Raw genomic sequence first — 144,179 nt, forward strand, 5'->3', positions numbered from 1 at the left:
GTGAAGAGACATGAGAGGATTTGTAAGCCCAGGAAGGACATAATTCACGTTGAAACTTCTTCTGAAAGGTTAAGGAATACTTGTATTATCGAGTGTAAAGTCCGCTAGCTAGCGCGGGGCTAACAACATGGCGTCGCGGAGGAAAAATGAAACTTTGAACAGCCTCTAAAAGGTAATAAATGACTTTAATATCGTTTCTAACGTCCATAACATTGTGTATAAGGTCCATAACATCATGTTTAATGTCCACATTGTCGTGTTTAATGTCCACATTGTCGAGTATAATGGCTATTCTATCGCGTATGAAGCGCTACCGGAAGTAGCAAAATGCTACTCGCGGGTACAACATTGCAACGTTAAACAGCCTCTGGAAGGAATAAATGACTTTAATATCGTTTCTAACGTCCATAACATTGTGTATAAGGTCCATAACATCATGTTTAATGTCCACATTGTCGTGTTTAATGTCCACATTGTCGAGTATAATGGCTATTCTATCGCGTATGAAGCGCTACCGGAAGTAGCAAAATGCTACTCGCGGGTACAACATTGCAACGTTAAACAGCCTCTGGAAGGAATAAATGACTTTAATATCGTTTCTAACGTCCATAACATTGTGTATAAGGTCCATAACATCATGTTTAATGTCCACATTGTCGTGTTTAATGTCCACATTGTCAAGTATAATGGCTATTCTATCGTGTATGAGGCGCTAGCGGAAGTTACTCCTTGGTTCATGTCAGTCAGAGATTACCGTATGTCAGTTCATGTCAGTCAGAGATTATGAATTATTGATATATAAGTCGCACCTGACTATAAGTCGCAGGACCAGCCAAAGTATGAAAAAAACCGCGACTTATAGTCCGGAAAATACGGTACCCATTTCCACAGACCAAATTAAGACGACTTAAGAATTAAGAAGACCAAAGAATATTTTTGAGCTAGAGGTGTTCTGCCAGGAAGAATGGAGTAACATTATTTTACAAAGTGCTAGCTGACAGGGTTCCCAAACGTTTGCACAAGGCCTTTTTCCTTGTTCTATTATTTTGAAACTGTAAAAAGTTAAAAAGTTAAAAAACATTTTAAAACTTTAAAAGTTTAAAATGTTTAACTTTGTACCATTTAGAGGTTAGATTTGCTTCTTTTCACTTAGATATTAATTGTAAAAGGCATTTTGACTAGGGGTGCCCACATTTTTGCACCCCACTGTAGAACGTGACACGTGATCTCCTGTTTGTTTCCATTTTACAGTTCATCATAACAGGGGCGAACTATGGAGCCCTAACAACATATCAAACCCACAGGTTCTGGTAATTTAAGCACTTTATGACATTTCTATTTCTAAAAAGTGCTATATAAATCCATTCAATTGTGTAGTCAACAGAGAGCAAACTTGGATTGTGCTTGCCACCCATCAAGTTTGCTAGCCAACTAAAGCACTTGGATGAAAAGAATATCCCTAAATCGCTCTAAACCTAGCCCTGTTTGCCTCGAAAGGACCATGGGGGAAGAGGAGGCCAAAAGTCTAAGTTTTAAGCACAAAATAGGCCTGTAGTAAGCCCTGTTGTGTGACTGTGGAAAAGCACGCACTGGCATGCACGGCATAAGCCTCACTGTGGAAAGCCGGCTTTTGAAAATCCCTGAATGTCCTCTCAAAGGTACAACAGAACAGTGGCATGTAGGCATCAGAGATATGGACCAAAAACTAATGCTCATTAGAGTGGACAACATTTAATTGAAGGCTATAACTAAACTCAATGCCTGAACATTGTGAAAGTTTTTTACTTTTTAAAAATAAAAGTGGAATATATTAAAACCTTTTCAAACCACACCTACAGTATCTATCATATGTCAGATAATGTAATAGCTAATTACTTAGCACGTAATCACTGGTTCGATTCTGGCCATCGACCTATCCTGTATGTTACATTTTTACATTTTTGGCATTTAGCAGACACCTTTATCCAAAGTGACTTACAACACATACATTTGACTAAGTAAGTGAATCATCCATCCACCAGTCATAGCAGTAAAAAAGTAATCTAAGCTCAGCCTGGGGCCATTGGCAGTCGTCGTGCAAGATTTTTCATAATTGTTTATTATGACACTGGAGAAACAGTACAGGGGGGTAGTAGATGTCTCAGGAGATACAGTTATAGAGTGTAGCCTGAAGACATGGGTCCTCCTCCTCTCTCTCACCCATCCTTCCTGTCAATCTCTACTCTCTCTATCCCAATAAAGCAGAAATGCCCTAAACACATTTTAAAAACAAAACACAACAACAACAACAACAACAACAAAAACTGGCTAGATTGTACATAATGGCTCATAGAAGAAGAAAGACATATTTTTCATTTTCTTTTTAAATTATGTGTCTTTTATGTCCCTCTGCCTATTTTGGCAATTGTTGTGCACCTGAGGAAACTGCTCTGCACAGTTAAGTCGCCTCGGATTGGAGCACGCTCTCTCTCTCCCATTACCTTATTAAGCTTGTGATTGAGACAGGTGGCCCATAGGAAATGCATCGTGCTGTAGTGCAGGCTAGGGTTTCACATCACATCACATTCTCTTTTCCACCTGTGTGCTGTGGCTGCCCCCACGCTACCCATCAGTTCCCTTTCATCACGGTTGTCCACCCTTCCGTCAGTGTTATTACAGGTATGTGTTGTCTTTGTTTGTGTTGACATGTTATATACAATATTATGTTGGGCCTCTGCGCTGTGGCCGAACACTGTCTGAATGTTGATTTCCCCAAACTTCTTGACCTCAATGCTGCTCACTGACTCATTATGGTAGAGGACTGTTAGAATAAAGAGCCATTCGGTGTTTGGAATTTCACGAGGCTGATGGCATTGGACAGAAGGTAGATAGACAGCATTTTATTATTTTTGAGTGATTTTCATTACAAAAGACCATTTCAAATTGCTATGCATAAGGTCAAACAAATGTTATCCTTCTAAACACATTTATTTTCCAATAAAAAAGTATACCGTTAATCAATTGCACTGTGAAATGACCAGATAGTAAGTACTCACTAACACAAGCCAACTTAATGTACATTACTAGATTTTCAAGAGGGTGGCCACCTCTGTTTCAGAGCATACAAGATTTCTATCAGAACGGATAGATTACATCACAATTCACCTTTAATACAAGTTAGAACCAAAAAGCTAAATGGCAAAAACAGAGTCTGTGCCAACCTTGTTGTGTATTTTATCATTTTAAATCCATTTTACCTTGACATGCACAAAAGAGAAGGCAACACAGAGAATACATTACTCTGACTCGTAGTGACCAAGTGATGAACCATTGATCTGTGAATTTACCATAAAAATATGATTTAAAGTTCTGTGAGGGATTTAGTGAGATTTCAGAACAGTTTCAGTTATGTACTATACAAGTATACAAATCACGCACTGCATTAACAGCCGATATGTGCATATGGTATGGTCCCATGTGCTGAGAAGTGTGCTGCAGAAGTGTGCTGATATTGACTGTTAATACACACCCAGTCATGAGTTACATGTTTACATATTCAACTGATCTTAGAGAATGTTCACCTGAAGGGGTAGAACTAGGGAAACACAGTTTTCCAAAGTGTGTGTGTCTGTTCTGTGTGTGCAGTGTGACATGATTAACCGACCATCCCACATTGTTGTCAATTTAGATACAGCACCTGATTTAACCAACAAAGTGCTTAATGATTCCTTGTAATGTTTCAAATCACTGGTGGTGATTTGAAACATTCAACCACAGCCTATTTTCCTAAAGCCTGGCACACATATAAGGATTTTCAAATTCTTAACAGATTTTTTATCTGAGAGAGACCCCACACATGAAGATAAAAAATCATGGATTGAACAGCTTTGATCGTATTGTGTGTGGTGTGCTCCGATATATGACCACATGCATAAAGATCTGTTCTCCGACAGTCTGGATCCTCGTCCCCCAAGCCAGAAATCTTGTGTGATCAGGGTAGTAGTACCCTGACTGACCTGTAGAGGCAGCCATGTGTGACAGGAGAAATAAAGTGCCGAAGAACGAAAAGAAGAAGACGCGTCAGTCAGCTCGCTTCTTGATTGGCTACATTCCATTCCACGTCACAATCGGACTCGGGTGTTGTCAATTTCGCCCACACACATGAGGATTTTTGGTCGTGAATATTGAACACGTTTAATATTTACAATTGTCGGCCCCGACCATTTTCCGAGCAGATTGTCGGGAGAAATGGACTCTTAACACACCTCACACCACAGGATAATCTTGTAGGATAATCTTTAGAGCCATCCGATAATCGGGCGTTTTCCCTCGACCCAGTTGGCAAGCGGCCAGTTATGTGGGTGCCTAGGACTGAGATAGAAAAACACTATACTGTTGTGAGTCCTGGAGTGCATTTAAAAAAATCTTTGTAGAGACTACAAAGCATCCATCCTTTGTCGTGGGATAAAACTGTTAAGTGAAGAGATACTCATGTTGGCCTTCAGTGCCAAGAAAAGCAATGCGGAAATAATATTTGAGCTTCTGTTGAAAGCTTTTGCAAAGTAAGCAGGTATTCTGATACAGCATTTTACACAGAGTATACCTTTTTAAAAAGCTTACTCATTATTTCATTAGTAATTCACCCCATCATCTCCCAATACATTACCACTAGCAATGATATATTAGTCATCTTATGAAGTTAATGGAGTGGCATGTGATGTGGCATGTTATCTTGTGTTTATGACCTCCATCTTTGCAGCAGTGTTTTATTTTGATTTATTTGGAGCTATTTTCGTTCTATATAGTGGTTTTTTTCAGCATATTTCTCATGCAGACTTAATACCAAACAGCATTATTTAGCCTTTGATGTATTGAATCCTGTTTATGCCTGTGCAACAAATCAGAAAGGTAGAAATAATTTGCTCCACATGAAAGGTAATATTCTTATCCTTTTGAAACCAGCATTACTTTCTACAAAGATATGGCTCTAGTAATGATGAGCTGTCATACAAATCAATATCACTGAATATACAGTACTTGCCATGATTGTGTCTGATGGCATACTATGATGGTTTCTTTGTCCAAGTTGAGAGAGTCTTTTGAATAATTACAGTTATTTGCACTTTAATTACATTCTAATTTGTCATGCAATGTGACTATGAATACAAATTGACAACCCTGACAGACACTGTGAAAGCAGAAGAGTGTCTGATACTGCAAAACACATTCTCCACGTCACTTTGTCTTGATGCAATATATACGCTGCATGAGCAGACCCGACAGTGGCCTATACGACTGAACCCCCTCTCCCCCTCCCCTTCAAAGTTTGTTCATTGCCAGGGCAAACATCAAACATAGTCTTCTTCTGCACAGAGAAAAAGCCGGAAACACATAAGGAGATTTGGACACGGTAGCCAGAAGTGGAATGCACAGGCTGTCTATTCTTCAAAAATAATTAGAATTTGCAACAATCATAATAATTTTCAATTAGTATGGTTCAAAAAGTCGGTGGTCCTGCCAGAGCTCAACATGTTTTTCAACACCTTGCTGTTGTTTACAGCATCCTGGATTCTCATTGGTCGACTTATTGCCTCTTACCACCTCACACCACAGGAGTAGATGAGAACCAATATTGATTCTGTCTTTTCTTCATAACTTTGACCAACTGACAATGTGCGAGGGAAGGGAAGGCATCAAGTTCACTGCTGATGAGCCACATTTACAGACGATATGTCAAAGTTGTTGTCCACAATTGACCTATACGGTACTCATGTTGTTCTGTGCGCTATAGGACATGAAAAATTAAAACCCATGGTCATCGTAAATCTGTTATGTTAAATAATGCATGTCATTAACAGACCATGGGGAGTTATTTGAGCTGGGAGCGTTGCCAGACAGAAGAATTTAGCCCCTCCATTCATCATAATCCTTGCTGCTAATCCAATAATACCCATGCAACTCCTGGCCTTTTCTATTATTTCGTTTCTATGTATTACATGTCAGAAGCATTCAATTTGTGGTTTGTATTCATTTCAAATCATTTTCAATCTTGCATATTTTGAGGATCTTTAATTAGATTTTTATATTCAACTCTGAAGCTAAAGCTACCCACTGACGGGATCTCCTTCAGAGTACTAAGAAACAAGTGTATAATAGGGTTGATCAGGAGGTGGTCTGAATCTGACTTCTGTCTGAAAGCAGTTACAGAGAACCCAACCCTAACAAGTTCTGGAAATGAATTCAATCAGTGTCGAGTTCTAATGTATCCTCTGGCCTTCCTGACTATATAGTGATGGGTTCTAATATCCTTTTTAACTTTGAGCCAGTTTTTTTATGATGAGGTCTATAAAACTCATAAGACACATACCTTAAAAGGTCTGCAGGCCTTTCACGAAGAAAGCCGGTCCCCCCACTAAAACACTTCTCAATTAAATATCTTTCTATCATAACTGGCGACATGATTTAATATTTGCAGGAATATGACATAAAAGTGATGAGTAACAAATTAGCAGTAGGCCTATCTGTAACTATCTTCATCTAAAATGTAATTGATAACAGTAAAATATGGAACAGTTTGGCTACAGTAGTAGTATTTCTAAAAGACGGTGTAGTAGTGGCTAGATGATAAATTGTCACACTGTTGTTTGTTAATGGGAAATTATGAGCTTGTTGCAAGCCAAGCTCAATCAAGCAATCACACAGACATTATATTCCCACTTCTCCTTCCCCTACCTATGTGTTAACAATTTGTTCACCTTCCTCCACTACAATCGCCTGTTCTGATAATGGTACAGTACATAGAAACTCCTTGGTCCCACTTAATCATAGACATAGAACCACAGTCTACTGTGCCTTAATATGCCCATGTCAGCATGGGTTTGAATCCGGCCCATGCCCTGCTGACATACTATAGCCTTTCCCCCTTACTTTCCTGTCTCTTCTCTATTTTTTCAATTCAAATCCAATACGATTTAAAATATAACAGTGGGACTGACTCACAAAAAAGAAAAGAAACAAAAAAGTGTGAGTGTCAGAACAAAAGGCTAAAACATTTTAACATTTCATTTTTTTATTAATTCGTAAACATTTCAAAAACATAATTTTCACTTTGATGTTATAGGGTATTTTAAAGTCAGGTTATACCACAACTGAATGTGGAAGAAGTCTAGGGGGTGAATACTTACTGAACGCACTGTATTTGTCAGTATACAGTATCAATCCCAACTCATCCAAACCTGCACTATAATGTAGCAGGAGCCTATGTCAACAACACACACCACTACACAAAGTGATTGCATACAGGCTTTAGGAGTATCCTAACCAGTGTGATATCTAGACTACCAGAGCACCAGTTGGTATCGGTATATTAATGAGTGAGTTAGGGCAGAGAGAATTGTAAATACTAATGTTCTCCATGACAACAGCATCGTAACATGGCATACATATGCAGGCACATTAGACAGATAACAGAACCATGACGAACATCTCTGCTGGGATAAGTGGATCATGGTGGGCAGTGAACTACAATATAGTGAGGTAAGGTGTGGAGTGAGGGAAGGTGACTGAACTTGTGACTGGAAATGTGGGCTGATGTCAGTCATCTTCTGCTGTCCTATACTGTAGGTTGTTATCATGAAGCGTCACAATAGCCTCTGCCAAATCCATGCACACTTTATTGGAAAGCTGATATCTAATCAATGATAAATTAGGCTAAATCAGCTGGAAGATTATGCAGTCGATCAGACGTTTTTAATGATAACAAACAGGCACATCGGAAGGGGGGGGGGGGCTACAATAAAATCAATGTTTGCATGTCAATCTTCTAATCTTCTAACTGTGATACATGATATGACGGACGGGTGAAAAAGAACAATCAAATACAGACTGTAGGCAACTACAAATGACTCCTTGGATACGGGCAGTAAAACAGTGACAATATAATTTGTTTCTACTGTTTCACAACAAGCCCATACATTAGAATTGTTCAACGATGCCGCTGGTGGTTGTATTGCGAGGTGAAACACCAAAAATAAAATATTTGGAGACTCACAACTCACAACTATACAGAATAGCGGCACCATTTTTATAATGAAATACTATTCCATTGTCATTCACATTTGGCGTCATCGGTACACCTGTCTGCTTGTCGGTCATGTATATCTAATCCTCTGTCTCTGTGGAGTATTGTATCCATAAGTAATATCCTGTAAAAATGCCTAATTTGACTGAATACTATTTATGAAATGGTAAATGCATTCATACAAGGCAGATATAGTATAGCATCTACACATTTTATAATTTACAGAGCCTTGTTATCCATGGCAAAAAGGCACCCAATTAAAATCACCAAGCGTATGAATCAGAAGTCATTGCCTTATTGTAGACCGCATTATAACATCATTAGGGCTGTATTAGATAGTGAACCTGAAAATGTGCATCTGCACCCACTCATGTGCATTATTGAAGACATGTTATTGTCCACTGATGAAGCACCACAACCTGACATTCTAGATAGCTGGCACACTCTAGATAGCTGGCTAGCTTAGCAAAGGTGACACCAGAGTGACAGCATACCTTCTATATGCATGTAAAACCATGGTGTTGGCGTCGTTAACAGGTGTTGATGGATGACTGGATTATTTTGTTGTGGGTTTAAACAATTGAAAACAATAGTAGTGTCGATAACACGCATCTGACATTGAAAGTGGTCGGCTTTAGCCCCTATGAAGGTTTTAACTACTCAACTATCAAGGATGCATCTTTCTTTTTGATTGCACTAGATAGAACCATTGCCTATCTCTATAAGGTAGGGGGAGAGGAGCATACATTGTTTTTATATGCAGAAGACATGTTGTTGCTGATTAAAAATCATATGTCCTCAATCCCAACACTGCTCAAAACCTTTGTTCAGAAGTTTTTCATTTTATCTGGCTATTATTTTAACTGTTCAGAGGCTATGCCAGTATCCACAATATGTCCATCAGCCATGGTCACCCCTTTCAACTTTAAGTGGACTCAGACATTGATGAAATATCTGGGGAAACTATTAATGCCAGAGTTAGATAAGAGAGCCAATATCAATCTTCTCCCAATACATAAAAAAATAAAACTAAAACAAAGATAAATGTAAGAGTCTAAAGCTTAGGCCCAATCCCATTTCTCATTTTTACCCCAACTCCTCGTTTTAGAGTGCCACTCACTTGGAACAGTTCCAAGGAAGTGGTTGAAATCTTCCCTTATGAAATGGGAGAACCCTTCAAGACCCTGATATGACAAATGTGACAGCTGCTGGTGGTCAACTAACACAGCTTGTTTTGTGAGCCTGCTAACAATGCAAAGTAGTGTTCTAGTTAACTAGGTAGCAGAGGGGATTACTCACAAAATCCATTGGATTGCAATATTTTGGCTTGACTAGCGAGTGTTTGTTGTGATTTTCAACAACATTGAAACATCTTTTTCGTGTTTCAAAATAAAAGTCTGAACATTTTGACTGGTTGAAGACTTGTTCCCCCTTTCACCAGATCGTGTCACAAAATGTGTCTATTTATCATGAGATGGGGAGGAAGTAAGATTTAAATGGAAATTACATACAGTATATGCAACATAGGAGCTTTTGTTATGTTAAAAGAAAGTAATACTATAGAGGATCATTATTATTTTGATTTATTTTTTACCCAATTTACAACATACGGTACTATGTAAAATGAACGGTGATACTTGTGAGAACTTGAGAATTGTGTGGCAGAAAGATTTACAATGTGAAATAGGCAAGGAAACAAACAATGGAAATACAGGAAACGAGAGGTAAAGATATCTGACACAGTCTGATCATTTGGTCCGCATATCGGCAACCAATCAAAATGTTCAGACTTTTCTTTTGAAACACGAAACTATGTTTCAACGTTGTTGAGAATCACAACACAAACTCGCTAGTCAAGCCAAAATACTGCAACGCAATGGATTCGTTGAGTAATCCCCACTGCTACCCAGTTAACTATAACACTACATTGTTAGCAGGCTCACAAAACAAGCTGTGTTAGTTGAATAGCGATGTGACATTGATTTTCAACAACGTGGAAATGTATTCACATTTTCCGAAAGAAAAGTCTGATCATTACATCGGATCCCGACATGAGGACCAAAAGAATTAGAATGTGTCACATATTATATAAAGTGTTACATACATTACATTATTCCCCCATCATATATAAAGAGTGGGTCTGTCTCAAGATAAATTATGTTGGAGATGGAAGGGGGCTTGAGGAACCCTCCTCCTTGTAGACCCCCTATGAGACAAGATGTTACCAAAGACTCTAAGACTGTGCTTATTGAGGGTGAAAGGGTCAAGTGAAGGGGTGGAACCAGACAGAATTGAAGATATTATGTATAGGGACAAAAGAAAAAAATATCAAGAAATCCCCCTGAAAACATCCTGATGTGTGTGTGGGTATTTCATATGTGGGCTAGGGTACTTAGAGGCACATGTGTGGGTATTTGCATGTGTGTATGTGTGCTATGTGCTCTTCGTTTACAGTATGTATTGTATGCACAACAAAAGAAAAAAAATGGGAGCTTATTTATTATTTTCAAAAGTTGTGCTGTTTGTTGGGCTTTAGTTTTCTTTCTTGTAATATTGTGTTGTGCTGCTTTGTGTGTTATTTTTGTTATGTCCAGCATATTATGTTGTGTACAGTGTATGGTTAAAAAAATAATCTAATGACAATAATTGCTTACACAGAACTGGTCTGGGGGGAGGGAGCTGAGTAAGCAGCCACCCAGAACCTACACAATCAAAGACAACACACACACACACACACACACACACACACACACACACACACACACACAAGGATGTATATGTGTGTTGCATTATGTATTATTTTATATGGAAAAATGTAAAGGTTGCATCTTGCTAGGCTTCTTGCTAGGCTTCCAGGGAAACAAATACTTGATCTGAAAAGAGGAGAGAGGAATGCAATATGCTGAAAGCCTATTTATACCTTTATTTTTTTCTGATCAGACAAATCGTTAACCAACTCGTTGAAGCCCCACTAAAGCGACGGTGTAGCCCCCGTTTCTTTCCCCCGACCCTCCCTCCCTGTCCCCAACCTCCCAAACCACTCTACCCCAAACTCCCAGAGACACTCATCCACTGAGTCATCCACTGAGTGGTCTGAGTTCTCCTTCCTCCAACCCACGCTGTTCCTGCCTCTCTCAGATAGGTTAGAGTAAATGGGGAAGATGAGAGTAGAGCTCACCCCGAGAGCCAGCCAACTTTCCATTCTGCACCTGGCCCCACACTCCCTGTGACGCCAGCCTCATCAACAATATCCGTCGCCCGACCCCTACCCCGACGCCGCAGGATACTATCTACAACACGCAACCCCCTCCCCCGGATGAGACCCACAGTCAGTTGATGCTCTAACAGTCCCCGCTTCCATAGAGTTGATACCATTGACATTCCTGATATAATCCACAAATTATAAGTATTTAGTTATCGTTAAACTGTTGTTTATTATATAGAGTGGGTGCTTTAAAACTTTGAATTGCGTGTTATGAAAAATACCGAAAACCAGATATTGTTGTCACCAGGGGCGGATTTAGGATCGCAGGAGATCCGGGGCTTAGCCCAGAGGGAGAATCTAATGTGCGCGCGGAGCGCGCCGGAAAATTTTGCCTTCAACCTTCAACTTACCACCACCTTAAAGCGGACAAAAGGCACTGGAGAACACATATACATTCACACCCTTTAATGAAGCAAACTAATTGTGGTGGTTCTGGGCACAGAGGGAGGTCAGCACACGTAGCTCCCCCTGTCAGTCACCATCATTTATATTTGTATAGAATTACATAATTGATGGGCTGAGGCTAGTTATGTTACAGTATGTATATCAGGGCAGACTCTGTGCTCACCACTTATATTGTATTGATTGTCTTGTCCTGTGTTATATGACGATATATTACATGTATTGTTGGCCTGTGTATGGTACTGTGAAATCAAATCCCCCCTGGGACATTAAACAAACTTAGTTAGTTAGCGTTACATCTTAGGATAGATTTGAGTCATGTTCTGTATACATACATACTACCATAAGGGCATACTTAATGTGGTTACTCCATGTTTACTAGCTGTAACATTAACGTTACATCATTCTTTTTCACTCAGTCAACCAGAGTGCAGATATCAAAGACTATCAGCCTGTTATTCACTTTATTTGTATAAGTATTATCCTTTGTTTGATTTCTTACCATGTACCGTAACAGTACCTTGCTATGTTTCATTTTCATTATAACATAACGTTATGTTATGATAGCCAGCTAGCATTAGCAAACCGGAAAAGTAGTGTCAGTGAGTCAGTCACCTTTCTAATAAGATTCACAAACCTGAAACATCATCTATGTCATCACTGCTGGTGATGTTATTGTTGTCAGCTGCTGATACTGCTGCTGCAACAGTTCTTGGCGCTTGTTTTGTTGAAAACAACTTTGGGATATCCATCCTTACAATTTTGCAAGTCAGGCACTGAATGAGATCACTTCTTCTTCAGGGCAGGGCAGGCTACGCAGTATGCAGGCTAATGTCGCGCAGCTGCTGCCTCTCTGTTGGACTCCGGTACTGCACGTTACTCACGAGAGTTTTTTTTTTTTTTTTTGGGGAAAGTAAAACATTCGGGGCTTTTCAGAAAACATCCGGGGCTTGAGCCCAAGTAGCCACCCCCTAGCGCCGCCCCTGGTTGTCACAATAACTTTCACCTTAATTTTGGAGTCTGCGAGTGGTTTAGCCCTAGACTGGCTTAGCCCTAGATTGGCTTGTGTCACCCCTTTAATAGCTATGTTTTCGCTTTCCCTTGTGTGTGTGTGTGTGTGTGTGTGTGTGTGTGTGTGTGTGTGTGAGTGTGTGTGTGTGAGTGTGTGTGAGTGTGTGTGTGTGTGTGTGTGTGTGTGTGTGTGTGTCTCTCATCTCACTGACTGCTTATCAGAATGCAAAGATTCCATTGGCTGGGTCCGGGTCTGGACCGCGGTCCGCCTATTAGTGACCTCTGGTCAGCTTATTATTACTAATGTCAACGTCTCAATGTAAGGGAAACACATTTGCATTGCAAACACATTGACATTTGCATTAACTATATGGAATCATCCATAAACATGTAGGCCTACATATGTATATACACTAGGACAGCTGTGATCTATCAGATCTATTGGGTAGCCTGTTGTTGTGTCTATGGCCGGCTTTACATCGCAGGTCGAAGTGACACAATTCAGATTTTTTGCTCACGTTTTTTCTCATGTGGCACAGATCGGATATGTAACATAGGTAACATGTAGGTGTAAGCAGTAAAAAAGCACATTGAATCTGATATTCTCAGATCCGATTCAGGCCTCAATATCATGCCGGCCTCATCAGGATAAGCAAGTATAAAGACATTTGTGCAGTTTTTCTGTGTAGGAGGCAGGTTAATTTACAAGAGGCACGAACTAGTGGTTTTTGTGTGTAAGTAGCAGTTTCCCATTCTAAAGACTCTGGTCATTTGACCTCCGAGGCGGCGCTAAGAGTAGGTGAAATAGGCACGGCTGTCCTAGTGTTAAAGGCACTTAAAGGTCAATTTAACGTATGTAAACTTCTGACCCTCTGGAATTGTGATATAGTGAATTAATATAGTGAAATAATCTGTTTGTAAACAATGTAAAAGTGACTTTTTTTCCCTTTTAGAGATTTTTATTTTTTATTTTTACAAGAATTTATATTCTTAAAATAAGAAGAGAAGTTACACTGCTATTACTCATTGCATTACAATAAATTATGGTATATAACATTTCACATTCTTTAGTTCAACTTAGAAATGAGCTATTAGCACCATCCCACTGACTGGCATAATGGCATTATCATGTGTGTATGTACTGTATGATATATTTTGTTGGGCTTGACATTAGTAGGTAGGTGAATATATAGAGGTTCACATATTTTTTCTTTTTTTCTTTCTTAACAATACTATCTATTGTATCATTACCACACATGACAATAGACAATTATTATACACTTGACTGCATTGTCAGGGCAGGGGAAACAAAGGCACAATTGCTAGTACCCCGCATTTGATCGATCCGTCAACCTCTTAATAAGATGCTGATTTATTCAAATGTGAAATTGAAACTGTGAAATACCAAAAAAGGATCTGATGAGAAAAAAATGACGACTGCTAAACCCTTCTTGACCTTTTCACCCAAGCCATTATGCCTAGACCGGCAGCACCTGCTCAGTAATTAAAGTGCAAATGTGACTGTGACTGCCCCCCCCTTCCCACAATCCCCTGCTTCACCCCCCCCTCTACCATTCTCCACCCGAGGTCTAGAGTTTCCTGCTTTCTCCGTCTCGCTCTCTCTCTCCTCTTACTTTCTCTCAATTAGGCCGTAGCCTCTAATGTAGATTCTCATTACTGAAAGCAAATTGGTTTTAAATTCTGAGTCCATCAAAGGCTAAGTAATCTCGGGTCTATCCGAGAAACGCTAAGCCGTCGCAGCTTTGTGCTCCGTCTCATTTTGGTATGTGCTCCTGCAGAAAAGTGTTGTTTTTTGGGGGGGAGATGGGGGCGGGCATAACAAATGAATAAGTCAATCTGGTCTCTTATTTCAAATGTTAACTTGTGTGTGTGCCAACCAAAGATTAATGATGTGATAGTATGCGTGGCTTGGTCAATATTTTAGATGAAATGACAGGGAAGAAATATGACCGCAGATGTGTACCCTATTTTGCCATGTGAGAAAAAGAGCAGGGGCACTTGGAGGAGATTTGCTTTTTTAATCACAAGCCCACAAAAACACTGTCGACTGCTTTGGAAAGACACAATAGTAATTCACTCCTGACGAGGAATGAACCTGTTTGCCCGCTCTGCGACTGCTGCCATACTTTACGAATATTTCTCAGATATTTGACATCTTTCTGCATTCTTGTCTCTCTTGGCTCTAGAAGATGAATGCTGGCTCTTTGAGGCGAAGGATGCCTAACACTCTTTTGCTTCAAAGAAAAGAGCAGAGTATTTTTTTCATAGCTAAGTGTCTGTAGTGATATCTGCAGTAGTACTGCGAAACACTAGAGAGACTTACTCAAGGCTTGTTACTTGTTGCATTGCTCTTCGGGCCGGATCTCTGAGAGGTAGTGGTGGTCTAGTGGATAGTGAGTTGGACTACTAGTGTGCCCTTGAGTAAGGCACTTAGCCCTCAGTTACTCCAGGGGGAATGTCCCTGTAATTCGTAATTGTAAATCGCTTTGGATTAAAAGCGTCTGCTAAATGGCAATATTTCTGCTAAATGGCAAATCTACTAAGAAAGAAGAAAATGAATGTGCGTGTTGACGAAAGTTGCACACAGAGAAAATGCAAATGAGTACAGCTGCATTTTGTCAATTAGTTTATGATCACTGCCATAGAAAAGTATTTTTTTTGCATGTATTGGGGCTTGCCTTCCGCTATCCTTTTCTAGAGCGGTTTGGATCGGTCTGGATTGGAAATGACACTTTTGAAAGCATAAGCGACTAATTTGAGGAAAATACTGTACATACAGAGCTAACATAATCTGTGTTAGGTGTGAGTGCGGTGCGAAATATAATGCATAAAATGTCACCAATTAGGCCTCAGTTTTTGCCTCTGAATTCATAAAATTGTTATATTCAAAACATTACATTTCAATATTTGTTAAGATTATGTTTTATTTTGACATTTGAAAGAGCCTTCTAGCAACTGTATTTTGGCCATGTCTGTGCTGGAATTATTTTACCACCTGCTTTTCATACGCTGTAAATACCACACGCTATCACCAATAAAGTTGGCGCTGTCATCTTGGGTAAGTCACAGTAATGTAGGTGGTTCATTGGCAACTATTAGCATAGTCCACAAATTGAGCGCTTCACCCAGAATCCAGAAATTCCCAAGTGATCCCATACATTGAAAATTTGTTTGGTCAAATTCGCTCAATATATAGCTCTCTCGCCAGGGGCGTGCCACCAAATTCTGGGCCCTATACATTAACAATCTCTGTGGGCCCCCTTCCTCTTTTGATCCATGACTCTCATGCATATTTTGATATAGAACATTTATTCTTAAATAGGAGAGCAATTTCCAATAGGCTATGAGACCAGTGGTGTAATTTCAGCAAAAGCCAAGATAAGACAAGGTACTGTGAGTGGGGGGGTTGAGGGGGGGTTAACCCCCCCCTCGTGGAATTTTTTTCCAAATCAGTTGTGCAATAGTCAATTTTAGTGAGTTGTTTCTATACAAATGACTTACATGACATTAAGGTAATGAATAAAGGTGATCTACAGTAGTATTCTCATGGTACAAATCTCAGGTAGTAATCTACATCTTTCCTAGCAGGTGGACCTGGTTCAATCTCATTAAAAACAAAAACATTACAGATTTAGCTATTCTCAACTCTAAATTAACTGCACTGTTAAACACAAGTATTGTAAGACCTCACCTGTGTCCCTGTACTTGTCTCTGCTGCCCTTATACCAAAAAGGTCCATGTTGCATATTTGTGTTACCAGCTCACCTATTAAAAGTGAGACGATTGACAATATCAAAAACATGCTTGCAAACACATATAACTTACTCACACACAAGTTATTGTTACTGGCCCCAATTTTGTACAATTATTACAGAAATGATTGAGAATAGAGACATAGTTGACATACTTAAACTAGCTGTTGTACCCTTTCGTTCCCCCCAATGTTCGCTAACTAGCTTGTAAAAAACTTTTTTTTTTCAAACTTTTATTCTGAAATATTTTTGGGGGGACTTTTATTCTGAAATGTTTTTTTGGGGACTTTTATTCTGAAATATTTTTGGGGGGACTTTTATTCTGAAATGTTTTATTTTCAGACTTTTATTCTGAAACATTTTGGGGGGGGGAATTTTATTCTGAAATATTTTTTTGGGGACTTTTATTCAGAAATAATTTTGGGGGGACATTTATTCAGACATTTTTTTTAGCCAGCTATGGCGGGTGCCATAAATTGCCATACCAAAACAATGCCTATCAAGACACAGAGAGCGAGCCACAGAGTTTTAATGAATAGATTGAAGAGCCGTACACAGGTAGACAGGTAAAGTCAAAGAGCCGCATGCCAAGAGGGGTCTCACAGATCTTCCAATATTTTGAGAGAACTGTGGCAAAGTTAATTCTCTCAATTGATGTAATCAACACACTTAAATGAGTTATGACACTAATTCATTCGAAATAAAGAACATTACAAACAAAACAAAACTGTAATTCCAGGATTTTCACGGGCCCTCTCCCTGCTGGGGCCCTGGGTAGTCAGGTCCACTTTTCCCCCAACTAGTGCACCCCTGATAGGATGTCTGGCAGGCTACATTTAATCTCTGAAAGACAATGAATACAATTATGATACAATCCACAAACCTATCATGATCAGTGGCAACACTTTAAGCGGAATACTATACTAGACAGGTTTAAAGGTCACCTGCTCAAACTGAAACCAAAGATCACTTGGTATAACTACCGGAGGCAGTAATCTGAGGGCTCATTGTAATGGAATGGAATAGAGAATGGTATCCAACACATTCCTCATTCCATTCCATGATACCATTCATACTTCAATTCCATGCACTGCAATAAGCCCAGCCATCCTTTGTGCATTTGACATATTGCTCATTCTATATATGAGTTGCTGAGTTTTGCCCCTGCCAATAGCGAGGAGTATTCACAAGGTGACCACACAAATGATCTCTGGAATAAGAGTGAACATGTTCAGCCTTTATGTGAATTATAAAGTAACACACAGTAATACAAATTTTCTCTGTGCACGGTGCTGCATACCTTCACATCCAGGTGTCGATGACCACTGTCGGTTCTCTTGGCACGTTACGGTGACCGATGACTTATGTGTGCCGATGGTCCAGTGTCCTGGAGCACAGTCCACTCTCACTGTTTCATCATCCGGAAAAAAAGAAAGTGTGGTCCCGCTTGTAGGTGTCAATGCACATTTTATCTCTGTATTTTGGAGAGGAAAATATTGAAAAGAGCAAATGTAAGTATGTTGCCATGGTACACAAATGCATGTCTCAGGAGGAGCAGTTAAGATGTAACCTGAAGAGATGGGTCTTCAGTCTACGACGGAAGATGGGTAGTGACTCTGCCGTTCTGACAGCCGTGGGGAGCTCATTCCACCAGCGGGGAGCCAGTGTTGTGAAGAGACGTGATCGGGCAGCCCGACTGCTGTGTAGAGGAGGTGGGGCCAGTCGGCCAGCCGAGGTGGAGGAACGGAGTGAGCGGGCAGGGGTTTGGGGGGTTACCATTTCCTTCAGGTAGGCAGGGGCTGTCCCTTTAGCTGCCTGGTATGCAAGCACCAGGGTCTTGAATCTGATGCGAGCTGCTATCGGGAGCCAGTGCAGGGTGCGAAGGAGAGGGGTGACATGCGAGTATTTGGGGAGGTTGAATACCAGCCGGGCAGCAGCATTCTGGATGAGCTGCAGGGGTCTAATGGCTGAAGCGGGGAGCCCAGCCAGGAGTACATTACAGTAATCCAGGCGGGAGATGACTAGTGCCTGGGTCAAGAGTTGCGCTGCCTCTCTGGTAAGGAATGGTCGTATCCTTCTGATGTTGTAGAGGAGGAATCTGCAGGAGCGAGCCGTTGCTGCAATGTTCTCCGCACAGGATAGTCGGTTATCCAGGATCACTCCAAGGTTCTTGGCTGTCAGGGAGGGGGTTACAGTAGAGTTCTCCACTGTGATGGAGAAGTCTTGGAGAGGGCAGGCTTTCCCGGGGATGAAGAGGAGCTCGTTCTTGTTAAGATTGAGCTTGAGATGGTGGTCAGCCATCCAAGTTGAAATGTCAGCGAGACATGCTGAGATACGGGTTGCCACGTGTACATCAGACGGGGGGAAGGACAGGAAGAGTTGAGTGTCGTCTGCGTAGCTGTGGTAGGAGAGCCCATGTGAAGAGATTACCGAGCCAAGAGACTTGGTGTAGAGGGAGAAGAGTAGGGGCCCTAGGACGGAACCCTGGGGAACTCCAGTGGAGAGGGTTCGTGGAGAAGATAGCGATTCTCTCCAGGTCACCTGGTAGGAGCGGCCCGCCAGGTAGGAAGAAAACCAGGAGTGTGCGGTGCCAGAGATGCCCAGGTCTGAGAGGATGGAGAGAAGGATCTGGTGATTGACTGTGTCGAAGGCAGCAGACAGGTCAAGGAGAATGAGAACAGAGGAGAGGGAGGAAGCTTGGGCAGAGTGGAGGGCTTCCGTGACAGCAAGGAGCGCAGTCTCAGTGGAATGCCCAGCCTTGAAGCCGGATTGGTGGGGTCTAAGTGATCCATCTTCCGGAGATAGTCAGTCAGTTGTTTAGATGCCGCGCGTTCAAGGGTTTTGGAAGGGAAGGAGAGAAGGGATACAGGTCTGTAATTGTGAACAGATGATGGGTCAAGGGTAGGTTTCTTGAGGAGAGGCTTGACTCTGGCTATTTTGAAGGCCGCTGGGACAGATCCAGTGGATAGGGAGGAGTTGATTAGGGTGGTAAGGTAAGGAAGGATGTCGGCGGAAATGGATTGGAGAAGAGGGGAGGGGATGGGGTCAAGAGGGCATGTGGTTGCCCGCTTTGATGTGATAAGTGTGAGAATCTCATCGGGGGAGAGGGGGAAAAAAGATGACAATCCAGAGATCGAGTGTCGAGGAGAGAGTTTGGAAGGGGTGTTAGCATTGTTAGTGGGAACAGTGTTAGCATTGTTAGTGGGAGGAGGGAGAGGTGGGGGGAGAAAGGTGCTGCTGATGTCGTCCACCTTTTTTTCAAAGTAGGTGACAAAGTCATCGGCGGACAGGGAGGAAGGAGGAGGGGGAGGAGGTGGATTAAGGAGTGAAGAGAAAGTGGAGAACAGTTTTCTAGGATTAGAGGCAGAAGAATGTATTTTTTAATGATAGTAGGATGTTTTAGCAGCTGATGCCGAGGAGGCGTAGGTGGCAAGGAGAGAGTGATAGAGGTTAAGGTCATCAGAAAGGCCAGTTTTTCTCCATTTCCTCTCAGCTGCTCTGAGCTCTAGTCTACAAGCGTGTAGCGTTTCAGAGAGCCAGGGAGCTCGAGGAGAGGATCGAGCTGGCTTCAAGGTTAGTGGACAGAGGGTGTCGAAGGATGAGGTGAGAGCGGACAGGAGGGTTGAGGATGCCGCATCAGTGGATAGAAGGGAGAAGGATTCGACAGAGGGTAGGGAGGATAGGACAGAAGAAGAGAGGGCGCTGGGGGACAGGGTACGTAGGTTACGACGAGAGGGTCTTAAGTGGTTAGAGGCTGAGAGGGAAGAGGAAGTTTTGAGGGGAAGGGAGAAGGATATAAAGTGGTGATCAGAAACTGGAAGAGGGGTAACGGTAAGGTTGGAAGTGTGGGAAGATCTGGTGAAGACAAGGTCGAGCTGATTGCCTGCCTTATGAGTCGGAGGAGAGGGGGACAGGGTAAGGCCGAAGGAGAGGAGAAGGTCAAGTACTCCAGATGAGAGAAGCTTCTCAGATTGGAAATTGAAGTCACCTAGTAGTACGAGCGGAGTGCCATCATCAGGGAAAGAGCTGAGAAGGCCATCCATCTCGCCTAGGAGATGGACACAACACAACATTTGACCGGAAATTAACATGATTCCTAACAACATACAACAACTATAGAAATAATAATAACTTGTATTTGTATAGCACTTTTCCTGCAAACGTTGCAGCTCAAACTGCTTTATTTGTATGTTCATAGATGACAGCATGTGCTTTCTCACCTGTATAGCAGGCCCTGCTAGTAGCCAATGAGATGTCCCGTTGCTGCTTACATGCTGCTCGCCTCAGAAAACACTCATTCTGATAGGTGTCTCCGTTCGAGCCGCACACTGGGATGTACTTCTTATGGCACTGAGACACAAAGAACAAAAGGGAGGGGGTTATAACCACCAGGTTATAATGAATGGTTATAACAGTCTCTGTGGTCGTTACGGGTTTATCTATTGCACAACGTAGGAAGGCCCAGTAGGAGTGTTAATCACTGTTAACTCACATGAAACCGGCACACACACTTCACATCAGCACCACTCTCCCGACAGGTTCCTCCGTAGCGACACGTCGCAGCATCACACACTCTCAGGTCACTCTTCTTCTCTGAGAGATCTGAGAGAGAGAGAGAGATAGAGAGAGAAAGAGAGAAAGAAAGAGAGAGAGACTGCTGTAGATACTGGTTTGGAGTGCCAATACGCTGGTATTTCATCAACTCAAAGATTAGATGAAGACGACCTAACAAACCTAACCTTTGACCGATGAGAAGATTTAAACTAAAAGGTAGCCGATCAATTCGGGCACTCCTAAAATCATCAATAAACCACTAACAGTCTCAGTACTCGATGCTCCTGGGTGTCAGTCAGTCAACCAGTGTTCCCTCTGTCTGCATGAGGGACTGGTCCTATTACCCCACGGTCTTAGATGACTATTGACCAAACAGGTTGTTTCCTGGTGAAGGCAAGGTCGCCCTGGGGCTCTGAGGCAGTCAATTAAAAGACAGGTCACGGCCTGAGACTGCTCTGTCATTAGGAAATACCACCCCGGGTAGAACATCCTTTTACCCATGGTAAACACTGCAGTAACGGCCATAGAGTTGGAATAGGTCTCTTAGTTGGATTAAAACCAAACCAGTACAGAATGAATAACATGGCATTGGTCCTGAATGACAAGAGTTCAGTCAATCGTGTTGAGTCAATGATGTTCAGTAGGTGAACTAATCAAAGAATTTAGTTTAATTTTAATAATTAAATTATTTTGCCATTTAGCAGACGCTTTTAATCCAAAGCGATTTACAATTACGAATTACAGGGACATTCCCCTGGAGTAACTGAGGGCTAAGTGCCTTACTCAAGGGCACACTAGTAGTGGTGTGGATTCAGACGGGATTTGAACTCACAACCTTCCGATCACAAGTCCAACTCACTATCCACTAGACCACCACTACCCCTTGTTTAATTAGCCTATAACATTAGTTGGCATAGGAAGACAGGCGGACATTTCACAACAGGGCCAGGTTTCATTGAACCCAGTCAGTGCATGCTCGAAAGTATAGTTTATTCTCTATATTATGGATATCAGAGAGTGAACACAAAAATGGTTCTTACGAAACAAATGTTTTAGTCCCAAATAATCATTAAGACATAAGACATAAGGCTTATCAAGACTCTTTCCGATCAGGAGCTTTACTGTATGGTTTCTAAGGAACACATCTGCCAGAGGTTGCTGGGCTTGATTAGAAGCTAATTATAGGTTGTTTTTGAGGCAAGCAAGGCTACAGGGAGTTGGAATAGGTTGAACCCGGTAAACATACATACATAGCTGGAATGTTGTCTCATCCATAGGTGATGGTGAACCCCAAGCCTTACCCCATCCCCCTCCCAACTCCTTAACCCCACCCCCACCCCCACTCCTATAACACCCCACATAAGACCAAAAGTCAGTGTTCCTAAATGGACTAACTAAAGGTTTCCATCTCTAGAAAACCAGAGAGTGCATGCAGGAGAGCAGGACTGGCCAGGGTGGGGTTCAGAGGTGGCAGTTATATCTCCCGGTATACACCTGACCAGTGACAGGGGGGCTAGCAGTGTCCCTTTAAAATATACACATGTTGGCCTAGCACATTCAAGAGAATATCTCATCTCACTGTTAAACATAAAACAAATAAACATGTTTGCTGTTTGCTCCCTGTCGGGGAAGAAGTGACAATGGAATGACTTAAAGACTTGGGCATTTCCGTGCTGGGAACAGCAAACAATGGAATTGACTCATGTTGTAAACAATAATAGTAATTGACTCACATGTTGTAAACAATAATAGTAATTGACCCATATGTTGTAAACAATAATAGTAATTGACTCACGTGTTTTAAACAATAATAGTAATTGACTCACATGTTGCACTTTTTTTGCAATACTGCTTCAAATATGAATACATTTACAGCTTAAATTACAGTTGAATATATTAAATATGCTGACAACAAAGGTATTATTATTATTATTATTATTACACAACACAAACACAAATATATCTTTCTATACCTACAATAACAATATTAATCAGGCAGAGGGATCTTACCTTGGCCTGTCACAAAGTTGAGTGTACACACCCATAGTGCAAGGATGGAGCTTCGTATTATCACCTGCATTATAGCTGCATCAACCTCTGCAACAGTCAGCTAAATTGTTTTTTAATGATACAACCTGATTCAAGTACAGCGATAAGACATACACTGTATGAGCATGCAGAGGTAGTGGTAGAGTATATCTGTCAGAAGGAAGGACTTGAGGGAGGGTTTACGGGAATTGACCACACTACATCACATGATAAATAGACGGTCACCAAATGCGAAGTGCGTCGAAAGACAAACAAGACTGTCTGTTGGGGAGGGATTGATCTGTTCTTTTGAACTGGCAACAAGGCACTGATAAGAATTGGTCATGGGTTTAGAACACATACAAAAAACACAGGCAGAAAGACTACACTGGGTGACCCTACTCTTGTGCCATTATGTTATCATTTTTAGATTTTTAAATAGATGTACAGTATTTGTGTTTTTTATGTATCTACTCCATCATTTCTACAAATAAGTCTACTATTTGGAAAGTGTTTTATAAAGGCCAAATGAATTGTCCATTAACTGTATTGTGCTGTACTGTGCTGTTATAGTAGTAGTGGGGTGCCTGAGCACTCAGTCATTTCATTTTCATTTCTAGGGGGCGCCGTTTTGAGCAAAATTGCTATAACTTTTGAACGGATTGTCCGATCTGAACAAGTGAAATATGTATGGATTCAGGATCAAGAGTACTATCTGATAATACAGTATACAGCTTATTGTGTATAGCTTATTTTGTCTGCTATTCACAAGAATAGACTGAGAACTACCTTGTGTGTCTGCTTGATTATATTCTTTGTGTCTTTTCTAAGAGACACTAGTGTCCTGGGAGAGGTATGGATCCTAATTTTCCTTCCCTCATTAAATGGAGGATCAATAAAGGGTAGAGACATGATCTGTATGCCAAGAAGCATCATAGTTCCAAGGTAATGAGTACCTATTTGACTGGGATGCTACTATGGGTAGTCCTGTGAGTTTCGAAAACTTTAAGGTCACACACAGCAGAAACTCCAATATCTAAACTAAACTAAATATAGTTTGAGATCAAAGCTGCCTGAGAGCATTTTGTCTTCACATTGAAATTATATATATATATATAAGAGATTACATATATATAGAAACATTTTTTTTTTGTCTGTTTCTTTTAAAAGTATTTTTTTCTGAGTGGGGCAGTCCCACTCATATGTTTCATTTTATTGGACAGATATATACTGTATATATATATATATATATATATATATATATATATATATATATATACTATACAGACAGGAAAGTAAGGAGAAGAAGGGAATGCATGCCGACATGGGCATATGTGTGCACTGTAGACCGCGGTGCTAGACCATTGGACCACCCCAGGCCACTTTTTTGTCTGTTTCTAATAGTAATAATGTTATATTTCACAGCTAAAATAACTATAGTCATTGATATGTGTCACATCACTGAATAAAAAACAAACTGTCTATTGTGTGATTCTTTCACTCCCTGGCTGTATGTCTTTCTTGTAGTTATAATCTAGCAATCATTTTAACTATATTTATGATACATACAGCCATTTACAGTTATATTCAGTTAGTGGTTGATCATTCTGGCGTGGCAGTGTTACAGATGGCACACTTTTTGATATCCAACAATATACAGTACGGCCACCTTTTATTTGTTTCTCTCTATCTCTCTTTCACATGTGCGCGCGTGTTCACACACACACACACACACACACACACACACACACACACACACACACACACACACACACACACACACAAAACCACTAACTCAAAGTCAGCTTAGGTTTTGGTTGCTGCAGGGCTGGGATAAGTCTTTGTTTGTCTCCTGGAGATTTTGTGTAATTGCTGGGCTCTGTTTGCCAGGGGAGACTAGCTGTCACACAACACTGAGCTGTCTAGGACACATCACTGCTAGACAACACTCACTGCTAACCTTGGTGACAGTATAGTATATGCAGCTACCTCAGACCCTTTTCAAGGTATCATCAATACACAGCAAAGGACAACAGACAAACAAACCAACCAAACCAAACTGTTATGATACATGGAGCAACTTTAATCAATTATCATAAATATAGCATCATTTGTGTCATACTTCTCATTGTTGTTAACACGGATTACCGTCTGATTATGAAAATATTTTGATTTTTGTATGCATACCATGGTAAAAGCCAGAGCCTTATAAAAGCCCACGGTAAAGCTACTCAAATTATTACCAGGTTTGTAACAACATACTGCATACTTGCCATAAGGAATGTATGTCATCTTGTCCTGGTTACGTTAAGTTTATGATAGCATTAAAAAGTAATTGGTGTGTGTCTTTATGGAAGCATAATCCGTAGCAACTGCTGCCTTGAATATCTCTTGGCCTTTATCACCACCCATCCCTATCAGATGGGTGCCTATATTTAGTGTATAGTGTTAGAGTGTCATTACAAATGTCTCGAAACAGGCTTTTGTGTGCTAGGGAAACTACTAGCTGGTCACTGAAGGTTGAAAGGGCAAACATGTGTTTCATTTATATAATGTATATGATATTAATGGGTTATTACATACCCATTTTCCATTGAGTGGTTAACAAAAAAAGGTTTAAGGCTGTAGTGTTGTTTTCCAAAGGCACACACCATATGGCTAACCTTCATGAAGTGCAATTGCATCCAACACGAAGGGGGACATTACCTTGACTCTGATTAGTCTATGGCTTTATTCTAGGAGAAACAGCTGTTCAATTAGGAATCGTGCCACTTCTCAATGAATAGACTAATGTTTTGTTAATGCACACCTCAAGAGCTTATATATTGGTATTAAATAAGATCAGCAGTGACATTGCTTCAATGACATAGATAGGAGGGACATGCTTCACCTCTATTTATCTAGGTTATTCTATCCTTTGTATAGGGTTGCCTGTAAAAGATGGTTGCTTTAATTGTAGCTTGATAGTGGATGAAGTGAAAAAAAGTGCACGGACAAGAGCAACGTTTTAGTTACGGTACTCAACTATCATCCTTTACTCAACTATCATCTATCATCCTTTAGATGATATCATCCTATCTATCATCCTTTACTCAACTATCATCCTTTTTAATTTTTAATTTTTCCTCTAATGAGGCGAGTACTTTCAGAGAAGGGTATTGTGGGGAGCAATGGTTTTAACATAACAGCCTGACTTCAATCATTTCGTACAATATCCCACGTAAAGTAATATCCCAGAATCCATCAAGATGTTTACATACAGTATAGACATTCAATGCAGGTCACAGGTTTGAGTCTGCTTAGGGGCAATTTTGACAAAAGTGCCAATTCTTGTTGATAATGCTAATGGTTACTAATATGTTTCTATTACCTTTACCTCTACACGCAAGTCTTGCAATGCTTAATGGCATCTTGATGATTTCATATGTCACATGTAAACAAGCTAACTTTGAGGTCAAATCGAAGTTCATTGGCTAGAAGTTTAGTTTAATTCTGATGCTTTTTTTTTCTTTTTGAAAAATGTGACTAGGAAAACACTAGTGGGATTTTAATTTAGTTGAACTACCCTTACCTTAGGCTCAAGCTACTGCAAAATGCAGTTAGAATTATAGCTCAGCAATTCCCAAACTCAAAATCCAACCAATTAGAGCTACTTTTAGGCAACTAGAATACACTTGGACATCATTATTATATGTTGGCTTAGTCGGGAATCAAGTTCAAAGTCACAGGAAATTATTGATGTCAATTGTAGGTCATGAGACAAAAAGGTTTTCAACCTGTATGTACAGTAGTTGGTCCCACAGTGGTGCTGATAATATACATAGGTGTAAATGCCATTCTTGGGTGGACATATACCTTGTCACGAGATCACATCGACATGAGGTAACCGTTTTGACATTTAGTCCTGAAGGAAAATAGTCTGCACCAATTGCATCTAAGCTAGTAGTAAATGCAGATGTGTGTCCTGAGGGACTTTCTGTCCAATGTTATTTTCGGTGCACCTGCAGATAAAGCTTCAGACAGCAGGCTGGACTACACAAGATAAGTCCAATCATTCCAATAGTTTAGATAACTGTAGCTTGTAACATGTCAATATAATTGTTACGGTATGCTATCACCATCAAAAGCTTGTTTATAACCTTGTTTATAACCTACCCATAGTTATTCTGGCATGGTTATCATTGGGTGCATGGTGCTTCTCATGTTGGAGTATGTTTTCTTTCTTTTTAAAGACTTACAGTACATTACGTCTATTTAACCTTCAAAAATGAATTAATTATCAATTCATATGTATATCAAAAGTCACATTTGATTCTGCATAAATGTATTTCCCAATGTGATAAAATATAACTTTGTGTCATCATCAATAATGTTTGGGTGAATAACATGACGTGATCAAAGATCTAATAAAGACCCAAGGACAGTTGCTGTGAATCATTGTTTGCCTTTTGTGATTTTACAGTGGCATCCTTGCTTGCTCTTTTTTGCTCGTTCTCCCTCTGAGACATACACACAGTTTTTCTTGACCCAATAGCCCAATTTAAATGTCATGTTTAAAGCAACGTGACTCTTATGTTCTACGAATGGTTTGTTGTTTCCATTATCTACTGTCACTTTTGAGGTCTCCCTCTGTGATCCTACTCCCCTGCAACACGACCACCAGAAAGACAAGCAAGGACAATAGCAGTTATCTCTGTTGTGCACAAGCGTCTCTGAGCTTTGTCCATAAAGACTATAATCACTGATGAACAAGAGGCTCAGAAATACAGTGCTGTATTTTATTTTTTATTTTTATTAAACCTTTATTTAAGGCAGGGAGGTCCTACCGTCCTACTGAGATTGACGTCTCTTCTTCAGAGATGCCCTTGCTTACAGGCATGAAACATGAACAATCATAAGTGTGCACTCAGAATTAGAAACATAATACATTTAATTAATTGCACAATTAATTAATCAATTAGAAAATACATTTACACAATATAATCAATTAAAACATGTGCATACAACATTCCTCACATGACAGATCCATCATCAAGATCTTAAACTGAATGACATCAGAGAATCTAATTTGAGTATTTTTTGAAGTACGGTGGTCCATTTTAGGATATCCTCAGTTCTCAGGCGATAGAGTCAGTTGTCAGATCAAAAGGATCTAGTTATCAAATCAAATTGCTATACTCCCTCAAGCATGAGATCAAACTGTCATACACCTAACACGGAAAGACTTACTCCCTAAGGCCTTAGACAAAAAGGCTATACTCCGTAAGGCCATAGGCGAAAAAGGTTACCGGTATACTCTGTAAGGCCTCAGGTAGACCTTGTCTTTTCAGCAATATACCATATCATAATCAATAACAATAAATGTATAACATTGTTGTTTTTTTTTGTGGCAATTAATCCTGTTTAGAAAATTGCAATAGTTTCATTTGAAAAACGACGATATCCAATGCAAAGACCCCATCAAAACACATGAACATGAGCATATATTTAAATCAAACAAGAACCCACAAAGATACATCAGTTAGTGGGTGCAACATAAAGATCAGAAATTCACAATTACCCTACCCACAATTGCAAGGCAATTGTAACTTCTAACTTTAAAAGTGTTTTATTGATTGCTAATTTCCTACAAAAAGCATCATGAAGTGTCATGAAATTAGCTTATGCGGATTAGAATAATTCAAGTATTGTGTTTACAAATAAATAAATACATAAATGGTCCTTCCATTTGTGACTCAGTTCCCAACGTTCACCAAAAAGAAACGGCTTGTTCACGAACAACCCATCACCATCATAAACCTCTGAGCTGCTTCTGGTTTGACAATATTGAGGGAAGTTCAGTTGTTCTTAAAAAAAAAAGTTGTCTTTCAATTGAAACGATCAGAACAATTCATTTTGTTTGAAAATGCTGAAGTTATGCACCTCTTCGCCTCTTCTGATGAAAATCTCAAAGAATCATGTTTCTCGCTTACCAGATTGTCATGAAATATTGTAGCAGGCAAATTAAGGGTGAGTGTGTTTTTGTATGTAGTTTTGGTTGAAAATGAACACAAAACCTATTCTGAATTATTCTGCATACCATACTGTTATGGCACCAGTATCCAGGAGGTCTGTCACACATCTCTGCATTGGATGTAATAGTTGTTTAAATCGTGTTTTTCAAGTCAAACTAACATTTTCTAAACATGATGAATTTCCTTAAATAACTTGTTATCGATTACGATATGGTATATTGCTGAGGCAGCAAAGCCTTTCAGTCTATGTCCTTACGGAGTATAACCTTTTCGTCAATGGACTCAAGGAGTACAGTATTATCGCTTATCGCTAAGGCTTTATGGAGTATATTTTCTTTTCCTATAGCCTTTTTGTATATCGCCTTATGGAATACAGCCTTTTTACCTGAGGCCTTAGGGAGTATAGCCTTTTTGTTTATGGCCTTACGGAGGAAAGCCTTTTTGTCTAAGCCTGGACTAGGTGTATAGCCTTTTAGTTTAAGGGAGTAGTTTGATCTGATGATTAGAGGATTTTACAACTGAATCCATCAACTGAGAACTGAGGATGTCCTAAAATGGAAACCGTATTGAAGGTTGTTCCAAATACTCGGGGCACAGAAGGCTGATTTACCTAGTTCAGACAAACGTGTGGCACCTTGAGGGTTAGCCAAGCTTGGGACCTGGTTTGGCACTCTGGAGAGCATGTCTGCCATGAAAGCAATGATGTATGACAGGCGTTTTAAATTAACTGCTTTACACACAAATAAAAATCCAATAATAAGACCTCCATCAAAGACTCCCAGCCCATAGACTGATACAGAAGACAATGTAGGGTGTGGAAACGTTCCTGAGAAATGAACCAGGGAGCAGAATGATAAACCTAGTGGTTTAAGAACGGAGGATGCCATGTGCATATACTACATTATAGCCCCTTTCACACATAGTTCCCTGTAAATTGCATGGAATCCCAACCCGGGTCTGCCGGGCACTTTCACCGTTCACACAAGAGCGAATTGCCCGATAATTACCTGAGATTGGATATCGGTCTACAATCTTTTGGGTCAAAAGGATCTCGGTTACTTTTCTTCAGGGTGGGTCTAACCAGGGCAGTTTTAAGTGCCGGTGGAAAAATGCCTGTAAGTAGGGAGTGATTTACAATATCTAGTATGTCCTCGGATACAGTTGAAGATTTCCTTAAAAAATGTGGTGGGAATAGGGTCAAGGGGGACACGTAGACGGTGTGACACCACTTTGAACTACCTTGTGTTCACTGACATAACTTGCCACACGTTCTGGTAAGGTGTTATTAAACTGCTCCAGAACCACCAAATCAGACAACTTATCAAATGTTTCTACCTCTGATGCAGTGCACCAGCGATTGAACTGAGGCAACAAATCCTGAACAAACTCTACTCTGTGATTGCGCCTTTTACGGCCCTTGAAACGCTGTCTGTAAGCCTCTGGCACCAAATCATAGGCCTTCAGCACTGCCATTTTGCAGGTTACATAAACCGTAGTCAGTTACACTAAGTGCTGCCTATGCCTCTTGAGCCTTACCCACCAATACACAACAGTAAAGTGCAGTCTGCATTAGAGCAACCCTGAGTTTCCGCTACTCTCTCAAACAAAGAAAAAAAAGTATCTGGGTAACTCTCATTGAATCTAGGAAGCAACTGCAATTTTTTGTGCAGCTCTTACTAGAGACGCCACTTCCTCCTTAAGTGGACCCCCCCTTGATGAGGTCTAGCTTCCTCCCTTCTAACTGTAATTTAGCAAACTCAGTTTTCTGTATACCGTAATCTCCTCTAATGCAAGCTCACAGTTTTGATGCTCACGTTTTAGCAATAACAGTTATTTTTGTTGGTCAAAACTCAATGCAGCAACACCCAGGGATACACTTGGAGTAACACACTATGAATCCTTTACAGTTAAAACACCACCCTCAACTATCTTAACCTTCAACATAGCCTTGATGCAGTCCTATCTTGCAGGTCATTTTGAAACCAATTACAGGCCGACTGGTCCAAACCAATGGCAGATAACCTCTGCAATAGGAGAGCATGATGACAACTTGACAACTTGTGTCTGCTGCAGAAGGAGCATTGAGGTAGATCACCGTTGTGATGGCAGTATGAACCTTTTAAACACTAGACTACTGTATTAAATGCGGCACCACAACTCCAACCTTGAATTTGAATGTGATCTAATGAGAAAGTATATAGTCAGTGGGCCTCTGATTGGTTTACAAACATGTTTGTAGCCAAAACACCCAATGGCGATTTTATGAGAAGTACGAAAATTCTTCCATCAAGTATGTTCATGGGGCCCACCATATGGGCCTAGCTTAATGCAGCGGAACATATCTGGCCTATGTCTCAATGCATTAGACGAACCATAATTCAAGACAGCGGAAGAGAGAGGTAGAGGATATAAGGAGAAAAAAGTGTGAGAGATAGAAACAGAGCCAAGGAAGGGACAAAGAGTAACAAAAGTGAGTGGGGAGAAAAAAAGTATAAAAGATGAATGGTTAAGGGACAGAGTGCGTTGACTAGGTTGAACATTAGAAGGGATAGGGGAAAGAGAGGAGTGGGAGAAAGACATGTGAAATATAAAGTGATTTAAGAAAGAGGCGGCAAGGGAAAAAAGACAGTATGTGAGAAGGAGTGAGGAGTAAAGGACATGAAGATAAACTGTAGGGAAAAACACAGAATGTGTGAGAGAAAGAGTGGGGGAGAGAGGCAGTGATGAGGAGGAGAACACAGTAAAAAATCCTGACAAATGCCTCTCAATCAATATTCATGTCCCTTCCAAGTGCTTCGAAAGACGTCACCCTAATTTTAGTGCCCAAGGTTGCATCAGGAGGACTATATTTGATTTGAAGTTCCATCAACTCCACTCACTAACATAAAGTATTTTGCTCCCCTCTAGAGTACGACATTGTTCTTCAATCCTGGTCCTGGGAACGCATAGGGTGTGCAGGATTTTTGCCCCAGCAAAGTACTAACCCATCTGCTCCATCAGATCACAATAACATGTCAACATAGAAAAATGTATTACATATTTGGCATTTAGCAATTCACCCAATGATTCACAGCGTTCTTTGACTCTTATTTAAGATGTATTCCATCCTCCTAGTTCTTCAACCTTCTCTGTATAAAATATTGAATACTGAAAAAAGAAAATAGCCTATAGTCTACAACTGCTTGCATAACTTCTCTGTTTACTTTCATTCACTGAAAAGATAATGAAATAAGTAAAGCATCAACTTCATTGGTGTATGCTTAATGCGATAGGCCAGATAGATAGATTACAGATAGATGTGAAAGCACTGGCAGTCGTGACTAGTAACTAGGAGCAACCTATTCTGATTTAAATTTGAATCTCTTCCTCTCATTTCTATAGACAGCTAAGAGTCCCCTCGGGATAGGATATAGGCCAGAATATGCAGAAAATAATGCCTCAGAGTGCATGTTGTGGCATCCCTCTCACTATCATTCATAAGCCAGGGCTTCAGGACCTCGGAGAGTGCCCACCAGCCCCTAGGCAGAGCCGCCAGAGAGAGAGGTGCATGGTGGGAAGCAGCTCCCGTTTGAGAGACGATTTCTTTTTTTCTTTCTTTTTTTAAAATAAATGAATACAAAACAGAATAATAGGATGATAGCGTATTTGTTAAATATAATCCTGAAAAGTATCACTTTGTTAATAACATTAACACTAGAACAGCCGTGCCTTTTAACTACTATAAGAGCTGCCTCTTTACAATGCTAAGCTGCTATTTACACACAACAACAAATAATTAATATTTAATAACATAACATCGGCAGACGACAGTGCCCTTAATCGCGTATGATGATCGATGAAGCCTTCGTTTCTTAGACACTTTTTTTTTTGGTTCCATTTTGTAAACAACGTTTATTTATAAAAAGAAAGATATTGATTCCAAAATTACATTAACTATTATACTTGCATTACAAATTAACTCAATAAAAATTATTGATTTTGAGTGATTTGCTGATGACATAAGGGTCTAGCAAACTCTTTTACACTTTTCACTTTGTCATTATGGGGTGTGTGGATTAATGCCAATTTGTATTCATTTAATCAATTTTATTGTATCTTGTTTTGCACATATTTGAAATAGACATATCAATCAATTTTAAATTCAGTCTATAACACAAAAAAAAGTGAAGGGGTGTGTTGACTTTTGATAGCCACTGTAGTTTTAATAAAACTACAGTGTCCAAAATGTTCAAATATTCAGGACAATTTTTATTAAACTTGAGTGAAAGATGCTATAGAGATTGTTTAGGATTATATCATTAAACATTGCATAATAGGGTTCAAGTAGAGAGCTAGGAGTGTAGCCTAATGCAGTAGGTCTATAGCTTAACACATTTGGGAATCATTTTGAGAAATTAGCTGTAAAAAGCAAGAATGAGAATTAATCAAATATGCAGTACACATTCTGGTAACTTTTAAAACTCGCTACGAATGCAGTCAGAGTGTAGCAATACAGACACCTATGGCCTATGTCAATATGGAAACCAGAGTTGTGTAATCCAGGTTTATAGCAAGTCACATTTGTGTCACTATTATTTATTTATTTATCAAATATTTGTCAAATAATTTACATTTTAAATATTTTGTTTAAGAGCACAACGGGGACCACTTTATTCTTTTTTATTTATGTATTTCTAAATGGTAAATGGACTGACTTCTATAGCGCCTTATTCCAAAGCGCTTTACAACGGCCTCTCTTTCACTCATTCACACACACATTCACACACCAATGGTGGCAAGCTACCATGTAAGCCGCCGGCCCGCTCATTGGGAGCAATTATGGGGTTCAGTGTCTTGCCCAAGGACACTTCGACATAATATTGCCAACCTGGGCTCGAACCGCTGATCTGCCAACCTTGCGATCATTAGACGCTGACTCTACCTCCTGCACCACAGCCACCCCACATTCTAACATAGAAATACACAAAAATGTAAATCATGATGTGGGGTTATTTTGAACACCCAATTAAAACCGATTTGCCCAGGAATGTTGTCTTAATACGTGTATCTGAATCAGGATAATTTAAGCGATTTGAGAGCTCTATTGATTGCACATGTACAGTATATTCAATTGATGGTTGTGTTATGTGGTGGTGGTTATTCAAAGAGAATTCATAGGACGTTCAATTAACGATTTTATAACCAATTGCAGCGATGTTGTCACTGCCATGTTTTCAAGCTGTGCAGGCAGAGGCAGATGCATTGTTCCTACTTGTTTTTGTCTGGCCTTGCCTGCTTTCTAGTCAGTTCAGTCAGGACACTCAGGTATGTTTAACCATTTATTATTTATTTAACAGTACTTATTACTTTATTGAAAGTTACATGTGACTTTGAGTCAAGAGCCATTGTTTGAGTTTCCTTTACAAACAAGTTGATTGGTTGTTTCCTCTCTATGTACAAATGAGTGGTGGAGAATGTAGCAGTGATTGTCTGCTGGGTAGAGTATTACATCTATGTGGAGATAAGAATGTTGTCGCTTAAAAGGATACTGTTGCCAACTCCAAAATCTAAATGTTCTCCTTTCCAAATACCTTCACATCACTCCAGTTGATCCACCAAGACACTTTTTATGTCAAGGTCATTAATGTATATGGAAAATCACAGAAATATGATTTTAGAGTGAACTATCCCTGAACTATCAAACATCATGTACATTTTCTCCTGTAACGGGAAAGGCCACTTTGATATCCAGCTGTCTCATGCTGACAGAGTGAAAACCATTTTATGTCAGGTTGATGTCATGTAGACATACAGTTACTGCAGTTACTCCCGCACCAACTAAGCCCGATAATATCAAGGAGTTAAAACGGAAGAGGGTGTGCTGGCCGAAATACGACATTTGATGTAGTGGTTTATATGTAAACATTCTGTTTTTGTTATGTCTGCTGTACTCCACACAGACTAGATGAGACTAGGATGAAGGAAATGTAGCACCAGTACACGCTCCTTCTCAGTTTTAACTCATTCATAATATGAAATACAATAGACAACAGAATAAGAGACAATAAAATAGAGTAAATGCAGGTATTCCTAACTTGTTAACAGTTCTATTCACAATCATGACATCACTATTTTGTTTTCAACATACACATACTGAATTTAAATGTTAAGATTGTTTAAGTATATGTGACTAGGTCTGGTGAAAATGTCCCCAAGTAGTGCAAGATAATTTTTCACTGTTTTACAGATTATGAAAGTGCAGATTGTAAGCTTTCGAATGATGTGTCATATATGTGACGCCCGCTGGTGAAACCACAAACCAGCCACAGAATCAAAGGGGTCGAAAAGTGAAAGTGAAACTTATTGTGTCAACAATATCTGGTTTTCGATATAATAAACAACAGTTTAACAATCACTAAATACGTATAAATTGTGGATTGGATTCACTGTTCTCGTTTGCCGTAGGCTACCAGTTTTAGGACGTCTTCAAAAGCAAGGACTGTGTGTTCATCTAGTTTTGTGTAGTTATGTGTTTTTAGCATGTTCATGTTCTCTCAGCAGGTGTTATAAAAACGTAGTTAGACGTTCGTAGCGATGTACCGCTGTTAGCCACAAGCTGTTAGCAGCGTTTGTTGCTGCGTTTTCATTAGAGTGACTTTTCTCCCAGTCTCTGTTTGAGGTGTACCAACATTCAAATACTTGTGTCGTCTTTTCATTTGAAAGCTTACAAGCCATGTATCATTTACCCAGTAGCCTACGAACGGCAGTGAATCCAATTCACAAATTATAATTATTTAGTGATCCTGAAACTGTTGTTTGTTATAGTGAGTGGGCACTTCAACACTTATATGAAAACAAAGGAAAACACTTTTTTTAATTATTCTTTTTTTGCCTTTTTGGTCATTTGCACGATTTGAGAATTGTCACATATTCACATTCACCAGACCGTGTCACATATATATTTGTTGTACTATCAGGGCCTACCTTTACAATGATTGAACTTCAAAAATGTTCTTTGCATCCAATAGTTAATTAATGTTTGGACATTTTGGCTGTTTTGTAGTAATTCAGCTAGCAATATCAAAACATTTTACACAAAGTTACTCTTACATACAGTATACTGTAGTAACACTGTTATTACCTTAGTAACAATATTTTGTTAACATGTTTTTACATGGTGTTTTAGTTATTGCTATATAATTACATAGTAATTCAGTTCAGCTGCTTTAACATTTTACACAACGGGTTTACAAGAGTAAATAGTGTTACTGCACAGGCATACAGCAAGAGAAACTTAATGTAAACTGAGAATCACTCTTAATTTGACATTTCCACCACAGACTCAAGACTGGTTTTGGAGAGATAAAATGCAGAATTGCTAAATGATCAAAATGATCAAATGCAAAGGAAGGAAAACAATAATTACAAGTAGCCTAAAGCCAAAATAATTTGCACTTTTCTGATTCTCATCAGCATTTAGAAGAGCCAATAATTAAATTATTGTCTGATGTGATCTCATGGCTCTCTCTGGTTAATAACTGGCAATGGCAATATTAACATAATGATGAGGTACAGTTCAATTGGCTCAGTCGGCTTCACCCGCATGCATGATATCTGTATTAAGTGTGTATGGTATGCTTTAAAGTCGGACTGGAAAAAAATGCTTTTGTTATTTCAGAGTAACAACAATGTAGCACAAACTCACGTTCCAAAGTATAGTTTGTTAAATCAGCTTGTAAGACATGTATAGATTTCTTCTGCTCAGACTGCTTCAGGATTGACTAGGCGTGTGTCTTTGGTGGTTGACTGACAGCCCATCTAGCCAATAAATGTTCCAGCTGGTTGCTAGCTAGTACTAGCTACCCGTTCAACAGTATACCATTTCATAGAGAATTTACTCTACTCACTAAAATCATAGTGTACCTATTGACTGGTAGGTATTCAGAGAAAATGTCCAGGGTTAAAATCTGCCAACATCTAACAGCATGTGAAGTTTATGTGAACTGTTGCTAGCTATTAGCTAAGCTAGCTGTCAAACTCTACTAGTACATGGCTGTACAAGCAACTTTGTTGACAGTCGAAGCTGGCAAACTTCACCAGGGCCTTATCTTGATTGGAGAACGTGCAACTGTTGTGATGGCAGTAGTCACAGCTATTTACAATGCTATACAATATAAAAGGAGGTGGCACACTTTGAAGCATTAACATTTTCATTTTCTATTGTCATTTAGTGATTTCCATTTCAGTCCAACTTAATGGTGAAAATATTGTAGGTACTGTATTACACAAAGTTAGGAATTAATTAATAGGATTCAGCTTGTTAATGTTTATTTTTCTTGTTGTATTACAGTACACTCATAGTTGGACTAGTAGGATCCTTCACTAAGCCGTTCCTCTTTAAGTCTCATCCATGTGCTTACTACAGCGCATCTGGGGCAATTTGCTTAATTAAGAGGTTATTTATTAGAACTTCGAGCAGACAGAACAAGATTCCGATTGCCCATAGGTGTCATTATCACTGCTAGACAGTTCTTCAAAGAGATACTCTTGCACCAAGTTTGTTTGAACAGTGCATAATGGAAAGGATGGGCACATTTGAGGGGACAACGAGTGATTGTTTTTTAAGCTAACCATGACCATTGGGGAAAAAGGTCTGTAAATATCCTATTGACTACATTACTAAATTACAAGCATCTCTGCCAAGACAGAGGCTCACTTAAATATTATAGACCTACAGGTATTTAGTTATACAATAGCTGTAGCTGCCTATAGGACTTGATTTTAGTAGAAACTCAGACTGCTCTCGACTTCAATCACAGTAGAATCCAGGGTTTTGGCTCAAGTGTGACTGAGATAGTAGCAGTAACTAAGGGGTAACTTTAGTTATCTTTACGGATATTACAAATGGTCAATTACATTTACTACGACAGCCCATTCTAAGACAATAACCTCAATCTTCATTGTTGTCACTTTTTGAAAATGACTTGTGAATTATCAACCATAGTAGTGATGGCCTAAACGCATTTACACACAAAACAGTTCTGCTGTTGGAGGAGACTGATGCATGATAATGTCAATGATAATTGTTTCCAATCGTTGATTGTGAAACAAAAAGATAGATGGTTGTATAAGGGTTGGTTGTATAGCAGTGAAGGCACATTATCCTCCAGCAGTTTTTTGAGGCAGTTTTTTGTGATAATCTGTGAAATGAAATCTTGAGAATGTAAACTGTGTGCAAGGGGGCAGGGGGTTAGTGTGTGGCTTGTGTACATGTCAACAACATGTACCGACAGTATGGTATAGCAGTCCTTTGACACAAGTTGGATCAATTATGTCTTTTTGGGCAGGCTTATTTCTAGATGGCTAACTTTGCCAATTGTGTACCTAGCTGGCACGTCTGTGTCTGGGCCTTTAGGTTAGAACCACTTGTGGCGGCCACAGCTGACACATCTGACATTATATTAAACAACACGTTGTAACTCTTCTAAATTTTACACCCACTAATACTACCTCCAGATAGTATTAACCTTGCAAGGCTATAAGGCTCTGACATAATATGACTTTGAAGTGAAGTTTTACTCTTTTTAATTTGTACTCTTTTTCGTTCGCACCTCTTTATCACTTCCTCCTTGCAAGACTCAGGGGGCACAATGTTATGATGCCACTCTCGAACACAATCATCTTGCTGCAAGTCAATGTGTTAACCACGGGAAATAAATACAGTGATTATTCTGCTGCAGTGATTATAGCTATATTTAAGGGCATTGTGGCCCTTTTACTGTATTATTTACGGTATTATATGACCTGAGATAGCAAAGCCATGGATGCAGATACCTACAGTAACAGGGATGTAGTATTTATTTACTCCAAATGAGGGGTGAGGGAATTAATTTCTATATCGATCAAATTCACTAGTTGTTTCAGATACACTATGAAAGCATAGCATTCATGAGTAATTGTCACGTTTCTATCAAGAGTGTGAAAGTCCACTCTATGTTTATAAATAACAATGTAAAATGTTATACTGTAGAGTCGACCACAGTGAATGCTGCGAAAGACCACAGGGCCAGTTAGAATGGCAGCACTGTTTTGGATTGATCATTCAGTCAATACTTGAGTACCTTAGTACTACGAGTACTTGAAAATGTCACTGTTTTGTAATTGCAGGATGGTAAAAGAGATGGGGTCACTTCTTGCCAGTCCAAGGGTCACTGTAACTTGAGAAAGTCCTGGACGTTTGTGCATTTGGGTCCTTCCACTGGATCTGAAACCTATCCCAAAGTCTAAGCTTTGCGTCATTTACATTATAATAAATATAGTTCACAAAATCTCCTAAGGGCCTTCTTCGAAAAATCCAAACCAGTAAGTAGCAATAAACATTTTGAATGGAAAGCCACCTCATATTTGTTAGTCCCACCTATATTGATGCATACTGTGCATACACACCAATCAAATGTCTCATAGAGATGTGGTTGTTGTTATCTCCTATTTCCTTCTTTGTATCATTCATATCATCTCTGTTTCCCTCCCTTGTTTGTGTTATTGTTCATACCGAATCCAGCACTGGACTGGAGGCTAGGATGCAAAGATATTGCTGCCATCACTATGGCCATAGAGATCAGCTAGCTTCTTGAACCGTGGCCCCCAGTCACTGAGGTAGTCATAGTTCTGCTCCGAGTCTGTGCTCGATGACTCCAGAGAGCTGAGGGACTCAGCAGCCGAGCCGCTGCCCTCGAAGGCGTACGTCTGCAACGAGTCATAAGGAGGAGCGGACGGGTCGACATCTGCCTCCTTGAGCCTATCCCAGATAAACTCTCGGAAAATGCCATTGTCTGTCGGAGGTGCCGCCATCATTTTGTACGGTGGTGGCCGTGTGGAAGAGGAGGAGAAGAAAGTGGGCACTTCCGGGGTGACGTCGCGCCGAGTCTTGCCACTGCTGCTTTCACAGACCGCGTTGAGGTTGCGTAGGGCGACCATGTCAAAGGCCTCAGTGTCCTCCTCGCCGCCACCCTCGTCATCATAGCGGACAATGTTCTCTCGCACATCCCGCTCATCGTCCAGGATCAAGGGCTCCTTCTTCCGCTGTCGCATCGTCACAATTAGCAGGACCAGCACTGTGGAGAAAGAGAGGGGAGGGTCAGTGTCACTATCAATAAGCATAATTAATTAAACTCATATTTATCATCTCCAGCACCAAACCAGTGTCTACATTATGTGAAAATAGAGATCAGAAAGAATTGGTATAAGCTGTATTGTTGTAGTTTCTCCTTCTGATTGGTCAGATGTTGACCATGTGGTTAACAGCGAGCATCAGAGAGTGGTCTGGAAAGGCATTTTTTCATTCTTGTTGAGTCCCGTGTTAAGTAAAAAATATTCGAGTAATGTTCTGTGCTGGCACATTGTTGTATCACACTACAACAATGACAGGCCACATCTGACTGCCACCTGTTGGCTCTTAAACCCATCAACACAGCCTTTGGAGGCATGCAGAGAAACAATTGATTGATACAGTGATAACAATACAGTGGAGGTGAACGATGAAGAGAGGTACTAGCATCTGCTTTACATGTATTACAATAACAGATATTATTCATTTAGTTTTCAGGGCCAGGGCCTGTAAGACATCTTCACGGTCAGACCTGAGGCAAAATAGTACTTTTGTTCCTTTCAGACACTGTTGAAGGGCTTTGCTTCCCCAGTTGAGTAGGCAGAGTTAACACTTTCCTGACTGTATTAGTACAGGCGTTATACAATATGACCTCCCACAAATTGCAACAGAAACTCTTTGAACTGTTCTAGTCTCATGGATATGAAATCCAAGTGGTGGAAATTATTGAAAAATATTGAAACTGGTGATGCCACATTTTCCCATTGATTCCCATGTTAAATAATGTTTTTATCCATGGTCTTCTTGTCTGATGTCCACACAATGGGTTCAATACTGTCCACAATCAACCAGAAACTGTTTTACATGCGACATGGAGTTGGATGCAGTACAATGCATGTATAAAAGGACATTCTTAACCTATAGATGCCTCAGGAAGGAACACAACAAGCAGGAGATACTGGTGGCCTTCTACCGCGGCGCAGTTGAGAGCATCCTCACCTACGGCATCTGCAACTGGTTCTCCAGCTGCACAACAGCGGAGAGAAATGCGCTACAGAGAGTAGTGAGAACAGCACAGAAGATCACCGGCGCCCCCCTCCCCTCTCTGGAAGAGCTGTACAACACACGCTGTCTCAGGAAGGCCTCAAAGATCTCCAGGGACCCGACCCACCCTGGGCACGTACACTTTACCAGGCTGCCCTCGAAAAGGAGGTTCAGGACCCTGGCCGCTAAGACAAACAGACTGAAGAACTGCTTCTACCACAGGGCCGTCCAGGCCCTGAACACAGCAAAGACCTAAGTTCTGGGCCCTGGACAGTCTGGACGGATTGTATGGCAGCTGCTGGACTGAAAAAAACAGGTGTAGTGCTGAGGCACAAACATGTACATTTCAAGCCTGCAAACTGTGACACTTTAAATAACGTGAAAAAATACTATTGTGCAATATGACAACCCTAGTTGACTATCTGTGCAGTATAGTACAGTGGATTGTGTACATAGCCTTTATTTATGTAAACCAGCTCCTTACCTTCTTGTGATTTTTTCTTTTTCTAAAAGTTATTTTTTTTCCCTTTCCTAACACCAGGGGAGCCACCCCTCCTAAATTTCGTTGTTTGGTACCTGTACTGTAGCAATGACAATAAAGTCCATTCATTCATTCATTCATAGATGCATACCCTGGAGAGGCAGAGGATGTGACTGCCCTCAGCTGTCAAGTGATACAGAAGAGTGTGATGTTACCCCAGCTGGAGATGAATTGGGTTCTGATATGGATGAAGTTGCTGTCCTCTATGCACAGTTGATGGAGGGATCAGTGTCTGCAGAAAATACTTGCAATGCTGATGTGATACTTAGAATAAAGGAACAACTCAAAAGCAAAAGTGAATACTTGAAATCCTCTAGCAGCTAAAAGTCGTAAAAAAAAAAAGTTTCAGAATAAAAGTCCCCCCAAAAAGTTTCAGAATAAAAGTCCCCAGAAAAAAGTTTCAGAATAAAAGTCCGGAAAAAAAGTTTCTGAATAAAAGTCCCCCAAAAAAGTTTCAGAATAAAAGTCCCCCAAAAAACTTTACGAATAAAAGTCCCCCCCAAAAAAGTTTCAGAATAAAAGTCCCCCCCAAAAAAGTTTCAGAATAAAAGTCCGAAACTCCCCGGTTATAGGTCAGGGGGGAGTCACAGACCACAAGAAAGCCATCTTGGAATGACCATGTGGCCTAAACAAAGAGTCGTAAAATCCTAGCCCCCCCTCATAGCCAAGAGAATCTAAAGGCAGATTATACAGATCCATACATTCTATACAGTTTATGTGTGTATGTGTGTTGTCAGAATATACCATACATGCGCACCCTTCTGTGAATGTTGACAAGGCAAAGGCCATCGATAACACCATCTTGGCCAGCATGGAGGGACAGACTACTGCTGAGTACACATTCCTGAATAAGGTTCAGGCAATCACCATGAGTATGAAGTCCTCAGTGAAGATTGATGGTGAAGCAGTGCAGGTGGCTCCTCAACTACTTTTCCAGAAACTCACAATTGCTGCTAAAGCTTCGCAAGACCTGTCATCAGTGTTCAGGTATGCGCTGTGTAGTTATCCTCTAGTGCTGTTTGACACCTCCCTGCTGCTTCGACAGCCACTGAAGCCAGTGCTAGCAGATGCCATCTGGGCGCTCCTCACACCTGACATTCCAGGACACACAGGCCATGTTCAGTATGTGCTGTATGGTGGAGCACTGGTTCAGCGCATCCTGTGGACACGTGGATCCACATATAAGGAGATCTGCAAGCTGTACAGCGAGTATGTCACAAGGAAGTATGGAGAGGCAGTTGTTGTGTTTGACGGTTATCAGGGCACATCCATAAAAGACACACCGACTGGAGCAACCATAACCATGGATGAAGACATGCCTATTACAATGAATAAAGACGAGTTCCTTTCAAACAACACAAACAAGCAACAATTCATCTACATGCTCAGTGGTCACCTACAGAAGAAGAACTGTCAGACGTACCATGCTCCACGTGATGCTGATCTCCTCTTGTGCAAAAAGCAGTGGAGTCTGCCACAGTAACAAACACTGTGCTTATTGGTGATGAAACAGATATGCTCGTCCTCCTCATATACCACACCAACCCATTCACATCACCTCTTCTTCAAACCTGAGGCGAAGAAGAGCATGAAGAAGCCACATGTTTGGAACATCAAGGCCGCCAAGCAGCAGCTGGGTCCCAGTGTGTGCACTCACATCCTCTTCATCCATGCAATAGCTGGGTGTGACACTACCTCCCGCCTTTATGGCATTGGGAAAGGAGCGCCCCTCAAGAAATACACAACCAGTGATGACTTCTGTGAGCAAGCTTAACCCTAGAACAGCCATGGGTGGGGTCATTTGACCCTGTGAGTAAATATTTTTTTACATCATGGCACTCGATCGAATTTCAGGACCCTCCTTTCATGACTTTTCCTAGATATGTGCATTCTACCACCCAGTATTCTTACATTTTCAAAATCACATCAGGATAAGCTAGTATAAAGCTATTTTGCTGTTTTTCGGTGTAGGAGGCAGGCTAATTTAGAGGTAAGCCAACTAGTGGTCGTTAAATAGCAGCTTTCCATTGTAAAGACTATGGTCATGGTTTGACCCCGAGGTGGCTCTTATAGTAGGGTTAGGGTTAGGGCACGGCTAAAGGCACGGCTGTTCCCGTGTTAAGTGTTTGACACACAGTCAGCTTCCACAGCATATGTTGTGTCAGCAGGAGAGAATGCTCTGCTCTGCCTGTACAATGGGAAACCTGGGGAGGGACTCGACTCTACGACAAAAGCACTTTTGTGAGAAGGCAGCTATTAGCACTTCTCATGTACAGCCACAGAGTCTGCCACCTACGTCAGCAGCAGTGTACTACCAGGTGCAGTAGTGGAAGGGAACCTCAGATTGAGCTCCTGCCACAAGAAGGGGGATGGAAAGAGAGTGATGAGAGGCTTGTCCCTGTCCAAGCACACTTACCACCAGCTCCACAGGAACTCCTCCGGTTCATCAGATGCACCTGCAAGACAGACTGCAGCAGCCTGAGGTGCACATGCAAGAAGCATGACATTGAGTGCTCTGTTGCATGTAGCAACTGCAAAGGATTGGGGTGTGCAAACTCAACTCAGGCTGCATTTGATGAACATGATGACGATGAATATAATGAAGATGAGCCAGACACCTACTGATAACGACCAGCAATATTTCATTTTTACTTAAAAGTTAATATGTTTAAGTTTATGTTCATCAGTTTCAACATGTTGATTAGTGTGAATCTACCAGTTAGAAATATTTTGAAAGTAACATAAAAGTACTATTTTAAGTGCTATTTTAATAATATTGTTTTAAATTTGTTTTAATCAATGCCTATATTCATGTTGATTACAGCCCATTTACGTTGCCTTGTATAAAAGTATACTAATATAGGGATTCAATTAAAGCTTAAACATTTTAAAGCCTTAACATTTCCTCTTTGGAAGAAAAAACGTGCTACTAGGTTATGGTAAAAAATACTTGGATCTCTTAAGACTTTTTATATGTCACATAGGAGACCTTTATGAGTAATAAACAGTTGAAAGAGTTTCTGTTGATATTTGTGGGAGGTTCCCCCTTCTTTTCTCACAAAATGCCTGTACTATATTCCATTGGTTCTGTCACACCAAGTAAAGCTACATAACATTAATTAATGTATAAAACATTACTAAATCTTGTAGCCTGGAAGAGTCTTATCTTGTCTGAGACAGTGCTGGTAATGTCTGGAAAATTACATTGAGCCAGGAGAGTTGATCCGCTACATTAGGTTTATCAATGACTTCATTTATAAAGTACATTTTTATCTGAGAACTGAAAAACGAGTGAGGTGGTATCTGGAGAAGGTGCTAATAATTACAGGTATGAGTGAACCCACGGTTTTTCAATTTGAGCTTGACATCTCAACATTATCTTTGTCCAGCTCAAATGAATACATATAGACATCCTTATTAACACTGGTTTTTCAACTAATCATGGGGACTGCCATAGCAGTTATGTACAGTATAGCTCTCTATGACCAGAGTTGGAAAACCCAGCTGTAGAGGCGGTCGCTAGTGGCCTCTTCTCTTTTGTGAGGTTTTGAGTTGATATAGATGATTGACCCCCCCCCCACTCCCACCCTGCTCACGTTTTTGGAATGTGTCTATATGGAGATAAACACACAGAAAACATGAGCGAAGAGATTTGGTGCGGCCCAATATGCTGTAAATATCTGGGGTGAGTCACCTCAGTCGGCTGCTCACACAAGCTGCTTACCCTGGCCAGGGCAGCGGTAAACATGTTTTATTGGCACAACATATGCCTATCTGAGCAATAAAACAGGATTATATGCCGGCCATTAAGTACATGCCTTAACAGCAGAAAACGGACCAGGAGGATTCCCAAACCATGATGATGCAAAACTCTATCCTGCAAAAGACAGGATGGACGATTGTCTGACGTGCTGAAAAAATACATCATAAATTGCCATAAAAAACAACAGAAGTTAAAACAGTATTACCCGACTTCTCCATAAGATGACAAAAGCAACAAGTGTTGTAACGATTACGCACCAATGTTCAGACCAATTACCAAGCAGACACTAAACTAAAGACACTTAATTTAGGCAATTATTCTACACACGACATTGCATGATACTTGATGTGCCTTCGCTGGGTAAACTTAGACAATCATCTTGTCATCTTGACTGACTAAACATGTTTGAGATAAGCTTTGAATCCTAAGCAAACTTCCCAGTAGTGAGAAGATTTAAAAAGACCAACATAGCTACAGCACTATAGCAGGGCTCAAAGTGACAGTCATTTAATTGAGAATACAATCCATCACGCAAAGTCAATGAAGCAACACGTGGAATATTTAGTGGTCATCTACTATAATGAGCCAGTACCATTGGAATATGACATTCTTCTTACTTCCACCCTCCTTCCTTCATGCTCTCACCCCCACCTCCCTCCCTCCCTCTCTCTATCCTCTCCCCTCCATCCGCAGGCTAAGCCCGAGGCTTAAGAAAGTCAACCACAACTATTAAAGGCTGCCGGTCCATGCTGCCAACTCAGAAAGACTACTGAACGTATGCACATTTTGATATGAATATATTATCATTTTAACCCATCCTACTATATGGTGAAAAGGTCTGCATGTTGGCAATTCTAAAGTTGCGCAAATTACCCAAAATCACCTTTTTAAAAAAGATAATGTTACAGGGTTTGATGAAAAAGTCTGCAAGTCTGGCAACGTAAGTTTTCTGTTTTTCCAGATAATGAAAGGGTAGATTGTTCAACTATTTTCAGATTTCAATGTATGACATCATTTGAAAGCTTACAAAAAACCCAGAAAAATTACCTTTCACTACTTTTTCACCAGACCCTGTCACATACGGAATCGGCCTTTGTAGCACTATTGACCCATGTTGGCTGTACCTGTCTTATGAACAATAGATTCATGTATAGGCTATCCACTGTATTTACTTGTCACTTGCTCTTTTCCTTTCTTTGATGTTGAAAGCATTAGGCATTGCAGATCCACTGTTAAAGCACCTGCATACACTTTCAAGGGAATAATATACTAAAATGTACAAAACCAAGCTGAGAAAAATCAAATCAAATAAATTTGACATATTGGGTCAGATTCCATTGTAGCATTCACCCATCACTACAATTACAGCACATGTCGTCCAGAATGAGGGAGACAGATAGACACATAAACCTTTGTGTATCAGCTGTGGCAATGCAGTGGTCTTAGGGGATGGAATGCCTAGATCCTGGGGATCAACAGAGTTTTGTTCTGGCCTACTGAAGCACAAGGACAATGGATGCAAAAGGATTCAAGGGAAACTGTATCTCAAAAAACAATATCTCTGTCCAGCATAATTTGAAAAGCTCCCCAGAAATTCTTCAGATTGCCTTAAACATACAAAGTTTGCCACATTAAAAAGATTGAGTCACACAAATACACTTATCTACTGTATGTTAATCAATGAAAGAATAATATTCTTATTATACATATTATACACATATATTATATGCTCATAGATTTTAACGCATAATGTATACAATTGTCTTGTCAGTCACAAATGACAACCTGACTCGAAAAAGACTGTGTGGGTGGAGCGGAGGGATAGTGATGGAATACAAATGTGCTGAATTGGGACAAATAAAGTTGTGTTAAATACAACAACAATACAACAACAACAACACAACTGCAGCTGTGCCTTGGGGACAGCTTAGCCCAGCCCTTGTGTTTCTCTCGAAGTGACTCAAGCACCACTTTTTGGGATGACTAATATGCACAGGCGAAAGTATTGTTAATTCCTTATTAAAAAGGATGGTTTTGTCTTCAACAATCTCACGACTCTTCCTGCAAAATAACACCTCTCTCCATCGACCATGAAGGAATGGGCCAGAACCTCGAGGAAAGGCTTACATGGCCCAAAATATCTGCTAGGCTGGCAGCAGTGGCTTAATCCCAGGACCATGGGAAGAAGCTTTAGGTATTGAGAGAAGAGGTGGGGAGGTTCTACAGCAACATAAGGATTGTCACAAACCTGAAGGTAGTGGCAAAAAAGGGAGACCACACATGTTTAAATTAGACAACCTAAGTTTGTATTATACTCAAATGAAATTAAACTAAATAACAAATGGATAAGAATATGGATAAGAATCTGTAGTGTGTGCCATGAGTGAATGAGTGTAAAATGTGTGTTGTACAGTGGGGGAAATAAGTATGGCCCAAAAACCTAGGTAACCAGAGACCTCAACAAACCCTAGAAGGAAGAAAGGTATGTGGAAGAGAGACTGCGCTGAGGATACTCCCATCACATCCCCCCCCCCCCCTAAAGAATGTGGTTCACCACTATAATATGAATGAATGAATGAATGGTCTTTATTGTCATTGATATAGTACAGGTACCAAACAACGACATTTGGGAGGGGGGGCTCCCCTGGTGCTAGGAAAGAAAAAAAAAACAAAAAAAAACAAGAAGGGAAAGGAGCTGGTTTACATAAATAAAGGCTATGTACACTATCCACTATACTATACTGTACAGATAAGACGACTAGGGTTGTCATATTGCACATAGTGTTATTGCACATTCATTTAAAGTGTCGCAGTTTGCAGGCTTGAAATGTACACATTTGTGCCTCAGCACTACACCTGATTTTTTCAATCCAGCAGCTGCCATCAATCCGTAATAACAAACAAAACAAACAACCGAACTGAAATACTACTAAACCAAAAATACCTAACTGTAACCGTCCCCACAACCCACGATAAGTAAACACAAAACCCATCAATAATGCCATGTTCGCTAAACCCCCACCTAAATACCTCTCTACTCCTTCTCCTCACCACCCCGCTTCCACTCTCAGCCACCTCGGACCCTAGGAGCCATTTAAGAGAGTCCCCACTACCACTCTCAGCAACCGCGGACCCTACGAGCAATTTAAGAGAGTAAAAACAGGCAATACCCTGTCCCCACCAGGAAATACAAGAAATAATGGAGAATTGGCTACTACAGTTTAAGAAGAGTCCCGTTATTGCAAGGGGTCTGATGGATCATGGAGATGAGGGACAATCTGAGAGTCAGAACGAAACCACTAGTTAAAATGAATCCACTTTTACAATATTTTCTTCTAATTCCAACAACAGGAAACATCTAATTGTGAGAGGAGTCTACCTTGTCGTAGTACTACCAGTTCTCTCTTGTAAAACTGATAATAAAAATGTTTTATTTTATCGCAATGAGACTACCGGTAACCATGAAATAAATAAAGGTTCTGTTTCCACAATTCCCAAAGCCATTCTGTGATTATTTGATATGAGTTTGATTGGCAATCAATGACTTTCACTGGAAATCCAATGTATACTGTTACATGTATACATTTTCACTCTTTAATTCTAATATGCTCGTTCTACCTCTGGATATTCAGGATATTTGTCATATTTAGAGAAAGAAAACTGAGGCCTAATTGCTGGGTCATGATGATTGCTATATAGGTTCACATTCGAGAAGGCTCATCTGTATTCCTCTAGCAGTTCCATCTAGCTCCATCAATGGGAAGTGTGTCAAATGCCATGCAAGTCACTTTGGATGAAGGATTCTGTTAGGCAAAGAAATAATTGGATGTAGAGATATTGCAGCAGGTTCTTTGAGAGGGAACAATTAGGGTTGATTTTCACAGGTGCCTAGGGAAGTTGTGAAATGTCAGCTTCTCCCCTCTCTTTATCTCTCTGTCTCACTATCCCCGAAAAAGAACAATCACAAAGCAATCTGTTGATTGATTGCTAGCTTGTAAGAGACATTTTGGGTGGACGGTGCTGCATGACAGATGAAGAGAGAGAGGGAGACAGAGGTTTAGAAGGAGAATGAGGAAGAGGAGGAAGGTAGCAAGAGAGGGGAAGACAAATGCATAAGAAAGTTAAGTAGAGCAGGTTGAAGATAGGTCTAGACATTTACCTCAACATGTAATGTGTCTGACTTTTGTGAGTCCTTTAGGATTGAGAGCTTGGGAACTATTTCGGGTAATTAGGTAGAATATAATCACCATGTTGATCATAATCAAAGCAACACACTATGCTAACTCATGCTGTCCACTGAGAGCTGAATTATATATAAGGCACTTGGTTCTACCAAATAAGTCCTTATACTGCTACCGACAAAACAGCAGTTATCAAAACAAGTAATCAATCAACCGTTGAAATCTTGCATTCTCTACCACTGAGCTACTGTTTTGCCAATTAGAGAGAATGAATGCTACAACCCGACACGTGGACTCTGATCAAACAATCAGTGAGTAACTGCAATCAAGACCATGTCGCCATGGTGGCCGGATGAAAACAGGCCAATCATGTGCCCACTCCAAGTGGGCTCTTCCCTGATTATATGATTATGGCACTGCTACTGCAGGGGTCGGACCATCTACAGCCTGATAGGACTCCCACCAAAGCTTAAATCTGTTGTTTTATAGGAGGGGCAGCGGTAGTCTCAGGGTTACAGAGAAGGGCCAGTAACCAGAAGGCTTCTAGTTGGAATCGCAGGGCTGACAGGTTAAAAACTGTCAGGGTGAGAGCTGGCAACCAGAGGGCTGCTGGCATCAATAACTCAGATGTCATCATCACTGTTTGTGCCCTTGAGGAAGGCACTTAGCCTGCGCACTGCTCCGCCTCCAGTGGAGCTGCCCTGTGGCTGATGCTGTGCTGATGCTGTGCATTGACACACGTGCGTGTATGCAGTATGTGTCTCAGGTTGTGTTTTCCGTTGAAAGATTGTTCAGTTGGTTTGATTGGTTTTAGTATCTCCATCCAAACTGAGGCCCAGTGATCTATGGTCTTATTACCCATTAAACCTAATGAACACCACTGTTTTGCAACGAGTGTATGGAATGTGCAACAATAATGGAGGCCAGACTAGTGATGAAGCTAAGGATAGTCAGCAAGCTAGGATAGCCACCTTCTAACACAACAAAGCTACTTTGAAGAGCAGTCTCTCATGCTAAGCAGAGATATGATATGGGATGATCAAATATACTCTTCTGTCCTGAACATGCAAACAGCATACTGTAGGTTTAGCTGAGATGGCAATCTTACATTTGACAGTGTGTACAGTAGGTTTGGCTACAATTCTACTCTCTGACACAAATCTAAAGGCATGTAAGCAAGGATCAGCCTGAAGTCAGATACCCATTAGGTATACAGTGCTGTTAGTTCTGTTTAGATTTTTTTTGTTTTTTTCAAAAGTTTTAGTCATGCACTTGCTTAGCTTTCCTGGTGTAATAGAGCCAATGGAGTAGTCCCAAAAGCACTGACACGGACTCAGGGGGGGCGACCGCCCCTCCTGGTGCCACCACGGTTGAAAAACATCTCTCTTAAGTGCCCTTTTGAGGGGCAAAAATTCCCTTTTGAGTGGCGAAAATGAGAGGATGTGCCCTATTGGCTGCCCTTCCAATGGTCTAAACTTGACCATGTGCACTGAGGGGGTCCCGTGTTGTGCAGTAGGTGCCCTTTTTTTCTTTTCGCCCCTGCCCTTCAAACAGCCTGAGTCCGCCACTGCCCAAAAGTGCATGCCAACCCGAGGGACGAGGCGAGACAAATCAAGAGCAATTAAAGTAACAAGATATGGCGCGTCTTACCCAGCAGGGTGATGATGCAGGCCAGGATAGCGATAAGGGCTCCGGTACTGAGGCCTGCAGAGAGCAAGGAGGCCTCTGTGCTGCACGACTGGGGGTTCCCATCTGAGTCACAGTCACACACTCGGATGGAGAGGGTGTTGGTGCTGCTGAGGGCAGGGCTACCACTGTCCATGATCAGGACAGGAAGGTAGTACAGGAACTGGACCTGTCGCTGGAAACCACTTCGCTTGGTCAGGACAGAAGCAGTGTTATCTATATGGAGAGGAAAGCACATGAATATATATAATAATATGAATCAATGTTATTATTATTAATGAATATATATAGTGGGGGGCTAATGGCTGAACTGGAATGTAGTTAACTTTATGAGCCATCAACTCTACCTTTGTTGTCTCTCAGGGTGAAGTTTTGGCTCCCAGCAGCCTCTGCAGTCAGGGAGAAGAAGAACCGGTGTCCACTCTGAGGCTCGTCTCTGTCCACAGCACTGATGGTCTCGATAACCTGAAGACAGTATGGACAAGGGTTAATTTGAGACATAATGCGGTTCCATTTCCTTAGAGACTGTGTACAGTGACGGTTGATATACTGTATATGTACTGCATGTTAATACAGAATACATACAATAACTCTCCAAAAATCCCACCTGAACCCTTTGCATATGACTGTCATTTCAGTTTCATTGGTGTATCTCAACTACATATGCTACTGTATATTCTATGTATATTGTATAACATATACAATTGCAATACACACAGAAACGTTAATATATTTTACATTAACCTCTATGAATTGCAACAAAATAAATACAACACAGAATGAACTGCGATGGAATTCTAGTACTACATACATACTACATACAACATACTACTAATCAAACAATATGAACTTGGAATCATCTCCCCATATTGTTGTGGTCCAACATCAGCCCAAAACCATATGGACATGGGGCAGCAATGAATTTAATAACAACACCACCGGCCAGTTTACTGAGACTTAAAGTGGAAAGCCATCCTCGGTTTATGATTTATTACACACAGAACCCCCCCCCCCCCCCCCATAAAAGTGCTGTTTAAAAGATTAGTATCAGTACCAGCCCTTCAGGTGGTGTTATAAGAAGATTCCCTTGACTCTGCGGTGGCCTAATCCCTTGGCTTTTGCTAGTTTAAACACTGGGTTTGCAGAGCTTGCCCTCTCCAAGAGCTCCAGTCAGCACAAACTCAATCTGCCAGAAACATCTCCTGGAAACAGACAGCCCTGCCAGTGGGGAAGGAGTCCAGCAACAGCAATACCAGTACTACATTTGGTCATATTAAGTTGACACACAGGGCCCCAAAAAAATGCTCTCTTACATGGTAAAAAAAACAACAACATGTGATTATCAGGACATTAGTGTTTGGGGAATTTTGTCAGGGGTGAATTTGATCTTTGAATTACTGTACTGTGAGTGAGGTTATGGAAGTGGGACTTGAAAGGCGTTTAAACGGCGTTTAGGGACGTCAAATAAATCCTAAATAACAGATTATATTAATTCAGTATTATTTATGTTTTGTTTGGTTATATTCGAGTGAAATATGCCATGTACAGTGTGAGACGGGAACAGTGTTAGTAGTGTAAATCAGTGTTATAACCTATAACAACGATTTATAGGTAGAAGGAGGCACTTTAAATATATAAAAAATGCATGCAATTTCAACCACAAAGGTAAATGCAATGCTCTTTAAAGGTCTGATTAGCTGACTACGGATTGTGAAGTGCTAGACTGGAACAAAAGCCTGCACACTCTGTATGCCCCGATAAACCTGAGACTGTATGGTCAGGCAGAAATACTAAACTTACAAGTGGGACCTACTACAGCTCATATAATGTCAAGAAGGCTGGGCGACATTGCCAGTCAGACAACAACTACCGGTACACAAAGCCTTATAGCCATTTCAGGGGTCAGTGGGCATATAAAAACACACACAACAAATCAAACAGTACACTGTACTATGTAGCATATCATTTATCTTCTGTCATAACAATACATGTGTTTCTCCACACATCCCAGGCAAAACACCCCTTGGAGATCACAACAACATGACAAATAATGAAGAAAAAAAAAAAAGAAGAAAAAAGGCAGAATCAAGGGCACCTATACAATAGAGCAGCAGCACCCTGAGATTGAAAACAGACGGTAGAGACAAGCTACATGAATAGCCTCCATTGCAGGTGTGGGCTGCAAGGGGCTGCAAGGGGATGTGGGGACTCAGGCTTACAACCCACCATCTGTTTGGCTGAGGTTAAGCAACGAATACATTGTTTTTTGTTTTTTTTTCATTACGGTTCTGCTTTTGTAGGCAGAACTCAAGAAATGGGGCAAGGACATGGGTTGGCAACCTTTATGACATGAAATCATAGTGAGTAATACTATTTGGGATCCAAGGTGGACTGATGAGAAGTATAACAATTGAGAAGAGTTAACAGGGAATTTGTTTTCATCATTTAGAGAAGTTACCCCTTTAACCAATCACCACTCGTTGCTGATCGATGAACATTCAATACAAAATACATGACAGTGACACAACATGTAGCTGACACTTTGTAATGCCACTTGATCAAAAATAATCAAATAATGATGGTGATGATTTATTTGAAGGGTCTTACAACTAACAATTGAGTCTTTTAGCAGACACTCTTGTCCAGAGCAATCTTATATTGCAAACATATTCATACCACATTATTATACTGCACATCTAATTAGTTTAGCGCATTTAATCCTTTGCTGATTTGCATTTTTAAAAATGGTATTACCAGTATACTGTTGATGTAGTATATAAATCATCCAGAATATCAAACTTATACAGTCCATAATTTTTTAAGAGATAATAAAGGCTACTGAAATGGCATTGAAGGAGAATCTACCTAGGAGAAATAAAAAGACTATAATTGTTTTATTCCAGGCAGATTTGAATTAAAACATTAACTTGGCACTAACTCGATCAATTCACAAACAGGGAACAACTGATTTGAACAAGAGATCCTAATAAACACTTTTTTCGGCTTATTGTTGTAATTACACCAGCGTAAGTTTTAAGTTGAAAAATGGCTGAAATCACACGTCTGTAAGTTCTGCTTCTCTGAAATAGTCTTGTACATGCTCAAAACAGTGAGTTTCTGGAATTCAATGGATGCAATATGCTTATAAAATGTCAAGAGAAGAGTAAATGTATATTTTTATCTATATAACCTTCTCCCATATACAGCTCTGGAAAAGATTAAAAGGCCACGGCAAAACGACCAGTTTCTCTGATTTTACTATGTACTGTATAGGTATGTGTTTGAGTAAAATTTTGCTTCATTCTGTAAACTACTAAGAACATTTCTCGCAAATTCCAAATAAAAATATTGTAATGTTGACCATTTATTTGCAGAAAATTACAACTGGTCAAAATAACTAAAAAGATGCAGTGTTTTCGGACCTTGATTAATGCAAATAAGTTCATATTCATTTTTAAACAACGCAATACTAATGTTTTAACTTTTTCAATCACAGCTTTCATGCGTCTTGGCATGCTCTCCACCAGTCTTTCACATTGATGTTCAGTGACTTTATGAATGAATGAATGAATGAATGAATGAATGAATGAATGGACTTTATTGTCATTGCTACAGTACAGGTACCAAACAACGAAATTTAGGAGGGGTGGCTCCCCTGGTGTTAGGAAAGGGAAAAAAAAAACACTTTAAAAAAAAAATCACAAGAAGGGAAGGAGCTGGTTTACATAAATAAAGGCTATGTACACTATCCACTGTACTATACTGTACAGATAGACGACTGGGGTTGTCATATTGCACAATAGTATTGTTTCACGTTATTTAAAGTGTCACAGTTTGCATGCTTGAAATGTACATGTTTGTGCCTCAGCACTACACCTGATTTTTTCAGTCCAGCAGCTGCCATACAATCCGTCCAGACTGTCCACTCCTGGCACACAAATTCAAGCAGCACAGCTTCGTATGATGGCTTGGTGATCATCCATCTTCCTCTTGATTACATTCCAGAGGTTCAATGGGGTTCATGTTTGGTGATTGGGCTGGCTATGACAGGGTCTTGATCTGGTGGTCCTCCATCCACACACATTGATTGACCTGGCTGTGTGGCATGGATAATTGTCCTGTTTGAATAACCAATCCTCAGAGTTGGGGAACATTGTCAGAGCAGAAGGAAGCAAGTTTTCTTCCTGGACAAGCCTTGTACATGGCTTGATTCATGCATCTTTCATGAAGAGTAATTTGTCAGATTCCAACCTTGCTGAAGAACCACCAGATCATCATCGATCCTCCACCAAATGTCACACTGGGTGGCGAGACTGTTGCTTGTAGGCTTCTCCAGGTCTCCATCTAACCATTAGACGACCAGGTGTTGGGCCAAGCTAAAAATTGGACTCATCAGAGAAGATGACCTTACTCCAGTCCTCTACGGTCCAATCCTTAGGGTTTTTTTGCAAACTCCTGGCCCTTCTTTGCTTTTTTTCAAGCTTTGCACAACTTCAGTCCAGCCCCTAGGAGCCTGTTTGGAACCATCCTCGCTGTGCACTTCCACCCAGCTGCCATCTGCCATTCTTTTTGTAGGTCATTTGATGTCATCCTATAGTTGTTGTGAGTGATATTCGAACGAGTTGGTGGTCATCCTGGTGGAGAGACGTTGGTTGTCACCAATGTCTGCTGCTTGACCATGTTCTTCTTACGAACCACAGTCTTTGAAATGTTAAAGATAGAAGCAACATGACACTCACGGTATCCGTCTGCCAGTGACGCCAGAATTTAACCTTTCTTTTCCTCACTCAAAACTTCTCTTTTCAACTCTTTTGGCATGGTCATTAGGTATTCTTTTGATTCCAATTACTTTTGAGGTACTACTAGCACTATTTTTGCCATCCAGCCGGTCCTATTGCAAGAGGACAGTGATGACCACAGTATTGTTTTTTTTAGATGTTTCCTTGTTAAATAAATATCACCTAATCAGTACCTCACTAAGTAGAATGAGGTGTGCCTGTGTTGGAATTCAACAGACACTGGAATGGAAAGGCTGGATGTAGAGATGCTGATTCAAGAAGTATTTGGAGTGGTCTCTTAATGTTTTCCAGAGCTGTATGAGGTAGTCTACTACTGCATAACAACAAGCCTATCCATTAGACTTGTCCAATGATGGCCCCTGGTGGTTGTTTTGCCCAGGTCAAATACCTCAAATAAAACATGTGGAAAAGGTCAGTTACTGTATCTCGCTACTTCTTTCATGGTACCCCTGTGCTACCCTCACTGAACCATGAACCTTTTAAACTCTGACCTACTGTAACAACTTAAAACACACTTTCCTACTGCTACCATCTCTGTCATTTCTCTTTCACTGACAAACAGCAGCTGTTTTGTGAATTGCGCCCGCCCTGACCGCAATTTCACTTAATATTGGGATAAAATTGTGTGGGGGATGTCAGAAGGGTATTTTTCACAGTAGGTTCTGGTTGTTGGGGAAAAGTTTAGTGGAACTGTCGTCTACTTTGACTGGGTGATACTATTATGAAAAGCCTTGTATATATTTAGTCAAATGAATGATTTAGGACAGGGTTTATGCAGTGTTCCATGGTGTCCATTTCTATACCAGAGGTGTCGGTCAAAAGGTAAAGGTGTGTTCAAAGACCATTGAAAACGGTGCACCTGGTCCGCCTTGGTAAAATGAATGAATACATCCAATGATTTACCATCTGTATAGGACAGGGTGCCACTAATTTAGAATAATATTATAACTTGATGCATATAATTCCACCACACATTTTGATCGGATAATAATTTGTTCGGTAAGGATTTTTTTATTTTTTTTTATTTTTTTTGGGGCACTACAGCTATAATAGTAATTTGTGATATTTGCCAGTTTGGAATGCTCCTTTGGTAAAAAAAAAAAATGGCATTCATAAGGGAGATAAATGAGAAATAATTATACATTCAGTGATTTTCATATTACAGCAGCACAGCGAGAGAGACACCTCAGCCCAATGGGTATTACAGAGAGGGGGAAAGTAATTTAGCCAGGAATATCAAAGTCAGCCTTTGAAAGTTACAACCAACAGAAGCCCGCAAGGGCCAAAATGCACAGAGCTTGTTCCATGGGGGATTTAGGCAGTGTGCTTTCAAAGACACGAGATAGTGTCTGTGAGATGAGCCTGCCAGCACCTCAACACTTAGGAAAAACAAATATGATTCAGAGCGACTTTGAGACTGGAACAGACAGGGTTTAATTGCCACTACGCAAACAATGATGTTTCCAGAGGGAATTACTACCCCAATATTCACACATACTCTCTCCCTATCCCCTATCTTTCTCTCTATTTGCCACACTCCCTGCCCCCCCTATGTTCTTTCTCTCTGCAGTTTGAAGTGACGTTCCTGATGGGAGTACTACATTGTCTTTAAGCCCTCTTGGTATCGGCTTCACGACGGCTTACCCAATCAGTGCCCCCATAATCATGTTGTTTGTTTTACAAGATTGGCCTTGTCATCCAATTATAATCAGGTAAATCTCAATGAAGTCTGAGGGCTCAGTTTACATTGGCCCTTTAAAAAAATGATATAAACAAAACATTTAGATAAATCTAGTCAAGGCCAAATATAATGATATGGTTAATTAACGCAAATATGGATAGGAGGTGAGTTCCCCCCAAACCTTTGTAGCTAAAGCAGTACTTTATCTCTTTTTGACAATCCAGGCCCACTCCTCCCCTAGACCAGTGTTGTTCATTCAAAGACCCCCTCCAGTGTAAATCCTACTTTTCCTGACTTTTTATGGTATGTGCACCACAGAATAAACACTGTGAAAATTGTGTATTGAGTTGTTCTACAAAAAAAATGTAAAAAAACACAAGCTGTTTCTGTAAGGTGTGTCTTTGGCCCCATTTTTCCATCACAACATTTTAATATACCAATATTAACAACATGATATAATATACCAACAGCCTTTGTGTGTTAAGCAATGGGGAGGATTCATGCAGGAAAATACACCAATCATAGTTCTGAAGTAGTTAGCTACCAAACTTAATTGAACTGAATAAGAAGCGCCAGACAATCATTTTCTCTGAGATCATAAACAATAATATCAATAACGTCTGAATCCTTTTCAAAACTGTTGACATACTAACAATTCCCCCAACACCCATTGCTCAGGAATTTCACTCGACTAGTGAAAGGATTAGAAATCAATCACAATGAATTAGAAATCATTAGACATGGCATTAGCTCTTCTGTGTCAGGCATGAACAACATGTCTCCATTAACAGCCCCAAATAGGGCGGACATAACAACCATGTCACAATTTAACACCATTGACGACAAGACTCTAGATAAAATCATGTCACGTCTTAAACTATCCACCTGTACACTTGATGTCCTGCCAATAAGCTTTAAAAAAAAAAAAAAAAGCTACGTGGCAGGTGAACTAATACAAATAATCTATATTAATATTAATAATTTTCCCTGAAACCCCCGAAAACTGCAGTAATCAAGCCTTTACTAAAGAAGAACGGCCTAGAACTATTTGTACTAAACAACTACAGACCCACATCAAACCTTTTCCTGTACAGGAAAAACTATTGAAATAGTTGCCCACAAGCAACTTAGCAATTATCTGACCCTAAATGATCTCTTCGAAGGCTTTCAATCAGGTTTTCGCCCCCTACATAGCACTGAAACAGCCCTTATTAAGGTCCTTAATGACATTTGTGTAAACACTGACTCTGGAAAAATCTCAATTTTGGTACTACTAGACCTTAGTGCTGCCTTTGACACTGTAGACCACAACACTCTAATAGATAGACAACAAACCTGGGTAGGACTTTCAGGCACTGCCCTAAAGGGGTTAGTAGGGTTAATGCATGTAAACACAGCTCAAACACTTGGGGGGGGGGAAGGGCATTTTAAGGCCACTGAAAATACTTGAATATAACATTTGATTTTTGAAATGAGTGATTTTAATAATCAAATGTTATATTCAAGTATTTTCAGTCAAAATAAGCATCACTTTTGATTTACTGTATTTACTTTATATTTGAACTGAATACGTCAGTATCTACAGCATACTGGATATCTCCTCTGCCTCCTGTTCCTAATGGCAGTGGCACATGATGAAAATCCTTTCATGTGTGTAATCGGCTCATTGGAGACTCATGAGGAGCTTGAACTCCGCTATTTACATAAAATGACAATCTTCAAAGGTCAAAGGTCATGTGAGGACACCAAAGTCCATCAGAGCATGTAACCTGTTAATGTGAGTGGCCTTAATTGTAGTCATTAGGACAACAGCACATATCATGGCCATCTCCCATTGTAATTATGGCAGACCGTGGGCTGTAACACTATTGTATGAGGTGCTTAGTGTCATCTGATTGGTGTAACACAATTCAGCCATGGGTATGACAATGTGATTTTGCGATTTTACCAGTCAGTTTATTTGTGACGTTAGATGTGCCAGTAGATGTAATGTCATGTCTTATTGAACTGATCATTTCGGTATCTGTTGTTGGAAATCTTCCACCTTTGGCAACCATGGCGGAATTCAGTTCAAACGTTCAAAAAACAACATCCTGTCTTTTCATGTGGACATGCGGACAGTATCTTGATACAGGACGCATTTTGTTAGGGGCGGCTGTGGCTCAGGAGGTAGAACCGGCGTTTAATGCCACCTTATCTTGTACTATGGCTTTTACTACTATTATTATATTTTTTTGCCTCTTATGTCCTGTACTACTGACACTTTATCTTGAATTATACTTGATTTATTATGCCTATGTCAAGTGATGCAATGCAATGTCAGGATCCGAAAAGAATCAGAATTCTTTTTTACTCTGTTATATTTGTTGTGACGTAACAAATAAACTTGACACTTGAAACTAATGATCGCAAGGTCGGCAGCTCGGCGGTTCGAACCCCAGCTGGACACGTGTCGAGGTGTCCTTGAGCAAGGCACTGAACCCCTAATTGCTCCAGGGACGCTGTCTATGGCGGACCCCTTGTCTCACATAAAATACCAAATTCCAACAATTGACTGACAAGTTGATTGCATGGCAATAAAACAATTATTATTATTATTTTATTATTATTAATGTAAGGTGTAAATGGGATCATACTGTTTTCACACATACTATATAAACACACACGCAAACGCATACACACACACACACACACACACACACACACACACACACACACACACACACACACACTAGGTGAGCTTACACTAACCACTTGACACCATGCCACATTTTTCACAAACCAATTTCATGCCACAGTCCCCCTCAGTCCCATTTTGCATCACCATAAAGCATTTTCTACATGACAGCACACTGTTTTGTTCCCCAGATTAGTGATATGCTATGGAGATCAGCTTGAACCCTCTCTTCCTCCGTGTGGCCTCTGCTGTTTAATATACTTAGATAATAATAGCTTTGGTCATTTCTTTGGATGCCCTCTGGTTACTTTGTTATTTTAGGTAACATCAGTGTATTCCTGCAACCCAGTATATTCACTCTATATAATCTGTCATATCAGCAGAATTTGAGCATGTTGAATGTCTCAAGCATGCAGATCTAGGCATACTAAAACATACTGTCACTCCTGTCCTGCATTACTACAACTAAGTTATGGCCAATATACTGTATATCTGTGACCGACTACTAGGTTCTAACCCAGGTCTCTTGCAGTTCTTGAGACTGTTAGCTGGCTGAGCTAAAGCCTTGAGACATTCATTTGGGGAGCTAACACAAGTCTTCAGGCAAGGATCATGACATGACTGTAGTTTAAAGAACCACCTCTGTTACATACCACCAAAGAGAGTAAGTAAGTAGGGAGGAGACGGCACCATTAGCATTTTCCTTGAGCATTGAGTAACGCTAACTGCTAGCAGAAGTTGGTATTTGTCTGGCTTGGCTAGCAACCCTCTTGTTACATTCCTTGCCCATTCTGTATGTGCTGCTACACTATCTACTGGTTAGTATGATCTCTATTCATTGAATATCAAGTGTCTCCTCGATGGAAGGTTGAAATAACTTAATATATGTCACGTTAGTTAGAAAGCACATTTATTAGCAGTGTTACCCCAAAATGCTTAAGTTCCACCTCTTGGCTCCAAACTCTTTGATACCACATAGCACATACATAGAGGATGTGTACAGTACATACCTGTCCAGGTCTTGCACTCTCACAAAGGAAGGTCTCGTACTCGATGGCAAAAACGGGCGCATTATCATTTACGTCAGTCACCGTGATTAGAACCACGCCCTTCCCCACGTGCGATGGGTCCACTGTTAAGAAAACATAGAAAGACAATGTGTCACAATTAAGGGGCCTGTTCCATTAACCCTGGTTTCCTGAGCAAGGCAACGAGCATTCCTCCCCCCCCCGTTCCTTTACGTTATCACTGATCCAACATAAATTGGATCGGTCAAAGCTAGCTTTCCACTGCATTGCTTACCTAATCATGGAAGTGACGAAGGAAGGGTGCGTTTTAAGGGTATTCAAATAGGGCCTTTTCTCCCGTGCTTCAAGAAAGCATGCACTACCCCATTGAGCTCCATTACAAACAAGGCCAGTGGTAGTTATGGGCAGGGGTGTGCTCAGCTGCACCTTGTCTACCCAATCAAAAGTTAAGAATTGTTTTTTTTTCTGAATTGTTGACATTCCAGGGGCATGTTTGAATGTTTAATGTCATATGTGTATTTAGATTAGATTTTAATAGATTCAACTTTATTGTCATTGCAGAGTACCAGACAATGAAATGCAGTTTAGCATCAAGTGCAAATAGTGTAGTGAAAATTGTTAATCAGAGTGATAGCTGTTAGGGCTTTCACACAGCCAAAGAACTGTTCCAGTTCGCATTCACCCTACTCAACAGACAGAAACGTGATTAAAAAAAGAAACCACACATAATGGCACAAATAATGACAATAGCACAAGCTCAGCTACCACTATGGTGCCATGGAAATGTCAGTCCCAAATTTTAACCTAACCCTTCATTCGACTCAATAGTTTAGTCCATGGCTGTAGCATCAATTTAGACAAAATGGATTTGTACAAATTGTATATAAAATAACATTTATGGATTGATTCATTGATAACTACCAGCATCATTAGTGTCTAATTTCCCCACAAACGTATTGAGCTTTAGACAAAATTCATGTCGTTTTCATTCATGTCATCTTGCCTTTCATTTTCTAGTCCACAGGTGTACACAGGTGCAATCAATTATAGTGGGCTTGTTCTGTTGTGACATTCTTTCCTGTGATTTGTTTGGTGGGTTAGGTGATCTATACACTCTGGGCAAATAGCATCAGCTCAACCAGACATCTGGTGTACTTTATTTGTATGTACAGTGAGGGTGTGCATGTGCGTGTGTGTGTGTGTGTGTGTGTGTGTGTGTGTGTGTGTGTGTGTGTGTGTGTGTGGGTGGGTATAATGTTTAGTGTGGAACCTGAGTGCTAGGTTGTAATGGCCCATACGGTGCACTGACACAGGAGGCAGGTGGGTGGACAGGCACTCAGTCAAGGTTTAACCCTGGTGCAATCACAGGACGATGTCATAAATGTGAAACTTGGTTGTCCTAGAAACTGTGTGTTGCAAATACACTCTTTCTATTGTTTCTCTACAGCGAAAACCTTCATGTTTCATTTCAAGTGTCTTTCTTTTTCCCCTCTCTTTCCCCCCTCATCCGTCCTATGGGCCAGGGCTGCAAAGTCCTACTCCATTTTGGCATGATGAAGAGAATATGAAAAATGTAACTTGACGCTCAGTGGGGGATCCAAGGTTTTTTCATTAAATTAAAGGAGCAGGCATACAACAATTAATCTAGCCAGAGAGCTAAAGGATGTAAAAACTGTTTTAAAAAAGACTGAATAAAGCATGTTAAACCTTCCGGTTCTAAATAACTTCTGATCTCATTTTGTCACATTTGGATGTCGTCTAGACAGGATACTTTTACGTTTTGCACTCAACAAAATACATCACATATCTATGTTTTTGTCAAAACCTAATTTTCAATTATATGGTTAACACTAGAACAGCCGTGGGCCTTTTTACCTACTATAAGAGCCGCCTCGGAGGTCAAATCCCCTCTTTACAATATTAAGCTGCTATTTACACACAACGACCACTAGTTGGCCACTTGTAAATGATCCTGCCTCCTATACAGAAAAACTGCAAAATAGCTTTATAGCTTATCCTGATGTGATTTTGAAAATGTAAGGATATTGGGTGGTAGAACGCACATATCTAGGCAAAGTCATGAAAGAAGGGTCCTGAAATGTTATCGAGTGCAAAGATATAAAACATATTTTACTCACAGGGTCAAATGACCCCTCTATGGCTGTTCTAGTGTTAACAAGGCTTGTGTTTAGGGTTAAGGTTAGAATTGAGGGCTGTTTCAAACTCACTAAATCATCAGATGTCAGTTGGCACAGTTTGTCAGCACATCCAAATAAGCACAAGGAACATCATTTTAGTTTTGCGTAGTTTACAGTTTTTGGAATTACCTGCTATCAGGCAATATCACAATATGCGTTTGCCTTTTGAAAACACCATAGTGTTGTTTATTTCCCCAATGCAAATTAGATAAAAACATCTTGATGAAAGGAGACATGTGAAAAATGCACCGTGTACAGTACGCCGCTAGCTCATGTCTCCCCTGTTACCGATTGCAGCTTGGCTTGGAAATAGATTCACACATCTCTCTGTGAGTTCTGCACACCTGCTGTTGATTTACGGAGGTGAAAGGGGAGGGAGAGAGAGACAGCACTTAATTAGTGTTTCTTCTTTTTTTTTCTTTTTTCGAAAGGCAGCTACACATATTGTACAGACACACACACACACACACACACACACACACACACACACACACACACATACACACACACACACACACACACACACACACACGCACACACACATATGCATCAAATGAGTGTTGCTGTTATTCTTAAAATGGGATTTATCCCTGGCTTGTAACTTCCTTTTAATTAACGTATTTGGAACAAAATACTGACCAGCACATTCAACCCTCATCCACAGCTAAGAGGAGGCAGATTGAGGAGGCTGTGTTACTCTCAGTACAGTAACATGAGTGGTTTATGATGCAGCCCAAAGGGAGAAACAGGTGATATTTTAGCTGAGCTCTACCAGCTCTGACATAGGCAATAAACTTGTCATTGGGACATAAAGATGGCCCTCTGTTCCAAGTCTTGAGGGTGCAGCCTGGGACAGGGTAGGGATAAATGTATTTTAGCCTTTGGAATCAACCCTTGTTTTGTAAATGGATGCTTTGCTACAGCTCACAGGCTGACTTGACTCTAACTTTGTGTAGGCCGGCCGAAATAAGACAAAGAGCATTCCAATTTGATCAAGTCAACAAATGTCCAAAGTTCCAAGATGTGCAAAGTTCTAAGATTCACACAAACACAATCTCACATTTAAAGTCCAGCCTTTGCCGTCTTATCTCATAGCTCATGGAGATACTGTAATGCTTTCATGCACATGATAAAACAGCATTCCTCTGTGAACAATAAACATTTATGTTTGTGAATAGAATTAACTGCCAATGAGATTCATGAATTCTGTGGTAACAGCCCTCAAATAGGAGAATAAAAGACAATTAGTATTTAGAATTACTGATTTAGTCCTTTTAGTCCTGCTTTAATGATGACACCTGCAATCCTATAGCTCTAACACAGTGGACACACATCTCAACAGGGATCCATCTATCTCACCCATACCGTAGATGTATACCAAAAGACACCTCAATCTGCCCCGCCACTGTGCATTAAAGGGATCTGTGATGCCTCTAACAATGATCTATTGACTGGGAGGTGGCTACATCTAAGGACTGTCTCTATGTGCCTTTGTACTTTTATATTGGAGCAAAACTAACAATCATAGTTTCTTTATTCCTCACGTGATTCAAATCAATACCCATATTCTTAATCAGTTAAATTGGCGCTGTCACTACCTTGTGGAATACCCTTTAAAAATAAACCCTGTTAATGAAATAAAGTTGATTTTAAAAGTGTAATTCAAATTCACCCACTTGACATTGTCAAGTGAATCACATTTTGAGGTAGAAATTGGAGGACGCTGGTCGACAGTCAGCTAGGCTGTTTAGGGGGAACAGGTGTACGTTGCTGAAGGTCATGGACAATGTCAGCAGGGGTGTGTGTGTGTGTGTGTGCGTGTGTGCGTGTGTGTGTGGGGGGTGGGGTGGCGGGGGCACCAGCTTTGGCGATCGGTTGGAATCAAGGTGAAGCTCGATCAAACACCACGAGTTCTGGAGCCGAGCAGTCGACCGTGGTCACCTCTAAACCGCATAGAAGCTGCTCCAAAATCCCTCTACGAGATGCCTCAAAGAGACACAGGAAGCTGCACCTGTTCTACCCTCCAGATTTCTGGGTGTAAGACCCCGATTCCTACTGTATCGGTGAAGGCTAACAGTCAAGCCATTGACTAATGATATTCATTGGATGATAGTGTGGGACGCTTGAGTCTTTATCTTTTAACACACTGGATTTTCTTCGTTGTAATAGAATCTGGAAAGTGTGAAAAATCGTATGAGCAATGACGTATGAGTCCTGGGGCCCTATTATGCACTTCATAAGTCTTAAGCAATAAGACGAGGCGGTAGATCTAGGGCCCCTGGTGTTACTTTTCCTTCCTCCCATTGACAAGCCTGCTGTTGAAATACACTTTAACCCACGTGATCAACATTTCCCCACCAGCCTGTCAATAATGTGACTTTGACAGGGAGACAATTGAAACAAAGAAAAATGAATATGACTAACAACTCAGCAAATGGAAATGTGTTTAGTTAAGTGCAAATTAAGTGCAAATCCAGCAAATGCAATGCAGTTTCTGCACTATCCCTCCTGTGAAGAATAGTGGTAGTTTCATGTTATGAGTATGCTTGTCACCGGCAAGGACTGGGGAGTTTGTCAGGATCAGGGGAAAATTATGCAATTTGCTAAGTTGGGAGTGACAACCTAATCCACACAGTGTTTAATTGATTCCTATGCAAATCAGAGACCCTATAAAAACAAATATATTCCTTCCCAAATCACATGAACTATTATACCTGCACTCAGATGGACTAATTTCAATTTATTGAGTAATCTGTTGCAGAAATGTTTGCATTTAAGCTAATTGTGCCATAGCAAAGGGGGTGCCTACTTATTGACCAACACATTTCAGCTTTTTATTTTTAATTAACTTGTAAACATAAACAAAACTTCTACCCAAACGTTGACATTATTGGGTATTTTATGTACTATAGATAAGTGACAAAACAATACAAATAATCTAAGTCTGGTTGCAACACAACACAATGTGGGAAAAGTGCAGAATACTTACTGAAGGCACTGTATTATCATCTAGCTTAAACCTATCCAATCCTCTCAGATCTACACAGGTGCCTAGAGTATACTGTATGGGGTAAGGGTTATGGGTCGATTTTGGGATTCATGGGCAATGTCATTCAACTGTTTTTCATTCAAAGGTAGACTCGTAAGGAGGTGCATTAGTCCTAACCTAATAAACAATTCAAGCTTTTTAAAAACATTTTGGATGTTTCCACTATTTTATTTTTTAATTGACAGTTACAGTGAAGATTTAGACAGGAAGGATGGGTGAGAGAGAGAGGAGGGATGACATGCAGGATATGTCCCCGGCCGGAATCGAACCGGGGACCCTGCGGTTACATGGTCAGCGCTTAACCCGCTACGCCACCTAAGCGCCCCTGGATGTTTCCACTATTAACAAAAATATCAACTGCAACTGTGTTGATATGCAACCACTTGCTACAGTTAGGGTAGGTTGAATGTAGTTAATGAGTGGGAAATATAACTTACAACTCTCCATGGCAAAGATGGTAAGGTTATGAACAGCGTTGACTTCTCTGTCCAGTGGTTTGGCTGTGCTGATGACACCTGTGGTGGCATCGATGTTGAAATAGCGTTCCAGGTCAGTGTTGCGATCTATTGAGTACCTGGCACGAGGACAGAAGAGTGGAGAGCATGTTAGAGAGTGTTCTTATCAAGTCCTAGGGCCAAATTCATGTCACCATCTATGGCTGACCCCTTGCCTAGAGCATAAAAATACCAAATTCCAACAATTGACTGACAGGTTGATTGCATGGCAATAGAAACTATTATATTATATATTTTGACTCATTACAACAAGCAACATGATGTATAACAGTGTTTGGCGTAGCTACTGTGATACCTATATGTGTTGAATTATTTGATCTAGGTACCCAAAAGTACCTAATACATACTAAAACATAAAAGAATCCTACCTGATGGGACTATTGGTGGAGTCTGGGTCATGTGCGGAGACAGTCCCGATGGTGGCGCCCACCTTTGCGGCCTCAGATACCACAATCTTGTGGTGTGGCGAGGAGAAGACGGGGGGTTCATCCACATTCTCCACTGTCAGCCGCACAGTCGCTGTGTCGATAAACGGTCCCAGGCTGAGGAAGCGCGAGTCAATGTTGCGGTTGGACGCCTCAACCCTCAAGTTGTAGCTCGACTTAGTCTCAAAGTCCAGACTCTACCCATCGACAGAAAGCAAGAATGAAATATAGATGTAACAATATGAAGACAGTGAGAGAGAAGGAAGTAAAAAAGGGAATTAAGAAAGAGAGCAAGAAAGCAAGAAAGCAAATGTACCCACAGTAGATAAAGCCCCTTAGATCCACTCTCTTTACAGCTTGGCCTTGTTTTGTCCACACATACAAGTGTGTTCTGAACCCATATAAACCTCCATTAATCTCTGAACTCTGCCGTCATATTGACTTACAGTACTGACCTGTGCCAAGGGAAAATATTGATTTTAAGACAGAGATAAACAACTCTGAAAATATCTTCTGAAGCACCCTCACAGTTCCTCATCTATTTCTACTGTCAGTTATTAAATGATACGGTATAAAATGCAACATATTGACTATACAATGAAAAGTAATAACAGCAAAACAAAATGGAAAAAAATGGAAAATGTTTTTGTGTGGTTTCTAGTGATAACTGTATGATAATTGTCAATGTCAATGTAAGAGTCAATGGCTTTATCTCAAGTTCAAAGAGAAGAGGTCTCACTTTGTTCAACTTTTAAATCTATTGATTGAACTCAAATGCTCTGATTTGCTCTGTGATCATCACAAAAATATACTTAGAAGATAATGTACACATGTACTTCAATGTGTGTGCAAACCAACAATCATAAAGCATAAGCATAAGCAAACCAACAAGCTACAAGCATAAGTGTTACGTCCCTGTCTGTTTTTGCTTTGTGTTTGTGTCTGTGTGTCTCTCTCTCTCTCTCTCCCAGGTGTTCGTGATCCCTTGATTGTCTCCCTGTTAATCATCCATCATCAAGTCCACCTGTGTTCCTGTCCTGTCAACCAATCACCTGTCTACCTGTTCCCTATATCTCATAATGCACTATGGGTGCAATACACTCAGAATACAGCAAATAAAACAAATAACCATCCCAAATGAAGAGCGAACATACTAAATAGCCTGAAGAGTGGGGGGTGTGACAGCTGCTAGTTGACTCTCTCACACAAGCTATATATCATTATAGAAATATTACCGCCAGTCACCAATTAAGGCTCTATGAGAAGGACAATGACTATGCTTGGCCTTGGTGGTTCCGAGAGTGTTACCAAAGATTATTCTTGCTTGCTTGCTTAAGCTTGGATGGGTAGGGTTTCGTGACGTTAGAATTATAAGGTTCTATCTCCATTTTTGTCAAAATGTAGTTTTTTACATCTAATCTAATCTGATCCATTAGGTGTTTATTAATGCCTGTGTGGTGTTATTTTTAAAAATTGTTGACATTTTTGAGTTAGTAATTAATAAAATACAAAGATTCCATCTCACAAAACATAATGGAATGTAAAAACTTTGACGCTCAATATCTCTGAACTGCCCTAAACGGAGATAGAACCTTATCATTCTAAGCTCACGGTTTGACAATCCTGTTTGTACAGCCTACCTAACTGAATTGAAAGAAAAAAAAGAAGAAAAAAACTATTTTGACCAAGGTCTGGCTTTCACTAGACTTTGGAACCATGTCATTGAGCCATGATGATCTGCAGCATACCTTCTGCAGAGTGACGAGTCCCTCCTGAGTGTCTCTGTCAGTGGTGATTCGGAACATCCCCAGGTTGTCCCCATCAACAATTCTGTACTCCATCTCTGCGTTGGGCCCGACATCGGAGTCCAACGCCTTTATCTTGGCTACCACTGCTGCCACTGGCAAGGATTCTTGCACACTGAACTGATAGCTTTCTACAGGATAAAAAACAGAACATTTTTTGATGAGACCAGTTCCACTGTGCTCTCTCTGGGATTCTGTATGGCGGTGCAGATTGAGATAGCCCTCGTGTGGGTCTATGTATGTCTGATAGTGCACTTTACTAAAACATTTCACCGTTTTAAGGTCTTGAGTATGGTTTAGGTGTACATATATAATGGTGTTACCATGCTTGTAAACTACATTTCTTATACAGCATATACTGTATATAGATAGATAGATAGAGACAGACAGACAGATAGAGACAGACAGACAGACAGACAGACAGATAGATAGATAGATAGATAGATAGATAGATAGATAGATAGAGACAGACAGACAGACAGATAGATAGATAGATAGATAGATAGATAGATAGATAGACTTTATTTGTCATTGTTACAGTACAGGTACCAAACAACGAAATTTAGGAATTTGGATAGATAGATAGATAGATAGACAGACAGATAGAGACAGGCAGGCAGACAGACAGACAGACAGACAGATAGATAGATAGATGCTGATGGTTGATGATAGATAGATGGTTGTTGAAAACAAGGATCTTACTGCGAGAGAAGTGTGGTGGGTTGTCGTTAACATCAGCAAGCGTCACGGTGACGGAGGTGGTCCCAGAGAGCCCTCCCATCTGGCCCACCATGTCCTTGGCCTGGATGACCAGCAGGTATTGGTCCCGTGCCTCCCGGTCCATGTTGGGCAGAGCTGTCCTGACAAGGCCTGCACAAAAGGATTCCATTCATTCTACATTACATATCATGCACTTAGGTAAATGAATCAGATGAATGGAACATTTTATGATGCTTGAAATGCTACGATTGTTTGACAACAGTATATATATACTGTATAATGTATAATTATACAGTATAATGTATAATGTATAATGAATAGCTTAGAGAATTTACTTTTGGAATATTAGAATACGTTCGGATTTTGAAAATGTTCCTTGGGATTGCGTTGGGATTTAATTTTGGATTAAGTTATTTCTTTCTCTGATTATTTGATTTTTTGCTTGATTACCTTTCAAGCATGTATTTAGACCACTGAAATTCAATGTTGCTTTTATACTGTACACATGAACCAATAACAATGTTCAAGTCAGTCATTCTTGTCAGCAATAGCCATCTTAGAGTTGTTGGGGGCAGAAGCTTCTACTGGATAATATATAATCTGTAATCTGTGTCTGGCGTAATGGAATAATCCTCAGAGAATGATCTATCTCTGCTCCTTGCCGTAAGCCATCGCTCATGAACATGATTACAGTTTGACCCCCTGCACCCTTGGTCAGCGTGCCCGCCTAATGCTTATACTCCACTTCAGAGGGTGATGAAAGAAGAGTCAATACTAGATCGTAAACACTGTCCTTGGTGGCAGAGGTGAGTGCTTTAATCTGGGAACAGACTACACCAGCAGCGGGCGGTGTAATTTCAACTCCCTTGAGTACACTGCCTTCCCTAGACCCATTTCTTACTGTTGTGTGAAACCATAAACTCATCATCATTTCTATCCCTCGAGATGTTATATCGATCTATAAAATGCGATATGTAGAGAAGATAAAGGCAAATGCTGAAAATGATATTTGCAAATCGATGTTCTGCAGATATAAATAATATTGCATGGATACAGTACATAGTAATACAGTATAGTCATAGATGTCCATAGATATGTTGACATATCTTTCTCTCAAGTGACCACATTGAGAAGGCATTTCTTTAGAGGTAGGCACTGACTTGAAAATATGTTCATGATTAGGTTAATTTGGTTAAAGCACAAAGGTGGAGTATGTTGCTTACTACTATGCAGTCAGTGGTGTAACTGTATATACAGTACATTATATGTGAGAAAACATTTCTTAATGTATCAATCTACAAACCAAACATCTACAGTCACAATAATTTCACAATAATGTAGCATGTACTGTATATGAATTCATACAACGCTTTTTTTCAAAAATTATTTCACACCACTGACACTGGTGTTTGAGTCGTTAACTTTAGTTAATAGATACAAGATGATGATTATATTGGGGACACATCACTTTCAGGTGTTGACCGGACTGGACTGCTTCTGTTTGGTGTGGGTTTCTCACCTGTCCTGGGCTCCACTGAAAAGTAAGGCTGGCCTTCCAGGATACTGTAGATCACCCTGGCACTGTTTCCATACGTGGGGTCATCCGCATCTGTTGCCATGACAGTCACCACAGATGTGCCTATAAAGAAAAACCATATGTTCATGATAACTGCTGAAAAGGCTGTTCATCATTTCCAACAATACTTCATACTTCAGCGTCCTTGGGTTTGTGAAAGGCGCTATATAAATTAAAGTTATTATTATTATTATTATTATTCTCCATAATGGTCAGGATTACAAATAGCTGCCTATGGATATTTCCCCCCTAATTTTTATGTGTTCGCCTTATGCTGGTCAATTTTGTAAAATAATTCTGCTTTTGAACTTCTCAATATTTCTCTAAATTGATACAGAAGATGGCACCACATCACAGTAGAGAAACACACTAAAGAGGCTGTGTTTTACTTTTAAGGTTAAGTGTCTAATAGCAACATTCATTTCCTCATTTGACCAGCATTTATGAGTCTTTGGCACTGGGAGAAATCATTGTTAAAAGTTTTCAGTTATGAAACTCCATGAAGACGCTTAGGAACCTTACCATGTGTGACAGGAGCGGGAACAAGTCAGCAACTAATCAAAATGTTTGGAGTTTTATTCAACGTTGACATTTATTAACATTATTTTTTTCAGAAGAAAATTCTGAACAACCAGTTGGTTACCGACTAGTTCCCGCTTTCACCAGCTGCTGTCACATTTTGCTGCTGTCACATTTTGTGTCACAGCTAAGAACTGAACATGTTGAGTCAAATGGGCACAACACTGTTCATTATAATTGGATCAGGGTGTCAGGAAACAGGATGCTGTCATGCAATGAAACAGCCTGGCCCATTTTCACTGGTTTACGCTGCCCTATGGTACTGCGTGTCATGTTATGGTAAAACGCCTGAATGCACACATTTCATATGTGTAATGTAGATGCATATTATTGTATGAGCTAATTAGCCAACATTGTTACAAGTGCAATTTAAGATCCTGACTGTATCACATTATGTATTTATACATGTTGAGGTGACATAATGTGTGTAAGTACACATTATCTCCAATTAATATGTTTATGTACAATGTGTAAAACATATTGTGCATCCATGTTCTTATTCCAGTCATTTTATGTATGTTGAATAAGAATAGTATGCAATGTTTTTTTGTGTGGATTCACTCACCCACAGGAGACATCTCAGGGACACTGGCTGTGTAAGGTCCGTCAAGGAACTTGGGTTCATTATCGTTAATGTCCTGAACCTTGACGACAAACTCCGACTCAGGCTCCACAGGCAGGTTGGTGGCTCGGTCCCTGGCCTGCGCGCGTAACGTATAGTAGGGCTGTTCTTCCCGGTCCAGGCGCTTGGTGGCATGGATGTCCCCTGTGTTCTCGTCGATAGTGAAGATGGAGGTGGCACCCTCGCCATTGAGTACGTACTTCACCCGTCCGTCTCCCTTGTCCACATCAGAGTGTAGCTACAAGGGGAGAAGAAGGGAGTTGGGGGTGAATTTCATTACTGATTGCATTCACAAAGAGAAAATCACTGATTGAATTACTTCCTGATTGATGTTTATTGTCGTTCAAAAATGAACTACTTCTACTCCTCCCCACATGTTACACATAATACAACCACATTATTGGTGATCATATTAAAATGCTTGTCTCTTTATCCTAAGATAAAAACAGTATTAAGATCAAGTAATTGATTACCTTTTTGTGTTTGCTGTCATTTTTATGTTTCAATTGGCTGTCGTTATAAACAAATGATGAATACATTGTCTGACAGGTATCAGCGTTGAATTACATTTTTCAGATACCACTCCAGGAGTCCCAGTTTGCCAGATACTGTATGTTTTCAAGTAAATGGGTTTTGTGCCATTTGTATTTAGTAAAGATGGTTTGCCAAGATTGATTTGCATACCACATACCACACCATATTTTGCCTCTATGTTCGAACTAACAGTCTGTTTCTAGTACCTCTTCCCGGAGGACTCATTAGAAGCATCACTTTTTATTTGTATTTATTTTTTATAACATTGAACTTCTATTTATCTCTTTACATATGTTTATTGTAAGAGGTCATTAATCAAAATGTTTTATGTAAAAACCTACTGGGGTTGTTTTTCTCAATGGAAAAATTATTATGCACACAATCCACCCATGGAATTAATCCATGACCATAATATGTGCATGTTGGCAATTCTCAAGTCTCACAAATGTCTTTCTTTTTTTATGTTACGAAAGTTGAAGTGATGAAGAGCCCACTCAATACAACAAACAATAATTTATAGAGCACTAAATACTTATAATAAAGTATAATAAATAGTGAATTGGATTCACTGTATCGTCTGCCGTAGGGTGAGTGATACATGACTTGTAAACAAACGTTTTAGGACGTGTTCAAAAGCAAGGGCTGTGTGATCATCTTATTAGTGTAGTTAAGTGTTTTTAGCATGTTGATATTCTATCAGCATGTTGTGATGTGCTAAACATGCAGTTAGCTACTAGCATCTATTTTTCGTGAGTTTTGATTCAGAACGAGATTCTCCGGTATTTAGTTTGATGTGTAACAACATTCAAATAAGCATATCTTCTTCAACTATTTAACTAATTGTATGACACATCATTTGAAATATTACAATCTGTACTTTCAAAATCTGGAGAAAACTGAAAAAAAGACCTTGCCCTAGTTTCACCAGACCCTGTCACATATTGTGTTTGGACAGGAAAATGCTCTCTCAGAGAAAAACTTTAAAACTATAAAAGTTTCTATATTTTTGCTTTTGTTTTGCATCTCTCTGTCTCTCAAGCTCTCATACACCAAGCGCCTGGACTGCTCTATTTTTGCTCTCCCTTTCTCTTTCATAAAGAAGCATTTTCTCTAGCTGAAAAGCCTTGTTTAATAGCAGTTTCTTAAGGCGCCTGGGCCACAAACCAAGCGTTTTCCCTATTGGAACCATCATAAATGTATCAGGTCCTCAATATCACCCTCTCCAATCCCAGGAGAGCGAGAGAGAGAGAGAGAGAGAGAGAGAGAGAGAGAGAGAGAGAGAGAGAGAGAGAGAGAGAGAGAGAGAGAGAGAGAGAGGGAGCGAGAGAGAGAGAGAGAGAGAGATGGAGCGAGCATGTGTATGTGGGTTGTTCTGCTCAGCCATCTGTAATTGAGCCAGGGCGAAAACCCATAAGCCCATATCCACCTTCCACTCATAAGCAAAGGTTTTGCAACCCCAATGACAAGACATGGTCTCCACGGCATAGCTCTATGCTCTTTCTGAGTGACTTCCTCCAGCTGCTTGAGTTGCTTTCACAGTACACAATGGAATAACTTCCCCATACAAATAGTGCCACAGTTTGAGCCAAAATGGAATGTTTAAAAAGAACTGAATGCGACATTGGCACTCGCTGCTTCGGTTCCAGCTATTGGTTGATTTGCTCAAAGCTGGTCTAGAGATTACTTCTTGATAAGGGACTCAATTCAATAGTGTTTACGCACGGGTGGCCAGCCAAGATCAGGTGCTGGACAAGATCATTATCAACTGAATCAGGTGTGCTAGTGCGGAGCTAGAAGAAAGGCCTACATACTCTGGTTTACTTTACACAATAACATATCAACATCAAATGATGGTTTTGGTAGTTTGGGTGCTGTAAAAACAGTTAGCAAACTAAGACAGACTATCTTGTTGATTTATCAATCCCTTAGTTTGAGTTAACTGGGTTTACCACAAGGTGAAACTGTAAAAAATAGTCAGCAATCAACATAGCATAACACCTACATAGACACTGAATAAACATATGCATATGATAATACTGTAATGTAATAAAACTGTAATACTGATAATCAGTTTCAGGGGCAAACATAGTGCTTTGACTTGTTTCTCTCTCTCGCATCTCTCTTTTCACCATAATGCTTGAGACATAAAGTAAATGTTCTAACAAGATGCTTGAGAGCATAAAGGCTAGAACAAACAGGCTGTCCAACAGTTTCTACACATGGACCATCAGAACACTGAACAGTAGACATAAGACATGTTCATAAATGTTTATCTTATATGTGTATATGTTTGTGAATATGTGAATATGTTTTCTGTTTTTTTGCACCTTCGGAAGAGCCACTACAATTTCATTGTATAGGCAACTGTACAACGACAATAAAGTCTATTCTATTCTATTCTATTCTATTCTAAACATGCACAATGAGTAAACACGCACAACATCACTTTTCAATATTATATTCCATCAAAAGCTATGAAGGGCTTGTCTCAGATTTGTGAGTTCCACTAGTATCTCGGTCTAGGATCTGGTGGATCAGATGCTAACAGAACAGATGTGATAACACAGTCAAAGCGACCAAGGACACGTGGCTAGTATTTGGCATTCTTAAGAGGATAGGAAGAGCCACATCATTTCTTGCTATCTCTACTCATCATCTCTCATTATTCTATAGAACAGCCAATCACAACAGAGAACTGAAACTCACACAACTGATCAGAATGTGAGGCCAGGCCACAGACAACATCTCTACTATCTCTAATATCTCTATCTACTAAACCAGAAAGCCACCAGAAATACTGAACTACTATGCAATACCCAGTAGCTCAAAACAAGGACAGCAATGGGTAAAATTTGCATAGAGGCAAACAGGGGATAACAGGTCCACTGGGAATAACGGTATTTACAGTTTAAACTTCCCGTTTAAAGTAAGCAAATCAGCCAATCAAGCCATGTGGCTGATTTGCTTGCCAAAGCAAGTTATGACAGACTCTGGCCTTGTTACTGAGAAATAGAATAAGTGATGCTTTTAATCAGCATTTTAACTCGGCAGGTTTGTAATTTGTGGGAAATTGTTCAGCTAACGATGTTCGGTCTGTTAACTATACTATATTGTCTCTTACAATGAATCTCCAAGTGATTGAAAGCAAACCTGAACACTAAATGCTACAAAGTTAAACAACACACCTTTCTGACACCTCTCTTCAGAGTTTTTAAATGATAAAAAAAAAAGGAAAAGGGCCCTGTGCAAAAGTTTGGGAACCCTTTTGGATTATTCTTTCTTACCTTTTGAGAAGATGATTACTAAGGCCCAGACCATGGTGATTTACTCGTTAGGGCTTGAATGAGTCAGGTGAATATAATTCTAAGGTTGAACTATATATTCTGAAGTAACTCCATGCCTTCTAAAGTATCTGACTGTGGTGGCTGTTGTGTCTGGTGTTAAAAAAACATGGGTTCCTCTAAACAGTTGTCCAAGAATGTCAGAATCAAGATAGTTCACTTCCACCATCAAGGAGAAGGCTACCAATAACTCTCGCAACGTTTCCAATTCAAACTACCCATTTCCACTGTCATAAACATAATCAGAAAATGGAATATATAAATGGAACAATTGAAGTCAAGTCAAGTCAAGATCTGGAAGACCAAGAAAGAATTCAGATAGAATGGCCCGAGATCTGGTGAGAAATGCTCAGAAGAACCTACACATCACTGCCAGGAAGAATGGGAAAAGATTCCCAAAACAAGAATTGAAAGACTCATTGCTGGCTACAGGAAGTGTTTGCAAGCTGTTATAGTTGCCCAAGGAGGAGTTACAAAATACTAGCTGACAGGGTTCCCAAACTTTTGCACAAGGCCTTTTTTCTTGTTTTATTCTTTTGAAACTGATTAACCCTGTTCAACCCTGGAATTATATCCACCTGACTCATTGAAGCTCTAACAAGCAAATCACCTTGGTCTGGGCCTTAGTAATCATCTTCTCAAAAGGTAACAAAGAATATTCCAAAAGGGTTCCCAAACTTTTGCACAAGGCCCTTTTCCTTTTCTATCTTTTTTCGTTTTTTTGTTTTGAAAATAAAAAGAAACCTTGCTTTAAAATTTGCAGAAAGGTGTCATGTTTAACTTTGCACCGCATGGTATCACAGTGTGCTCCAGTTTATAACCAGCAACAGATATACCACTCATCATTGTTCTCTATACCAGAATGTGGGTTAGGTTTCCCAGGCTAAATAAAGATCATGCCATTGACTTAATTGTTTATAAAGCACTTCTCCAGAAATGTTTTGAAGGTTCCTTGTGCTTCCACAGTTCCTGGGATGATGGCTTTTAGTGTTCATGCCCCATGCTCTTGAAATTATATTCACGAGGAACTAAAGTTAGTCCTTGGACACCTTCGGCTATTTCAAGAGAATGTTAGCAGACTTTTTTTTTTTTACTGTTTTTAATTTAGATAGTGCTCATGTCTTAAAGTTGTCTTTCGTTGTTTGTATTATTTTCCCTGTTTTCCATTCATTCTTTTGCAGATTTAAATTGCCCCCCCATTAAAATATAACACTATTCAGATTAATAATAATAACAAATAATAATACATGAAAACAAAGTTGATAACACAACCATGCATGCACCCTGCATGCACACACATGTGAAAACCCTGGTGGCGACTCAGTGACCATCCCATAATATACTTGTGCATAGGGAGACAGCAACCAGACTATGAAATGTAGCATATTGACTGGTGATAAAAAGAGACAAATGAGGAGGGTGATTACAACGGCTCCCATTTGTCCCTGGCACACAATGGACACCAATTTACGCGCCAAGATTACAAACTGCGCTCATTTCTACACACACAGCTAATTTAGTGTTCATCTGTCTCTTTTCCTCTATTGCAGAGGAGCGTACATACATAACATCCTCAACCGTTCTCTGCCCGCAAATGTCTCCTGATTAGGAATATGGTGCTGTCTTTGCCTGCCAGCACACATCAATTACAATTTCAGACGTTCTCTCCCTCAACCAGCATTTTCCCCCCCGGTGGGCATGTAAACGTCCTATAAAATCACAGTGTTGAGATGCGTGTCATATTTTGAATGATGGGCCTGTCGGGGTGTTGGCGAGGCTCCCTCCTAGGCAGAGGGGTTTGTTTGTTTCAATTCAATTACTGTGACTGAAACTGAAACTGGCGGATGCAGTTGTACAGATGGTCCCTTTAATTGAATACTTTCAACTCAATCATCCCTTTTATTTAAAGGAGAGGATGTTGTGAAGAACATTCTAAGTATTTTTTTTTTGTTTCTGTGGGGGCTCGAGTTGTAAAAGACAACTCAGTGGTAAAAAGGTCACATAAACCTTCAAACGGTAGCCTATGTTACTGTTTTGGTTTGCTTTTGGCTGCCCCCCCCCTATTGAACCGTTGTCCCCTTCTGTGTCCCCCTCCTGAAAATGAACTGGCTAACCCTAACCCTGGACTGAGCACAGCGACCGTTACGTCCTAATAGGGATGGCGGTGCCAAGCGGCCAGCAGAGCTGGAATATGGGGTGATTGGGCTGAGGTTTGGGGACTAACCGTTGTTTGCAGATAGGCAGGGGCTCTTTACCAGGGTCTTGTAGGGTCTGATGTAAGCTGCTACTGGGAGCCAGTGAAGGAGGAGACAGGGGTTTAACTGCCATAAATATTACTCATGTAATTTGTTGTTTTGTTGATGTTGCATATATTTATATGTAGTTTGTTTCATTTCAATGTTCATTTGCTGTGTTTGCTATGTGGGAACGTATTTTGCATTCAGAGTTGCACAGGTGCCTCTTTAAGTGTGACATTTCATCACTGACCAACACATGTCAATGGCTGTGTTCGGAATGGCATACTAGAATACTACTCATACTAGATGTGACGTAGATTTGAGTATGCGAGTGCGTTCACACTGTACAGTATGTGAAATTTGAGAATGCGAGAAATCTAGTATGTATGTTAGGGTACATGTGGGAAAAAGGTTTATGCCGGCATTTCCCAGGACATGCCAGCTTAAACCGTCGGGATGGTTCATGTGGTGGGATAATACATTCTTACTTTTAGCACATTAACACTAGAACAGCCATGCCTTTTTTACCTACTAAAAGAGCCACCTCGGGGGTCAAAACTCTTTACAATGCTCAAACTGCTATTTACACACAACGACCACTAGTTGGCCGCTTGTAAATTAGCCTGCTTCCTACACAGAAAACCCCCAAAATAGTTTTATATTAGCTTATCCTGATGTGATTTTGAAAATGTAAGGATACTGGGTGGTAGAACGCACATATCTAGGAAAAGTCATGAAAGGAGGGTCCTGAAATGTTAGAGTGCAAAGCTATAGCATTTTTCTTTACTCACAGGGGTCAAATAACCCCTCATGGCTGTTCTAGTGTTAAGGTCATGGAGTGGCCTAGCCAGTCTCCGGACTTTAATCCTATAGAAAATCGGTGGAGGAGCTGAAGCTTTGAGTTGCCAAGTGACAGCCTCGAAACCTTAAGGATTTGGAAGGATCTGCAAAGAGGACTGGACCAAAATCCCTCCTGAGATGTGCGCAAACCAACTACAAGAAATGTCTGACTGTGCTTGCCAACAAGGGTTTCTCCACCAAGTCACAAGTCAAATACTTATTCCCCTCGATCAAATGCAAATCAATTTACAACTTTTATATAATGTGTTTTTCTGGATTTTTTTTGTTGATATTCAGTCTCTCACTGTTAAAATAAATCTACCATTAAAATTATAGACCGTTCATTTCTTTGTCAGTGGGCAAACTTACAAAATATGCAGGGGAACAAATACTTATTTCCCCCACTGCATAGTTAGTACATAGTGTATTATGATGCATAATATGTGAACCCTAGACACTCTTGTAGAGTATACTCAGGGAATTATATCATACTTGCAGCAGAGGGGTATACTACGAAGCAAGCTATAGATATTCAGGATTATCAAAAATGAGTTTTCTAGTTATTTCACATGCATCTTTTAAGAAACGTTACATTCCATATTCCTTTACGTAAACATAACCTCAAAAGTACATGCATTTTTTTCCAAACGTATGAAAAACGTGTAGTATTTGATTCATTATTAGTCGTGCTTCTTACAGCTTTGAGTTTATTTGAAGACACTTGGACACTTGGGGCCCTATTATTCCACTTCTTAAGAAGTCGGTCGGCGCGCATGCGCAAACCGCGGAGGCGCGCTCGTGTTTCAAAACGTGCATGACGTCTAGCGCCTAAGAACTTTTCAAACCACTTCTTAGCGCTAGGCGCAAAGTCAGATCGCATAATAGCAGGGGCGCCTAGCGCACTTCATTAACATAATGAACACTCCCACAATGAGTAATATGCACGGGAGTCTTACGTCTTATGTGTGGGCGCCTAGCGACACCTGCATAATAGCAGTAGCGCGTATGAAGCGCATAATAAGGGTGGGGGTAGGTCTTAACCTGGCGGTGCGTCTTAATTAAGACTTAAGACGGCAAGTTAAGAAGTGCACAATAGGGCCCCTGGTCTTTGTTCATAACTTCTAACAGTAAACAACCATGACGTCAACTGGCTCCTGCTGCCTTGCGTGCAGAGTTCGGGTGGAGAAAGCTTTGTCTGTATGAGAGTCCTCATCCCTACATAGATGGCAACCTGAATGCCATGGGTAATTAAGAATCAGGTAAAAAAAAAATCTGGCTTGTAATAGTGAAAAAAGGCTTTTATTAGAATTGCATAGCTTTGGATTGATTTGCTGGACTTGTGTCTGTCGGCTCCAGACTCATTGGCCAAAAACTATTTTCTCACCCTTTTATCATATTTTAATGTCTGAAGAATGCTATATAAATGCAAATGGTTTGCTGTAGAGCTTTTTGTTTATCATTGTCATTAGAATATTTAATGTCAGCTCATATTATCTCCATATAAAGAAGTCTGCTGGCTTGAACCAAAGGAGCAGAGCACATTAGGTGTGTGTGTGTGTGTGTGTGTGTGTGTGTGTGTGTGTGTGTGTGTGTGTGTGTGTGTGTGTGCGTGCGTGTGTGCATGTGCGCGCGTGTGAGACACATATGTGTGTCTTTGTAACACAGAGAGAGAACGGTCCCGTTTTGCAGCACAAGACACGCCATGAGAAAGTGCTAGTGATTGCCAACCTGATGACTTTCATCTGCTCGGCTGATAAATGGCCCTGGTGGAGCAGCCCAGAGACTGGGAGCTAGATTAAAAGACCTTGCATTGCATTTCATTAACAAACATATGTTAGGAGTCACTCCAAAGACGATTTGGGGGAGAGAGCTTGTTGATCCAGAACATGAAATGTAGGGAGATGCATGCAATCTTTTTTATTATTCTTTTTGTTTAGCTCATCACAGTTTGGTTTGATATCTCAGTTCCTGCAAATCATTAACGTGTTGAGGATAAAAGAACTGAGAGAGAACTGACTAACCAACATATTTAATCTGCTCTCACTCACGGTACTGACTGACATGCTTTTTTTTCAGTGGTTTTGAGGCGGACTGAATGTCTGTGTTGACAAACTCTGTGATTGAGGCGTTAAAAGAGGGAGGTTGGGGCTGGTGCTGTGGTGTGGTGGGAGGGGAGGGGTGGGGGTTGTTAGGGTGGCAGGGTCGGGAAAAAAAGGCTTTTCCCAATCTGGCCCTCATTAGGCACACTTTAGGAGCTGAAGTGCGAGTCAGAGGGTGGTTTGGCAGTGCGGCACAGGAAATGCTAATAGATTGCAGCAATAGCGGTGGTGTGGCGGCCCTGCGGATTCCCCAATGCAGCCAGTAAAGACTTTTGCCATCAAAGGATCCTTTCCAATTAGACCAGATTCAAAGGCTTCTCAACTCTGGAGCGACCCGCCAAAGATGGGAGGAAAAACTGCAATGTGTACAAGCCACTCCTCACACGAGGGATTGCAACAGAAAGAGGGATCATGGAGAATTCTGCCATGGGAATTCCCCCTGGGAAAAGAAGCATTTGTTTTAGGTCCATTGCACTGGGGGGAAAAGGGCATGCCATCACTGTCTACACAGCCGACACACAAACAAACAAGTTTGATTGTGAATGCTGCTGGAAAGTCCCAGGGTGATAATATAAGCACAGAGGACCAATTAACTATAGCAATGGACCTTGCTCCATGCTATTCCATACTGAACCGAGCCACAACAGTTGTACATATACAGTAGTGTTATAATAATAACACTCCCTCAGTGTCTTGCGTATTCTTATAATATACTCATCCATAGTAATTGGGGATATTGCTTAGTGACCCCTGGAGACAAGGGTGATCCATATTTTATTAATTGTGCCACGTTATTAAACCCTGCCAGTCTTATTAAGGCTCAGCCTATCATACACATATTAATCAACCTCTAGTAGTAGTCGCCACAGACACTAATTTGAGTCACATGCATTGGAATAATCTGATGGTTATTAATAAATGCGTAGTCCCTTCTGTTGGTCTTGGATGTCTTTAAGGATGTATAGTGCATTGGTAATAATTCAACATTCAATAATTCATCAAGCCACATGTGGCCAATAAGACAAATTACACTACAAGCATAGAAGGCTATCTTTAGTCATAAAATAGTAACTGTAATAATTAAAGTTAGGAAATACTAGTCATTTATTATTACTGGCATAATAATGTTTAACACCACCACAATATATAGCCTCATTCAAATGAATTAATACATTAGGGGCCAGTTTCACAGACAAGGCTTAAGCCTAATCCTGGACTAAAAAGCATCTTCAAAGGAGATTTTACATTGAAAGTGTGATTTAGTCCAGGACTAGGCTTAAGCCTTGTCTGTGAAACCGAGTAACAACATATGAAAACTGCTCTGATACGGTTATTATGTTAGTCTGGTTATTAAGTCAACGCAACATATGTAGCCAAACTTGTTGCTAAGTATCACAAAAAACTCTCATCTTGCAGTATGAGGGGCTGTAATCAGTTAACTATTCTACTACTCTACATTATTCAAGGCCCTTGTTGCCAAGTATATATATGTAAATAATGTGAAAAAATACTCTTTGTGCAATATGACAACCCTAGTTGACTATCTGTGCAGTATAGTACAGTGGATTGTGTACATAGCCTTTATTGATGTAAACCAGCTCCTTACCTTCTTGTGATTTTATGCATCTATGCTTTTTCTAAAATGTGTTTTCTTTTTCCTTTCCTAACACCAGGGGAGCCACCCCTCCTAAATTTCGTTGTTTGGTACCTGTACTGTAGCAATGACAAATAAAGTCCATTCCATTCCATTCCAAAACACTTAATTTCCAAATGTGAAATACTTTCTCCCATCTTTGTGTTGTGAAGGGCTGTAGTTACCTATTCAGTTACCTATTCTACTATATAATAATAATAAATAAAGTAATTGTTTTATTGCAATGCAATCAACTTGTCAGTCAATTGTTGGAATTTGGTATGGCGACCCTGGAGCAATTAGGGGTTCAGTGCCTTGCTCAAGGACACCTCAACACATGATCAGCCGGGGTTCGAACCACAGAGCTGCCAACCTTGCGATCATCATACGCCGGCTCTACCTCCTGAGCCACAGCCGCCCCTATATTAGTCAAGGTCTTCTTAATGTGTTGCTACTAGGGCTGCAACAACGAATCGATTAAATCGATAATAATCGATAACGAAATTCGTTGGCGACGAATGCCATTATCGATTCGTCGTTTTTTTTTTTTTTTTTTACATTTTTTTTTTTCGGGTTTTGTTTCCATAACAAACCTACTTCCTGTTGACGCACGCCACGCTATCTTGCGGCCGGTGTAGGCATCGCGAATCATAGCGAATCATAGCGCTACCTATGGCCGGAAAGGGTAGAACCTATGACTGTCCTATGACTGTCTGCTGTCAGGACATGCTAGTGAGTTAGCTAGCAGGGTTAGCTCGCTGCTGCCGCTAGCTGACTGTCACTACGCTGCTCGTCCAGCTGTAGTCTGCGTAGCTGTGCTGAGAACCAGAGCACTAACTATGTTTCTATAGAGGAGGGTTACACAAACTATGTTTCTATAGAGGAGGGTTACACTAACTATGTTTCTATAGAGGAGGGTTACAGCTAACTTCCTATTGTTTTATTATATAAGTCCTGCTGGGCTCAGCCCTTCCATGGTCTCCTGCTCTCCATGCAAATGCAGAGTGAGGCACTGACTGTCGCCTAGCCTATTGTATGGAGTGAGAGGACACATTGCATTGTTTTGGAGCATATCTGTTATATAAAAACATTAGTGTCTTGTCTGTAGCCTATATTGCACTTTGGGTTACTGACCTTCCATGGCCTGTTGTTAAACCTATTTGATGTAGCAAAGCCTTTTTTATTTATATTATTTTTTATTTTTTATTAATACTTGTTCATTTTGCACATGTATATGTATAGGCCTGGCTGATTTAGAAAACATAAAATACAATTTGCGAAATAAATATTTTTTAATAAATAAAAAATAAAAAACTTTAAAAAAAAATCTTTTCCCCCCGCTTTTTTTGTATCCGATTTATCGATTAATCGATAAGATAATCGGCAGATTAATCGATTATCAAAATAATCGTTAGTTGCAGCCCTAGTTGCTACCTATGTACAGTACCAAAGAACATACATTTTGAAACTAAGCAGTGGACTCATCTCTCTACATTCTGAGTAAGTAAGACTTCTAGTAAGCCTGGACTACTAATAGTGGATACCTGTGTTGTTTATTAAGGTGATAGGGAGAAGGTTTTTCCTTCTATCAATGGCCCCGTGCCCGAGCTAGATTACTCTTCCTGCAACGAATGGTGGATTGCTGATTCACATGCTTAGTATTCAAATGTATTGATTGTAAATCGCTTTGGAATAAGGCGTCTGCTAAATGCCAAAAATAAAAAAATACAAAATACAAAATGTAAGAACATATCCACAAAAGATGAATCATTATTTTGATCTAAACTTCACTTTTGGTCCTTATTTTAGACACTTAGGGCCCTATTATGCACTTCATAAGTCTTAAGCAATAAGACAAGGCGGTAGATCTAAACTTAAGACGTGGAGGCGTGGTCAAGGCCACTTTGCTATTATGCGTGCGGTAGTGGGCGCCTAAAACCCGGCGCTAAGCCCAGAAATTAGTCATGGGTGTGTTTTGGGCGTCTTCTCAATCAACCCAATCAATAATAAGGGTGGCGGTAGGTCTTAACCTGGCGGTGCGTCTTAATTAACACTTAAGACGGCAAGTTAAGAAGTGCATAATAGGGCCCTTAGTAGTACCGGTACAATGAAAATTCAACAGTTTGAGCTGTGGGTACTTTTGTCTGATGGGTTTGGGCTTCTGGCTTTAAAAGCCTATTTGTTGTGTCACACTTCCTCTCTTCTTCTGACAGCCTCTGTATTATCAGTCAAATACACAAATTCACACATTTTCAATTTCTTCCTAACATAGTTTCCAATAATTGAGACAAGAGCGGTCTAGTTGGTAGAGGGTTGGCGATAGCACCGCTAAGGTTGAATGATTCACATGACTAAAATGAGAGCTTTCACGAACCAATCCCAAAAGTTTACATGCCATGTGCAAGAAAATAATACATCTGAGAAGGGTGTCAAAGGATAATGGGAGCAAGCAAATGGGGATACAGTGAGGGAGAGTATAGATAGAAGATCAGCCCTTCTCATCTACTGTGATCAGTGAAAGTCAACAGTCATTTTGTTATGCTATTATTAAATATGATTATTTAGGCTATAGCTTAATATATGAAACTCATAACTGTTCATCTGTAAACAAGTTATAATAATTCTAATATACAAATAATAAAATAATGTATATTCATATATTTTCACAGTTTTACTGCTCATATCCAACGAGTCACATTCTTGATATGTGTGACATTCATGATCTGTAGGCTACACATTTACCAGGCCATTTGATTTCTGAGCTTACCAGTGCTTTCTTCCTTTCTAATAATTATTTTCCAAACTGATTGTGGTAGGTTTAAGGTTTGACTATGTTTCTGCTAAAAAACAACAACGGATATTTCAGCCTCATAATGGCTTCCCTGACTTGGTCCTCATGTTGACAGGACACCAATAGCAGACTCCAAAAGTAAATGCAAAGAAAAAACAGAAGCACCTGTCAAGTCAATTGTCCCATTACTTGTGGGTACCCTGAAATAGAGGAACTATGCATAATAATGTTGTAATGTCTAAATGGTGAAACAAATATGTAAACAAATACAATCAAATAAAAGCCAATTAGAGTCTCTAATTGAACCTGATAGTAATTGTTTGATTTCAAATCCAAACCTTTGGAGTGTAGAGCCACACACTTACACAGGGCACTGTATTAAGAGTGGGCTGCCGCTCCAAAGGTCTCTCAGTGTTGAATCTCCCTCCCCGATGCCAGAGACAATGCTATTGTAGCTTTGTTCAAAAGTATTTTTGTTTTGCAAACCACAAACGTCAACTCTGACCAAATATAAAACATTGAGAAGCATGACATGGATGCTCAATCTCAGAAAACAGCAACACGCACTGCCTCTATCTATCTTCCTTTTGGCTGATTACGCATGTCTTAGCGTATACACTTTTGGATACAACTCTAAATATACCCCAGTGGGGAAACAACTGGAGGCATCTGGCTGATTGGTCTGCTGAGCCTTTCTCTTGGAGAGAGAATAGCATTCCTATGCCTGGGGGACACGAGGGTGGCTCTGTGTGTCCTCCATTTGTGAAGGCAGACTACGGGATTGGGGAGGTCAATGGGGGAACTATGATGAAGCAGATGAGTAAACAGAGGGGCAACACAAGTACACAGAGACAAACGTGACTGTAGGTTGGTGAGGCAGGAGGGCTTTATATCGACCCCTAGCCACTACCTCAGACAGGGAAACTCAACTCGGCAACCAGTCGTTTGTGCAGTCTTTTGTGTAATGAGGTCAGGCAAATGCTGCACTTGATCTCCAGGCTACCTCTCACCTCTTTCTTCAGAAGCCTGGAGACCTTTGCAATAAACATTTTTTTAACCATATTTCCATCCATTTAAATATTCTATACAGGCAGGTATAGAACCTTCCATTTATAATAATAATAATAATTTTGCCATTTAGCAGACGCTTTTATCCAAAGCGACTTACAATTACGAATTACAGGGACATTCCCCCTGGAGTAACTGAGGGCTAAGTGCCTTACCCAAGGGCACACTAGTAGTGGTGTGGCTTCAGGCGGGATTTGAACTCACAACCTTCCGATCACAAGTCCAACTCACTATCCACTAGACCACCACTCCATTTCCCTTGCAAAACTTCTTGTAAATCTTTCTATGAGATATTTCAATTGAATTTAATACCATCTCAGTAAACCCAGTGTGTCCTCAGTTTCACTTTCACGAGGCCATCCTTCTTAATATAAATCCACCCAGTGAATGAGAGACCAATGCTGAAACAGCCTCTTTAATTCCTAAATGAAAGTAAAATGTTTATCTGTATTCCGTACAATACTACCCACATGAGAGATCTGTGTGAATACTCATTACACTTGAGAGATAAAGGGAAGCTTTGAACTTGAGGTTCAGAAACACGCATGTTGTCATAGTCATTGTATCAAAAACAAGGATATCTACACATTCATGTTAGATGAGCCTCTTTGATACTGGAGCTACTGCTTTTCCTTCAGATCATAAACGAGAAAAATGGTGAGGCTTGTGAAATGCTGCTTAACTCATTTAGTGCCAAGGGTGAATAAAGTCACCCAAACTATCAACATTTTAGAGTACCATGGATGACTTTATTCACGAAAAATGCATAGATTATGACACATAATTTTGTAGCCAATCAAATTATTGTCGCTAGGTAAATACTATATACAATACTTGGGACTTAAGGTGGTGAGTGTTCTGGAATTCTTTGGCAGTTAGTTTAGCTTGTTTAGCTTGTGTGATGCCGGCTAAAAGGGATGGACTTTTCAAACTAACCGTCATTGTTAATACTTACATACAAAACATACAACTCCAGAATGCCTCTAAATAGCCCACTCTGTCATTGTGTAGGTTGGGGCAGTACTCCAGCAGTTCTCACAACCCCTCTCTCCCCATAAATATATGACCCAAATGACAGAAGCACTCTTACCTTGCCCACATAGAGAGGGTCATCTCCAGTGTACTCCTCCAGCACAAAAAACTGGTTCCACACCCAACTCCGCCTCTGCCTTTGAAGCACCCCCGCTTCGCCGGTCCTGTAGGTCCGGGCGTGAGGCAGGGGCACTGAGTTAAAGGTCATTCCGGAGCAGCCCATCTCCAAAAGGGGTAGGAGCAAGAGAGTCATGATGCACATGGGGGTACAGTTCAGTCTCATCTTGAACCAATAAAAATCCTCAGAAAAGGAATCACAAAAATACAAGAAAATTAACGGTGAAAGCCTCACATAGAAATACTGTCCATAATCCAGGGGAGAAACTCATGTTACTCTCTAAAAAGTCGATCTGAAGAGAGTGTTTCGCTCATCAGGGACAAGCAAAGCGGTAGTGGAATGAGAACAAGATGATGGTTGAGAGTTGGACTGAGTCTTCACACCTGAGTCTTCACAAGCCTATGAGAGAGAGAGAGAGAGAGAGAGAGAGAGAGAGAGAGAGAAAGAGAGAGAGAGAGAGAGAGAGAGAGAGAGAGAGAGAGAAAGAGAGAGGGCGAGAGAAAGAAGAGAGAGCGGACAGAGGTTAAATACACAGATGGACTTTGTATGCCTACAATAATGTGTATGATAACAAATTGTACAATATAACAACGTATAGTATTTCACACAAACAATTACTCCATGACACCAGTCAGTGTAATCACTGACCACAAAGCTTGTTAAAGTACCAGTGATGTGGCACAGTAGATTAGATGATAGGAGAATATTGTTCTCCCTTGAGTCTTTACAGTCAGATGGGTTTGTTAGAAGTGTGGTGCCAATGAAATGAAAGGAGACCTCGAATAGTTCAAAAAGATTATTTCCCGATTTACCCAGTATAGATGTTTTATTGGACTAAGTATGTAAGTGGACGGGGCTAACAGGGGTTCAAACTGAGAACAATTGTGGACTCAAATAGGTCGTTTCAGCCCCAAAACATCATGGCTACTCAGGTAAAAAAAAAAAAAAAAACTTCCACACATTTGGAAAATCTCTCTTGAATTGGTTTACTACACAATTTTGTCAGACTTTGCCTGGCAACTTGCTCCATAAGTTTGCATGAAGGAACTATTTGTGACACAGTTTAATGAAAAGGTCCTCATCTCGGGAATTGTGAAACCATGTAATCCCCCGAAGTCCCACTAGATGCTTTATGGACTATAATGATAAATGCACACACACAGACACAACATTATTATTTTTTACCATTCTATTATTGTATTGCTCAATTGTATCTTGCCTAATTGTTTCCATTGCCATGCATTTTACTCTCTTGTACTTAATGGGATATAATACACTCATGGCAATAACAAATCTAATCTTGAATTAATATTATTATTTAGCAATTTAAACATGTCAGCCCTGCAAGTTTGTTTCCTGAGGATTAACTGACAATCCCACTGACAGATGACAGGTAGATAATGACAAGTAGTGTAATGGGGAAGTGGTTGTCTTGAGGGAGTGGTTGGGGTGGAGTTAGCCAGCTATTGTTACCACCCATTACCTACCTGTGAAATGTAGCTGTGAATACTTTGAGGCCGGATTTCTCGGCTCGGTGATTTGGGGGGTATCAACATTCAAATATGCCTGACTTCTTCAACTTATTTCAGATTTCAATGTATGACATATCATTTGAAAGCTTACAATCCACCCTTTTCCTAATCTGAAAAAACAGAAAAATTACATTGCCAGACTTGCTGACTTTTACATCAAACCCTGTCACATTTGGAACTACTGACCCCTTTATTGGCGCCTCTAATAGGCGACATGGTCTGGTGAAAAGGTCTGCATGTCGTCAATTCTCAAGTCGCGGAAATGACCAAAAAGCTTATTTGAAAAATAAATACATTGTTTGTGCATATTACGTGCATATTAGGGAAGTTGACGACAGTTTTAGGATCACTAAATACTTGTAATTTGTGAATTGGATTCACTGTATTGTCTGCAATAGGCTACTGGGTAATGACTAGTCAATACATGACTTGTAAACAAACTTACATTTTAGGATGTGTTCAAAAGCAAGGACTGTGTGATCATCTAATTATGTGTAGTTATGTGTTTTTAGCATGTTGATGTTATATCAGCATGTGATCCGCTAAACATGCAGTTAGATGTTCATAGCGATGTTTCTTCTTCGATGCTAGCTACCAGCAACAGTTTTTTTGTGTGTGTGTGTTTTGATTCAGAGGACTTTCTCCAGTATTTGGTTTGAGGTGTACCAACATTCAAATACGCATAATATCCTTGAACTATTTTCAGATTGCAATGTATGACACATAATTTGAAATCTTACAATCTGCTACTTTCATAATCTGGAATAAAATGACAAATTACCTTGAGGACTTTTTCACCAGACCCTGTCACATATACCATACTCTATTAACAGTTGTTGAAACAATACTTGAGCTGAAAGAGAGCTAAGACTCCACTCGCTAGGACATTGTTTTTGCTATTAAGAGCACAGTGCCTGTGGGTGGCAATATGAGGAACACTCATCCACATTGGAATCTACCTGTCCCGGTTAGAACAATCCATTTCCATTTCAAACGCATCATTCATCAAAACAATGTTTATATTAACAAAGTTTGTTATACATCATTCATTCATTCATTCATTGGATAGCACCCATGATATTTTGGTTGAAATATTGTCTTTTACTTTAACTCAAATGGGGTAACAGAATTCAAGACAACAAAGGGCCATTTTGAATATTTCAATATTCTGAAGATCTAGCTTCAATGGCGGTGAAGAGGCACCAGTCAAGCCTGTTTAATCTACCATGTCATGTTTTGTGAAGGAATGTTCAATCTGTTATAGAAAGAGACCAGCACCAACTCCAGTGTGTAGCTGAAAGCACACAGGGAGATAGCAGGGATTTAAACTGCTGCAGGTGTGAGATAGGACATATAGGACATGTCTCTTACAAGCAGAGAGAGAGAGAGAGTGTGTGTGTGTGTGTGTGTGTGTGTGTGTGTGTGTGTGTGTGTGTGTGTGTGTGTGTGTGTGTGTGTGCATGCGTATGCGTGCATGTAAGTGAAAAGAAAAGAGCACACTGAGCTGAAGTTTCTAGATGTTTGCTTCAGTGAGAGGTTGCATTATACACTCACTGAACACTTTATTAGGAGCACCTGTACACCTGTCTACAGTCCAAGCTGGTGGAGGTGGTGTAATGACGTAGAGCATGTTTTCTTGGCATACTTTGCATCCGTTAATACCAATCAATCATTGCTTAAATGCCACAGCCAATTTGAGTATTGTTGCTGACCATGTGCCTTCATGGCCACAATGTATCCATCTTCTAATGGCTACTTCCAGCATGACAACTCACCATGTCACAAAGCAAAAGTTGTCTCAAACTGGTTTCATGAGCATGACAAGTTGAGTTCAGTGTTCTTCAGTGGCCTTCTCAGGCACCAGATCTGAATCCTCCAATATAACACCTTTGGGATGTGGTAGAACAGGAGATTCACAGCTTGAAAGTGCACCTGAAAAATCTGTACATCACAACAACAACTCCAGAGGGGAATCAACGGTTGTGTATTCGACTTCACAGACTGTTGCGCTCTTTCTCCTTCGCTGACAATGATTAAATTATTATAATATATTTTTTACATGTTAGCGTTAACCTTAAGGTTTATTCTGATTTCCTTGCACTCTGCGTCTTTTACACACATCTTAGGGCAATTAAGCCCTTCTGACACTTCATGAGCTCCTTGTTTCTAGCACTGTCTCCCTCCCTTTCTCTCCTCCCACTCACTTTCCACACACTCCAGAGCTGAGGTGTCACTAGTGCAAAGAGAAATGTTGTATCTAAACCCTCTAATCTCTTTTATAAGCCTCACTTTACAAGGAATTACAAGTGCTTAGTAACTGATTAGTTATCTTCTCTTCAAACACTGTGTGGTTATCGAGTTGAAGAGTGTTAAGAGCCTAGCCAAGGCAAACACAGGTATGAAAGTACAGACGAGGCTGCTGTAGGCAGGAATCAGAGGACACGGTTCATTACATTGCATGGAATGGAATGAGGAATGGTGTCAAACACATATTTTATAGCATTCTTCATTCCATTCCATGCTCTACAATAATACTGCCTTGAATGTTAGATTACAAGACTAAGAATAAAATATATAGATGTCTTCAAAAGAACAAACTGATTATTTATTAAGCCACTATAACAATACAGAATAAAATATATAGATGTCTTTTCAGACAGCCGTTTTTTTTAATTCCGGGGCAAGGCCATGTGTGTTTAAATAGCTGACGTGCTGGTTGGAAACGGACAGCTTTGTCAGTGCATTTTTGTCTTCAGATAGCTTCTTGCACAAATCGACAAGTGGCTGAGCCATTGTGAAAGACAGATCATGTTCAGCTATAAACACTCGGATCTTTTGAAGTATAAGCAACGTAATGTAACAGAAGTGGGGAAAAAAACTCAGATCAGATATATAAACGGGTTATTTTGATAAACTGGACATATTTTGGGAATATACGTATATGGTTACTTTCTCGCCTGAAAACATATTAAAACTTCATAAAATGTTAACAATTGTAGAGCCAAAATTACAGCTTTTAGCCAATGGAGGATTTAAAATCCACGTTCTCGGACGCGCACGTCATGCGGAAGTGGGCGTGGTTTCGTCTAAACTCTGTTGCGATTCGGGTAGTCGCGACCGGGATCTGAGGCATGTCGAGCAATAATTGTCCCACTACTGCCGTAGACGTTTCTTAGAACACAGTGTACAGAAACAAGCACCCGGCTCCCTCAGTTTGTGGCACCACGTCCCATACGGCTTCCCGTCACTACTCTTCTCTATCCATGCCCAGCGCCAGGGCCGGTCCTAGGCATTTAGGTGCTCTAGGCGAGAGTATGATCCCCCCAAATTTTAGGGGCGCCACCACCACCACCACCACATACTGCAGAGCTGCCAAGTCTCACGCAATCGCCGTGAGACTCACGCATTTCAACCAGTTCTCACACTCTCACGCCACATCTCTATTTCTCACGGCGAAATTTTGTTTTACGGGACTTATTTTTGAAATTCCTTGAAAGAAAGCTACCGGACATGAGTTTCGTGGCATCTTTCTGCACGCGCGTTAACTTGAGTCTGCAATCGAAGCGGCAGGCGAGCGCTGATGGAAGAACCTGTGTTCACGCGAGCTGCAAGAACGTAGCAAGCAGTGTTGCCAGATTGGGCTACTTTTGGTCACACTGGACGGGTGGATTCGGCAGCTTTTAGACCGGTTGGGCTGGACATTGTCAATTCCATCTGGCAACCGTGGTAGCAAAATATGTGCATACATTACAACATCGTATCTGGTAGCCTACTGGACTGGGTTGCACCAATTTGGCGTAAGTCATTACTAAATGCAGGCATTTAGTAGTTACTAAACCCCTAGTTGTTACTAGCTAGTTTCAAACTAGTTGTTTACTAATTTCAGTTGCACCACGCCAATCTTTTGCCAATTAGCTAGTAAATACTCAGTTTTGGTAACTGTTTTTTGTTTCTCTACTGTAACATAACCAGGTACATGGTACATTAATAATAATAATTACAATTTACAATACAAATACAACAATTGGGGGTCCCTCAAAAAAATGTGGGGAGCGCTGCGCGCGCACAAGATCAACCACCAGGCCCTCATTCTGACCCAGGAAAAACCCTGGTATGTACTGTATAACATGATAGCCATCTATGAGCAATGCACTACAGTATATATAAGATTATGACCAAGGGTCTTTCTGCTTCTGACCAAGGGGCTGAGTCCTGTTGATGGGGCCCAATTTTCTTTTAGAGTCTGTAGGCTGTTTATTAAGATTTCATATTTTGTCTTGTTTTATAAAATGTTCATTATTTTCATTTGTTGTGCTGGTTTATTATGAACAACATGTAAAATTGCAGGAAACTAGCACAAATAATTGGGTGGGAGTGAGGGGCCGCCGCTGCCAAAACGTGCACAGTTTTGGGTCGCTCCACCGCCAAATCTCACTCCAAACTTTTGGTGAAACTTGGCAGCCCTGTACTGCCTCATCACCACCCACACATTCAACAGTAAAAATATGGACAACAATGGTTTCAAGACAAAAATAGACAGTAGGCTGAGACATATTTTCCATAGAGACAAAATTATTTTAAAAGAAATTTGGGGGGGCATTTGGCGCCCTAGGCGACCGCCTAGTTCGTCTATGCCTAGGACCGGCCCTGCCCAGCGCCATTTATTCCTTACTCCTCGTTCTAGTATAGCTGTATCTTCGGCAGGTTTAAGAAGCCTGGCTTCCATTTTAGTAGACTCTTACTAAAGTTAGCGAGATAGCGGGCTGCTAAAAGCTAAGGTCACTACAAGCTAACATTACACTCATTCAAACTTCTTACGGCCCGCCCCACTACTCTGCCTCCGATTGGCTAGAAGTCGTTGGTTGGCTTGAGCAATGTAATACCATTGGTAGGCGGAACTGTCCCTTTGCTTTGTTGAAGATGACTGGTTAAATTACGATGTAAACAAATAGCATGTGAACTTTTTTTTTTCTCTCAAAATTCCCCCGCGCCGGAAATCCGGCACAATGCCGGAGAACTTTAAGCCTTGTTACTATCTGTCTCTAAACTCTGAACTGAATTGGGAAAAAGAGCATGCTGCTCCCTCTGCTTGAAACCAGTTGCAAAATTACCTGAATCTTCAGGAGCTGGTCTCACAGGGTGACCTAAAGTAATTCTAATAACTTGGAAGCAGGCACATCTGGTTGTAGATGTTTTGACTGATTGATATTGCGCCTGTTTTCATCCCTGATGTTGACGACTTGTACTGATGAATATTTTTTTAAATATTTTATGATTCTGTAATTTATTCTCTTTTCATTGTAAATTGTTATGTTTTTTTTTATCTCTGCAACCCTGTTAATTGTGCTCCTGCCTGTCTTAGCCAGGACGCTCCTGAAAAAGAACATTTTAATCTCAATGAGACTTTTCCTGGTTAAATAAAGGTTAAATGAATAAAATAATAACTTGATTCACTAGGCATTAGTGCGGATCTCAGGCAAGGTTACTCATCATGGTCTACGAACCACTTCTGTGTGAATTTAGCCTTAATGGGACCATTGAAGTGATCCTGGATAACCGACTATCCTGTGCGGAGAACATTGCAGCAACGGCTCCCTCCTGCAGATTCTTCCTCTACAACATCAGAAGGATACGACCATTCCTTACCAGAGAGGCAGCGCAACTCTTGACCCAGGCACTGGTCATCTCCCGCCTGGATTACTGCAATGTACTCCTGGCTGGGCTCCCCGCTTCAGCCATTAGACCTCTGCAGCTCATCCAGAATGCTGCTGCCCGGCTGGTATTCAACCTCCCCAAATACTCGCATGTCACCCCTCTCCTTCGCACCCTGCACTGGCTCCCGATAGCAGCTCGCATCAGATTCAAGACCCTGGTGCTTGCATACCAGGCAGCTAAAGGGACAGCCCCTGCCTACCTGAAGGAAATGGTAACCCCCCAAACCCCTGCCCGCTCACTCCGCTCCTCCACCTCGGCTGGCCGACTGGCCTCACCTCCTCTACACAGCAGTCGGGCTGCCCGATCACGTCTCTTCACAACACTGGCTCCCCGCTGGTGGAATGAGCTCCCCACGGCTGTCAGAACGGCAGAGTCACTACCCATCTTCCGTCGTAGACTGAAGACCCATCTCTTCAGGTTACATCTTAACTGCTCCTCCTGAGACATCTACTGACCCTCACCACTACGTCTCCTAAAGACACCCGCTTTCCCCTCTACTGTGTCCCTAAGAACTTCTATTGCCCCCCATGTACTGTTTCTCAGTTTCTCCAGTAATATAAAAATAAAAAATAAAAATAAAAGAAGGCGTTTAGTAGAAGGCGATAATAGGGAGAAGGTTTTTCCTTCTATCAGTGGCCCCGGGCCCGATCTAGAGTACTCTTCCTGCAACGAATGGTGGACTGCTGATTCACATGCTTAGTATTCAAATGTATTGATTGTAAGTCGCTTTGGAATAAGGCGTCTGCTAAATGCCAAAAATGTAAATGTAAATGAAGTGCATGTTGCCCTGCTAGATTGGGACATGTATTAATCTAGCAAATTACTTCCCTCTGAATACACACACCCACACATCGTGTGATTTGCTTGTATGAGTGTGTATTACAAATTAAAGTGTGTGTGTGTGTGTGTGTGTGTGTGTGTGTGTGTGTGTGTGTGTCTTTGTGTGTAATTTGCTCTTTATAGTTTTAACCATGATTTGAAGCTATAGCTACAGTGTGTTTTACAGTTACATTGTTTACAAACAATGGAGTAAAACGAGCTTATATGTTGGAGTCTGATGTGGAAAATACTTGTGTGCTAACTGCAGTGTTTGGAAAATAAATCGATCAAATCAACGAAATACAAAGTTGTTGTTTTGATAACTCCTCATAATGCTTTCACCAGGACGGAGGTGCGCACAACGTTCTCTCTATAATATCTTCTCGTTTCTACCTCCCCTTTTCGTCCGGCTCCGAAATGTGCCTGCTGTTCATCTTGGCATCACTTTGCGGGCGCGGTGTTCTGTGCGTCTCGCCCAAATGGACTGTCTTGGATAGTATGATGAAGTCTCATCAGCCTCTTGTACCATCTGACGGAGCTGTGCGCATGCGCCAGACGCACGCTGACCGTCGAGACAATCAACCGGAGAGTCCACCAGAGCACGCGAAAACGTTCAGGTGCTGCAATGCATTTCCATTCGCTTTCGTTTCCCTTCTCCTCCGCTATAAAGACAGCGCGTGAGCTTAGAATGATAAGGTTCTATCTCCGTTTAGAATGATAAGGTTCTATCTCCGTTTAGAATGATAAGGTTCTATCTCCGTTTAGAATGATAAGGTTCTATCTCCGTTTAGAATGATAAGGTATCTCCGTTTAGGGCAGTTCGGAGATATTGAGCGTCAAAGTTTTGACATTCCATTATGTTTTGTGAGATGGAACCTTTGTATTTTATGAATTACTAACTAAAAAATGTCAACATTTTAAAAATAACACCACACAGGCATTAATAAACACCTAATGGATCAGATTATGTAAAAAACTCAATTTTGACAAAAATGGAGATAGAACCTTATAATTCTAACGTCACGACTCGAGCTCTCAGTCGCACACACAGGCATGAGGCATCTCGAGCCTCGCTGTATACGCGGCCGCAGGCTCCGCTGAGGACGAGCATAGAGAGCGCTTGGTGCTCCTGGCATCTGGACATAAAACACGGGCAGGCAGGACCAGTAACATATGGGCTCGTTATTATCACGGGCCTATCAATGTTCAGCTTTCTCTGTTGTGGGAGAGAGGCTGTTGCAAAAATGTAACACGTGGTTCTGATGGAGAAAACACGTGGACATGTAAAGGCATTCTAAATTGCAGAACCTACCCCAAACCCAACTGCACAACAATCCATTGCGTTCATGAGTGTATTGGAACAGTAGGCTATGTTTGCCCTTTGTGTAGGACAGCCCCAACGGTCTTTATTGTGCTTAAATGACGCATTGACTAATCAACACATCTGAAATAGAATGTATGGCACGATCAGAGATAATCTATTAAAAAGAAAAGACCCATGCAAGCGTTTGCAAAGATGCGGCCAGCTAACATTGAAATGCGATGTTGAAGGCCTCCTCCTGTACAGTTTGTTGCAAGTCTTCGTCTTAATGTATTCATCATACTTGCTGATACCGTTACATCTAGGCCTATTATTATACTGCTCTCTCCGAGCCGGGCGGAGGTGTGTGACACACCTTATACACATTTCTAGGACATTACGTTTCCAAAGAGATAATCAACATGTAATAATCAACAGCAGAGCATGCGCCAAGATCGTCAACACCTCCAGCGTGAGGGCAAAACGTACGTAGGCTCCATCATCGTTCTCAATCACGTCTCAAGCAGAATAACAAACAGTTCTGCATAATAATGGCAAAGACACCATACGCTTTGTAGGCCTATTAACTGGCACTGTTTTAGAATAATTATCTCTATAGATTTATTTGTATTTTATTTTGTATGAAACATAATCAGAAACATATCTATTCAACTTCTGAAAGTTTGGGTTAGGGTTAGACAAGACAAGCTAGCCTACTGAATCAACCTCAGCATTTCAGGATGTATAAAATGTATTTTATTAATAATAGAGGCACATTCTTTCTGTGGCCATAATCTACATTGTTACCAGAAGGAAGACGTTTCACACGCCAGTATCCACGCCCCCCGGTGGGCAAAACACTGCGTTAGTCCAGGCAGCACCGTTATTCCGGTATTCAGACCGCACAATCGTTGGCTCAATTAATGAGTGAGTGTTGCAGAGATCTCAGATGAATACATATATCATGGCATTTGACATTGAATAACCAGTCCCTTGATATGCCATATGCGTGTATCTATTCTGAATCCCAAAGCAGACCTACCACTCAAAAATCGCAGAACACCTATATTCTTAAATACATTCTTAAAACTGAAAAAAATAACCTTGCTTCAAAGCGAACAATTTTGAATGTCATTTGATCACGTCATAGCCACTAAGTTTTGTCACGTATTACTTCAATCGTTTAAAGATATCCTATAAACTAAAGGTCCTCTCATTTAATTAATCACTGATCAAAGTTGAAACTAATTATACATTGAATGATAGAATAGGCTACATGGGGCCATTGCATATCCGATGATAGGCTACCGCAGATAATCAGTGGAATAGAAATGAATGAATCACAGCAATGCAATATTTGTAGAAAATCATAACAGGACCACAATCATGCCTTTCTGTAGTCTACCGGATAAACTGATAAAACGCCAGGGTTTTTAGTTGCTATCTTGCAGTTTAGTCGACTTTAAAACAATTTCTGCGTAGAACACTCGTTGGAGTTGTGATAACACAAAACGTGTCCACTGCTTTAGCCTGTCAAAGACATTCTGAAGAACTCTGAACATTATTACTGGCAAATGCTTTAAAAAGCATCTAACATAGGCTGACAGAAACACTCACAGTGCGAGAGACGGTTCATATATTATAGTAGCCTACCTTGTCCTCGCGCCCTGTTACGCACTCGAATGGAACATCGCAATCAACATTGTAAACGTGCAATATAGGAATCCAGCAACACACTGTCAAGTCACCCCGTTACAGTTGAAGTTTTGCTTAAGCCCCGCTGTAACATGTTATAAAATCTTCCCTTACCACCACGGTCGTTTGATGTCTTCCTCAGTCGGACTATCTATGCCACAGACAACGCCGCGCTCAACGTGCTTGCAATAACTGCGCTGCTCAGCTCCCTTCAGCTCCCCAGCTCCCATCAACTACGTGTTGTCGCTACAATGACTTCCATTGAGGAGTCGCAGCTGCAGCCAGACGCAGTGGGACGGCTCCAATACTGTAGTAAGTGTAGTAAGAGAAATCGGACTGTTCGTCGTGAAATAATATGGCCAGTCTTTTGCACTGATCCAATAGCAGACACATTACATCAATTATGCATTTGGCATAATCGCACGACATTTAATTCCTGCTTGAGATTATTATCCAACTTTCTTTAATAGAGATACGGAATATGTGGCTGAGAGAAGATGGTAGAACACTCCATCACTACCCTATATGTGCGTACATAAACGTTGTTTATGTGTTAGGTAGGCTGTAGTATATTTAGCCTATTGTTACTGTTGTGAAGGCCCACAGTTTAGTGCCAGTTTTAGTTTCCCCAAACCAGCCCTATTTTGCCCCTGGTATTTCCTTTGTTATTTTCTATACTATTCTGTACGTTTCGTGAAGTGTATGTATTATTCTTGTAATGTTTATGCATATGTTTGATGACGTAGTATATCCGGGGTGTGTCCGTGACCCGGATGCTACGTTCGGTGGTGTATATATAAGAAACGGAAGTAGTCCGCGAGTCAGTGGGTGATGAGCATCAGAACGAGAGAGACCAAATGAGAGAGAGAGTAACGCGAAGTCAATGTAAGATGGCGGATTCAGTACGACGCACACCGTGCAGAAGCTGAGGACGCCAGGAAAGCGATTATTGAGTGTACCACTGTAGCCCGTTTAGTTGTGTTCCCGTTGGACTGCCTTGCCAGCAGCCGGCTGTTCAACGTTGGACCAAGCGAGACGCCAGCTGGACATAATCGTCGCCTCCACGAGCGGACTGCGACCGAACACTGACTCCAGCGGAGCTTCGACGCGGACCACCGGACTTGGGCCCTTCACCTCGTTGTGGACCACGAAGACGGCCCTTTCCCTCCGCGTTGCTACGTCACCCCCCCCTTTCGTCGACTAACTTCATCGACGCACATGCCATCCAACCAGGCCTCAACGCGCACCACAGCCCTGGACTATAAGCCTGTTCAGGCCAGAGACTATCAGTGAGTGATTGAGTGCGGGTGTGGCCGGCGGGAGGGAATGTATATATGGGGATGTATACAACCGTCATGTATAATAAATGTGTTGTTCATATGTGATACCGTTACCGTGTGTTAGTTGTTTGTAAGGCTAATGCTAATGCTAGTTCCAATGCTAAATGCTAATGCTAATTACAAGGCTAATGCTAATGCTAGTTCCCATGCTAATGCTAACTATAGTAACTGCTAGTCTACCGGTTTGCTGGCGCCCCCTGCCTGTATCCTCCTACACTGCCTATTTAGCTCCATTAGTTAGATAACCAGCCCCTTCCTAAATTATACAGTCCTTTTCAGCTACTCCCTGGTTACAATTGGTCCTTCGAGCCGGATCGGTAGTGTAGTGATAGCATGGCTGAGCGCAGCCAACCAGACCAGACAGTTACCCCCCCTTCTCCGCCCCCTGAGCCAGAGCCACGACCACAGAGAGTCCCGCGGTTGCCTCCGAGGTTACAGGAGTATGAGCTTGAGCTCGAAAGCTCACTGAGTGGTAGCGAGGAGCGCACTCCACGGGATACAGTGGTCGGAGAGGCCGAGGTGTCCGCCGGCGCGCGGGTGGCTAGCACTGAGACAGCCCTCAAAGAGCACCAGCCTGAGGATGAGATGGCAGAACCGCAGGGTTTTGCCGTGGAAACGGAAGAACAGGAAGGAGAGGCCCGGTCCGACAGCGCCTGCGGGCGGAAGAGGGAGGGCCTCAGCCTTAACGATCTGCCTCCCAGTACGGCGCGCTCGAGACCTAGCTCCTGCCGCTCAGTGGCTTCCTACCGGTCCAGGGCTTCCGTGGGCAGTTCTGCCTCTGGGGCGGATAGCCTGCACTCCAGAGGGAGTAGTGCCGCGCTGTCCGAATGTATGCGCCAACAGGCCGAGATGGCGTTAGAGCGGGAGCGCCAACAGGCCGAGACGGCGTTAGAGCGGGAACGACTCCAGTTCGAGCGTGAACGCCTCCAGCGCCAGGAGGCGCTAGAACGCGAACGCCTCCAGATGAACGGAGCGGAACGCGCGGCGGAGAGACAGCGCCAGGAGGCGCTAGAACGTGAACGCTTCCAGATGGAGCGCGACCGCCTCCAGACGGAGAGGCAGATGAACGGAGCGGAACGTGCGGCGGAGAGACAGCGCCAGGAGGCGTTAGAGAGGGAACGCATCCAGTACGAGCGCGAGCGCCTCCAGATGGAGGGGGCGGAACGCGCGGCGGAGAGGCAGATGGCGAGAGAGCAACTGCACGCAGAGAAGATGGAGGAAATGATGCAGACCATGCGCGACGTGTGCATCAGCAGAACTCCGTCGGCCCGTAGCTCCAGAGCATCATCCGCACGGCCCTCTCGAGTGCCATCTCCTGAACCCCCCGCCGATGGCTCCATGACCCCCGCCATGACTGTCCAACTACAGGCCCAGCTGACCACCTGGAAGGAAGAGGACCAGGGACCCGACCGCTACGCGGCCCAGAGGGAGCCAGCGTCGCTGCCCGGGAGGGGAGCCATCCCCCAAGAGCGTAGCACACCCCTAGGTCCTCCAGTGCACCAAAATGCATGCAGGCCGGACACCCAGACCGTCACTCCAGCCCCGATGATCCACTACAGGATGTTCCCCCAGGTGGAGGGACCCAAGTTCCCCTTCTTCAAGGACGAGGACAGGAGCCAGTATGTGGAGCTACGCATCTGCCTAGACACGCTCTTGGACGACTCCTGCTCAGAGTCCTACAAATATGCGATTCTCCTTCAGCATGTGAGGAACCCCAGAGCCCACAACATGGTACTGGCCCATGCCTCCGCACCGACACCTTACACCAGAGCGCTCGCTGACTTGGATGCCCGCTACGGTCGTCCCTGGAACCACGCCCTTGCTGAACTGCAAGCCCTCGAACAGCAGGCCCCCATCAAGGATGACCGGGCGCTGGATGACTTCGCGCTCCGCGTGCACACCTTGGTTGGAATGCTGAAGACGCAGGGCCCAGCTGGCGCCAGCGAGATCAACAGCACCTCCAACGTAGAGCGGCTGCTCCGCAAGATCCCACGCTTCCGGCAGGAGAGGTTCCGGCGACAGCAGCGCGTTCGTAACCCCGGGAAGTTGGGTCTGAGCATGGCTGCCTTCGCGGAGTTCCTACTGGAGGAAGTGCATGACACCAACGTAGACGCCATGGGTTACGCTGAGCCGAAGAAGGAGAGGGAGAAGGGAGACCGCTGGGACCGGCCGAGCTCGAACAGAGGACGCCCAGTAGGAGTGCTGCACACGGAGGAGGAGCCTCGGAGAGAGAGGAAAGCCCGACCTGAGGGAAAGGATTCCTCTCAACCCCCTCAAAAGGGACGGAGAGGTCCACCGCCATGTCCGTACTGCCCCAGCGAGCACTGGTTCAATGAGTGCAGTGACTTCAACAACCTGAGTACCGAGGCCAAGCAGAGGTGGCTCGAGGAGCACAAGAGGTGCTGGAACTGTGGGCGCGACCATCTGGCGAAGAACTGCACCTTGAGGAGGAAGTGCAACCGCTGTGAGGAGGTCCACCTCCACATCCTACACGAGGTCTCCCTCGCCAGGTCCACGGAGGGCAACAGAAGCCCTAGGTCCGGTCGCGCACCGGAAGAGGAAACCCCTGTCTACTACCTAGACTCGCCACAGAGCAGCGGCTCCAAGGTTCTACTGAAGGTGGTGAAGGTCCGACTTCACCACAACAACGCTGTGTACGACACGTACGCCGTTCTAGACGACGGGTCGGAACGGACCATCCTTCTCCAGGGGGCAGTGCGCCAGTTGGGGCTCCAAGGGACTGCGGAGAAGCTGACTCTGCGCACGATACGTCGCGACCTTAAAGAGGTCACCGGGGCGAGAATCAACTTCTCTATCTCCCCGGCGGGGCGGCCGTCGGATAGACATCGGCTTCAGAATGTCTTCACCGCCGACCAGCTAGCGCTCTCCCGCTACGACTACCCCCTGGAGAGGTTACGCGCAAGATATCCCCACCTACGGAGAGTAGACCTACATCCGATAGAAGGAGCGGAGCCAACCCTTCTCATCGGCTCGGACAACGCTGAACTGATCGTGTCGCTCCGTCCTCCGCTGAGAGGACCACGAGGCTGCCCGATGGCTGTTAAGACTGCGCTTGGGTGGGCCCTCCAAGGCGCTACCGAGGGGAGAGATAGAGACGGGAGAGCTACGTCATCCCTCCATGTCCGAACCGAAGAAGCAAACCAACCAACCGGACCGCCTGGAGTGGAATCTATTGCTGCCAGTGCACCTGGAACAGTTAGTACCACCAATGGTTCACCACAGGATGACCAACCAAAGAAGAAGTCTCTGTGGACAGAGCATAAGTCCCTGGATGGGAAGCCTTACTACTACAACCCCCAGACTAAGGAGTCCCGGTGGTGGCGCTACCGTGCCATGGCGGCAACAGCTGTTGCCGAGGAACACCTGCAGGTGGCCATGCACCCTCACGTGGCCGAGGTCAGCATTGACGCACCCGTCAACTCCGTCGAGTACACGTCAGCCATGAAAGTCTCAGCCAGTATTGTAGACGCCTCCAAGGAGGAAAGGCCGGAGTTGGCGAAGAAAACGTACAAGTGGAACCCAAAAGAGGAGGCCAAGCAGGCCTTCAAAGAGCTTCTGAAGGAGAATGGTGGTTCATCCAACGCGTCATGGGAGCAAACCATGAGAATGATCATCAACGACCCACGCTACAGCGCCCTGCCCAAGCTGAGTGAGAAGAAGCAAGCGTTTAAGGCCTACAAGGCTAAGAAGGAGAAGGAACAAGCCAAGCAGCTCAGGAAGAGGAACTGGGAGGCGCTGAAGAGCATTCTGGACAACATGGCCAACGTCACCTACCGCACCACCTGGTCCGAGGCCCAGCAGTACCTGCTGGACGACCCCACCTTCGCTGAGTACGAGGAGCTGCAGAACATGGACAAGGAAGACGCTCTGATCTGCTTCGAGGAGCACATCCGCGCCCTGGAGAAGGAGGAGAAGCAGAAGACTCTGCTGAGGGAGAGAGACAAGATGTCCGAAGGTGCCGTGGTACTGGTGATCGACCAGTCCCTTCCACGCGCCGCCTGGCAGACAGGCAGAGTGACCAAGGTCCTATCCCCTCATACCTCACGCTGCTAGAGCAGCCTAGCCAGTGTGCCTTCTTTAGTTAACTGAAACCGAGGGTTTCATGGGGCGGCTGTTGTGAAGGCCCACAGTTTAGTGCCAGTTTTAGTTTCCCCAAACCAGCCCTATTTTGCCCCTGGTATTTCCTTTGTTATTTTCTATACTATTCTGTACGTTTCGTGAAGTGTATGTATTATTCTTGTAATGTTTATGCATATGTTTGATGACGTAGTATATCCGGGGTGTGTCCGTGACCCGGATGCTACGTTCGGTGGTGTATATATAAGAAACGGAAGTAGTCCGCGAGTCAGTGGGTGATGAGCATCAGAACGAGAGAGACCAAATGAGAGAGAGAGTAACGCGAAGTCAATGTAAGATGGCGGATTCAGTACGACGCACACCGTGCAGAAGCTGAGGACGCCAGGAAAGCGATTATTGAGTGTACCACTGTAGCCCGTTTAGTTGTGTTCCCGTTGGACCGCCTTGCCAGCAGCCGGCTGTTCAACGTTGGACCAAGCGAGACGCCAGCTGGACATAATCGTCGCCTCCACGAGCGGACTGCGACCGAACACTGACTCCAGCGGAGCTTCGACGCGGACCACCGGACTTGGGCCCTTCACCTCGTTGTGGACCACGAAGACGGCCCTTTCCCTCCGCGTTGCTACGTCACCCCCCCCTTTCGTCGACTAACTTCATCGACGCACATGCCATCCAACCAGGCCTCAACGCGCACCACAGCCCTGGACTATAAGCCTGTTCAGGCCAGAGACTATCAGTGAGTGATTGAGTGCGGGTGTGGCCGGCGGGAGGGAATGTATATATGGGGATGTATACAACCGTCATGTATAATAAATGTGTTGTTCATATGTGATACCGTTACCGTGTGTTAGTTGTTTGTAAGGCTAATGCTAATGCTAGTTCCAATGCTAAATGCTAATGCTAATTACAAGGCTAATGCTAATGCTAGTTCCCATGCTAATGCTAACTATAGTAACTGCTAGTCTACCGGTTTGCTGGCGCCCCCTGCCTGTATCCTCCTACACTGCCTATTTAGCTCCATTAGTTAGATAACCAGCCCCTTCCTAAATTATACAGTCCTTTTCAGCTACTCCCTGGTTACAGTTACTGAACCAATCCACTCCATCCCTTTGCATGCAGTGTGTGTATGACCTAAACGTAATTTGACTGATGTGATTTGTCACTTTAATGCAAAGTATGTGTAATGCCCACCCATACACTGCTGCTTCCCGAGTGGACAGCAGGGAGCTTTAGGGGGAGTTATTTGCTTTGTTTGAATAACATGCAATCTAAAGAAATATCATGTATTTCAGATCAGAATCTGAAGTATATTCGCATGTACAGGAAATTGACGTGGTGCATGACACATAAAGATACAAACAACAATATAATAAAAATAACAACAACCATGTAATAAACAACACTATGTAAGCAAAATGGCTTAAAAAACAATGGCAGAAAGGTGCAGTAGGGCAATAATTATGTAGGCTGTAAATTTGAGTATGTAAAAGTAATATAGATTACATTGTCAGTTCTATGTGTGTGCGCGTGTTATTATGTTAATATTTCACATTTTGATAGGCATACTGTATGCACTATATGCCTACCTGTCTCTGTCACACCATATTAGAGTAGAAGCATGGGACTGGCAGGGGAAAGTCTCTTCTCCTGTCATAGAGTCTGGAGGCAATTGTCCTATAAAATCCCTGACTGCTGTCTTGATTCTGTAATCCATAGGTTGCCATATTAAAGCACATCTTGAATGAATGAATGAATGGTCTTTATTGTCATTGCTACAGTACAGGTGTTTAAAAAAAACACAAGAAGGGAAGGAGCTGGTTTACATAAATAAAGGCTATGTACACTATCCACTATACTATACTGTACAGATAGACGACTAGGATTGTCATATTGCACAATAGTGTTATTGCACATTTATTTAAAGTGTCGCAGTTTGCAGGCTTGAAATGTACATATTTGTGCCTCAGCACTACACCTGATTTTTTCAGTCCAGCAGCTGCCATCAATCCGTCCAGACTGTCCAGGGCCCAGAACCGAGGTCTTTGCTGTGTTCAGGGCCTGGACGGCCCTGTGGTAGAAGCTGTTCTTCAGTCTGTTTGTCCTTGCGGCCAAGGTCCTGAACCGCCTTTTCGAGGGCAGCCGGGTAAAGTGTTCGTACCCAGGGTGGGTTGGGTCCCTGGAGATCTTGGAGGCCTTCCTGCGACAGCGTGTGTTGTACAGCTCTTCCAGAGAGGGGAGGGGGGCGCCGGTGATCTTCTGGGCTGTTCTCACGACTCTCTGTAGCGTAGGTGAGGATGCTCTCCACTGCGCCGCGGTAGAAGGTCACCAGTATCTCCTGCTTGCTGTGTTCCTTCCTGAGGACTCTCAGGATGTGTAGCCGCTGTTGTGCCTTCTTGATGGTGGCTTTTGTGTTGTCCTTCCAGGTCAGGTCATCCCGCATGTGCATCCCCAGGAATCGGAGGGTTGAGACTCTCTCCACGCTCTCTCCGTCGATGAGCAGGGGCTGGATCTCGGACTTTTTCCTCCTGAAGTCTACGATGATTTCCTGGGTCTTTGACTTGTTCAGCAGCAGGTTGTTAACCTTGCACAGCTTGCTCAGTTGCTCTACCTCATCCCTGTACGCCGCCTCGTCCCCCCCCCGAGATGCATCCCACCACGGTGGTGTCGTCTGCAAACTTTACGATGGAGTTGCTGGGGTGGACGGGGGTGAAGTCGTAGGTGTAGAGGTTGTAGAGGATGGGGCTTAACACGCAGCCCTGGGGGGACCCAGTGCTGAGTCTGAGGGCTGTGGAGGTGTGGGGGCCCACCCGCACCCTCTGGGGGCGGTCGGTCAGGAAGTCCTTGATCCATGCACATATAGAGTGTGATAGACCCAGGTCTAGTAGTTTGGTCACTAGCCTGTCTGGAAGGATGGTGTTGAAGGCGGAGCTGAAGTCCACAAAGAGCAGTCTCGCGTAGCTGTTTCCCCTCTCCAGGTGGGATAGAGTGGCGTGGAGAGTCGTCGCGATGGCGTCCTCTGTGGACCTGTGGGCTCTGTAGGCGAACTGGTATGGATCCAGGTTGGGCGGGAGGCGTGTGAGTATGTGGGCCCGGACTAGTTTCTCGAAGCACTTCATGATGATTGGTGTGAGTGCCACCGGGCGGTAGTCGTTTAGGCAGCTCACCGTGCTTTTCTTCGGGACTGGGATGATAGTTGAGGTTTTCAGGCAGGGTGGGATGGTGGCCTGGGACAGGGACTGGTTGAAGATGTTGGTGAAAACCCCGGCCAGCTGGTCGGCGCAGTCCCTCAGCACCCGTCCCAGGACGCCATCCGGCCCCGAGGCTTTCCTGAGGTCCACCGCCTTCAGCACGCGTCTCACTTCATGCTCTGTGAGGGTGAGGCTGCTGAGAGCTGGAGAGAGTGGTGTTTGTGTTGTGGTTACCTCCGTTCGCCCCTCGTCGAACCGGGCGTAGAAGGTGTTCAGCTTTCCCGCCAGCAGGGGGTCGTCCTCTGCGGCTGTGAGCCTGTTGGCTCTGAAGTTTGTCATGTGCTGAACCCCCTGCCACATCCGCCTGGAGTCGTTGCTCATCTTGAACTATTCATTTCATTTCAGATTTTCCCACCAATTCAATAGTAGGGGAAATACTGCCATAACATACACTCAAATAACATGAGTATAAGAAAATACTAACAATAAGACTAATAAATGGCTAGTAAAACCAAAAGCCTAATTAGCATCTTATTAAACACTTATATGACAGCTGCTGGTGTTTTGGGGAACCAGTAGCCAAAGTCATTTTTTCATTATTTTTTTTTACATATTCTGTAAGGGCAGATTGTAAGCTTTCAAATGGTGTGTCATACATTGGAAACAAAGTTGAAGAAGATATGTGTATTTGAATGTTGGTACAACTCCAATCAACTAACAGAGAAAAAGGTTTTCTTTGTCACTTCATACTTTTCACAGGTGGGTGGGAAGTTAGAACAATAGCTGGCTAACTCCATCCCCAACCACTCCCCCAAGACAACCACAAGATTCATGATGTTGTATTGCCATGTGTGCCAAACGTTTATTACGTCCCATTATACAAGTACAAGAGAGTAACATTCTTTTTTTTCTTTTTTTTATTTGTTTTTCAGATTTGTATCCCTTTTTCACCCAATTTGGTAGCCAATTTAACCCAACTTAGCATCCAATTATCCCCTGCCTATTGCATTGGATCCGCCGCCCGACCCCGTGGCCGGCAGTCCCAGAGGAGGGCGCCAGGCAGACTAGGCTGACTGGCTCCTCGAGCCCAGTACTGTTATTCCGGCACCCCAGGGGGCGGTGTTGCGCGACGGATCCTAGTCCAGAAATACTCCTATACCCCCCCTCGGAAGCGGCCGGCCAATATGCCGCTTCCCGTGTGCCTCGGCCATATTCTGGAGAGTAACATTCTTATGGCTTCAGTTCCATTGCAGCAGCAAGAGAAAACAAAAGGGAAATATTTATAAAAGGAAACAATAAGGCACGATACAATAGACTAGAGCAACACAATAACAGAATAGTAAAAAATGATAATGTTGTGTCTGTGTGTATGCATTCATCATTATGGTCCAAAATGCATCTAGTGGTAATTTGGTGGAGGGCATGTGATGTTTTGTGCCTCATCAGAACAGAATTCTATGATCTTCTCAAAAAGATAATTCTGCCAGCGTGTGTTTTTTTCCATGTCAGTGAAGCGTCTCTCCACTCTGCGTGATTGCGAACTTTGTGGCCATTTCTATGTCAGTAACAGCTACCAAAAGAGAATGTGTTTAGAATGATAAAGAAAATCATGCAAAATACTGTATATTTATTGATACTGTAGTGAAAGATATCCTCATTTCCAGTGAAGTAGCCACCATCTTGTTGTGACATTTTTGTTTATCCCACCCCTTCCTCACTTAGATTTTTGTTTCTTGAAAACAAAACATGCCCCCTACACCCAAACCATAGCCTACTGTTTGATCGAAAGATAGAAAAACAAGCTTACTTTTCTGACAAATTCAGCGTATTTAGTGATCGTAAAACCGTTTGTTATATCGAGTGGGTACCTCAAAACTTCAAGTTGCGTATTGTGAAAAAAAACCTCTCTCTCTCTCTTTGGGGGAACAAACACACACAGGTTAAATAGGGAGCGTACCTATGTTCCCCGGGTCCTATGTACCCCGGGTCCTATGTTCCCCGGTTCCCCGCTTCCGAAAAAGGGTCCTATGTTCCACGCTTCCGAAAAAGGGTCCTATGTTCCCCGGGTCCTATGTTCCCCGCTTCCGAAAAAGGGTCCTATGTTCCCCGGGTCCTATGTTCCCCGCTTCCGAAAAAGGGTCCTATGTTCCCCGGGTCCTATGTTCCCCGCTTCCTCCTGTGTGGAGGTCAGGCAGGCAGACCGTCTGATCCGCACCCAAGCGACCCCAGGTGTCGTTATGTGGTACTGCATGAGAGTTTGACGTGTCTATAGACATGGGTCTTGAGATGTCTTAAGACACTGAATATCAATGTCTTAAGACAGTCAGGCGATCTTGTTCCAATTGGAATAATTCAAGTATAATAATGAATTATCCTATTATTTTACATTATGAATTAGTTAATAATAATTCAATTGGTGTGTCCCAGGACAAAAAAATGCATGTCATGTGGATAAAAGGTATTAACTGTGAAGTTTAAGTGTTTTCAATACGATGAGCATAAACAACGAGTGACATCTCTGGGAAGTTGATAAAACATTTAATACAAGTACAATTAAATAGAAAAGTACAAAATAGTTTAGTTGGATAACGAGTCTGATTCGGAAACATTATTTCAGTCGATTCTTCCTTCCCTTTAATAATACCAATTGGTATTGTATTTTATATCGTTGGAAAGCCTGATTAGTCACCTTTACAACTTGTAAGGATCATGCATTCGTGGAATGAGTTACACAGCTAAACATGTGGGTAGCGGCCCAAATACATTTGCCAAAATCCCCTGCAATATTCTTCTGTTGGTATTCACTCTCGTTTTAAGCTTCAAGTGCTGGCAGGTGTATGTCAGTCACAGGTGTGTGACTGGCACCTGAATGGCACCTAATTGACAGGAATTATATTCTGGGGCCAGTGGCGATCCCATATCTCCAGAATCTGGGACCTAACTCCATCCTCCAGGATAACAACGCTCGCCCCCACAGAGCCAGGATGATCACAGAGTACCTCCAGAAATTGGGAGTGGAGAGGGTGGAATGGCCTGCTGTGCATCCAGACCTCAACCCAATTGAACACTTGTGGGATCAGCTTGGGCGTGCTGTACGTGCCAGAGTGACCAACGCAACCATGTTGGCTGACTTGCGGCAAATCCTGGTTGAGGAATGACCAGCATGAGGAGGAGGTGCCAAGCTGTTGTGACTGCATATGGATCTTCCACATGCTACTGAGGTCCCTGACAGTGTAAAATGAATAAAGTGTAAAAATGGCCAATATGTATTGTTTTTTCCTTATTACTGTGGGAGAGTGCAATCATCCAATCCACCAAGCAACTCAAAACGAGAGTGAATACCAGCAGAAGAATATAGGGGATTTTGGCTAATATTTTTGGGCCACTACCCACACGTTTAGCTGTGTTGCTCATTCCACGAATGCATGGAATGCTTACAAGTTGTACCTCGTTGTAAAGGTGACTAATCAGGCTTTCCAACGATATAAAATACAATACCAATTGGTATTATTAAAGGGAAGGAAGAATCGACTGAAATAATGTTTCCGAATCAGACTCGTTATCCAACTGCAATATACTACAGATTTTTTTCAGGCTTTCCAACGTGGAGGAATAATCGACCGAAATAACATCTCAGAACTTTTTTGGAGGAGTTTACATTGAAAAAGTATTAGATCTTTCAACTCGTGAAAAATTGGAGTTGTGTTTATATTTTCATTCAGTGTAGAAAAGTTAAGCTTTTTAGCTTTTGTAATGAACATAATGTTGTGTGGATAGGTATGTACACGCCTATTTAATCCAATCTCATACTGTATATTATACAATGCACTACAAGTTTTGATTTTGCACAGGTGAGAATAAGTTAATCCTATGACGCTGTTGATTTGGTTTACCAAAACACACTACTAAGTTAGGCAGATGTAGATTTTTAATGTCAGTCAGGTGCACTTCCTTACTGGCCCTGATCAGCCTAAGCCCAAGTATTTTTTGACTCCACGCAAGTGTGGCCCTTTTGGTGTCTCCTGTGAAGGGATACTGAAGCAAGTGAAGTGAAGTGAAGTGAAATTTATTTATAAAGCACTTTTCATACACAAAGGCAATTCAAGGTGCTTTAAAAAAAGAAAAGAAAAAAAAGTGAATGATCTTATCAATGAAGGGATGTCATCGAATAAAGGCAGCAATGCAGTCATCAACTACATCCATCATTTGACACAAAACATCACATGCCCTCCACCCAAGTCCCACTAGACGCATTATGGACTATAATGATAAATGCATACACACGGACACAACATTATTATTTTTACTGTTCTATTATTGTATCGCTCAATTGTATCTTCCGTTATTGTTTCCTTTTATAAATATTGCCATTTTGTTTTCTCTTGCTGCTGCAATGTCAACGGGAACTGAAGCCATAAGAATGTTTCTCTCTTGTACTTATATAATGGGATGTAATCACATTCTGGCACACATGGCAATAAAAAATCAGGAATCTTGAATTATTATTATTATTTAGCTATTTAAATACGTCAGCCCTGCAAGTTTGTTTCCTGAGTGTTAGCTGACAACCCCACTGACAGATGACAGGTCGTGTATTGGGGGAGTGGTTGGGGGTGGAGTTAACCAGCTATTGTTCCTACAAGGTAGGTAGGTCTTGCAAGGTATTGGAGTGGCCATCACAAAGCCTTGACCTCGATCCTATAGAACATTTGTGGGCAGAACTGAAAAAGCGTGTGCAAGCAAGGAGGCCTAAAACCTGACTCAGTCACACCAGTTCTGTCAGGAGGAATGGGCCAAAATTCCACCAACGTATTGTGTGACGCTTGTGGAAGGTTACCTGAAATGTTTGACCCAAGTTAAACAATTTAATGGCAATGCTACCAAATACTAACAAAGTGTATGTAATATTCTAACCCACTGGGAATGTGATGAAATAAATAAAATCTGAATTCTTACAATAAAGTAGTGATCCTAACTGACCTAAGACAGGGAATCTTTACTATGATTAAATGTGAAGAATTGTGAAAACCTGAATTTAAATGTATTTGGCTGAGGTGTATGTAACCTTCTGACCTCAACTGTACAAGAGCAGCCACTTTGTTCCACACCCTCTTACACTGGACACAACTGAACACAACTCCCCCTCCTTTCACACCACTCTATGACTTGCTCACCATCAACTCGTGAGCTTAGAATGAGAAGGTTCTATCTCCGTTTAGGGCAGTTCAGAGATATTGAGCGTCAACATTTTTACATTCCATTATGTTTTGTGAGATGGAACCTTTGTATTTTATGAATTACTAACTAAAAAATGTCAACATTTTAAAAATAACACCACACAGGCATTAATAAACACCTAATGGATCGGATTATGTAAAAAAAAAACTCAATTTTGACAAAAATGGAGATAGAACCTTATAATTCTAACATCACGAACTATCTCGCATCACCTCCAGCCACTGTCACGGTCACTCCCGTCCTCAGCTCCGGCGTCCTCCTTTCTGTACGTAAAACAGAGGGCCTAGAGTCCCCGCTGGAGTTCTTTGGCATCCAGCTGGACACCCCATCCTTTCAAGCATCATTCTACTTTAATAAACTAGTCCACATCGACCAGCTCAATACCTCCAGGACTCCCACCAACCTCCCTTGCCAAAGTCCAGATGAAGAACCTCCATCAAGATCCAGCATACTCTACTCATACTAAATCTACTACAATAACATTCCTGTTCAACTCTTCTCATTAAATATCCCTAAACGCATTCAGTTATAGGTGTGGTCTGTTAACTCGTGAAGTATATCTAATCTTCATTTGAAGATAATCTACTGACTAAATGGATATGGATTATTTGAAATTGTAAATGCATGTTCATTGACACGTATGCTCAATTGTGATCTATACATATTCCTTGATTCAGTGATGAAAACTAGTTGATTTAATTTACTTTGATTAACAATCCCACTGGATATCTCAAGATACAGGAAAATACAGGACACTCTCTCCCTACCCCTCTCTAGTCTGAACTGCAAGCAGAACACTATAATGTATTAATAATCCTTTACTGTGCAGATAGCAAATGCGCTATTCAAAATCAATGACACACTTCTCATGAATAGAAAGTGCAATTGATGTTTAACAAGGCTACATTAAACACTCGTGATGAAGTGCATGTCACATTTATTAGAGTTCAAATAAAATACATCACTGCTTTCAATGGTGAGCAGGAAAGCATGGCTCTCAAAAAATGAACATCCACTGTCTTATTGTGTCACCTTAGAAGTAACATATAACCTGTGAGACTTCTTTTGATGATGCACTGACTATACTGTTAATAAGTACCATGGGAACACTATGGCAGTTGAGTGTTCAAGGCAGATTATGTTCCTCAAAAGCAATAGAGGGCATCTCCTGTTGTGACAGTGCTCTCTGACCAGGGTTCCTACGTTGATTCAAATTGAACATACTGTATACTGTATAGGGAAACATCATGCGAGCTAGGGAATAGATCATTGTTTTATTTTAGGAAATGCATTACTTAATTACATATTAAGTAAAATACAATAGATCAGTAGTCAATAATCAGTGTATAAAATAATCATGAAGGGAGCCTTACATGTCTGTCCTTTGCCTAGGTGTAATGTAATGTTTAAATGTTTAAACATGTGTCATGAACCGCCCAGCTAGCAACCTGAATGTTGCTGGTTTGAATCATGCTTGAAAGACTTTTATTTTTGTGCTAATTCTTGTTGCTTATGTGTAATGTTTGCTCATGCCATCCCCTGACAATGTACCCTACCCGTAACCACTCAAAGTTAATGCCTAATAAGTCCTAATTCATGTAACTCTCAGTAACGTAACTTACAATTCACATAACTTTCACACAACATATCTATAGTTTTGGACGTATCTTACAGCACCACATGTGGTCAACGCTAGTATAGCTAGATATTACATTAACACAGCACGCATTTATTGCATTAATATTCACGCATTAATGATCCCCAGAACGTATTCCATTGGAGATTATGTTGAGTCAATGACCAAATTAAAATGTATGTTAAATTCAATTGTTTGTTTATCAAGACCCAAAATGTGCATTGGAATATTACTTACCATGAGTGGCGGGCGGCACTACCAAGCTGTGTGCAAGTAGAAAAAACTGCCTCTCCACTTACTGCGAGACAAAAGCACCCAAACACCCAAGGTGACACAACGTAATAAGTGTGAAACTATTAAAAAAAAAAATATTTATGCTAGCGAGGCTGTCATGTGAAAAGAATATGTGCCCAAAGGACACAATAATAAGCATTCCCCTCGGAGTGAGTTTATTAAGCTTCATAATTAGATGAAGATTTCTTTCTCCTTCATTTCCTCAAGCTGGGGTGTTGTGGATGTATGTGTGTGTGTGTGTGTGTGTGTGTGTGTGTGTGTGTGTGTGTATGTGCGTCCATGCGTGTGTGCATGCATGTGTGCATGCAGGCAGGATTCCGCTCTCATCAGCTTCTGAGTAGTGATGGGTATTTCAAGTATTTTCAGTGAGCCAGTTGACTCAGCTCATTTTATCTAAAAGAGACGTTCATTATGCTCCTTAATGGCTCTTTATTAAAATGATCACTTCAAACGTTCTTAAAAAATGTTCTTCAAACGATCAAAATAACATTATTTAGTGATACATGTAGTATAACAACAGTAAAATTAAATTGGACTCTGCTGATGTCCTGCAATAGCAATACACTATTACACACATGCATTGAAAGGAGCGGGCCTTCTGTCTGAGGGTTTGCAGATTTCCAGATTAGAAAAATTACAGACAAAAAAGCAAAAAATGAACAGCAATTCACTTCCCAACGTTCACCAAACGGTGGGAATGACTCATCAATACTTCTGAGAAGACTGTGGAGCAGTGGTGTGCCGTCAGGGCCAGCAAGGCCTTCTCTGCTGGCCTAAACATAATCAGAATATACATTTAATTTTGATATATTTTTTCTACAAATATGTATTAAATTATTCCCGTAGTCTATTCTCTTCATTTCATAGCTTTCCTCTTGGTTGCGCTGCTTCCAGACATTTGGAGGGCTGGCCTTTAGCTTTTATCCAATCATATTTCAGCCATCATGTGTTGCCAGGGTACCAAGAAATCTGCCCGCCTGCAGATTCAACAGTGGCGCGAGTACAGATTGTAATTTAAAGTGAACGAGAAAAGAACTGTGGCGTGCTGTAGTCAGATCTCGAGTTGGCGAGCAAATCCAAGCAAATCCGACGAAGGGGCCTGCTGGATGGCGGAGCACCTGATCAGCTCTGCACGTCTTTTGATTGGATACAAACTATTGGGAGGCGGAGCCTACAACAGCCACAATGGCTGAAGGAGGAGAAGAGGTAGATTTGGTGGCAGATATTATAACAACAAAGAAGAACCTTCTAAGAAAAGTAGACATAAATCAGAAGAGAACGGCCGAACCCGACGTTAGCGACGCTATCCATGTAGAAAATGACTTATTGGTGGAACTGATCAACTGTACAACAGAGACATTGAAGTCTTCTTGAGGAAAGAAAGGAGGATGGATTTTGTGTTCAAATAATCAGTTGTTTTGGTGAGTACAAAGCATTTAATGTTTTCTGCAAGAGATGTAGACATACGGAGCGACCCTGGGGTCCATAGATATGTGTGTTGTGTTGCCTGGCTCAGTTGTGTGAGTAAGTGGGTCTTCAATGCGATCTTCTAACCACTTCCCGGGCTGCTACCATGGAAAACGACACACCCCCGTGACCGTATGAACACGAGGAAGATAACCATCCTTAAATGGAACCTCGAAACGGTTCTCCTATCGAGATCGACAGACCGCAAAGTTCGGGAAATAACTGATGCTTTCGTTTTCATGCAATGAATTGAATACACCCAGACAAGGTGCCGCTATAATAACAATGACAACGCCCGGTTATACTGCGTTTCTGTCTAAATGTATAGTTTCTAGAGCCATGGCGTCATAATGATGGTATTAAGAGGTGGAATAATTCAGGTAGGACATCACTGAAGGCCTAGGTGTGAAATGCACCGCCCGCCACTGCTGTGGAGTGACAGTCAAAGTACCATTCAATCCAAATCAAAAGCTTGGCTGTCTTGAGAAGTCAGCAAAAATAACATCAATATTGGTGGGAGGCTTAGAGAGGGTGTGACTCCCTTCGCTGCTCTTTTTCACTGCTGTAGGCCTCTCCTGTTTTCTGTCTCTCTTGTTTTACGGGGGGGTGCTGGGGTCTTTAATCCATCAAGTCTTCTACTGATAGGTAGCAGATGTCGCCAACATTGGTGCAGTCAAGCCTGCTTGCTGCCTGTGACCCCTCCCCCTGCTCAGCCACACTCCCTCCCGCTCTTAGCCCCATAGTTTTACTCCTTATTGATCTCCCTGGAAAAAGAAATAGAGAGGTGTCTTGGTAGACTGGGTGCTTTTTAAATCACAGCAGTTTCATCTCCTGCGGGGAGAGATGTGTGTGTGTGTGCTCACACGCATCAGCGAACACTCTCAATGACGGGAGGCCTCCCTGACGTGCTCATTCACACGGTGGATGAGACCATGGTCATCATGCTCGCCCCTCCATCAACAAACGCATCCCTGCAGGAACCCCCACCTCCATCTTAACCCTCGCTCCAATGCACACACACACTTGCTCTCCCTCCTTACCTCTCTTTAACGTCTGCATATGGATGTCCCACAGAAATGATTTGGGGGTCCCCACATAAAGAATGTGAAACATGATCTGATCTCCTTATTTTAAAAAAGAAGTAGGGAGGGCTCCTCAGACACGTCTAACAAGCATTAGTGGGACACCCCCACAATGCACCATGGGATTGGATTGGACACAGTCTATATGTTCTTATAGCACATCGGGGCAGGGTGGTGGGGACTAAATGAATGGATACAATAACATGACCCATACCAAGTGACCCAACTAGGCAGTGGATTGAAGTGTTACAGAGATTACTGTGTCACACCTAATGTGAGCATGAAAGATAACCATTGAGAAGGAGTGCAGAACAAAAGTCCACAGTGAAAAGGGATACGGCAGGATTGGATTGAGAACCTTTTATTTTTGCTAATTAGACTGGCAAAAGTGGTCATCATAGCTAAACAGACAGCCAACATCATGGAAATAAAAGAAGCATGATTGTGCCCACAAGAAAGAGTTAAACAATTATGTATAATTACAAATTGTATTATGTTGCCAATGTTGGCAATTACTCAAATCCTAGAAACAAGTCTGTATCCAACTCATTGATGTAAGCTAAAGTTCAACTGGCATGCAGCTGAGAATGGCCCCACCAAAAGGTTGGGGTTAAAAACAGCTTTAGCTTATGTATGTGATGAGGGAGACATCTCACTCTGGAATATGCACCTCTGCGTACCCTATTCGCTGAAACCCTAAATTATGCCTGGAACAAACGATTGCCAAAGGCTGTGCAGAAAACCTGATATGGATAACAATTGGGAGCAGTGGCGGCTGGTGCCAAAAATTTTGGGTGGGGCACAGCAGTGTGGCGGGGGGGTCCTCTTTCGCGCGCGGATTTTTTTCGCGTGCACGCGCATAAAACACGCACTGGCATTACAACCACTGTATAATTTCAACTTTCACCCTTAAAATGACCGTGTGGGCCATGGAGAAGTTACCCTGTCAACTACAGACACTGAGGTGGAAGAGTGACCGGTCTATGGACGTCGGTACGGTCCAATACCCAGTGTCAGACAAGGAGGAAGTCTAGTCAACAAGGCTAGTACAGGCCTCACAGCTACACTCAGGTTAATAAAGGTAGCAGATGAATATGTGTACTATGTGTCTGTGTGACATGGCTACATCAATGAGCAGAGATGAATGCTGCAGTCAGTAGTACAGTAACTATCTATTTCATAGACACATGATGGATGATGATGGAGAGTGATGGTGGTCAACACATCACAGCAGGTCAACACATTCAATGATGTATCACAACCAGACCATGTCAGAAACACAACCAGACCATGTCAGAAACACAACCAGACCATGTCAAAAACACAACCAGACCATGTCAGAAACACAACCAGACCATGTCAGAAACACAACAATGCATCAGCTGAGTTAAAGAAAACCAACTCTTACCTTTGATGACAGAACATGAGCCGTGTTTACCCGTACCTCCGCCTTGCCCCGCGCATATTGCTATGAATAATTCGAAGATAGGTGCTTGCACGTTAGGTGCAAGGCTGCTTGGTTAACCCATTAGCGGGAACATTATTAGTTGCACAAAATAGGCTGATTTAATTGACCATGAACATCAGAGACAGACATTACGAATCTTCATTTAAAATACTCCGGAAGCCCGAAGTCCGGAAAACCGGAAGTCGGGAGTCCTCAGCATAATGCATTGTCTGCAATACAACCGGAGATGTCTTGGCCAGGGCGCACATTTGTGCGCCCTGGCCAAGAAATAGAGACAGCCAATTGGAGCGCTGCTACAGCTCACGTGTAAGCCAAAAGTATTCGTCCTGGCATAGACTTGCATTGACACGGCGCCCCGCGTTCTCTCCCTATGTATTTTAACAGTGAGTTTTACACACACACACACACACACACACACACACACACACAGATAAAAATGTTTATTGTATTGGAGGATTTTTAATGAATGCTGATAGGCGCCGACAGAATATCAGCCGCATTTTGTGAATAAACAATGTTTATTTAAAAAAAAAACTTTTACAAATCGCAACCAGGAAGTGAAGGTGGGGGCGGCGCCCCAGCGCCCTCTATCGGCCAGCCGCCACTGATTGGGAGTAAGCTCACCAACTGAAGAATATCGAAGTCAACTGAGAGAGTATGTTTTATCCTGCACTTCCTGTCAAAAGATTCATGCCACCACTGCTATCATGAATAAGACTAAACTGTAAAACATGCTCAAATGCTTTACATGTCACATGGAATCGAATTCTTGCTTAAAACCACTTCTTATCCAACCGCCCCACTGGTGGGTCCAGAGCGGGTCTATGTTTAATATAAGTGATATAAAGAGCTTACCTCAATCAATTTTCTTCATCAATATCGCAATTTTTTCACAAGACTGTATTCTAAACGATGCCACCATTTTGTTCGCTGGCCGGTAAACACAGCCGACGTCACTAGCAGGTTTGTACACACACACAACATAAACTGGAGTACACTGGAGAAATGTTCGGTTTCAACGCCGAATTTCCATATTATTGGTCCGCCAAGAAAAATAATTCAGCCTTCCCTCGATTCTATTGGCTCTAACGCTTCAAATGAGGGGTCAATCATCACATTTGACCAATTGATTCCAGAGGAATCACCCCGCGTAATCCTACTTTACATATGCGTAAAATGTGGATAAAAGGCAGCTCGTCTAGAGCGCGCGCACCATTTGTGCCTACAGTAGCCTGATGCATATTACAGTCTGAAACCTTGATAAGTTGAGATAATGTCGCGCCGTATGACCGGACTAGAAGTTCTAGAAGAATGATTCGCTGATGATGCCGCAGAAGTCCAACCTCTGGATTCCACCAGTTCGGAAGAAGACCTTATTCATGATAAGGACTCTGAGTTTCAAACTTCGAGGTAAGGTTACTTTTTATTGATCACGTTTATCATGGTTCCTCTATATATCGTTGTGAAATGCATGCTTGGTCTGTGGCTAGCCTGGTACTATGGTGGTCTTTGTCTAGCCTGGTGCGTGCAGGACTATGATGGTCTGTGATTGGTAGGGATATTATAGTCATATCTGTAGGCGATATCGGGCAGTGAATTGAATATTTATTTATTTCTAAGAAATGCACAGGGCTCTCAAGTCTCACGCATTGGGCGTGAGACACACGCATTTCAACCCGTTCACACGCTCACACGCCGCGTGTGTCTCAATGCGTGAGACTTGAGAGCCCTGAATGCATGCTTGGTCTGTGGCTAGCCTGGTGGTCTTTGTCTAGCCTGGTGCGCGCTCTGGTCTCTATGAAACCTTCTCGTCTATGGCTAGCCTTCTTTTTATATATGTATATACAGTTATGAGCTATGTACAGTGAGGTACTTGATATACAGTATCTAATGTGCAGAATATGAAATAAATAGTTCAGCGGTGTGGAAGGAATATATTTATTTTTGGTTCAAAGTTCAATAATACATTGAAATAAAGTGGGGAGGGGTGGGGGGGTCTGTGTGTGTATGAAGGTGGGGGAGGTGTGCCATGTAAGTGAGTGAGCCCCATTGTGATGGTGGGGGAGGGGTGTCATGAAAGTGATTATACAACAGTTAGTTCCGACCAAGTAATTTGATTGGACAAGAGGCATTCCATGAGTTACGATATATAGTATAACAGCACTGGGACTTTTAACTATATGTATCACTCCGCCGCACAGGTGTTCTATTAAATGACCGTTAATTAGACTACATTAACGGTCATACAGCCTACAACAGAAACAGAAGATGGATATATTTCCAAATATAACATTTGACTTAAATTATGAATCAGAAGGAGAGGACGAAGGTACTTCAGTGCAAACCCCCAGGTGTGCTGATATGACACCGCCCGACCTGGACAAATTGGAGAAGAGTAAAAATGAAATTACCACCGTAAGGCAAACGACATGGGCCTTGAACTGCCTCCAGACTTGGCTAAGCCTTAAACATATGGGCCGGTTTCACAGACAAGGCTTAAGCCCTACTCCTGGACTAAATCACGCTTTCAATGTAGGATCGCCATTGATGATGCTTTTTAGTCTAGGATTAGGCTTAAGCCTTGTCTGTGAAACCGGCCCATAGACATCAACATTCAGTCCATTGAGAAGGCCGAGCTAAATACAGTCCTGAGGCAGTTTTTTGGGTCCATCCGGACAACTAAAAGGGAGCTCTACAGCATCAGCAGCTACCTTGGGCTTCGTGCTGGTCTAAACCGTTACATCCGTTACATCCGTTACAACCGTTACTGTAGCAATGACAATAAAGACCATTCATTCATTCATTCATTTATCCCTGATAAAAGTAGGGAAGGTTTAAAACCACAAATTGTTCATTTTTTTTAATGGTTTTACTGTTGAAGGAATATAAAGGTACTGTTTTATATCACAATCCATTGAGTGCTTGTGGGTCATTCTGACCCACATTGTGTTGAATGTTGTTTAGTTTATCCCTGATAAAAGTAGGGAAGGTTTAAAACCACAAATTGTTCATTTTTTTTAATGGTTTTACTGTTGAAGGAATATAAAGGTACTGTTTTATATCACAATCCCTTGAGTGCTTGTGGGTCATTCTGACCCACATTGTGTTGAATGTTGTTTAGTTTATCCCTGATAAAAGTAGGGAAGGTTTAAAACCACAAATTGTTCATTTTTTAAAATGGTTTTACTGTTGAAGGAATATAAAGGTACTGTTTTATCAACGAGCCACCGGTTAGCCGGTCTTGGAATCTGATGCAGGACCCAGAATTCACATCAGCCAATAATGTCAAAGGTGTTGTGAAAGAGATCAGAACGGCAGGGAAAGACAAAACAACACACCGCCCCCCGATATCACCTGAAGACCAGCGCAGCTTAAAATATTCTGCAACATTAAATCCAGACAATCCAAAAGGTTTACTGAACAAGGTCTGGTATGATATTCAGTTGCACTTTGGACGCAGGGGTAAAGAGGGGAACCGGGATCTCAAACCTGACTCATTCGTACTAAAACGTCATGAGAATGGAGAAAAGTATTTCACCATGACATTCAATGAAGAAACAAAAAACCATAAAGACCCACTTGAGCGAGACAGAGAAAATCGTAGGGGCGCAATGTTTGAGGAGCGAGGAAATCCCCTCTGCCCGGTAGCATCTCTCAAAAAATACCTGACCAAAATTCCGCCCAATGCAAAAGCCCTCTATCTGCAGCCCAGGAGGGTAACAGCGGAGACAGACAGCTACTGGTACACCACCGTTCCCCTGGGAGTAAACCAGCTGGCACAGATGTTGCCGAGGATGTGCAAAGAGGCAGGGACACACACATCTTACACCAACCACAGCCTGAGAGCCACTGCCATACAGAAACTGTCCGATGCGGGACTCGAGGCGAGGGAGATCATGGCAGTGAGCGGGCATAGGTGTGATTACGATCTGAATTGTGATTTATAATGAATGAGTAGTGGAACATAAAAATCTAAACAAAAAAACCTATGTGTTTTGCAGGTCTGAAAGCTCGCTAAAAAGTTATTGGAGACCATCCACCGAGAGGAGAAAACGATGGAGCAGCGTGCTGTCTGATGTCAACTCGTCTGACTCTGAATCACATTCACACATGCCACCAAAGCGACTGTCAACCGAGTCATATTTCACTGGTTGCACAATACATGGAAATGTACAAATAAATGTACACGATACAAAGTAGCTAGCCACGATACAAAGTATGCTAGTTTGTGTTCAGGTTACTAGGCAACAGTCCAGTTGAACAGTCCCGTTGCGGAACTATTTTTTCTTGACGGAGCCAAAATAAATGATTAAATAAACAAACAAATCATAATCTGTTGTCACTTATTACTGTTAACTAATAAATTGCGCTGTAGAACTGTTGTATAAAAGCAATATCACACACCTGCGGCCTCGTACCTATGACCGAATCACAGCCGTGCTGATATTCAGTATAACACACTCCCTCTCGTGTGATATTGCTTAATTGAGCCCCATTGTGAGGGGTGTAACCCTGTGCTGTGTGTGTGATGGTGGGGGGAGGGGTGTAACCCTGTGTCTCTGTGACTGCAGTTTAGCATCTAACCAGAAGTGCAAATAGTGATATAAGGGCATGATATAAATAACACAATATGTAGTGATAGGTAACTATGTATTATACATTATGTGCAGAGGTAGTATTGTAAAGATCAGTATAGTTTTTAGGTATTATACAGTTGTGGGCTATGTACAGTATATACAGTTGTGGGCTATGTACAGTGAAGTAATTTATATACATGTGCAGAGTATAAAATAAGCTATGTCAGGAGACATGTGCAATGTGCAATATACAAAGAGTCATAGTCAAGTGTATATAGTTGTGTGTGTGGAATGAATCTATTTATTTTTGGTTTAACAGTGAGGAAGCTGCTGCTTCTGCTCCTCCCCCTCCTGCCACCGCCCAGCCATCACCCACTCCCACGCCACAGCCACAGCAAGTCCGCTCCACTCGCAGGCATTCTGCACCTGTTCCTCAGCCACCATCCAACGAGTCGGACTCAGACTCACCTGAAGAGAGACCACACCAGAGGAAGAGAGCACCACGCAAAACAGGACCTCCAAAGAGCCGTGTTCGACGTGCACCTTCCACTTCAAGAGTGAGTGAGGAAGAGGAGGAGGAAGAAAGGTGGCACAGCAGAGATGAAAGGGACACAAAGCCGAACCCTTTCCGATTCATGCCAGCCAGGGACCCTGGTCCAACATTCAACACCACCATATCATGGTCTCCCCTTGCCCTGTTCCAATTATTTTTTAGCACGTCAGTGATCCGTACCATCATTGACAACATTATTTTGTTGAAAATTCTTTTCTCAGGTATAGTAAGAGTGTCTGAAACGCTACCAAGTAGCGAGATGGTTAGCCTTGACTTTGTGTTGTAGAGTTGGATGAAGTAGAGTTGAATGTCTCCCAGACATTGATCCGAGGTCAAGGTCAGACTTGTGGAAAAAGGACTGGCCATTAAATTTCCACTTCCCCAGAGACAGTATGGCAAGGGCCTGTTTTGAATCCATCATGTGGTCACTGCACCTGAGCAAGCCATCAGAGGACGAGGAGAATGACCGCAAGAAGAACACACCAGAACATGACCGGCTGTTCAAAATAAAACCCCTATACACAGAAATAGTGACTGCCTGCCAAACACATTTCCAGCCCTACAACAACATCTCAATTGACGAGAGGATGGTGGCGTCAAAGGACCGTATCAGCTGGAAGCAATACATGAAGGACAAGCCCACAAAGTGGGGATACAAACTATTTGTGCTGGCAGACTCCACAATTTCCCTCCTAAATTTCGTTGTTTGGTACCTGTACTGTAACAATGACAAATAAAGTCTATCTATAATAGCGTACACGTGGAACTTTTTTGTGTACACTGGCAAAAGTGAGTTCAGCACAGGCAAGGGGCAAGAGTTACACTGCAGTGATGGACCTTATGCCATTCCCTGTGCTTGGTAGCGGCTACACACTGTACGTGGACAATTCTTACACCAGCCCTGCCCTCTTTGAAGATTTGGACAAGAAGAACTATGGGTTTTGTGGGACCATCTGAAAAAATAGAATAGGTTTTCCAAAAACACAGACCAATGACTTGCACAAAAAGGCAGAAAGGGGAGATTTGAGATGGATAAGGAGCGGCAAACTCCTTTTTGTGAAATGGATGGACACCCATGAGGTCACCCTGTGCTCCACCGTGCATGAAGCCTTCGGTGGACAGACTGTGCAGAGGAAGGTGAAAGAGGCGGGTGTGTGGCACAGTAAGGCTGTACCAGTTCCAGACGCTGTAGTAGACCTACAATCGGAGCATGGGTGGTGTGGATTTATCAGATGCCCTGATTGGCTACTACAGCGTCCACCACAAAAGACATACAACATACATACAAGACATTTTTCTATCATTTTATGGACATTGCCGTGGTGAACAGTGTCATTCTCCACAAGGAGCTGTTCAAGATGAGGAAGGACCCTGCCATGAAGAGGCCACACAGCCAGAAGTCCTTCAGGCTGCAGCTGGTCAAAGAAATGGCTGAGTTTACTGAAGCATCAGGGGCAGCAGCAGCAGCACCACCAGGGTCAGCAGCAGCAGCACCACCACCACTGACCTGCATGCCAGTGTACTATGGAGAGGATGCTAGAGAGATGAGGAGGGATTGCAGGTGGTGCAAGGATGCTGGCAAAGGCAGGGTCAAGACACCCGCATACTGCAGGAAATGCCTGTGCAGCCTACCAAAAAGGAACCGTTTTACATTGTGGCATTATGCACTATAGATAGATATGCACTATAGAGAGATATATATATATATATATGTGACGCGATGTAGTCGAATTGCACAGAACTCGCAAACGGGAAAGGCTTAAAATCAGCGTTCGAAGTTGTTCTGAGCAAAAAAAATATCTAATTTCCTTTTTTTGTCATCAGGCGCAACTTGAAGTTTTGAACTACCCACTCATTATTTTTTCGAGCAGTTTTACGATAGTTAAATACGTGTACTTAATCAGCAAAATAAGCTTATTTTTAGCCTGATTTCTCCCGGGAAATTCTCTGTTGTGGGAGGGGATCCAGGTTTTTTTTCATTGGTCGATCGATGTGGCTACGGGGGAGGATTCAGGAAGCAGCGCGCTATTTGTTTAAACCAGAATGTGTTTGACCAGACTCTAAGGTAAGATCGTCTATGTATGTACATAGCATGCCTTTGTTAGTTAAGTTAGTTGTTAGTTACTAGTTGAAACCAGTGTGTTCGTGTATTTAGACATTTCTTTATTATTACCCACTAGCAACTAACTGAAACCACATTGTTCAGTCTGCAAGCTGAGCCACCTTTGTTTGTTAGCATGCTAGCATTGTTGTAGCTCGGTAGTCTGTCTACGTTGTAAGTACGGTTAGTATGTCTACGTTGTAAAAGTTGTGTGTAAGACTAATGTTCAGTGTGTAATACTGGAATACTGTAACATGTCAAGTGTAATAGATTAAAGAAATGTTAAAAGTTTTAAAACATGTGTTTCTTCCTTTGTTATGAACGAGCTAGCCGCTAGTTGGCTAACGCCAAACACACTACTCTGATGATTTTCAATACATCTAATATTTTCTTCTCTTCCTCTTTTTTCTATTATTACCTTCTCCCTTAGGTCCACTTCCCCACTGCACCAGTGGAGTCGGACTCGGACTCTGACCTGGACCTGGAGGATGTGGATAAGGTGATGCAGCGGTTGCCTGATAACTCTGTGTCTCTGCTGGACTTTGCCAACGCCTCGCAGGGTATCCTGCTGCTGCTGGTGCTGAAGCAGCACCTGAAGAACTTCTACGGCTTCTCGGACAGTAAAATCCAGAAGTACTCACCGACTGAATCAGCCAAGGTGTACGACAAGGCGGTGAACAGAAAGGGTACCGCGCACTTCACCCCGCGCCAGACACTAGATTTTCTGAACAGTGACCTGGCCAACGTAGACCTCACCTATGACATCAAGAAGAGAATCGTCAAGCAGTACCTAGATTTCAAGTTACTGATGGAGCACCGATGGAGCACCAAACCGATGTTTACCTCCGTTTGAATGGAACCGAGCGGACCAGTGGACAACTCGACTTCAGTAGGCTATCCATTTCAGATCCACCCGTTTCAGAGCTCTGGGTGAGTGATTGAATTGCTACAGCTGAAATCTGCGGTTGAGTGGTGAGTAGCCAAGTCGCTGGAGATAATTTGTTTGAAAACAAAGCGTAAACAAATGACTGAATACAATGGCTACAGCGCAAAGTAACAATTGTGATGACGCACAGCTGGTGGGCGTGGCTACTGCCAGCCCTGTGGAAATGAGCCCAGAGGATTTAAAACGCAAAAGGCAGCTCACCACAAAAGCCTTGCTAGACAAAATAGACACTTTGCAAACAAAAAGAAAATGTCATTTGAACAAAGCAAACAAACTAAAGGAGACTATTAATAAACTGATGTCTAACAGCAACAAGGATTGTAAAGAACCAGTGAAATGCGAGTTTGACAAGTTTAAACTGATGTGCCATGACGCACAAAATGCACACACAACTCTATTACCTTTGCTGCCAGCCGATGAAGCTGACAAGCATGAAGTGTGGTATAAAGCCAAAATGTTGAGTGTCAATGAATTTACAGATGTGGTTACAAAATGGTTGGAATGTGAAATGGATAATGAATCGACTGGTGCAGTTACAAAATGGTTGGAAAGCAATAATGATGTTGATGGAGCTGTCAATCACTACAAAATTGACGACGAAGATGAGGTGCATCCTTATGACAGTGTTTCTAATGTGGGAACGCAGGTTTCAAGTAAACGATCACAGAAGAGCCTTGGCAGCTCAAGGAGTGGCCGATCTTCTACAGTCTCATTAAAATGCATTGAAGCTGCAGCCGAGAAAGCTGCACTAGAAACGCGCGCTGCTGCTTTGCGTGACAAACATGTATTGCAGGAGCAGGCTGAGCAGCTTCGGAGGAAACAAGAACAGCTTGAACTTAACACCGAGATTGCAGTGTCCTCTGCTAAACTAGGAGTGTTTATGAAATCTGATGGAGGGAGTTCAATTAAAGAATCGTACACAAAGAAAGGTGCAAAGACAAAGGAAAGGAAAACACCTCTCAATCCTGGGGCCAATGAATTCAATCCATTTCCAAGCCCTGTTATGAAAAACATGCATGTGCAGCCAAAGCAAAATATAGGCCTACAGTCTCATTCACAATCCAACCAGAAGGCATCAAGGTTAAAGAGACATGGAACAACAAACCAAATGATGGATTCTGGACAAGTCATGGAATCTTCCCACATTCTGGATGCTGCACAGGTCATAAAATCTCCTCACATGCAGATTTCACACAGTCAGGATTCTGAACATGCCGTTCAATCTTCTCACGGTCAGGCTAACCGTGGTGTTGTACCTTCTCCTAACACCCAGGACGGCAATATTTACAGTCTACTTCAATCACAAAATCAAATAACGGCGCTCTTGGTGCAACAGCAAAACATGAATTCCCTTCCAATAAGAGAAATTCCAGTGTTTTATGGAGATCCTCTGTCATACAGAGCTTTCGTCCGAGCATTTCAACACTGTGTGGTAAATAAGACCAACAACAAAGGTGATTGTTTGTACTTCCTACAGCAGTACACAAGAGGGCAGCCTCAGGAGCTAGTCCGCAGTTGTCAACTTATGCCTCCCGACAGAGGTTATGAAAGAGCAATGGAACTGCTGCAGGAGCATTTTGGGGATGAGTTGAAAATTACCACTGCATATGTGGACAAGGTGCTTGGCTGGCCATTGGTGAAGGCTGAGGATGTCAAAGGACTGCAAGCATATTCACTCCTTTTGCGTGAGTGCTGTAACACAATGGAATAATTGAAATACATCAATGAACTTGACATGCCAGCTAACATGCGAGCCGTGATTCAGAAACTCCCCTACAAGTTGAAAGAAAAATGGAGAACAAAGGCGTGTGAGCTTTGGGAGCGCCATCAGCGCAGAGCTCAGTTTTTAGATATTGTTATTTTTGTTGAGCGCCAAGTGAGAATTGCATCCGAACCTATTTTTGGAGATTTACAGTACAGTAGCTATGAAAAAACAACTAAGCCTGTAGAGAAGAAACCATTTGGTGACAGGAATAGATCACCATCAAGGATCAAGGGAAATGCCTATGCTACAACTATTGTAAACACTGAACAGAGTGATGTTGCAGAGTCTACAAGTAATGACAGAAGCAAGAGACAAAGTGTACAGTACAAGACTACAAAATCAAATCTGTGTCTGTGTTGCGCCCTTGAGCATGGGTTGGAGCAATGCCCACAATTGGAAAAGAAAGCACACACACAGAAGATAAGTTTCCTGAAGGAGAAAGGCGTTTGTTTTGCTTGTTTGCAAACTGGACATAATGAGCAAACACTGTGAAAGGCGCATGAGTTGCAAGGTGTGTGGTCAGAAACATCCAAGTGTTCTCCACATAAACAAGGAAAAGGAAATTGACACAGATGGGCTACAGGAAAAATCAAGTGACCGCACACACGTCTCTACCTTTTCTGGACATACAGGAGCCGGTAGCAGTGACGGCATTCTCTCAATCCTCCCAGTGCAAGTTAAGTCCTCCAAAGGTGACATAATATTTCAAACATGTGCATTTTTGGACCCAGGAAGCACTTCAACATTCTGCTCTGAAAGCTTGATGACAAGGTTGAAAATGACTGGAAGGAGAGTAAAGGTTCAGTTGCGTACCATGGCGCCAGATCAGGAAGTTTCTAGCTTTATTCTTCAAGGTTTGGAGATTGCTGGCTGTAACGATGGACAGTTTTACAGCCTTCCTGAAGTTTTGACCCAAGAGAAAATGTCAACATCTAATATAATCTCAGATGAAGAAGTGGCGAAGTGGTCATATTTGAATGGCATCTGCATCCCTCACATCCAAGCCCAGGTGGAATTGCTGATTGGCACCAATGCCTCCAGGCTAATGGAACCCTGGGAGGTGCCAGTGGAGATATATCCCTACGGCACAAAATCCGGCAGATGACGCCTCAAGAGGACTGAGAGTGGAACATCTTTTGACACAAAACAGATGGATTGAAGGACCAGAGTTTCTGAGAATGTCAGAGGGGAAGTGGCCAAGTGAAAGATCAGACTCAGTCATTGTTGAAGGTGACCCAGAGGTAAAGAGGGATCTCATGGTAAACGCTGTTGTGGTTGCCGACAGCCCTAATGCCACTCACCAGCTAATGACATACTTTTCAGACTGGAAGAAGCTAAGAAACTCGGTTGCATGGTTCATGAAGGTGACAAGGACTCTACTAAAGTTGAGTCAGAGGAGAAGGCTTTTACAGGAAAAGGCCCAAGTGAATCCTCATGTTCAAGTGGAGGATGAAATGCAGCAGCTGAAAGGTACTCTAGGTGGACAAAGTCTGTCGGTGAAGGATCTTCAGGAGGCGGAAACAGCCATAATGTACTTCAGCCAGCAGGAAACGTTCCACAAGGAAATTGAAGCATTGACATCTGGTAGTTCTGGAGTAAAACGGGACAGTGCTATCTACAAGTTGGATCCTGTGCTGTATAGAGGGAACGTCATTTACATCAAAAACCCCATGTCTATCAGGACCTGGCCCAGCTCATGAGCGTGCGGCCGGTTCTTTGATTATCAGGCATAATAAACCTAAGTCAATAAAGGGCATTGTTACACAAAACAAACACTCTTTACAGACGGAAACCCATCCCTTTCGAAATGACCCCACCTTGGGCTGTGCCACCTCCTCGGTGTGCAGCGGCGGCTGGGGTCATACAGAAATTTAAAAAAATGTTTGGGTCGACTGCACCACAACAGACGGCCCAGCCGCTCTCGTTGCGTTATGCAGAATGGCTAGAAGGGGCAGGTGTTCTGTCGGGCTGGCTAGACAGGACATTGAGGAGGGGATATGCACTACAGTTCATTCAGCCTCCTCCGCCCTTCAGGGGCGTGAGAGAGACTGTTTTATCCTGCCCGATAAAAACGTGTGCGCTCCAGGAGGAGATTACGAATCTCCTAACAAAGGGCGCAGTGACAATGGTTCCAAGGGACCAGTGGGACATGGGGTGGTACTCCCCGTATTTCCTTGTGCCAAAGAAATCGGGAGGTATGAAACCCATACTAGATTTAAGGGTCCTCAACGAGAGAGTGGCGAAACGCCCCTTTCGTATGTTGACGACGAGGCGCCTCCTGTCTTGTATATAGAAGGGCGAATCAGCATAGACCTGAAGGATGCGTATTTTCATGTGCCAATCACAGAGAGGCACAGGACATTTCTACATTTTGCCTTCCAAGGGAAGGTTTACGAGTACACGCGCCTGAAACACTAAATCACTATCCTTCTCGTGTCATTATTTGCGACATGGTACTGAATGCTGTAACGCTTTTCAATATCACTGTTGCTGAGAGATCAGGACGGGATGTACATATTTAATTATTGATTATTATATAGTATTTATCTGTGACATACTGTAGAGGGATTGTGACTAGGCCACCCGCAATTACTATAATAATGAGTTGTATAGAACTTCTATACTCCCGCGGGAGCGTCGCTCTCCAAGACTGAAGATAAACCTGCACGAAAAAGTAAGACAGTGAAATAAATAAGCTTTTACATGTTATATTTGATAATTACATGGAGTGGAGGATATGAAAAAACAGCACATTTGTGGGATGGACAAAAAACTATAAATCAAAAACCCAAATACCAAAGACCAATACCAGGTGTCACACTTGCCTGGCAGCCCTGGACAAAGCAGTGAAATCATAAACATAACAGAGTCACACCACAACCATCAAACACCGTCAGGACTGCAGTCACTCCTGTCTGCCATCTAGACTGAAGACCTCTGACCTCCGCTGTCCCTCCTGAAGCCTCCTCCTCCTCCTGGCTGTTGTGTTCATAATATACTTTATCTGTTCAAGTCTTATATTCTATGTTTTAATATGTTACTGTTGTTTGACCGAGTAGTTTGTTTGATTACGGGGGGTTTTGTTAGGTTTTTCTTTAAAACTGTCCCACTTTTGGGGGGTTTGATTTTTGTCCAAGTCGCTTTGGTAGTTATACAACTACCTTCGGGTACGCGCTTGCTCCTCGGACTTTCTCCAAATGCGCACAGACAGCGCTCGAACCACTGAGGCGAAACGGGATACGCATCTTAGCATATCTCGACGACCTACTAAGGATCATGCATTCGTGGAATGAGCAACACAGCTAAACGTGTGGGTAGCAGCCCATAAAACTAAGCACTGTTATACAATTATAAACCGGCCGGTAGGCCATGCCCATGACTTTTACAGAGGATGACATGAAAATGCTCACCATAATTAAGAAGAGCCATGAAACAACTGTTCCACTGATCAGAAACACTCTCCAGGAGGTAGGCGTGAAGACTACCATCCTCAAAATACGTAACCAGTAAAGTTTGTGGAAAAAGTACCTAAAAAGCCTGCAGATTTGAACAGGCATTGTTTGGTCAATGTACCTCAGAAATAGCACTCACCGAATATCTCCAGAACGCTACCTTATGACAAACAAGTGGATGTTTACTACCTTCTCACTTGCATTCTTCCGAAGGCTTTGTTTAATGAATCGACAATTAGAGATATTGTTATGGCATGCCCTTTAATTGCACAAATAAAGCCCAGAAATAATATCAATTTCACACTTGATGTGTTTGTTTTTGTTTGTGCTGCAATTGTCCTACAGGGACCTTCATCCAAAGAAAATACAAGACTGTTTAATTTTCTGTTTTATTAACCACAGTAAGTTCTACCGTAAGGACAATTTCATAAGGATGTATAAGGTGAATTAGAGTTGAAACTTGATACTAACAACATGTTATTTCAGGTGGCCTTACAAAATATCATCACTTTAAATATTGTCTTCAGCCCATGAAATCGCATATTTACAATAGTATTTAGCCCAAATGGATGTGCATCATTATGGCACTCTAGGCCGGATAAATGCTGTTTACATCTGACACAATCACATGTTACACATTGATATATAGCGGCTGTAACCAGGGAGTAGCTAAAAGGACTGTAGAATTTAGGAAGGGGCTGGTTATCTAACTAACTCTAAGCTAAATAGGCAGTGTAGGAGGATACAGGCAGGGGGCGCCAGCAAACCGTTAGACTAGCAGTTACTATCGTTAGCATTAGCATGGGAATTAGCATTAGCATGAACATTGGAATTAGCATTAGCATTAGCCTTGGAATTAGCATTAGCATTAGCCTTGGAATTAGCATTAGCATACAAACAACTAACACACGGGAACGGTATCACATATGAACAAACACATTTATTTACAGAACTGATGTATACATCCCCAGATATATACATTCCCTCCCCGCCGGCCACACACACACTCAATCACTCACTCATAGTCTCTGGCCTGAACAGGCTTATAGTCCCGGGCTGTGGTGCGCGTTGAGGCCTGGTTGGATGGCATGTGCGTCGAGGAAGGTAGCAGACGAAAAGGGGGGGGTGACGTAGCAACGCGGAGGGAAAGGGCCTTCTTCGTAGTCCGCGCCGAGGGGTGAAGGGCTCAGGTCCGGGTGGTCCACGTCGAAGCTCCGATGGAGTCAGCGTTCGGTCGCAGTCCGCTCGTGGAGGCGACGATTCTGTCCAGTTTGGCGTCTCGCTTGGTCCAACGTTTAACAGCCGGCTGCTGGCAAGGCTGTCTAACGGGGACACAACTAAACGGGCTACAGTGGTAAACGCAATAATCACTTTCCTGGCGTCTTCAGCTGCTGCACGGTGTGCGTGTTACTGAATCCGCCATCTTAGATTGACTTCTCGTTACTCTCTCTCGTTTGGTCTCTCTCGTTCTGATTCTCATCACACACTGACTCACGGACCACTTCCGTCTCTTATATATACACCACCGAACCTAGCATCCGGGTCACGGACACACCCCGGATATACTACGTCATCAAACATATACATAAACATTACAATAACAATACATACACTTCACGAAACGTATATGAATAGTATAGAAAATAACAAAGGAAATAACTGGGGCAAAATAGGGCTGGTTTGGGGAAACTAAACTGGCTCTAAACTGTGGGCCTTCACAACAGCCGCCCCATGAAACCCTCGGTTTCAGTTAACTAAGGAAGGCACACTGGCTAGGCTGCTCTAGCAGCGTGAGGTAGGAGGTGATAGTGTCCTTGGTAATTTGAGGGAGCTCAATCAGGCGTGCCACAGGTCGGGTGTAAGTGCGACCACCAACGTCCACGATGGCCGTCCGCACCCTTCCATCCGGACCCGGCAGGACCTTGGTCACTCTGCCTGTCTGCCAGGCGGCGCGTGGAAGGGACTGGTCGATCACCAGTACCACGGCACCTTCGGACAAGTTGTCTCTCTCCCTCAGCAGAGTCTTCTGCTTCTCCTCCTTCTCCAGGGCGCGGATGTGCTCCTCGAAGCAGATCAGAGCGTCTTCCTTGTCCATGTTCTGCAGCTCCTCGTACTCAGCGAAGGTGGGGTTGTCCAGCAGGTACTGCTGGGCCTCGGACCAGGTGGTGCGGTAGGTGACGTTGGCCATGTTGTCCAGAATGTTCTTCAGCGCCTCCCAGTTCCTCTTCCTGAGCTGCTTGGCTTGTTCCTTCTCCTTCTTAGCCTTGTAGGCCTTAAACGCTTGCTTCTTCTCACTCAGCTTGGGCAGGGCGCTGTAGCGTGGGTCGTTGATGATCATTCTCATGGCTTGCTCCCATGACGCGTTGGATGAAACACCATTCTCCTTCAGAAGCTCTTGGAAGGCCTGCTTGGCCTCCTCTTTTGGGTTCCACTTGTACGTTTTCTTCGCCAACTCCGGCCTTTCCTCCTTGGAGGCGTCTACAATACTGGCTGAGACTTCCATGGCTGACGTGTACTCGACGGAGTTGACGGGTGCGTCAATGCTGACCTCGGCCACGTGAGGGTGCATGGCCACCTGCAGGTGTTCCTCGGCAACAGCTGTTGCCGCCATGGCCTCCATGTCCATCATGGTCGCCATGGTAGCAGCAGGATCAACCTGAAGAGTGGGGACGGGGGCGGTGCCAGGAGCTGCAGCTTCTACCGTCCCATTCTCCTCCGCTTTGATCATCGCTTCCAGATCTTCCAGCTCTTTGGGCTTGGTCCACCGGGACTCCTTAGTCTGGGAGTTGTAGTAGTAAGGCTTTCCCGTGTCAGACTTGTACTCCTTCCACGGGCACTTAGACAACATTTGCTCAGCAGGAGATTTCAGGTCGTCTGGTTTCTCCCATGAGGACTGTTTAGTCTCTGTGTTGTAGAAGTAGGTCTTCCCATCCAGAGACTTATGCTCTGTCCACAGAGACTTCTTCTTTGGTTGGTCATCCTGTGGTGAACCATTTGTGGTACTAACTGTTCCAGGTGCACTGGCAGCAATAGATTCCACTCCAGGCGGTCCGGTTGGTTGGTTTGCTTCTTCGGTTCGGACATGGAGGGATGACGTAGCTCTCCCGTCTCTATCTCTCCCCTCGGTAGCGCCTTGGAGGGCCCACCCAAGCGCAGTCTTAACAGCCATCGGGCAGCCTCGTGGTCCTCTCAGCGGAGGACGGAGCGACACGATCAGTTCAGCGTTGTCCGAGCCGATGAGAAGGGTTGGCTCCGCTCCTTCTATCGGATGTAGGTCTACTCGCCGTAGGTGGGAATATCTTGCGCGTAATCTCTCCAGGGGGTAGTCGTAGCGGGAGAGCGCTAGCTGGTCTGCGGTGAAGACATTCCGAAGCCGATATCTGTCCGACGGCCGCCCCGCCGGGGAGATAGAGAAGTTGATTCTCGCCCCGGTGACCTCTTTAAGGTCGCGACGTATCGTGCGCAGAGTCAGCTTCTCCGCAGTCCCTTGGAGCCCCAACTGGCGCACTGCCCCCTGGAGAAGGATGGTCCGTTCCGACCCGTCGTCTAGAACGGCGTACGTGTCGTACACAGCGTTGTTGTGGTGAAGTCGGACCTTCACCACCTTCAGTAGGACCTTGGAGCCGCTGCTCCGGGCTGGGTCTAGGTAGTAGACAGGTGTTGCCTCTTCCGGTGCGCTACCGGACCTAGGGCTTCTGGTGCCCTCCGTGGACCTGGCGAGGGAGACCTCGTGTAAGATGTTGAGGTGGACCTCCTCACAGCGGTTGCACTTTCTCCTCAAGGTGCAGTTCTTAGCCAGATGGTCGCGCCCACAGTTCCAGCACCTCTTGTTCTCCTCGAGCCACCTCTGCTTGGCCTCGGTACTCAGGTTGTTGAAGTCACCGCACTCATTGAACCAGTGCTCGCTGGTGCAGTACGGACATGGCGGTGGACCTCTCCGTCCCCTTTGATGGGGTTGAGAGGAATCCTTTCCCTCAGGTCGGGCTTTCCTCTCTCTCCGAGGCTCCTCCTCCGTGTGCAGCACTCCTACTGGGCGTCCTCTGTTCGAGCTCGGCCCGTCCCAGCGGTCTCCCTTCTCCCTCTCCTTCTTCGGCTCAGCGTAACCCATGGCGTCTACGTTGGTGTCATGCACTTCCTCCAGTAGGAACTCCGCGAAGGCAGCCATGCTCAGACCCAACTTCCCGGGGTTACGAACGCGCTGCTGTCGCCGGAACCTCTCCTGCCGGAAGCGTGGGATCTTGCGGAGCAGCCGCTCGACGTTGGAGGTGCTGTTGATCTCGCTGGCGCCAGCTGGGCCCTGCGTCTTCAGCATTCCAACCAAGGTGTGCACGCGGAGCGCGAAGTCATCCAGCGCCCGTTCATCCTTGATGGGGGCCTGCTGTTCGAGGGCTTGCAGTTCAGCAAGGGCGTGGTTCCAGGGACGACCGTAGCGGGCATCCAAGTCGGCGAGCGCTCTGGTGTAAGGTGTCGGTGCGGAGGCATGGGCCAGTACCATGTTGTGGGCTCTGGGGTTCCTCACATGCTGAAGGAGAATCGCATATTTGTAGGACTCTGAGCAGGAGTCGTCCAAGAGCGTGTCTAGGCAGATGCGTAGTTCCACATACTGGCTCCTGTCCTCGTCCTTGAAGAAGGGGAACTTGGGTCCCTCCACCTGGGGAAACATCCTGTAGTGGATGATCGGGGCTGGAGTGACGGTCTGGGTGTCCGGCCTGCATGCATTTTGGTGCACTGGAGGACCTAGGGGTGTGCTACGCTCTTGGGGAATGGCTCCCCTCCCGGGCAGCGACGCTGGCTCCCTCTGGGCCGCGTAGCGGTCGGGTCCCTGGTCCTCTTCTTTCCAGGTGGTCAGCTGGGCCTGTAGTTGGACAGTCATGGCGGGGGTCATGGAGCCATCGGCGGGGGGTTCAGGAGATGGCACTCGAGAGGGCCGTGCGGATGATGCTCTGGAGCTACGGGCCGACGGAGTTCTGCTGATGCACACGTCGCGCATGGTCTGCATCATTTCCTCCATCTTCTCTGCGTGCAGTTGCTCTCTCGCCATCTGCCTCTCCGCCGCGCGTTCCGCCCCCTCCATCTGGAGGCGCTCGCGCTCGTACTGGATGCGTTCCCTCTCTAACGCCTCCTGGCGCTGTCTCTCCGCCGCACGTTCCGCTCCGTTCATCTGGAGGCGTTCACGTTCTAGCGCCTCCTGGCGCTGCCTCTCCGCCGCGCGTTCCGCTCCGTCCATCTGGAGGCGTTCGCGTTCTAGCGCCTCCTGGCGCTGGAGGCGTTCACGCTCGAACTGGAGTCGTTCCCGCTCTAACGCCATCTCGGCCTGTTGGCGCTCCCGCTCTAACGCCATCTCGGCCTGTTGGCGCATACATTCTGACAGCGCGGCACTACTCCCTCTGGAGTGCAGGCTATCCGCCCCAGAGGCAGAACTGCCCACAGAAACCCTGGACCGGGAGGAAGCCACTGAACGGCAGGAGCTAGGTCTCGAGCGCGCCGTACTGGGAGGCAGATCGTTAAGGCTGAGGCCCTCCCTCTTCCGCCCGCAGGCGCTGTCGGACCGGGCCTCTCCTTCCTGCTCTTCCGTTTCTACGGCAAAACCCTGCTGTTCTGCCATCTCATCCTCCGGCTGGTGCTCGTTGATGGCTGTCTCGGTGCTAGCCACCCGCGCGCCGGCGGACACCTCGGCCTCTCCGACCACCGTATCCCGTGGAGTGCGCTCCTCGCTACCACTCAGTGAGCTTTCGAGCTCAAGCTCATACTCCTGTAACCTCGGAGGCAACCGCGGGACTCTCTGTGGTCGTGGCTCTGGCTCAGGGGGCGGAGAAGGGGGGGTAACTGTCTGGTCTGGTTGGCTGCGCTCAGCCATGCTATCACTACACTACCTATCCGGCTCGAAGGACCAATTGTAACCAGGGAGTAGCTAAAAGGACTGTAGAATTTAGGAAGGGGCTGGTTATCTAACTAACTCTAAGCTAAATAGGCAGTGTAGGAGGATACAGGCAGGGGGCGCCAGCAAACCGTTAGACTAGCAGTTACTATCGTTAGCATTAGCATGGGAATTAGCATTAGCATGAACATTGGAATTAGCATTAGCATTAGCCTTGGAATTAGCATTAGCATTAGCCTTGGAATTAGCATTAGCATACAAACAACTAACACACGGGAACGGTATCACATATGAACAAACACATTTATTTACAGAACTGATGTATACATCCCCAGATATATACATTCCCTCCCCGCCGGCCACACACACACTCAATCACTCACTCATAGTCTCTGGCCTGAACAGGCTTATAGTCCCGGGCTGTGGTGCGCGTTGAGGCCTGGTTGGATGGCATGTGCGTCGAGGAAGGTAGCAGACGAAAAGGGGGGGGTGACGTAGCAACGCGGAGGGAAAGGGCCTTCTTCGTAGTCCGCGCCGAGGGGTGAAGGGCTCAGGTCCGGGTGGTCCACGTCGAAGCTCCGATGGAGTCAGCGTTCGGTCGCAGTCCGCTCGTGGAGGCGACGATTCTGTCCAGTTTGGCGTCTCGCTTGGTCCAACGTTTAACAGCCGGCTGCTGGCAAGGCTGTCTAACGGGGACACAACTAAACGGGCTACAGTGGTAAACGCAATAATCACTTTCCTGGCGTCTTCAGCTGCTGCACGGTGTGCGTGTTACTGAATCCGCCATCTTAGATTGACTTCTCGTTACTCTCTCTCGTTTGGTCTCTCTCGTTCTGATTCTCATCACACACTGACTCACGGACCACTTCCGTCTCTTATATATACACCACCGAACCTAGCATCCGGGTCACGGACACACCCCGGATATACTACGTCATCAAACATATACATAAACATTACAATAACAATACATACACTTCACGAAACGTATATGAATAGTATAGAAAATAACAAAGGAAATAACTGGGGCAAAATAGGGCTGGTTTGGGGAAACTAAACTGGCTCTAAACTGTGGGCCTTCACAACAGCGGCCAACTTAAGCAGTCAGTCTGTACACCACTCTGTAGCCTACAATATTATTGCTGGTACTGTTGGAGCCTTTATATAGCCAAGCAGCTGATTCTCATGCTCCAATCTTGGGGCAGCAGGTGGAATGCGTCTGCAATCAGCCCCCAGCAATTAGCACCTCCATTTGGCCCCGCCTCGGCCACACCTTCTCAGGAAGCCACCCTCAAATAGAACATAATGGGGCAAGGACATAACAGTTTGGAACTTTGTCTGGGCTTTTGACAGTGTACAGGTGATCCCCATTCATGTACACTAGTATATGGCTAAATGCTAGCCCTGGAGCAAGCCAAAGACAGCTCAAGAAAGCATGACCAAAAAAGTGTCTAAATGAGCATTCAACACTCCAAGTAAGTGGAGAATGACGTGAAAATAACGTGTAACCTGTCCCTTAAGTGTGGCATTCAATGAAGCCCAAGGGCACTGCGAGTGTCCTTTTGTTCCTTCTGATGCAAATTGGCATGCTCGTGTAATCGATCTCCTGCTCCTTATCTTTCTCCATTTGTACAGCTCAGGGTTTACTGTGGAATCGTATAGATTGACCAATGAGCTTATCACAATGGTTACCTTGTATGGAGGATACATTGCTGGTCTGCACAACAGTTTCCAAGAAATATTGTTTAAAATCACAGAATAGGTTATGGGGTTTGACTGGAGTGTGTGTGTGTGTGTGTGTGTGTGTGTGTGTGTGTGTGTGTGTGTGTGTGTGTGTGTGCATACAATCTTACGTGCGTAGCAATCCAATCGGGCTCAGCCCCCTGAATGTTATGCCCCAATAATTTAGATAAATATGAAACGTCTTTTGTCAAGCAATTTGTCTACTCCACAAAGGGTTAACTGTCTCAAGATCTCCTCATTCCTCCACCCACTTCCAAAAATAACCCTAATTTGACTGGAAAGATGCTCATCTGGGGTCGGTTACACCACTTCTTACTAAGTACAAACTAATTATAGTTATAGCGTAAGTATTTACTAAATCAAGATTTAGTCACTACTAAACTTGAATGGGTTGCACCAAGCACACTACTTATGACGTAGACCTTAGTAACTACTAAATATTTATACATACCCCTAGGGTGGTGTAAGTTATAACTAACTCGTAGCTTACCGTCGTTACCTCAGCGGAGATAAAGTAGCCTGCCGAAGCAGGGGAAAACCAGCCTATGGAAGATAGCGATTCAGTTCCTGCATTTCTACATTTATTTTGTTTGTACAATAAGAAGACACATGAGCCGTAGTTATGACAAATTAAATTGTTTATTAATACATGTAAATGTATTAGATTTTGACTTGTAGTTCCACGCTTATGGTAGGATCACAATCACAAAATAAAACGACGAGTGTCGGCCGCAACACAATATTTGAAATAAAGACTTTTAACGTCTGCTAGATAAAGTAGCTGCCGAAACAATACCAAAATGGCCCGTTTGGAGAGATTTTAACGATTTCAAGAAGATATAGATAACAACATTCGCAGAGAGAGGGTATTAAGAGCAGTGTTGGGCATGTTACTTTTAAAAAGTAATTAGTTATAGTTACTAGTTACTTATCCCAAAAAGTAACTGAGTTAGTAGCTGAATTACTTCATTATAAAAGTAACTAGTTACTAGGGAAAGTAACTATTGCGTTACTTTTAACCACGGTGCAGCGGGCTAAGTTAAGGTCAGTCAGCCAAATGTGACAAGGAAAAGCTTACCCACTGCCATATTAGAAGATAAATGTGATCTTCTTGTGAAGATAGATTTTCTTCTGAGCAGGTTTCAGCAGGGAACTTTTTCATATGTATTGCACTTCAACAGATCACAACTGGTAGACATATTGTACTTCAAGTATTTTCTTCATTACAAAAGTTAACAGTTAAACAATATGAAGTGCTTTTAAAGTAGTACTGAAATAGTGCCTGTACTTCCACCGTGAAAACGCCACGTTCACCTCAGAACACTCGGGACTCGCCATTGCTGCGTGTCTCTCTGATAGTTTGAGTGTGTGTGTGATGCTGTGCGCGCGTGTGGTTTGAGTGTAGAAACATCCGCACAACACTGAACTATGGTTGGCTTACCATGACATTTTCTCTACCATAGCCAATCATGATCACTTAACTCTACCATAGCCAATCATGATCACTTAACTCTACCATAGCCAATCATGATCACTTAACTCTACCATAGCCAATCATGATCACTTAACTCTACCATAGCCAATCATGATCACTTAACTCTACCATAGCCAATCATGATCACTTGCGCGGTTGTCTCGCCCCTCCCCTCCCCCCTCACCAACAAACAAACAAAAAACACCTTTGCAGCTGTGACTGAGGTCGGATGACAATGAGAAGCTTCAGTAGTAACTAGTAACGCGCCGCATTGAATTACCGGTAACGGTAACGGCGTTATAGCGATGGAAATAGTAATCAATTAGATTGCCCGTTACTGGAAAATATGCCGCCGTTAGTAACGCCGTTATTCACATCACTGATTAAGAGACAGAATACATCTTCTAGATGTATATGACGACGTTGACCTCCATGCCCGTTATCGGTTCAGACGAGAGCACAATGACACTCACCGACATGGTCTCTCCCGATATACAGCACCAGTCGGAGTTGAACGGGGCTCTACCTCCTTCACTTCAAGTTTGTATCGCATTGAGGTACTTTGCGACCGGATCGATGCAAAATGTGGTGGGGGACACCATACAGGTGCACAAAAGCATTGTGTGTCGAGCAGTGCGTCGTGTGGCACTGGCATTATACCAACATCTGGATGTGCATGTCCGTATGCATTCGGCAGCCAGACAGCATATGGTAATGCAGAAGTTGTACAATGTTGCCGGTTTCCCTGACCTGGTGGGGTGTGTGGATGGCACACATTTGAAGATAAAAGCTCCCACCAGCCACGAAAACGCATTCGTTAATAGAAAGGGATTTCACTCCATCAATGCCCAGCTGGTCTGTGATCACGACCTCATAATAACAAACTGTGTTATTAAGTGGCCCGGATCAAAACACGACAGCTTCAGTAGTGAATAGTAACATTATTATTAATCCACACAATGAATTTCACCTTTTGTACAAAGTAGACAGAAAGATACGTGGATATGCCTTAGATATGCGCAGTGGGGTTACTATGAAATATGTGTACAAAAGAGTGCAAAATAGCTAAAGCAAATAAGTTAAAAAGCAAAACAATGAGGTGAATTACATAAATAGAGGGCAGTGTCCTCAAGAATATTTAGTCGTAGTCGAGAATGGGAGCCGCAAGTTGTTCTCAATGCTGCTGTTGAGTTTTAATTCCTGACTGTCAGTGATTTTGGTTTTTACTTTTTTTGTAGAAAGAAGAACATGTATGTTTTCTCTTTATGGGCTTTCACTTGAAACCTTTTGATTTAATATTAAGTTATAAAGTATAACTATATTAAAACAAATAATTACTTTTTTGGGAATCTCTCTGTCTGATTTCAATGTTAAAACTGCCTCAATTGAAGTTATCGGTGGTGAAAAATATTTAAACAGTTGATTTTTATTAATAAAATATAAAATAAAATTTGGGTTACACTTTCGGAGTGCCCAAACCTAAAATATAAAATGTTATGTTTTGTATATAATTATTACTTAATACTTGAAATGTATTTTTGGATCTCAATTGTCTGGAAGTTCAAACCCACTTGTTTCCAGTGTATGGTTTTCCATATTATGTTCCTAGAGTCTTTTGAAATATAAATGCATTTCTTTTTGAAAACAAGTCGTATTTGGTTTTTACTCCTGTTTCCTCTCCACTAATCATAAAGTGGCTTCCCAAAGACAGGTGACTTACAGGTGCATCATGGGAAGATGAAAGGGACACATTTGCACAACCATGCCATCTCTATGAAACTAGGGAATTACACTTCAACACAATAGTACGATACAGACAATCATTAATTTAATTATATTTCGAGTATTTACTGGTTGGTAAAGTTGAAATTACAGTCTTAAAAACAATAAATACATCGGAAACAAGTACACAGTGTTTCAAACAATACAAGTTACCTAATGTTAGCTAGCAAAACCAGCTAAGTCTGATCACGGATGAGCAGTGGTATTTTCACTATATTCATATTGGGAATCAACATGGTGAAATGCATTCTTAGACATGTCT

The 144,179-nt window shown here is 42.4% G+C and overlaps 2 protein-coding genes across 3 annotated transcripts; both read right to left on the reverse strand.

The window, feature by feature from the left end:
- Positions 1-17,023: 17,023 nt before the first annotated feature.
- Positions 17,024-23,265, reverse strand: LOC308168329 (agrin-like). Of its 2 annotated transcripts, XM_080542879.1 has the most exons (6): positions 23,075-23,262; positions 21,003-21,112; positions 20,731-20,860; positions 20,499-20,558; positions 17,811-17,984; positions 17,024-17,353 (listed from the first exon to the last, which is right to left on the reverse strand). In XM_080542879.1, the coding sequence occupies exons 1-6, from the start codon at positions 23,142-23,144 to the stop codon at positions 17,310-17,312; spliced, it is 588 nt and encodes a 195-aa protein (XP_080399005.1). In that variant the 5' UTR covers positions 23,145-23,262; the 3' UTR covers positions 17,024-17,309. The 2 variants fall into 2 exon arrangements, with proteins under 2 accessions (XP_080399005.1, XP_080399006.1); XM_080542880.1 differs by lacking the exon at positions 20,499-20,558 and having other exon boundaries at positions 23,075-23,265.
- A 16,395-nt stretch (positions 23,266-39,660) lies between these two features.
- Positions 39,661-88,939, reverse strand: LOC308169078 (cadherin-7-like; the record flags this gene model as incomplete). Its single annotated transcript, XM_080543711.1, has 11 exons — positions 39,661-40,199; positions 51,372-51,623; positions 51,755-51,872; positions 61,575-61,696; positions 67,277-67,413; positions 67,723-67,976; positions 69,528-69,715; positions 70,287-70,454; positions 71,824-71,943; positions 73,025-73,319; positions 88,715-88,939. 11 exons carry the CDS (start codon positions 88,937-88,939, stop codon positions 39,661-39,663), a joined length of 2,418 nt encoding a protein of 805 aa, XP_080399837.1.
- Between the last annotated feature and the right edge of the window lie 55,240 nt (positions 88,940-144,179).

Source organism: Nansenia antarctica, assembly GCF_963989245.1.
Source record: "Nansenia antarctica genome assembly, chromosome: 12".
In the NCBI taxonomy this organism is placed as follows: domain Eukaryota; kingdom Metazoa; phylum Chordata; class Actinopteri; order Argentiniformes; family Microstomatidae; genus Nansenia; species Nansenia antarctica.

Coding starts and splice junctions, on each gene's coding strand:
- LOC308168329 (XM_080542879.1), bottom strand. CDS start 23,144: ATGCAGGTGATAATACGAAGCTCCATCCTTGCACTATGGGTGTGTACA. Junction 21,113..23,074: donor CAACTTTGTGACAGGCCAAG/GTAAGATCCCTC, acceptor TCTCTCTCTCAG/ATCTCTCAGAGAAGAAGAGT. Junction 20,861..21,002: donor AGTGTGTGTGCCGGTTTCAT/GTGAGTTAACAG, acceptor TTTGTGTCTCAG/TGCCATAAGAAGTACATCCC.